This window comes from Ursus arctos, unplaced genomic scaffold (genome assembly GCF_023065955.2).
Source record: "Ursus arctos isolate Adak ecotype North America unplaced genomic scaffold, UrsArc2.0 scaffold_17, whole genome shotgun sequence".
NCBI classification, from domain to species: Eukaryota; Metazoa; Chordata; class Mammalia; order Carnivora; family Ursidae; genus Ursus; species Ursus arctos.
Genome location: NW_026622841.1, coordinates 16,290,365 through 16,434,543, shown reverse-complemented (window position 1 = coordinate 16,434,543; position 144,179 = coordinate 16,290,365). Strand labels below are relative to the sequence as shown.

At 43.5% G+C, this 144,179-nt stretch overlaps 2 protein-coding genes, 1 long non-coding RNA gene and 1 other non-coding gene across 10 annotated transcripts in view; 2 read left to right on the top strand and 2 right to left on the bottom strand.

Moving 5' to 3' along the window:
• Positions 1–27,952, bottom strand: part of ALPK2 (alpha kinase 2) — a 124,827-nt gene extending 96,875 nt beyond the window's left edge. The window contains exons 1-4 of one of the 2 annotated variants that reach the window (XM_057313366.1): positions 27,821–27,926; positions 26,863–26,965; positions 12,862–12,989; positions 9,521–9,638 (exon numbers count right to left, since the gene is read on the bottom strand). In XM_057313366.1, coding sequence (XP_057169349.1) covers positions 9,521–9,638; positions 12,862–12,970 — 227 coding nt within the window. In that variant the 5' untranslated portion in view covers positions 12,971–12,989; positions 26,863–26,965; positions 27,821–27,926. Of the gene's footprint in view, positions 1–9,520; positions 9,639–12,861; positions 12,990–26,862; positions 26,966–27,820 lie in introns of both variants that reach the window. The other variant, XM_044383048.3, reaches the window with a different exon arrangement.
• The window catches only part of LOC113253460 (uncharacterized), a 58,962-nt gene extending 27,198 nt beyond the window's left edge, over positions 1–31,764 (top strand). The window contains exons 4-11 of one of the 5 annotated variants that reach the window (XR_007189895.2): positions 12,144–12,218; positions 15,114–15,201; positions 22,015–22,052; positions 22,131–22,182; positions 22,731–23,278; positions 24,131–24,230; positions 26,266–26,362; positions 31,480–31,764. This is a non-coding gene — a long non-coding RNA (uncharacterized LOC113253460). Of the gene's footprint in view, positions 1–12,143; positions 12,219–15,113; positions 15,202–22,014; positions 24,231–26,265; positions 28,145–31,479 lie in introns of those variants that run through there. The other 4 variants (XR_008959797.1, XR_008959795.1, XR_008959796.1 and 1 more) reach the window with 4 other exon arrangements.
• Positions 31,765–53,184: 21,420 nt separating this feature from the next.
• Positions 53,185–53,288, bottom strand: LOC113253593 (U6 spliceosomal RNA). Its single transcript, XR_003315483.1, has one exon. It is a non-coding gene; the product is annotated as a U6 spliceosomal RNA (small nuclear RNA).
• A 3,915-nt stretch (positions 53,289–57,203) lies between these two features.
• MALT1 (MALT1 paracaspase) lies at positions 57,204–117,858 on the top strand. 2 transcript variants are annotated; one of them, XM_026496391.4, is made up of 17 exons: positions 57,204–57,608; positions 66,887–67,053; positions 77,551–77,672; positions 82,734–82,893; positions 84,556–84,734; positions 85,281–85,377; positions 85,900–85,932; positions 88,593–88,619; positions 91,066–91,098; positions 96,483–96,686; positions 105,380–105,557; positions 106,317–106,391; positions 106,738–106,865; positions 109,041–109,190; positions 111,284–111,441; positions 112,958–113,083; positions 113,943–117,858. In XM_026496391.4, the coding sequence occupies exons 1-17, from the start codon at positions 57,334–57,336 to the stop codon at positions 114,381–114,383; spliced, it is 2,553 nt and encodes an 850-aa protein (XP_026352176.1). In that variant the 5' UTR covers positions 57,204–57,333; the 3' UTR covers positions 114,384–117,858. The 2 variants fall into 2 exon arrangements, with proteins under 2 accessions (XP_026352176.1, XP_026352177.1); XM_026496392.4 differs by lacking the exon at positions 85,900–85,932.
• Positions 117,859–144,179: the final 26,321 nt, after the last annotated feature.

The window sequence follows — 144,179 nt, the reverse complement described above, 5'->3', positions numbered from 1 at the left end:
AACCGCCCTGGTCCAGCCCCCAGGAAAAGATGAGTGTCCCATTGCATGGCTTCCATAACCATTCACTCCTCTGACCCACTTAAGTAACCAAAGTCAACGCCAGAATGTGAGGACAGGCCGTGGATTCTCAGCACAGACCCATCACCCTGGGGACCAAATGGGAGTTTCTCGTCAAACCCTCAGGACTCATTCAAGAAATGCTCCAGGCATGGTCTGAGGAATGACCACAACACTGAGTTCATTCAGGAGGAATGCCCTTCTGGGCTCCGTGCTGGGAACACAGAGGCCTTCGGGGTACTGAAAGTTCTACCAGTCATCCTTAAGACTTATTACACCTACTTAAGCTCACGGGAACACGAAGTCCACAAAATGCTTTCCAACCTCAGATGAAATGCCTTTCCTGTCTTAGTCAAGACATAGCAACATTTCAGTCATCTTTATTTCTACCCAATGGTTCCTTGATGAAACACATTAATTATATCTTATCCTCTAAGAGGGAAATAGCAGAGGGAAAATGCTGCCAAGCTACGCTACCTTTCCTACCTCCAAGTTGCCTTATTTTTAATCAGTCCCAAAATTGTAGTTCAGTGTGGGGACATGTTCAAATCGTATAAAATAACTATTACTTACAGAGTATCCTAAATTCGTTGCATGTCTTGATTTAATCCCCATACCAATCCCATAAAGCAGTACTATCATTATCCCCATTTTGCAGATGAGAAAACTGAGTCTCAGAGAGGCTAAGTAACATGCTGAAGATGATACAGTGTATAAGATTTGGGATTTAAATCCAGACAACCCAGGGGCACCTGGGTGGCTCAGCTGATTAAGTGTCTGCCTTTGGCTCTGGTCATGATCCTGGGGTCCTAGAATTGAGCCCCGGGTCAGGCTCCCTGCTCAGTGGGAAGCCTGCTTCTCCCTCTCCCCCCCCCCCATTCTCTCTCTCTCTCTCTCAGATAAATAAAATCTTTAAAAAAATAAAATAATCAATCAATCCAATCTGGCTTCAGATCCTTGCTCTATATGGTGGAAAAAATCTCCTGTCCTTAGTAAATAAAGTTGATGGTGACAATTCTACTGTTAGCAGGACATGTGCCTTGAAGTGTTTCTTGCAGGAATAGAGATGTTTCAAACTGATTCCCCAATACTCATTTGCCCAGACTCACTCTTGACCAACAACTCATGTTTTTAGATGTTTGGCAAGGAGTTTGGGTTTCCCTGTGTGATCATGGCCACAAACAGGCCTCCAGAAACCGAAGTCTTCCACTCAGACAAGAACTTATAAGCAACTCTTTGCTACAAGCCGGAATGGCTTTGAGAATATAACACAGTGTCTCAAAGCTCCTGGCATCTGTCTGTCCACCTAGATGTGAGGAATAACTAAATCGTTGAAGACATCACTAACATCACAGATTCCGCCACCTAAAAACACGGTTTCAGGGTCTCATCAAGTGGATGAGAAAAACAGCTTCAGCCTGGGTCTGGGTTCCAGCTCACCTGTTAAATGTCCACTCCTTTCTTGTCTTTGAAAATGCTCCACTGATTCTAACGCTTTTCCAAGCTATTCATATAAAATTACCCTGGCTCTAAATACAACTACTGTAAGCGAGGGTACAGACAGAGTAATTCCGGGACTACATAGCTTTCAGGGAGTGGGCAGTAAAATCAGATTAGTTACTAACTAAAACTTGTTGCATGTTTAATGCACATGTTGCTGACCATTTTGCATAAATAATCTCATTGAAATCATCACAAAAAAATCATTTTATGAAGACACCAAAGCACAGAGAAGTTAATTGACTCGCTCAAGGCCACACAGCTAATAAGTGGCAGAGCATGACAACAGCAAAAGTGTGGACTCTGAGGAAGGATCTGGAGAATTTTGTCATCATTTACAAACACATGAGGCTGTGGAGATACGAAATAACAGAAATCCCAGCCCCTGCCCCTAGGAGCTGAGCTTTCAACAAAGAGCCGAAGCGAGGCTCGATGTCACAACCCTGAGATCATGACCTGAGCCGAAATCAAGAGTCAGACACTTAAACGACTGAGCCCAGGCGTCCCAGTCAAAGGGAGGTTTTTTAAAAAATGCAAATGTTCCCATAACCCTCTGCAGCCCCAAACTCCTTCCTAGTCTGGACATCGTTTTCAGGATAAGGGTGCAAAGCCCTTAGCTAGGACACACGGGTTCTGGGTCCAGCCCCAGCCTGCCCTCCTGGCTGTTCTCCCTGCAGGCTGCTCAACCGCCGGGCCCTGCCCGTACCCCTGCCGGAGACTGAACAGACCCCAGTCACCACAGGAGGCGGTGCCCTCGTGCCTTTGCTCACGCTTTTCTCATCCCAAGGGATGCGTGGTCCTCCCCTCCCTCCCAACCTTCTCCAGGCCCTTCAGGGCTTCATGCTGGGGGCACCTCTAAGAAAATTTCCTGGTGCATCCGCATTGACCCCTCACCTACCCCCACCCGGCAGAGTCTGACTTAACTGCCCTTACTCTGGTCTTCCAGGAGGCTTTCTCTTCACCTCCATCTTAGCATATGCTTGGTGTGGTATAAAAAAAGAGTACTCAGTCTTTGTCCAGGTTCCTGGCACATGGCTCCCAAAACCCTTAGAATGCCTGGAGCGATGTCCTTTGCATGGTAATGAGATGACTGGTGGCGGGGAACCCCTAGGTAGCTTCAGGAGGGGGCCTGGTCCCAGAAAGACTAAGGCGTGATTACAGGGTTGACACCTCCAGCCCCACCCCCAGACCTCCAGGGAGGGAGAGGAGCTGGAGACTGTGTTAATCACCAAGGGCCAATGAGTCCATCAGTCATGCCTCCATAATGGAAGTTCCATAGAAACCCCTAAAGGACTGGGCTCAGAAAGGGTCCAGGTTGGGGAATGATCAAGGTTCTGGAGAGTGGCGTACCTGGAGAGGTCACCAAGTGCTGCAGCCCTGACCCCACCCCTTGCCCTATGTACCGATTCTATCTGGCTGTTCCTGAACTGTACCCTTTATAACAAAACAATAAACGTAAGTCAAGTGTTTTCTCTGAGTCCTGAGTGGTTCAGCAAATTATGGAACCTGAAGGAGGGAGAGGAGATTATGGGAACCCCTGACTTTGCTGCCAGTCAGAAATGTGGGTAATCTGGTGTCTGAAGTGGAGACGGGGGGTGGGGGGTGGCAAACTTAAACCTACGGAGTCTGACACTCCCTATGAATATTTGGTATCAGAACTGAATGGAAATGTAGAACAGTCGGCTGGTGTCAGAACTGGTCGGTATCAGGAAGAAAAACCCCAACTCATTCTGCTAATTGTCTTCTTATGGGTCCGCTTCCTCCGCTGGACTGTGCGATCACAGAAGACAGGGGCAAGACATTTTCTTACCACTCTGCATCCTCCCATCTCGGGCTGTGATGAGAACCTGCAAAGTGCACTTGATGCCTGCAGAATGAATGAATGGATTAAGAATGAAAGCAATTATTCTATAGGCAAAAAGGAGCCTTAGAAAGTTGTTTTCAGGTGGGATAAAGAGGCTCGCAAGTAGGTGATTTAGAAAGGTAAATTAGGTAGGTGTTCGACGGATAGAGAAGGTATTCGATGACACAGTTTGCCATGAATTCCTCCCACCCACTTACACACGCCCTCTTGCAGTGTGCGTCACCACTCCACTCTGAAAGGGGTGGCATCTACTTTCGTGCTGCTGAAATCTGGTCCAGTGTCTTGCTCTGACCCGGGCGATGTATTGGGATTGGCGTTACAGTGGGGCTCAAGAGGTTCTAGCCTACTGGAGGATAGGAGCCCAGGTGGAGGAGAGCTAAGGTGGCTCAGCCGACAGCCAGGGTCAACGGCCAGACCTGTGAGTGAAGCCATCTTGGACCTTCTAGCCCAACCAGTCCTCCCACCGACTCAAGTGGCCAGAGGGACCACTGAGTGAGCCAGGCCAAGCCAGCAGAGGAACCACAGCCCACCCACTGAACCATGAGAAATAATAAGCCACTGCTGTTTCAAGGCACTCCGTTTTGTGGTGGGTTATCACATAGCTTCTCAGCCTCAACACTATTGACATTGTAGACTGGGTAGTTCTGTGTTGTGGGGGGTTGCCCCAGGCAATGTCCAATGTCTAGCAGCACCCTTAGCCTCTCCTCACTGGATGCCAGGAGCAACCCTTTCCAGCTGTGACAATCAAAAATATCTCTAGACATGGCCAAATGGCCCCTGGGAGCAAAAACACCAATGACCAAGGAAACCTTCATATTGATTTTTCCTTCAAAATCTTGAGTAATCAATATGCAGTCTGAGGCATAATCAGGAAAGTGTTCCTTGCTCTTTGACCCAAAGATGCCTCCCAGGTAGCCCAGATGAACCCAGCTGATATTTGGGGAACCAGCACTACATTATCAGATAAGTTGGTTAAGGCAAGGTAGGCAAATGGCAGCACTTTTTTTTTTCTAGAATGTTCAGATACACCGCGTATTAGTTTCCTAGAGCTTCCATGACACACAACTACAAAGAGGGTAGCAAGAAAACAACAAAAATTTATTCTTTCACAGTTCTGGAGCCTAGAAGTCCCAAATCAAGGTGTTGGCAAGGCAGAGCTCCCTCTCAAGGCTCTAGGGAAGAATCTTCCCTTGCCCCTTCCTAGCTTCCAGTGCAGGGGGGGGGGGGGGGGCAGTCCTGAGCATTTCCTGGCTTGTAGCTGAATCCCTGTGGTCTCTGCCTGTCTTCACATGGCTATGTCCCCTCTGTGTCTGTTTTCTCCTTTTTATAAAAACACCAGTTATTTTTTTTTTTAGATTTTATTTATTTATTTATTTGACAGAGATAGAGACAGCCAGCGAGAGAGGGAACACAAGCAGGGGGAGTGGGAGAGGAAGAAGCAGGCTCATAGCGGAGGAGCCTGATGTGGGGCTCGATCCCACAACGCCGGGATCACGCCCTGAGCCGAAGGCAGACGCTTAACCGCTGTGCCACCCAGGCGCCCCAAAAACACCAGTTATTGAATTAAAACCCACATTAATCCATCACAATCTCACCTTCATTTAAATAATTACAGCTGAAAACATCTTATTTCCAAATAAGGTCACATCCTGACGTTCCAGGTGAACATGAATTTGGTCTGGGGGACACTATTCAACCTGTACAGATCATGAGCAGACTGGCTCGTGGTGACTGTGCAGGCCTCCTGGCCAGGGTCCCCCCCCCCCCCCAGGTCCTCTGTAGGGCCAGGGCTGAGCTGAGGAGGGGAAGGAGGCGCAGCCTCACCCCTCCCTCTGATCTAGGCTTTCAGGGGTCCAGTCCACCCACCCCGCCTTCCCCTCCCTCCTGCCTCTCTTATAATCAGTGCTCAGCACGGCAGGACACAATCATGCCCACTAAGAGGCCTCCTTGCTGAGAAGAGGAGTGTCTCTCTCTAGGTGTAGGCTCCTGGACAGATTTTTATCTCTTCTTCAGCTGTCTTTCTTTACATCGTGTTCAGAAGAGACCACAATTCCTCGTTCGTGTACGCGCTCTTTGCAACTTGCTTTCTATGAGGTAGAAAACATCTAGTTGCATTTTCCTCCCCTCCTCCCAACCCCCCACATCTTCTGAAAAAAAAAAAAAATGTTTTCATGCTACAGGGCAAACCATGTTGTTATTGATGTTGCTCGCCCTTGGAATGCTCTCCCGGCTTCCCACTCCTCTGCCTGCCAAGCACACTTGACCTGTGGTATGCAAAGGTCCCAACAGCACTGATCAATCTCCTCCGAGCCGTCTCACTTGTCCAAAGTACATGGTGTGACAAGATTAGAGGGGCATGAGGAGGAGGGCCCAGGGAGGATGGAGAAGGACCGTGCCAGATAAGGAAAGAGGGAAGATCAGAAGGTCAACTAATAAGCTCTTGACCGCAGAGCGGAACAGCAGATTAGGTCTATCAAACCAGAAAAAAAAAAACCCTTGGGAAACACAGGAACGGGAGCTTTTGAACATCTGAGAGTGAAGATGTAATGACCCAAAGACTAAACTCAGGGAGATTAAAAACAAAAGTACTTTCCTTTGGGGGAACTATAAGTTAATCTGGTGGTTTATGGTGACCTGATGATGGCAAGGAAATTTGAGACTAATATTATAACAAACAACCAGCTTTTGATCTTTGAAAGGCTTTGGCACAAAAGACCATTCATTTGCCTAACCAGCATTTAACACAAAGGTAGAGTCAAACTACTTGGCAGGTGACTGTTTTAGGATGTAAAGAATTTTTCATCTTGGAGGCACCTGGCTGGTTCAGTCGGAAGAGCATGCAACTCTTGATCTCGGGGTTGTGAGTTCAAGCCCCACGTAGGGTGTAGGGATTAGATAGATAGATGATAGATAGATGATAGATTAGATAGATAGATAGATAGATAGATAGATAGATAGATAGATGATAGATAGATGACAGATGGATAGATAAGAATTTTTCACCTTGGGCAATTACATTGGAATCACTTGGGGTCCAGATTGAATTAGTCAAGGTCAAGGCCAAGCATTAGGGGTTTTTAAAAGTTCCCTGGAGGATGCTCATGGGCAGCTATGGTTCAGAACTTTACAGTAAAAAGTTGGAACTTTCAAAAGATTGTTAGTACCCAGCACACTGACTACTCAGCAGAAAAACACAACCATGTCTGTTATCGCTTTGCCCCACCAATACTCCTTGTGTCATGACTGAATGATTTTCCCAGTAAGTGGGTTACTTTTCAAAATGCCAAATGGAGTTTGAAAAGAGTACATTCTGTCATCTCAAGTCTTTAGTTGTTACCATAAACCGGTGCCCTGCTGGACTTCTGGGACAAGAATGAGGACTGCGTGCCCCGTCCCAGCTCAAGTTCTCTTCCTAAATTTCTCTTCCCATTTTAACCTGCCCACCTGCCCCTGGGCTTCATCATGGCCTTCTCATTCTTCCATCCCTTAGCTCCCTTACCCCACAAACACTGGTTTTGCCTACACTTCTGGTCCTATATAAACAGCAAATAACATAAATAACAAATCTCAATTTTTAAATGGCATTCCATCAGTAAAAGAACACCCATGAAGTCTCTCTTCTGGCTACAAAAGTGAGTATAATATTTTAGCTTAGTGTGAGACTAAAATTAATCAAGAACTGTGGATTGAGGGGTCAGAGGAACAAAGGCAAGAGTGGAAAACATACAAAGAAGTACAGTATGTAGATACTCAAGGATCTTACCATCTAGACCAGGGATTGACAAACTATAGCACACCGGCCAAATATGGCCCCCTACCTGTTTCTGTAAATAAAGTTTTATTGGAACAGAACCATGCTTAAATATATGTATATATAGTCTAGCTGCTTTTATACTACAATGGTGGAGTTAAGTAGTTGTGACAGAGACCATTTGGCCTTCAAAGCCTAAAATATTTACTATCTGGCCCTTTATAGAAAAATTTGCCAACGCTGATCTAAATTAACATCATATATCTTTATGGTACATATAAAACCATCCACCCACCCACCCTCTTAGTAAATATTTATGTGGCACTATACTAGGCCCTAGGGGAGGCGTTAGTGTGAGACAGAGAATCTTCCTGCCCCTAGGAAGCCCATGGTCTACTGAACTATCTGTCAATCTGCAGCAATAGATAAGCACCAAAGTGGGGGGCCTGTGCAAATGAGAAAAGAATGTCTGAGGCTGGACAGAGCCGTGGTAACTAGAATTACTGTGAACCATAGAGATGGATTCTGAGTTGAACAGGATGAAGAGGAGGGAGGGGAAGGCCTTGGCAAAACTGGACTGAAGAGGCAGGAAAATCTGCACGGATGAGGGGCAGCAAGTGGCAGCGGGGCTGGCTCCTAGTATACTGCAGAGCGAGGGGAAAATGGAATGTGATTTGTTCACCACTTGTCTCCTGTGCCGGACTTGAGGCTTCATGAGGGCAGAGACAACATTTATGTCGTTCATTTCTAGCCCTTGCCTTACACTACATGCCTGCCATATAACAGTTGCTTGATGAATATTGTTTAAAGAATTAAAGAGTAGGGGTGCCTGGGTGGCAAAGGGGTTAAGCGTCTGCCTTCGGCCCAGGGCGTGATCCCGGTGTTATGGGATCGAGCCCCACATCAGGCTCCTCCGCTAGGAGCCTGCTTCTTCCTCTCCCACTCCCCCTGCTTGTGTTCCCTCTCTCGCTGGCTGTCTCTATCTCTGTCGAATAAATAAATAAAATCTTTAAAAAAAAAAAAAAAAGAATTAAAGAGTAGATGCCGGTGCCTGGGTGGCTCAATTGGTTAAGCATCTGACTCTTGGTTTTGACTCAGGTCATGATCTCAGGGTCATGAGATCAAGCTCCATGTCAGACTCCACGCTCAGTGTGGAGTCTGCTTGAGATTCTCTGCCTCTTCCTCCCCTCTGCCCTTCCCTGCACTCACTCGCACTCTCTCTCATAAATAAATAAATAAATAAATAAATAAATAAATCTATCTATCTATCTATCTATCTATCTATCTATCTATCTATTTTTAAAAAGGACTAAATAGTAGATGAACGAACAAATGTCTTGAACATCAGGTTAGATCCTCTGTAAGCCAGTTGGGTCAAGCATTTCAACCATGATAAAATGATCTCTGATCATACTTTGATACAAAAGAGTGGAGAGGAGGATAAGAAAGCTAGTGTTTATTGAAAAATTACTATATGGCAAGAACTTTATCAGCATAAAGTCATTTAATTCTCTCAGCAATCCTTTTATTTTGCAGACAAAGAAATTCAATTTTGGAGAGGTTCACTAGCTGGCTACGGTCACACAGCCAGAAAACAGTAGAGCCAGAATTCAAACCCAAGTCTTACTTTGTTATTCTCAGACCCAAGGCTATCAGCACATGCACATGCCTACCAATCATTTTCATACCACGCTCTTCAGACCTCGGGCTCCTCAGAGTCCCCATAAGGAACATCGTGACCAGTTCAGTAGCACTGGGGACCGAGAGCACAGACTCTCCTCCCAGTTTCAAGCAAAGCTGTTCTCATTTTCTCTACTTCACATATGGAGTTCCCTGATTTTATCCGAACAAATAGTTCTTGGGGAAATGAAAAAGAATAGAAACCACTGTACTGGACCATACTACTTCCTAAAATAAAGCCAGAAGGCATGGTTTCCAGCCTTCCGCCGTCACCAGTGTGCTGTGGGATCATGGTCAGCCACTCCCCCTTCCTTCCGGTGTTACGCAAGAAAGGTTGGGTGACGGTGCCAAAGCCCAGCTGCATTTCTTGACTTGCCAGAGAGAACAAGATTAAATGAAAAGCTCATATAATGAATGAAAATGGCTGGACACCTTGAATACAATTCTGGATAAAGCTGTAATTCTATCAACGGCAGCACGTTAGAGGAGTGTGTACAGTTACCAGGCAGAGCTCAGCTGGATGGCTTGGCTGACGCCTGCTCATAACATCTCACATTAGGATGCAAAAAGCAAACAGGAGCCAATCTTTTGGCCTTACCTGATAGCAACCAGCCCATGACAGAAGGCAGGGACCTTTGCAAACGGTCCACAGAGGCACATTTACTTACCAGGAGAGATGTAACACATGAATATACTGATTCTGGAAGAGTTCGTAACTGGAAACAATGCCACACTCATCAATGGCTCGACCATTCTTATACCAAGTTACCTCTGGCTTGGGCTGACCTGATAATGAAGAAATAAGAATATTCTTATTACATTAAGCATTTTTAGAAAAGAAAATCATAAAGCTATGAACAAGAATGGGTAATAAACACTAGGGATGAGCATGATGAAGTCAGTCGGTTGGGGAACTGGAGAATCTCCCTCTCGGTGATTCAAATGCATCATTCAATAAGCACGATCGAGCACATGCTCCGTGCCCAAGATGGCGCGGCGCTGGGGAGAGGATGAGGCATACAACATGAAAGATGCTCTCCCAAATCTCAAGGAGCTATTGAGAAAAATGATCTAAAACTTGTATGTGAGGCAAAAATGTGGATAGTATCTTCTTTCGGTGTCATAGGGGGACAAAGGTCCATCTAAGAATTATCTAGGGGAATGTCCTCTGTTTAATTCAATGATTACTACTGATTAAAATTCCCAGATTTAGTGAAGTTACATGTAAACTGGTAGATGTTTATCCAACGGAGAGGTAAATAATCTCTGCCTGGCAGAAAAAAATAACTCCGTAAGTCATGGCTTTATTGCCCAGTGTTTTACCTAGGTCAGCAATCTTATCCTAACATTCTTTTATTAAATTGCCTATAAATACCTAATTCTTCAAATGTCCTCTGACCGGGACTTTCTACTTTCCGGGTCCCTCTTTACTCAAAGAATTCAACAAAACCATTGAAATGTTCATTTCATACTTGCATGGAAGTCCCTTGACCTTTGGAAAGCTAAGCTTTAACAGTGCTCGGAGTTGAGCGTATGTTATGGCACAGAAGAGGGAGGAACGAAATGGAGGAGCAAATTCCATCTCCTGAGGATGAAGGAGTCCAGGGTGAGCGTCTCCCAGTCTGGGACGGTGCATACCTGAGTGAGGTCGTCACGGGAACTGCCCTACGCCTCCCTCAGAAGGAGTTCATCCTGCCCTTGTGATCATTAACCAGATGTGATGCTGATGGACCCATCTGGTGAAACCCCCAAGAATTCCATTCACCTCTTGGGATTTTCTACCCCTTGTGACAGGCGAAGGAAGGTTTCCAGTGTGTCCCAATGAGCTTTCCCCCAGCCTCCGTATTCTTGAAAACCTATCAAAATGTGCCATATGCATAGGAGGAAAGCCCAGTATTGGGAAACCAGACACTTTCTAGATCCATCCTTCTTGTGTTTCCTGTCTGATTTATCACAGGATATTTGGTGAGCAGCCCCAGAGACCACTAAGGGAAGAACTCCATGTGCTTCTGAGACCTGTACCATGGACAGGACCTGGGCATGTTCAGAGTCCCTGCCTCCCTCTCTGTGTCTTCTCTAATCTGGGGTCCCCCAGCTAGGCTACCTCTGTGCTAACACCACAAACATGCTTGGTGGCAAATGAGGTTGTCACTCCTTGCTCTCCCCCCCTTTTAGGTAGGTGCCTGACTAATCGGTCCCCGGAACCAGGAGCAGACAGATCTGCGTGCAAGGACACATCCTTCCTTACCAGGGTCTTGGCTGAGTCCCTTCCAGACAAATGACTAATCCACCAAAACTGAGCTTCCCTGAAAAACCATCAAAGAGGCTGCTGATCATAATTCATTTCTGCTTGTTCTTACTAGCCTTGTGTCCCCCTTTCAGTCAGTTTTATTAGATTCCTTCTCAGGAAGCACCTAATTGCTCCTTTTTTTGTGTATAATTGACTTTTTTTTTTTTTTTTAAGAAGGTAAATAGGGGCGCCTGGGTGGCTCAGTCGGTTAGGTGTCTGCCTTCAGCTCAGGTCATGATCCCAGGGTCCTGGAATTGAGTCCCGCATCGGGCTCCTTGCTCAGTGGGGAGCCTGCTTCTCCCTCTGCCTGCCACTCCCCCTCCTTGTGCACATGCGCTCTCTCTCTTTGGCAAATAAATAAAATCTTAAAAAAAAAAAAAAGAAGGTATATAAAGTATATATGCGCTAGGCCTGGGGAACTCATTCTAATCGCTTGGACTCCCATGTTTTAATTCAGACTGATCAGGGCTGGTTGATGCCCCCAGTTTCTTAATGGCTGACTAGTGTTTTTCCTTTTGTGAAGTATAGATCTGAATAATCAGCCAGAAATGAGACTTGCACAGGGAAGTGGTATCTTATACCTTGTGGGTGGTTCTCTTTTCTCCCTCCACTTGCTGGAAACCTCACCCGAAAATCCTACCCTTGTTTTTTAAGCCTACCTGCAGGTCACATACTGAGAGCCACCTCCAGAATGTGTCACAAGCATCTGGCTAATGTGTGTGGGGACTGGTGGCCAAGTTTAGGGTATGTCCAGACACTGTGGCCTCCTGAGGAGCCACGGGGGCCCGAGTATGAAGGCTCAGTGGTGGGCTTGTGTCTGTCCCTCCTCTGAATGGCTGTGGACAAACACCAAGAAAGAGGGGGGGCCTTGGCTCTGGCCTCATCGAAGGGCCTGAGCGCACAGTTGCACAACCCAGCACCCAGACCAGAGATGAGATTTTATTACGACTTTGGTTAAGGAAGCCTGGCCATTTCAGAAGCTGGCTCTTCTTCTTCTCTAGGAAAAGGGATCTCAGGGGAGAAGAGTTTTCTGTGAACCCTCAGGAAAGACCACTGTTGCCTCTATGTTTTTGAAGGTAAGAGACATAATCCAAGAAAGAAAACAACCGACAAGGTACAAGAGACCACGTCGCTACCCTATTATTTTGCTTCTACTATTTCCTTTTAATAATAAATCTGTCTTTCCACTGGGGGTACCTATTTGGGGTCAGGTCTGGGTTATGTACTCTCCGGTCCAGGTGGAGTTCCAGTCCCCTGCTTTTCTTCCACTGGGCACCCTCTGCCTTGGTTTTGACCTCTTTACTGCTGACTAGTCCGCCTGAAGAAGGCAAGAAACCCGAGATGCATTTGGCCAGTTTGAGGAGATCAAGGAAAGAGCGATGGAAGATTTCAGTAAGTCGTCTGAAGCAGTTATTCACGCCATTCCTATGTACACAGGAAATGAAGAGTGTATTATTTAAAAAAATAACCGGTGTGGGAGTCCCCTAACCAAGAACCACAATGTGAAGTGAAAAAGATCACTAAAATGTGTCCAGGAAGTTACTCGAAGAAATCCTCCAGAAAAAAAAAAATCATCATAGAGGATTTAGATGTTCAACCGGTCACTCAGACCCAACTTCCCAGGTCCCCTCCACAAATGATGTTTTAATAATGCCTTTGTGAGCCTAAAACCCGGGTCCGCAGGGAGATTTCAGAGGGTAATTAGCCGCTGAAAGTTACCAGATATTATGCAGCGAAGCACGGCGTCTGACTTCTCAGGAACTTTCTGGGAAAGCAACGTAGATAGAAAACAAAGTGTGCGCCTCTGGGGCTCTCCGGAGTCTGTCATCCTTTCATGCCATGTGAATCTGAAAAACAAAAATCCCTGACATCACCATTGGCTCCGGGAGCCCTCTGACCTTCCCGAGAGTTCTGTCGGTGGCTGCTGGGGAGAGGCGCACGCCACTGCTCCCTGGCTTGGGGAAGGCTGGGCCTCGGCACTTGACTGCTGGGTGGATCGGAAGAAGTCCTCGGGCAGGTTTTCTCACCTGGGGCGCTGCTGGCACTTGGACCGGATGCTTCGCTGCACTGTCGCCTGCTTAATACCACCCCTGGCTTGTACCCAGCAGATGCCACCAGCACCCCTCCCCCAAGTCGTGACCATCGAAAATGTCCGCAGACCTTTTCCACTGGGCAGCCCCAGTGGAGAACCTCGAATCCTCGTGGAGTGCAAGGCAGCCAGAGCCCAGGCTGAGAGAGAACTGCCTGAGCCGACAGCCACTGCCATCTCTCCTTTCTCTTTCTTTCTGTCTTCAAAGTCTTTTCATTGGGCTCAAAAAAGGACACAGCCACACTTGCCTCCAAAAAAGAGGAGTTGATGATGAAATGCAAATGAATCGCCAGGAGGGAGGTATTTTGAAATTGGGAAAGTACGGCTCCTTTGGCTAGCATTTTTGAGCAAGCATGTACAAGACGGCATTTAACACTTGATTAGTCATGGCTGTGCCGGCTGACACCTTTAGAGTGCAAGGCGTCCCCGGAGCTGCGCAGTGCACAACCCACACAGCCCTAAGAAGGCAGGTCTGTCTGAACCCAGAGGACCATTTCCACTCTATCCTCCGGGTACAGTGCTGGCACCACTCTGGAAAAACTTTCCTTTGGAGAGCCCCATGCTTGTACATAACATTTCATTCCATCCCAATGGGAGGCTCCCATTTCTCCTTACCTTGGTGAACAAGTCTCATATGGCACAAAGCTAAAGAAAAGGAAAGCCCACACCACAGTAGGATACATTTAGCATGGACAGGGGAGGAGCACTTAGACCTGCAAATGGTGATTCTGGGGATGCTGAGGGTCCTAAAGCAGGAGCAAGCTAAGCTCTTGGTGGAGGAGGCTGGATCTTAATGGTCACAACTGTATTGCAGAAGGGGAAACCCCTCTCTGTATGGGTGGACCAGTTTCTTAACCATTTAGGAATTGGTTCCAATTTGCAGGGTCTGGTTCAAAATGAAAATGAGGGGTTCCTTGTTAAAAAAATGATGCAGCTATTTGAGATGGTAACAACAGAGCATGAAATTGGGCTCTGGGGCCCTTCTGGGCGTGGGGATCAGTGTGTGAGGCTCACATTGTGGGATCCCGAGGACGGCCCTGCCTGGTAGACACAGCCCCGGGAACATTCTGTTCATGAACGTCCCTTAGCTCTTCCTTCCCTTTGAAGCCTTTCCTGCAGCTTCTGATGTTCCCACAGCATTTCCTTAATCTCAAGGTGTTCTGTTTAGAAATTAGGTTATTCCCTGAGAATAAAAAAGCATTCCCAAACAGAAACACCCAAGCTCTCTGAATATTAGGGTAAACATAATTAATTTAGGAGAGTACACGCCCTTGCTTTCCTCAGGAGGAGTGTGCAGTAGGCAACTCTGTGCTTTGACCTGAGGTTCAGCTAATGCACATAATGGGGAGAAAGAGCTGGAAAGCTGAAAAAGTGGTATGTTGGTATCAAAAAGGAAGACAACCTCTTGGGTTTGGAACAGAGCACAAAGGCAGGGAGAGAAGGGAGAGAAGCCTGATGAACTGCAGGGATCTGGAGGGGAGACTGAGCCAGGGAGACTGAAAGGAGGTTTGTAAGTTTTGTTCTGTGGTTGTTAATTGCATCCTCTCAACACTCTTTAATAAAGACTTGAATTGCATTTCCGGTGGATTTTGGTTATAGGGCATTTTCAATTCAGCTGTGCAGAAATTGGACTCCATGGGGTCTGTGGTTAGCAGGTGTTATGTTTAAAAGCATCATAAGCCCCTCTCGGTCTAGATGGTAGTTAGTTGTACAGAACGGAAAGAAACTCCATCTGCAAGACGGCAAATAGACACCTCCACTCCAGATTACGTATGTTTGGTAGTTAATGGTTCCGATTGGTATAAAAAGGCCAGATTTGACATGTATGACTATTTACTTAGCACTCACAGAACTGTCTAATGGAAAAACTGCTCCCAACTAGGTTGAAAGAAGTCTCAAACACAAAAACCTCCAAAGGACAACTTTTATGGTAGCCACCTTGAGCAAGGATGATGTTTAGAGAAGACGTGGTGAGTGTGGCTGAATTACTGCATGAATAGATGACTAAGCCAGAATGAGCGCAGGTCCCACAGTACGCAAAGAACCAAGAAAATGAGTGGCAACATGCTGTCCTTTCACTGCTGAGGAAATGCTGCCTCCCCCCCCCCCCCCCCCGCCATAAACATGCGTAGAAAGAAGCAGCTTTTTGGTTAACGCCCGTGTGTTTGCTTATCCATCTCAGAGGTTTGAGCAGGTGATGGGAGCTAGAGCTGTGGATTTGACTTGAGATAAAAGCTGATATTTCTCAGTATTATCGAACAAACAATGTTAGGGCTAAATGTAAACATAAGGCATTACGAATGGAACCCAAATCCAATTTAAAATTTCTTATGGTATTTCACAACTGAAAGTGCAAGTTATATTTGTGACCTCATCTACTGTTTTAACTCAATATAAAATATAGAACAAGCGTGGGCAAACAGATAAAAGTATAGCTTCAGAAAGAGAGGGGGAGGAGAGGAGAGAGGAGAGGAGGGGAGGGGAGGGCATGGGAGGGGAGGGGAGGGAAAGGGCATGGGAGGGGAGGGGAGGGGAGGGGAAGGGAAGGGAAGGGAAGGGAAAGGAAAGGAAAGGAAAGGAAGAGGAGGGGAGGGAAGGGAAGGGAAAAAAGAGAGAGGAAAGGAGGGAGGGAGGAAGGCAGGGAGGGAGGAAGGTAGGGAGGAAGGAAGGAAGAAAAAAGGCAAGAGAAAGAGACATAGAGAGTCAGACTTAGAATTATCCTCCAAATAAAGATATTTGGGGTATTTATTGCTGGTCTGGTAAATTTCCCAAAGATGAGAACCCTGCAATTTACATATCTAATATCCCCAGTTAGTATATTGATTGGACACGGCACATAGGTAGGTTTTACTACCCAAGAAAAGCAGTGGAGTAGGAATCAGAAGTTCTGGTTCCAACACACCCATTTATCGCTTTTGAGTGGCAACATAGCACAGGTGGTTAAGAGCTCCAGAGCCAGACCCCCTGGGTTGACATTCCACCTGTAACTCCTTACCAGCACTGTCAATAAGTGTGTCATAGCCCCTCTGTGCCTCAGCTTCCTCATCTGTAAAATGGTCTATACGTCATAGGTTGTTATAAAGATCAAATGAGTTATTGCCTGTAACGCACTTAGTACAGCTCCTGGCACAAAAGTAAGCACTCGGTAAATGTTCGCACTAATTACTGAAAAAAAAATGCAGCTTCAGTTGAGCCCATCTGACTGGCAGCGAGGCTGAGGGCTCTGCGACACTTTTTTTTAAAACAGCTTTAATGAGATACAGTTCGCATGCCATATAATTCACTCATTTACAGTGTACAATTCGGGGGCTTTCAATATATTCAGAGTTGTGCGATCATCACCACAATTTTAGAACATTCTCATTTCCCCAAAAAGAATCCCCCACTCCTTAGCTTTCAAGGCCTCATCTTCCCATCCCTCCACCCAAACACACACACACACAGCCCCAAGCAACCACTAACCTACTTTCTGTCTCTGGATTTGCCTATTCTGGGCATTTCAGATAAACAGAATCAAATGCTACGGGGTCCTTTGTGACTGGCTTCTTTCTCTTAGCACGACATTTCCAAGGTTCATCTGTGTTGTAGCATGGGTCAGTATTCAGTCCTTTTTACACCATTCTGCAACCGTTCTTGGGAGCAGTAGTCGGGGCAGAAGGATGACTCCCCTGGCTCTCTACATTCCTAGGACGCTTACTCAGACAATTGGGAGGGCAACAGGGGAAGGGCTCTAGAGGCTGGAAAACTCTCCCGATCACGAAGCATCATAGGACTGAGGACATAACCCAGGCTTTGTCACTTGTCAGGGACAAATCTACATCTAGCTCTGCCACTTACCTGATCAAAGTTCTTCTTTGGTAAAAGGAGACAATGCTAATGTTCTAAGGATTAGAATAATCCCTACGTAAATGGCCTAAGGAAAATCTGCTACATAATTGGTTTTCAAGGTGATAATCAGTAGGCTTTAGGGAAAGACGTCACTTGGTTTCATCAATTTCCTTTTCTGCTGTGCGTTACCACAATAATTTTTTTTAAGTGATGTATCAATAGATGTCTGAACATCTCTCCTCATGGAACATTCATCTGTAATCGTAATTTCAAGACACGGCTCCTCCCATTCCCATGCCAAGGGTCCACTGCTATGGGTAGAAGACGGAAGAAAGGACAAATCAAACTGCCAAGAAGAGTTGGGGTGACGCTGGGAACCTTATGTGTCATCTCTGACTCCTCCCCAGGTGACTGCTTCCTGACAGTGAAGTCCCACAGGTTACAACCCTGACAAACATGCTCTTTGACTCATAGAGACGGTGCAGTCACCACAGCGGTGCTGACTATAAAGGAGAGAGGACAGTTAAGTCAGGCTGTGGTTCATGTTTCGTAGCTTCTCTGAAGGTTAGAGCCCTTGAAGACAGATTTATCATTCTCTGCTAGATGTGGACAACCAGTATTGAATTACTGATACCAGCACAGGGGGCCATGGTAGTGTTCACAGACACCTTGAAGAGTAACATGCTAACTGGAAAGAGCACAAGAGTTGCGTGATTTTATTTTGTTTTGGTTTTGGGTTGGTTTTTGTCTTTTTTTTTTTTTTTTTAAAGCTGTGGCGTCCAGAACAAGATGCTTCCTTTTTTTTTTTTTTTTTTAAGATTTTATTTATTTATTTGACAAACAGAAAGAGAGCACAAGCAAGAGGAGCAGCAGAGGGAGAGAGAGAAGCAGGCTCTCCACTGAGCAGGGAGCCCGATGTGGGGCTCGATCCCAGGACTCCAGGATCATGACCTGAGCTGAAGGCAGATCCTTAACTGACTGAGTCACCCAGGTGCTCCCAAGCTGCTTCCTTTAAAAAAAAAAAAAAATTGGTTTACTTTTAATTATACAGATTCTAAATGCTTATGTTTGTATTTGTAAAAATACATATAAAGGCAAAATCTCCCACATGTACTACCACTCCATCTTAGTACCTTCTCAAGAGGAAGGGTTTGCTAGACTTTCAGGCATTTTTCTATTCATGTACGTATAACATCATCTAAATATATATATATAATATTTACATTTTATACTATTATATATGTATATATAAATACATATATATAATCTCTACCCATGTATGTATATAGCCATCTAAATATACATATATAATTTTGTTGCATGCATGTCATTAAATTGTGTATACTTCCCAGGCAGTTGGCTTATCTTACTTAGTAATAAGCATTGGCAGTCTTCCAACGTCAATCCAATCCATAAAGGGAGGCATCATTTTTTAAACACTGCTCAGCGATATCAATATTGCATAGCATGGCAATTCCAGGCTTAATCTGTGTGTTCTTGTGTTGGTGACATAGAGCCAGGTTGGAGTTTTTTACACTTACAAAATGTGTCTCAAAAAAAAAAAACAAAAAAACCCAAACCCGTCCTGCTACATGCTTCCTTGGGCACATAAGTGGTTCTCGACACTAAATACCATGAAACGAAATTGTTGAATAAGACTGCATTCACATATTCTATTTTGATAGATACTCCAAAATGGACAGGGCCCTTAACAGAGTAGTAGAAGGATGTGGTGATGAAAGGCCGGATTCCTGAGTTCAAATCTTAGCTCTGCCACTTCCCAGCTCACCTTTGCTCTATCGACATTCTTCATATGTGAAACTAAGATCATCGCAGTATCTACTTTATCTCATTGTTAGGAAAATGAAGTGAGTATGTATAAAGCTCTTCTAGATGGTAGAGTAAAGAACTCTGTAAGTGTTAGCTGCTCTCAGAAGCTTTGGGCTTAACATCAGTAAAATTACCCAAGTACCTTCCTCTTAAATTAGAGAACCGACCAGAGGTTACAGGAGAATTCTTTGAATATTTAGAGCCCTCAACTGACGCCAAGTTTTCTTTTGGCCAATCTGCCCCGTTCAGAGAGCCGCTGGTGTGGCTGCTGTCAGCAGGAAAGCTGCTGTCATCTGACAGGGTCAGGGAAGCAATCTCAGCCCACACACAGATAACGGGCAACCAGCTCCTCTGCTGCGGCAGGAAAGCCAGCTGTCAGAGTGCTTTCTCACTGGGGACAGGAGGGATTAGTTCTGATTACCCAGCCTAATCCAATGGCAATTGGGTTCATGCATGTGCCATCTGAGTTACTACCGATTTGGACGTCACGCCTACTATCCCATGTTAGTTAGAGAAGAGTACCCTCCCCAAAGATGGGTTCCAGGAATTTGGGGAGATGAGTGGGAAGGAGGCAAACCAGGCAGGGAGAGGGACAATTAACATGTCTTGGTTACCTTCTAAGTGTCAGCCCCCAGGCTGGACACTTCAGAGACATTACCACATTTAATCCTCACAGCAAAACTGACAAGGTAGGTTTCTTGCCCATTTCACAGATAATGACTTGAAAACCTAGGGTAACTTTGAAAGCATTGATGTAACAAACTTAATTCCTCGCTCCTACAAGTGACAGTGTCCAGGTTTGTTGGAGCACAAGCACTGTTTTCTTTCTTGGCTGTGATTTTAGGGTTGTGTGTGTGAAATAGAGTCAAGAAAAGATGCTCAATATCATTAGTCATTATGGAAATTCAAAGTAAAACCAAAATGAATGAGATAGCATTTCACAACCACTGAAATAGTTATAACAGGATAGGCAGCCAAATGTGGGCAAGGCTATGGAGAAAACCCTCAAGCAAGGCTGGTGGGAATGTAAGATAGTACAGACACTTTGGAAGACAGTTTGGCAGTTCCTGAAAAAGTTAAACGGGAATTGAACAAAAGTCTCAGAAATTCCATTCCTAGGTATCTACCCAAGCGAAATGAAGACATATATCCACAGAAAAACTTGCATATAAATGTCTTAACAGGATTATTCATAATAACCTAAAATTGGCAATAACCTAAATGTCCATTGGGAACAACCTAAATGTCTAACAAGTGAATAGACAGACAATGGGATAAAGCCATACCATAGAACACTGTGGAGCAGTAAACAGGAGCAAACTGGGATACATGGTACAGTATGGATAAGCCTCAAAACATTCCCATGAAAGCAGCCAGACACAAGAGACCATATATTGTAAAATTCCATTTATATGAGATGTCCAAAAGAAGCTACAGGGACCAAAAGTAGATTCGTGGTTGCTGGAGATGGAGGCAGTGGGGAAAACACTGATTAATAATAAATGTGCATGGGGGCGCCTGGGTGGCTCAGTGGGTTAAGCAACCAACTCTTGATCTCAGCTCAGGTCTTGATCAGATTGTGAGTTTGGGGCCTGCATTGGGCTCCACGCTGGGTGTGGAGCCTACTTTAACAAACAAACAAACAAACAAATAAATAAATATTATTGTTATTATAAATGTGCATAAGGGATCTTTTTGGGGTGATGAAAATGTTCTAAAATGATCAATGGTGATGGTTGTACAACTTGATAAATTTACTAAAAACATCACTGAATCAAACACTTAGAACAGGTGAATTATAGGGGTGTGGGGTGAGTGAGAAAAAAAAGAAAAGGTAAATTATACAATATGCAATATATACCTCAATAAAGTTAATTTTTAAAATAGAGACAAGAAGGAGACAAACATTTCATAAGCACATACTGCGTTCATTGCGGCCTTACTTGTGATAGCAAAAGTTTGCAAGCAACCAAATGTCCAGCAGTAGCAATAGGGTTACAGTTAATCTGTTGAATAGAATTTTCTATTTTTAATAGCAATGGGCATTAAAAATGAATAAGGAAGGGGCGCCTGGGTGGCACAGCGGATAAGCGTCTGCCTTCGGCTCAGGGCGTGATCCTGGCGTTATGGGATCGAGCCCCACATCAGGCTCCTCTGCTATGAGCCTGCTTCTTCCTCTCCCACTCCCCCTGCTTATGTTCCCTCTCTCGCTGGCTGTCTCTATCTCTGTCAAATAAATAAATAAAATCTTAAAAAAATAAAATAAAATAAAAATGAATAAGGCAGGTCTGTATGCATGGATATGAAATAATCTCCAAGATAGATTGTTCAGTAAAATAAAATATAGAAGGGAGTGTAGAGTATGTTATCACTTGTATAAGCAAAAAAAGAAGACTATTCTGATATGCTTATTTATACACATAATGATTCTAAAACACACAAGAAACTGGTAATGTAGTTGCCACTGGGAGGAGGCCCAAGTATCTAAGGAAAGGGGGGTGTGGAGCCTGTTAAGGACAGTGATTGTCTCTGCAGATCCTTTTGGATAAGTTAAATTTATAGAAGTTACCTAATAAACACAATTTAACTTTTAAATATTAATAGTGAGCAACTCTGTGTGCCTGACAGTGTGCCTGGCACATATCTGTGCTGACCACTGAGCTGTAGCGGCTGCTTGCTCTGCATTCAGAATTTGCTCGAACTTTTTTTAAGATACAATAGAGTCTCTCCACCTCTACTTCTCTCCTCTGCTACTTAAAATCTATGACAGTTTCCAATTCTTTAGGGGAGGGCTAAAACAAAGAGCTCAAGGTTAAATGAAACATGAGGGAGTTTAGTACCTCCCTGATTTTACAATTGAAAAAATGCCCCTGAAACAGGCGGCTCGAGTGACTTTTCCAAGGTCACACCGCTTGTTAGTGGCAGAGCCCATGATTCTTGATTCTGATTTTCATCCCACTCTGTTCAGAGGATATATTCCTTTGCTGGGCTTATCCTTGTCCTCTCTTAGGATAAAGACAGGGTAGAAAGGAAAGATCATGATGCTATCAATGTACAGAACATGACAGTGTTGTTAATGAGACCAACTGCCATGTATTGACTGGTTAATATCACTTTGGTTTCAGGTTGAACGTGGTGGGCTGAAGGCTGTGTGCCATCCAGGGTGTGTCATCAGAGTCCTCACTGTGTTGTGAAGAAACCCTTTCTCTGGTTCCTCCTCTCATCCTCTGCTTTCTCCTAGGCTGCCTGTGTCCGTCTTTGGAGAGAATGTCTATTTTAAATTGGACCAAGAGGTGTGCAATTTCAGGCATCTGCAGATAGGCGAGCACCTGGGAAAAGTTATCTCCCCTTCTGTCCCCTCCCTGCCTGGAAGGGGGATGGGGTGCTGGGGGAGTCCCACCGTCACTTCCGCCACCTTCATCCACCATCCTTCCCCCAGCCAGTCAGACGGTCTCAGGAGAAAACTTTGTGTCTTTGCCTCCACTTGCCTTGTTTTCTTTTCTTTTTATTTAAAGATTTATTTATTTGACAGAGATAGAGACAGCCAGCGAGAGAGGGAACACAGGCAGGGGGAGTGGGAGAGGAAGAAGCAGGCTCCCAGCAGAGGAGCCTGATGTGGGGCTCGATTCCGTAACGCCGGGATCACGCCCTGAGCCGAAGGCAGAGGCTTAACCGCTGTGCCACCCAGGCGCCCCGACTTGCCTTGTTTTCTTAAAAATTATTTTTTATCATTCATTATTGAATTGTTTTTAGTAAAGTGTGCCTTAGAGATAAGGAGCACCACCCCCAGCAAACTAGAGGAGTAGTACTTTATCCGTTAATTCACTGCATTCAAACACAGGATTCTTCCGTGGGAGATTCTTCTAATTTGTTTGGACTGGAGTTTAAAGCAGGCCCATCCTAAACCTGTAAAGTATGCACGCTGCCCGTGACTAACCTCGTGACTAAGGGAAGAGATCGTTTGGCTTTAGAGTATATCCCAGACCTGCTAGACTGGCCATTTCCCTTGTCCTCCTAACTGCATTTCCCATCACTCAAGCTTGGGGACGATGTACGGGACCTCGCCCTTCCTGCTTCATGGGCCCTGATTGGTCCAAGTTAGTCAAGTACTCGTGCTCGGTGATTGGCTTATTCACCTAATTCTACACCAATCAGCACGCGGCTCTCTCCAGAAAGTGGTTCAGGGGTGATCCAATCAGTGCAAAGCTTATGTCTTTCACTGTGTCCTGTAAACAGGAAAAAGAACGCGTGCGGAGCCCAGGGGAGGGTACCACTTGAGACTGTGGAAAGCCAGCCCGAGGTTGAAACCAAAGCACAAAGAGCAGAGTCTCCAGAAACGCAGAGAACCAGAACCGGGGTCCTGACCGAACTCCTGGACTTTTCAGTTGTGTGAGCAATACATAGCCGCTGTTGCTGTTGTTTAAGCTAGTTTGAGTTGATTTTTGATTGTTACTTCTCGAAAGCCTACCAAAGCATCCATACCTTCCCCTGCCTGGCCCATGGTGGGCCTGAAATTCCTACTACTGGCCCTCCATTCCACATCTCCGTGTCGGACATGCCTTCGCCAAACTACAGGCAGAAGGGAAGGATTTAAGCTTAGACAGCTTATTCAAAGAATGCTTCTCCAAGAAAGTTCTGGGGACGCCTAACAACACGAATTTCTGAGCTCCATTTGCATTTACCTCCTGCCGTTATGCCCTTTTCGCTTTTTGTTGTTGTTTACACAGAAAGACCACCTTCCATCTGGTTCTTATGTCCAATCCCACCAGTTTTCAAACCCCAGCTCAAGTGCTAGCTTGTCCCTGAAGCCTCCGCTGACAGCCTCCACTGGAAAAAGAACCAGCCCCCTCCCAAATGGTGGACCACTCACCTCAGTGTGCCCGGCCCACACTCAGTATCCCCCCGCAGACACACTCCATTGTGAGATGTTTGCCTGCAAGACAACTCCTAGGTTTATCTTCTGTATTCACCCCAACTCTCTCATATTGTGGCTGGGCCTTCCACATCTCTTGAGGAGGCAAGTTTAGTGATTGAAAAGAATAGGTTTTCCTTAGGAATTACAGGCCAAAGAAATGGCTAAAGCAATGGTTCTCAGGTGTGGTCCCCAGACCACAAGATCAGCATCACCTGGGGACTTGTCAGAACTGCAAATTCTAGGGACTTTCAGAACCAAAAACTCTGGGGGTGGGACCCAGTAGCCTGCGTTTTAACAAGCTCTCCGGATTCTGTTGCACTTTAAAGTTTGAAAACCACGGACTGGAGGAAAATCTTAAACTACTGACTGAGGAGCAAATGAGCCTGGTTATCCAACAGCAGGACTGGAGACCAAGTGAAGATCGAGGTGAGTTGTGGGTCCTTATCTCTAATGTAGGTTGGGCATTTATTCTTTCCTTTTTGCCAACCCTAAGATGACATGCATACTTTCTCCCAAGTTTCTTTACATTTCTGAATTTCTAGATTTCCTTTTTGGCAGAATTAAACCCAGCATAACAGGGTTCCTTGTAAACCTGTCAGTAGCTGAAGCAAAGAATTTATCAAGCTATTCTGATGTGCCTGGGCAAAAGCTGTGGCGTAGCTCAGTAAAAGTGCAATAATAAAGATGTGGATGACATTCTTTGGAGCTGGCCCATGAGGCCTGCTTGTGACCCTTGTCTGCTCTGTCCCTCTGTGCCTGACACGCCCTCACTCCAGAACAAGGAAGCACCCCATTCATTATGCACTTTCATCAATGACCTTGAAATTCCAGCCATGTCTCCTGAAATGCCCACCCAGCTACTCTCTCTGCTCAGCAACCCCATGGCTAGACCATTTCAAAGTGTTCTCGCATGCCCTTGCTCCACTACGCCTCTGTCTAAGCAAAACGGGAATCAGTGCAAGGCACAACTAGAATCTTTGAGGAAACACTGGACTTGTGCCTTCACTTTCATAATAATCACAGAGATATCACCTTGTATGCATAGAATTAACTTTACCCTCCATTCCTATGGATTATGAGAACTCATATTTAAATATGGTACTGATATATACTAAAAAGTATCACATCAGATGATGCTGAGAAATCTCTACCTCTCCTTTATAATAATACACCATCAACCATTTTCAAACAAAAAAGTTTTTCTCATTTATTGCAGATGCTTTCTAAAATATAATCCTCTTTTGTTTTACTCTCAAACACACTGTTTTTAAGTACAGAAGATACCCCCCAAAAATCTAATTTCCTATGTTATTTTTGTTTAATCATGGCACCAATGTCAAAAATGTGTACTTTCCACTACTTTAATAGTTTATATTATGAAAGCATTCGGAAGTTTTAGCAAAAAAAAGAGAGAGAAGTTTTTTTAATTAACCAAGGAGAAGAACTGGCCTTTGGGGAGAAGCTAGGATGTGACCGATACCTTAGGTGTATTCACTCGTGTCCCCATCACTCCTGTCAGGGTGGCTATTGCTATCTTCATTTTATAGAGGAGAACACTGGAGTTCAGACAAGCTGGAAAACTGTGCTAGAGTCAGGATTTGATTGGAAATCTGCCCCTAGAGCCTGGACTTGACTCGGCACCCCCTGCTTCCCCTGCACCTCCACCCAGATTAGAACATCCACTGTTTCCTCCTTGCATCGGCCAATATACGTGTAGGTGTGCGTGGGGCGCTTCAAAACAAATTAGATGGGGGCGGGGGGGGGGGGGAGAGGAATTTTTGTAGGTGACAAAAAACAGGAATTCCACCCGACCTAAAAGTCTTCCCCGGATTGTGAATGTTTTGCAGTAACTTCAAAAGAACAGTGTAATTTGGCACCAAATTTGTTTTAATTTGTTTTAAATCCTAATTTCCAAGATCTGAACATGCTTCTTGACCATCAGTGCCTGTTAATACGGGATTTGTTAATTTGTTGATTCAGAAGGTCACTCACAACATCCTGCATTTTGGTTCAGAAGCCTCCCAGCAAAGCACCTCATTCAATTTACCCTTAGCTGGTATGCTGAAAAAAACATCTCTTACCGTTCCTGGTTACTTAAGCTTCAAAAATGAAGGATACCTTTCCTTAAGGAAAAGGTTGGAGAAGGGAAATATTAGAGCAGAAGCAGCTCTAAATGCTGTTCTTGCTTTTATCTATTTTTAAATGATTGCCAGATGTCTGTAACTGGCACCCTTAATCAGTGGATTTCAAGTTTAGATGTGTTCATCAAAACGCAATGTAAGCAGTGCCATTTTATCGATGGATTTTCTTGATTGACTCTTTGCCTTAGATTTTTAAAGAATCTGTTTAACCACTGGAGTACAATGTCATGCTTATAGTTAACAATACTGTATTTAACACTTTAAAATTCATCAGGAGTGTAGATGTCTTACCTCAGGGTTTTGTTTTGTTTTTTTTAAAGGGAAAGGAGAGGAAAGCCAATCTATTTAATGACTCGATGAATGTCTGCATCAGCCCTTTTGAAATGCCTGACGGCTTTCCAGCAATCTGCATTCCGGGTATCCTTCTGTGTCCACCCAGAAAGTGGGGATTTTCAGTCATTCATATAATCCAAGCAATAACTTTTAACTAAAATACTCAAATATTTCGGGCAAAAGGATCTGGGGCCTGAGTTACCTGGATAATTACTTCAATTTTTCATGTTACTTTGCAAAGCCTTTGCAAATCACTCCTTCGAGTCATTCTATGTGTTCGTTTTCTCTAAGTGTTGAGATAGCCCTGATGTGAAAGAGTCTATTTTAATTCCTGTCTGGCCAAAATAAACAGACATGAAAAATAATCATTTCCAAAAAAGGGTCTGAATGGACCTAAACTACAAATGATAATTTGGCCACTTTAAAACCCTAGATAGCCAAATATGCCAGATAGCCCCTCCTTGTTCCCTCCTGGTCTATTTCATAAGGAAATCATCGGCTTTGTTCCTTCTTGCAGAAAATGCAAACACCTATATATTAAAGCACAGCCATTCCTTAGTAAGAACCAAAGTCTGGATACTTACTTTTCAATACCTTTTGTCCAAGAGACGTGATAGGAGGGCTGGCTCGGCTGTGGGCTCCCCAGGCTGTGTGGGAGGTATTGATTGGGTGTCCCTGCTCCTGGGACTGGGGATTCAGAGGAGTGACAGGGTTCAGGGTCTTTTCCACGTTCAGGTCAAAGCACAGTTGGGTCTGTTTCCAGAAAAGCTCCTATCTTCCTAAGAGGGAAAATTCCATGCCCGGGGAAGTTCTGGAAGAAGACATTTTTTCCCTGCCCTTGAATGAACTAGGTCATTGCTGAAGCTGGAGAATATTTTTTAGCATCGCTGTGATGAAACTTGAGGGCTGTTTCTGCAGGAGGTGTGACACTTGTTGACGCCGCCGGGGAGGCCCTGGCAGAGGGGCCTGGTGAAATGCAGCTCCAGTGAGCTGACGAAATGCAGACGAGCTGTCCCTGAGGCTCGGGACACTGAGGGCTGCTCTGCAGGGCTGTGCGGGACCTCAAGTTTAGTGGCTTGCCTCTTAGAAAAGCAGAATCTTGCTGTCTGATAAAGTCTCTGAGGCCGGAGTAAGACCAGCAGTTCTCATACCAAGAACACCAGGCATCTGAAGTGCACATAGGAAACCCGTGGAGGGGGTTGAGGGGGTGGAGGGGAGGTGAAAAGACGAGGCATTGTGTTGTTCGTTTAGAACTGGTATTACCGTTGTTCTGTGAAGTTCTCTGAGAAACGCAGAAGCCACAGCAAGGCAGGATCCACCCTCCTCCCTCCTCCCCTCACAGTCCTCCCCCCATACCTCCCTCCCCCCTCTCAGTCTCTCTCTCTCTCTCTCACATACACACACACACGCACACGCACACGCACACACACATTTTCTCTCTTCCTATTTTGACTATAGTAGTAAGAAGAGAAGAGAGGAAGAACACTGTAGAAGAAATACCACAAATCCGTCAAATTGTCAAGAATTGTTCTTGTTACATACCAAAGTAGAATCTGTCACGCGGGCATTTCTTTTATTGAATTTTGTCCAAATCAAGACAGAAGATAAAAAATCCAGAAGTATTCTTCTGTAACTACTTTGCCTCTCTGGAAAAGTATGTGCCACACCTGGAAACAGACAGCTTGGAAAGAAACTTCTTAGGACACTCACAGAGACAGCTAAAATTAGCAGCTCTGAGTGGGTGACTTTGAAAGGGACATAACTGGATATATTCACTCTGTACTGGGCAGTATAATCCTCAAAAGCAGATTGTTCTTACATAGCACAGTGTGTACATCAAAAACTATTAAATATCAAGAAGTATGCGGTTGATGTGTTCTATTTCTCCATTTTATCTTCATGTGAGAAGAAAGATATTGAAAACCATGAGACTCTAAAATAATGACTGTCTCTTTGGGACCACATCTATAAAATGCAGCCGGATCCAGAATTTACCACCCCTTGGTGACGGTGGGCATCAGCTGGTTTTATTTAAAGCTGGATGCTCTTCATAGAGGCTCTTTCCAAGTAAAAGGAGAGAACATTAGTTAAGAGAGCAGATAAGAGGAAGGTGTGATGATAAAAAATAAATAAAAGTTATCACACAGCAGCAGGATAGGATAAAGACAAAAGGGTATCAATATCCCAGTGCAGGAGACAGACGGATATGGTCGCGAAAGAATTGTTGCCTGGGAGTTCTTAAATGAAAAAGTTGACGCTCATTATGAAACTTGCTTTTATTCCCAGCAAACAGTCTGAAAGATGGACTCCCTCAGCGCCTAGTAAAATAAATTTAAGGAGCAGAGGATTAAATACATATATATAGTATAATATAATATTATATATATATAATATAATATTATATATATATATATATATATATATATATTAGATTTGCCTATATGTTTTATTCATCTCATTAACCTGCAGCCATAGAATTTCTGTTTTAATCTAGGGTTTGGGGAGCAGGAATAAAAGACAATCAGAAACAGGCCTTGGGATTAAACTCAATGAGGCCAGGACACTGTTCTGAATTTTCTGTGATTATTCAGAGGAGGGGATGGAAGGTTTAAGGTGTTGAAGAGAAAAAGGAGGGCATATATGTGTGCCCCTTCAGTAGCATCAAAAAATACCTGAGTTTGTGATTAAAAATGAAGACCTAAATATGTGTAGCATCATTCCAGGTAAGGTAGTATGGCATATAAGAAAATATGTGTAAGTTATCTGTTTTTCTGAAGCTAGAGGAGGAAAAACAAAACCCTCCCTTCGTAAGGGGATTGTCCATTCACAGAGCAGAGCTGGAAATGTATTTTTTATCAGATGTCTTTTAATTGCTTCTCTCAAAGGCCTTTGGGGCTTTGTTATTTTCTTGGTTTCTCAAATGAATGGGTGCCTCACAATTCCTTGGCTACTCTAGGCTTGCTGGGGACCAGATCTAGTCAGTTCCCAACTAATCTGAATCTTTAAAGCCAATTCATTAGGTTCTCAAGCTGCTTTTCACTCCCATAAATTGGGCTTGAATTGGTATGTGAGGAGTTTATCTGCTCATTTTATCCCTCCTGGCAGAGAAGGCCCTCAAATGTTCGTGTCTAATGGTACGAGTGATGAATGCCCTTTCCAGCAGAGCACATTCTTGGCGGAGGCTTGGTACCAATCACATGTCAGGTCAGATCAGATTTTCTGCCAGGGTCCTTGGGCCAAGCTGGAGCTGAGACAGCCACTCCAGCTTCAGGGCACAGTCAATGTTTGGGGAGAGTCCCCCACTACTGAGAACATCAGCTTGGGTTCCCTCTCTCAGCAGTCCATCCCTACCCAGGGCCCGGGGGTTTCTGCACTGTGTGTGGCATCTTGCCCGGTGGACACGACCCGAATCCAACTCTTGCAACCTTCATTCAGTTCCCCGTATTGCCAGTCAGGCAGGTCAACCCAACAGGCATTTTGATCCCTTAAGTACAGTGGCAACGGAAATATCAATGTAAATAGGACTGTGTTCTCTCACGATGTTTTTCATACCAGGTAGCAGATAAAATTCTTCATGAGAATATGAAGTTTAAAAAATATTTGCAAAAGGGGCGCCTGGCTGGCCCACTCAGTGGAGCGTGTGACTCTTGATCTCGGGGTTTTGAGTTCAAGCCCCTTGCTGGGTGTAGAGATTACTTAAAGATAAAATCTTTATAAAAAATATTTGCAAAATAATTTTTAAAATGCAATTTTCTCAGAATTCATATATCCAAGAGGGGCTTTTTCAAATATATGAATGTTGTTTGGAAGTTAGATTTCACTTTCTCCCCAAGTCTCAAAATAATAAATAGGAATAGGTTCACAGAACACCTTACAGAAGTATTTAATCCATCATGTTCCCAAAGTACCCTATTTCAGCTTCACAAAACCACAAGTATCAAAACTAGGGTAAAATTCAATTTAATTAAATTCAATTTAATTAAATATGAAAGTCTAAATATCCAGACTTCAACTTCCAAGATAAAATTTTGGCACAGTTTTAGTTTCATTTTAAAAACAGACAATAAAAAAGAAAAGCATTATAACTCTCGGAACAGGAGAAAAATTACAATTTTCATAAATTTGTATGCTAAGCCCTAAGCCCAATATCACAATTACTAAGTAAAATTAACTGGTTGAACAATGCATGGAAATTTAAATTCTAAAAAATATTTGTGTATGCTGTTTATACTATTTTATAAATTTTTTTCTTTTTAAGGCTTTATTTCTGATTATAAGAACAATATAAACTCTTTACTGAAAATTACATACCCCACTACCCAGAGATAGCCACCATTTTGACACATTTCCTTGGATCTCTTTTATTTTCCCTTTCTGGATGCTTATACAGTCAGAAAGCGACATTAGTGGGTGAAAAGTATGAACATTTTCGGGTTTTGAAACACATCGCCAAATAAAACGCTAGCGGTTATATTACATTTCCACCAGCAGGTCTAAGCCCGCCCATTTCACTGAGAGGGCAATGCCTGGCACTAAGCACATCACTCAAAATGTCTGGCTAATCTAAGAAGCAAAACTGGCATTTTAATGTACATTTCTTAGATTACTAATAAGGTTTAATATTGTTTCATGAGTTCATTGGCCCTTTTACGGATTGTCTCTTTAATTTTTTTGGTCAACTTTGAGTATTTTCCTTTGGCACATATAAAAGCATTTCATACGTAATTTGCTGCAAATGGACCCAATCTTCCAATTTATGGCGTGCCCTTTTGTTTGTGAAGTTATGATATACAGAAGTTAGGAGTTCTTATTTACTAAAAATGATCTCGGGGTGAGGAAGGAAGGAGGAATTATTGTTTAATGAGTTCTGGGTTTCAGTCTTGCAAGATGAAAAAGTTCTGCAGTTCTCTTGCACAACAATGTGAATATACTTAACACTGCTGAGCTGCACACTTCGAAAAGGCAAATTTTGTTATTTTTTTAATGACAACAAAAAAGAAAACTATCTATTTCCTATGGTTTCTTCCTGGGCTTCTAAAGCCTCCATCCCTCCACACACTTACCCAGTATCCATGCTGCTACAGGCAGAGCAGAGAGTAAAGTTGGGTCTGAATCAAGCCTGTCCCCCTTTTTCATGTTATTTCATCTGTGCTAATGTCCTGGATCAGTTTGTGTCTTTTTCCTCAACCCAGATATCTAAGACTCTCGGGTTCCTTACTGCTGTATGGGCTTCCACCCTTTGCAACTAAGAGACTGATACAGATAGAATTTCGATTTGAAAACTAGATTTTCCCCCATTAAAAAAATATATATATGTATGGGGCGCCTGGGTGGCACAGCGGTTAAAGCGTCTGCCTTCGGCTCAGGGCGTGATCCCGGCGTTCCGGGATTGAGCCCCACATCAGGCTCCTCCTCTATGAGCCTGCTTCTTCCTCTCCCACTCCCCCTGCTTGTGTTCCCTCTCTCGCTGGCTGTCTCTATTTCTGTCAAATAAATAAATAAAATCTTTAAAAAAATATATATATATATATATGTATATATATATACACACACACATATATCTATAATGAAATGGGAGTTAAGACTTTTAACTGTGACTGAATAAAGAGGCTGGAAAATCTTCTCCCTCGAAAGCAACTATAAAGATGGATTATGCAAAAAATAAATAAATATGGATAATACAGACAAGCAGCCATTTTAGTGCTCTAGATATCAACCAAAGGCACGCAAAACTTTGAGAAGCACTTATGATTGAAAAAGTTCTCAATCTGGGACACTAACAATGAGTCTCTATGGCATTCTTGCCTGGACTTGCTCCCATTCCCCCACCCAGCTCCGAGGCCATGAAGGTTCTGCTAGGGCAGGCTGGGAGCATGAGCATTTTCTCTGCCATGGTCAAAGAGGACTCACTGGATTTGGAGCAGTGGAAAATACCCATACCCAGCCGTGTTAGCAATGGAAGTAACTCTTGGTAGCAGATGAGTGGAAAAGGCCAACAGCTCTACTAGCCTGAGAATGGGATTGGGGTTGTGGCAAGCATCTGTCTGGGTGAGGCTGCAGGCATGTGCAGTGGAGACCAGGGACGACCCAGCTATCCATCCACACATTCCCAGCATGCACAGAGGAGACATGAAAGGACCCAGCAGAAAGTAAGCATCGGGGCAGATTCAAACATGGCTAAAACTTGAATGTGTTCCCCTACACACACACATACATTGGCAGAGGATGGAAGGTTTACTGGCTCAAGCTATTTGAGCGCAGCCTCTGTCCAGTCATTAGCTGACATGAGGCTATACAGACACAGGAGTGACCGCTAGGAAGCCAAGCTTTAAAAAAATGTAAAGAGGGGCACCTGGGTGGCTCAGTCAGTTAAGTGTCTTACTCTTGATTTCGGCTCAAGTCATAATCTCAGGACCATGAGATTGAGCCCCACACTGGGATCCATGCTAGGTGTGGAGCCTGCTTAAGATTCTTTCCCTCTCCCTCTGCCCCCCCACACTCATGGCTCCCACATGCTCACTCTCCCACTATAAAAAAAATAAAGGAAGGAAGGAAGAGAGAGCAAGAGAAAATTAAAGAAAACTGAATAGAAATATCTGTGTCCACACTTTAGGGTAGACAGATTTCACAGATTTATCTCAGGTAAGCTACTAAACTAACAAATAACCAAACAACAGCAACAACTTCTGTGTGCGTGTGGAGGGGGGAATGATTAGAATTCAGTTACCATACACACACACACACACACACACACACACACCACAAAAGAATTCAGTTACCACAATATATTATCTAAATTTTCAAGTTTTCCACAAAAAATTAGGAGACATGTAAAGAAATAGGACAGTGTAGTCTTACACAGGAAAAAAGTAATCAGTAGAAACTCAGTATTACCCTGACACCAAAACCAAAGATATCACAAGAAAATAAAACCAAAGACCAATGCCTTTCAAAAACATAACTGCAAAAATCCTTAACAAAATATTACCAACTGAAATGAGCAACATATGAAAAGGACTATATACCATGACCGACTAGGATTTATCCTACTAATGCAAGGATAGTTTAACGCCTGAAAGCCAATCAATGTAGTACACTGTTACAGTGTAAAAGACAAAACTACATGATCATCTCAACAGAGGCAGAAAAAACATTTGGTAAAATACAACATCCCTTCACGATAAAAACTCCCAGAAACTAGGAATAAAGGGCATCTACAAAATAAAACAAAAACCCACAGTTAAAATTTTACTTAATGGTGACAGAATTTCTATGATGATGATGATGATGATGATGATGATGATGATGATGATTTCCCTAATGTCAGGGGGTAATCAAGACATGACTCTTGCTACATCTATTCAACAGCGTACAGGAGGTTCTAGGCAGGGTAATAAAGAAAAAACATTAAAGCATCCATATTGGAAAAAAAAGTAAAACTGTCTTCTTTCACAGATGACAAGATCCTGTATGTAGTAAATCCCAAGGATTCAGCAGAAAAACCACAACTAATAAACAAGGATAGCAAAGTCATAAGATGTAAGTCAATATACAAAAATCAATTCTATTTCTATATACAAACAACAATTCAAAAATAAAATTAAGAAAATAATTCCATTCACAATAGTATCAATAACTTTTAATTCTAAACAAACTGAGGGTTGCTGGAGGGGAGGTGGATGGGGGATGGGGTAACTGGGTGATGGGCAGTTAAGGAGGGCACATTGATTGATGTAATGAGCACTGGGTGTTATATGCAATTGATGAATCACTAAATTCTACCCCTGACACTATTAATACACTATATGTTAACTAAACTGAATATAAATTTAAAAAATACTTAGAAATAAAAAGAAGACATGTATACTGAAAACTATAAAACACTGAAAAGAGAAAGTAAGAAATATTAAATAAGTGGAGAGACATTCCACATTTATGGACTGGGAGCCTCAGTATTGTCAAGGTTACAATTCTCCCCAAATTGATCTATATACAGCACAGTCCCCATCAAAATCCCAGAAGGATTTTTGTAGAAATTGATAAACTGATCCTAAAATTTATATGAAAATGCAATGGAATTTATATGGCCAAAATAATTTTGACAAAAATCAACAAAGTTGGAAGACTTATACTCTCTGATTTTAGAACTTACTAAGAAGTCACAGTAATCAAAACAGTGCAGTACTGCCACACTATCATATAGAGGGATAGTCTGTATAGATCTATCAGAATCGAGAATCCAGAAGTAAACCCTTACATTTATGTTAACTGATTTTTAGCAAAGGTACCAAGCTAATTCAACAAAGGAAAGAATAGTCTTTTCAATAAATGGTGCTGGGATGACTGGATATCCATATGCAAAAAATCCTGAACTTTGCAACTTAACCTCATACCACACACAAAAATTAACTCAAAATGGGGCGCCTGGGTGGCTCAGTCGTTAAGCGTCTGCCTTTGGCTCAGGGCGTGATCCTGGAGTTCTGGGATTGAGCCCCCTGTCGGGCTCTTCCGCTGGGAGCCTGCTTCTTCCTCTCCCACCCCCCTGCTTGTGTTCCCTCTCTCACTGGCTCTCTCTCTCTCTGTCAAATGAATAAATAAAATCTTTAAAAAAAATTAACTCAAAATGGATCACAGGGGGCACCTGGGTAGCTCAATCGGCTGAGCATCTGACTCTAGATTTTGGCTTGGGGTCATGATCTTGAGGTCATGGGATTGAGTCCTCATCGGGCTCTGCCCTGGGAGTGGAGCCTGATTGGGATTCTTTCTCTCCCCCTCTCACTTCTCCCACCCCCACTCGTGCTCTTTCTCTCTCTCTCTTAAAAAAAAAAAAAAAGGATCACAGACCTTCATGTAAGTAAATGCAACAATCATAAACTTCTAGAGGAAAACACAGGAGAAAATTGTGACGTTGGGTTATGTAAAGAGTTCTTATATCACTTGTCCTTTCCATTAAGCATGATCCATAAAAGTAAAAATTAGAAAATTGAATTTCATCAACATTAAAAACTCTTTTACTTCAAACGACATCATTACACACCATATATTGGAAGAAAATATTTGAAAATCATATATCTCATAAGGGACTCATATCCGGAATATATATATGTGTGTATGTGTATTTGCATACACACACACACACACACACACATTCAACAATAAACTGACAAATAATCCAATTAAATAGGCAAAAGACTTGAATAGACTTTTCACCAAAGAAAATATACAGATGGCTAATAAGCATATGCAAGGATGCTCAACATCATTAGTCGTTAGAGAAACACAAAGACCACAGGGAGATACGACTAGGCACCCAGTATGATGGCTATAACAAAAGAGACAGACAATACAAGCGTCCATGAGGATGTGAAAATATTGGAACCCTCTTACAATGCTGATGGGAATATAAAATGGCACAGCCAGTTGAGAAAACAGTTTGGCAATTTCTTAGAACATTAAATACGTCCTTATCATATAACCCAGTAATTCCACACCTGGGAATCTACCTATGAGAAATGAAAACACATGTCCCGACAAAATCCTGTATTCCAAAAACTAGAAACAATCCAAGTCCCTGTCAACCAGTGAATGGATAAAAAGTACGTCCATACATACAACAGAATACTATTCAACAACAAAGAAGAAAGGACAAACTGATAGATTCTATAACTTAGAAGAAACTCATATTGTGCTAAGTAAAAGAAGCTAAACACAAAGGACTACTTTTGAATTATTCCTTTTATATGAAATGTCCAAAAAAAGGCAAATTTATAGACACAGAAAACGTATCTGTGGTTTTCTAAGTCTAGAGGTGGGTGGGGGTTTAGCTGCAAAAGGCCATGCAAGGGGGTGCCTGGGTGTATCAGTCAGTTAAATGTCCAGCTTTTGGTTTCGACTCAGGTCATGATCTCAGCGTCCTGGGATCAAGCCCCACATGGGCTTCACACTCAGCAAAGACTCTGCTTGGGATTCTCTTCCTCTCCCTCTGCTCCTCCCCTACTCATGCATACGTGCTCACTCGCCCGCACTCTCTCTCTCTCAAATAAACAAACCTTTTTAAAACATGGATATGAGGGAACTTTTTGGAATGATGGAAATGCTCTAGAACTGGATGGTGGTAATGGTTACACAACTTTAGATATACTAAAAAGTATTGAATTGTACACTAACAGTGAAAGAATTTTATGTAAATTATACTTCAGTAAAGCTGCTTAAAAATAGACTGAAACAGTTAATGGATCCCTTGCCTATCCTTCTAAAACAATTTTTATTTGTACTTTATTATTTTTCAATTTTTCCCAGCTTTATTGAGGTATAATTTATATACGGTTTGCAAATATTTTCTCCTATTCTGTAGGTTGCCCTTTCACTCTGTTGATTGTTTCCCTGGCTGTACAGAGCTTTTTAGTTTGATGTAGTCTTTCTAGTGTATTTTTGCTTTTGTTGCCTGTGCTTTTGGTGTCGTATCCAAAAAAGCATTGCCCAGATCAATGTCAAGAAGTCTTTACCCTATGTTTTCTTCTAGGAATTTTATGGTTTCAGATCTTACATTCAAATCTTTAATCCATTTCAAGTTACTTTTTTTGTATAGTGACAGATAAGGGTCCAGTTTCATTCTTTTGCATGTGGAGATCCAGTTTTCCCAACACTGTCCTTCCCTCATTGTGTGTTCTGAGTGTCCTGGTCAAAGATTAGTTGATGGTACATGCATGAGTTTCTTTCTGGGCTTTCTATTCTGTTCCATTGGTCCGTGTGTCTGTTTTTGTGCCAATATCATACTCTTTTGATTACTATAGCTTTGTAATAGAGTTAAATCAAGACATGTGATGCCTCCAGCTTTTTTGTTCTTTCTCAAAATTGCTTTGGCTATTCAGGGTCTTTTGTGGTTCCATATGAATTTTAGGATTGTTTTTTCTGTTTCTTTAAAAAAAATGTCCTTGGGATTTTTATAAAGACTGCATTGAGGGATGTCTGGCTGGCTCAGTCAGAAGAGCATGTGACTCTTGATCTTGCGGTCATGAGTTCGAGCCCCACATTGGGTGTAGAGATAACTTAAAAAGAAAAGCTTAAAAAAAAAAAAAAGATTGCATTGAATCTGTAGATCACTTTGGGTAGTGTGGACGTTTTAACAATATTAGTTTTTCTAATCTGTGAACACAAGATGTCTTTCCATTTATTTGTGTCTGCTTTAATTGCTTTCATCATTGTTTTATAGTTTTCAGTGTACAAGTCTTTCATCTTCTTGATTAAATTTACTCATTAAGTATTTTATTTTGTTTGGTGCTCTTGTAAATGGAGTTGTTTCTTAACTTCCATTTCAGATAGTTCATTATTGGTGTATAGACATTCAACTGATCTTTATATGTTGATTTTGTATCCTGCAACTTTATTGAATTTGTTTATTCTAACAGCTGTGGGGGGGTTGTTTTTGTTTTTGTTTTGTTTTGTTTTTGAAGTATAAGATCACATTATCTGCAAACAGAGGTAATTTTCCTTCCTCCTTTCCAGTTTGGCTGCCTTTGACCTGACCTTTATTCTTGAGTCATGTCAAAAAGCATAGGACCTACTGGATAAACCTGTGACTTTGAATGATTACTTCGGATCTCAATTGCTATAAGCCCAAGAAACAGATACCTAGTGAATAAATTCTCCTGAACATGATAGTCCTCATGACAGATACCCAGAGAGCCAAAAGTCTAAGACAAGAATTATCACCAGCCACCTGGTGTGACACTTGCTCGTTTGACAGTGTCATTATGCCACTCTCTTATGCAACAGGGCAGCACATGAGCCTGTCCTCCAACAAACGTAAAGGTAGCAGGGGAAATGGTGTGCTCTAAAGGGACTCTGCAAAGGCCAGGAGAAAGAGCTCCTTGTACTCCTTTACCTCATATTACCTTCAGGGAGGTAGCTTTGCAGATCTGGATGCCCAAGATTCTGCATTAGTAACAGTATTTTTAAAAGCATAGTAAAACTTACATAATCTTAAATCAGGGTTTTGGCGAACTATTATGTTTCCTATTCCTACCACTTACTTTTATAGTTGCGTGGTCAATTAAGGGAGTAGTCAATTCTACCTAACTGATAAATGGGCAGGAAACATGCAAGATCCTTACCTAGAGCAAAATTTCACAAAAGAGGTTCCCTCCAAATCACAGCTTTCTGAAGCGGTCTACCCCTGTTGTCTTCTCTCCCTTTCTTGAACTCCAGAGTCCTGTCCAAGCTTCATGCAGTTCTATCCCTGCCTGTGTGTAGAAGATTCGAGTGGCTCAGTTCTGAGCTTAGTTTTACCAGCCCGGCAGACTCCCGTCTTTGCTGCCCCCATCAGAGGGCTTGTGACTACAGCCTTGAAAACATGGCTCTTCTTTCTATTTCACAGATACTTTTCTCATGAGGTGGGTCTTCCCAAGGACACAAAGAGAACCTTCCTGCAGGGTGAAAAACTGTCCTCTCTGACCTGCAAATTGTGGCTGCATATGCTAGTAACACCATAACAGCCAGTTAACATTTGTGTTACACGGGCACTTCTCCATATGCATTTACTCGATGAGGGTTCATTCGAGTCCATCTTTTGCTGTCCAATTCCCCCCATCCTGAAGTGATGGGACCACAGCAGTAGCCCACCAGCCTCCTCTTTCCAGGTCTGTCACTGTCGCCACCACTTCCCAACACCACAGCCAACATCGGCTGAGGCTACCAGCCGACAGCCTTCAGACCAGTCTTCTAGAAACACTGTTGTTTTTCATATTTCTCCCTTGCCGATAAATCTTCAGTGACTCCCCATGGTTAATGGAATAAAGCTAAACCTCTCAGGTGGACATTCCCAAGTCCTCTATTGTCCTGTGATGAGAGCCAGCCCGTGGAGGTCTTGTTTCTGGATGACTCTGCTCTTCTGTGGGGAGGGTACAAGCACCCTGTATTCAAACATCCATCCTGCCTGGTTCCTCAGCTTTCTTACCCGTTTCAGCCATACCCTTACCCCAGTCGATGGGTAACCATCAGAGCTTAATCAATGACACAGACTGTCAGTGGCGCATGTCACTGGCACCTCAGAGACTTCTCAAAGAGAGTTTATTTTATTAAGGGGACTGTGTGAGCACGCATTGCCAGGACAGTAAGACCTTGACCAGTAGGTCCAAATGCTTTCACTGGCTTCTGCTCCCCCTCTTGGCACTCTGTCCCCACCAGGCCCTTCTCTTCGTCCCCCCACCAACACACACACAACCCGAACACCCCATGTTAACCTCTCTTATTGCGTCTTTGCTGACCAGTCCTTCCACGCCCTCCGAGGCTCAACTCGAGGGTCACCCTCCTGCTGGCAAGCTCCCGATCCAACATTCCTGTGCCTCCCTTCTCGGAATAGACAGGGCACTTTGAGTTCCTTGAATTCTTAAAACTCAGAGTGGTGAGGGTGGGGATTTTTTTAAACACTGGGCAGGAAGACCGCGCAAGGCTGTGCTTACCTCCTCCCTGCAAATCCACTCTGGCCCCGAGGAGGAGGGTGAAGCAGGCTCAGCCAACTCCATTCTGTTGCCGCCCCTGAGCGCTTGGTCTGTGCAGCTGCACTCACGCAGTCCTGGAGGCCTGAGGCCGTGGATCCATCCCCTTGTGGTTCCAGGAGGGCGCGATCCATGCCCCGCCTGGAACCGGCTCTGTTGTGGTTGTGCTAGACACACCTGTCTAGACTTACATCTGAGACGCATTTGACACTTCTTCCTCCTCCATTCCATTTTCAGCCTAAGGGGAGCAGAGGAACCCTCTTTTCTAGAACATAACTGCAAGGGCCTTCACAATGACCTAATCCAACTTCCTCTTTTTACCCAAATTACTCATTCCGACAAGCCCAGATTCAGACAGCGGAGCGGTGGGGAGTACAGAATAAGTCTGCTATGTTCTGAAAACTGCACCATTAAAATAAATGAATTCCTGATGATGAGCAAACCATCTGTACTGCTGCTGACGTAATCCTTACTTGTGCCACGTTGCTCCATTACCCACCGTCGGGCCAGCCCCTTTCACTGCAAATAAAATGTCTCAAACCCTAAAAACCCTGAGGATTTCCTCATTTTGACTTTCCCCCCACACAGGAAAGCTGAAATACTGTAACGACATTGCTTTCCATTTTTATCATTGACGTAACAACTTATTCCTTTACTTCACTCAAGTGTTGGAAACAATGATTAGTATCAACCCCTCGGTTTTCTCAGGGGGTTAACTCTCCCTCCAACCGGTCTATAAGCTTTATGAGAAACACCCGCTCACCCTACTGCTCCAGTACTTAGCAGGCAATGGCTCAAGCTGTGGTCGTTGACTGAATGAATGGACGGGTCTTAGGTATTAGAGTTTTTTCGCGGCGGTGTATTGCTCATGCTCTCTCGAAGGACTAACTTCCTGAAAGGCGGGTAAAATCAACTACGGTTATTCTGGGAAGCCTAAGGAGGCCCAGCTCCAGCCCTGGGAAGGACTGAAAGTTGTGAAGTGTCATTCCCTAGATCTTTTCTTGCAATTCCATTTTCTCCCCCATTCCAATATTCCCTCTGCCCTTACCATGCAGTGTTGGGGGAGTCCTCCCCATAATCTTCATACCAGTATAGAAGGAGCGATGAGAACAAAACCTACAGTGTAGGGTATTTTCCTGTCATTCTATCTGGAGTTTACATTGACCTTAAAGCAGTTAGTTTTGAACTTCATTGTGCATCTGAATCTCCTGGGGCTCTTGTTCAAATGCAGGATTTAAGGGTCTATTCCCAGAGATTTGGACTAAGTGGGTCTGAGTTCAAGGACACAAATCTTCATTTTTAACAACAACCCCTCCCACGCACCCCATGCAAGTAGCCGGTGAACCACATGATGAAAATCATGAAGACACTGACGGACAATCAACCACATTTCACCACATCGTATAATTAGATTTAGCCCCATATTTCTCTGTTCTACTTTAGGCCAGAGTAGAAAAGTCTGTGATAAACTCATACCATTACAGAGTTAGGAATGTAATGCCTTAACTTTGGAGAATATTTGCATTTTAAAGAGAATGCCCAAAGAAGGCAAATGTTTACCTAAAAGACGTGAAACTCGAAGGGTCCACTTGGAGACATCACCGTTGTTGATGAAAATCAGCATTAAGGGGGGAAGGGGCAGTAAGAAGACACCGTCTTTAATGTTCAAGGTACTCCTGTACTTCTGGAGTAAGGGAGACCCTCAGTTACCTGGTTAGACAGTCTCTATCTCCTTAAGTTTGCTTATACAAAGCTATTTCAAGGGTGGGCTTCATAATCTATTGTTACGGCTTAGATCACTGGTAAGAATTAATTATGCACGAAAATATTAAACTCAACCCACTTTCATTAGCATATCTTCCCCTAGTTGAGTGGCCCTGGACACATTTTTATCTCCCTGAAACTCCTTTGGTAAATGAGAATGATTACAGCTTCATCCTTAGGTTGATGTGGCAATGAGTTACTTATGGAATGTTCCTAACACATTACTTGCTATATGGTAAGTGCCCGATAATTGTTAGTAATTGACACTGTGTAGGGGGAGCTGGGCACACAGACAAGCAGAAGACAGAACCTCTGCCCTCATACAGGCCTAGGGAGCCAAGATAGTATGCAGGAGGGACTCGCAGAGGGAAGAAAGGGGGAATGGGGTGAAGGATGCTTCAGGGCGGTAACATCTCAGGGGAGGTCTGAAAGATGACTAGGCACTTTGGGGAGAATGATAAGGGGTCTACAGAAGAACATTCTGATAGAAGTAACAGCTTGTACAAAGCGATGTGTGGAAAAGCTTGGCTTATTCAAAGGAACTGCAAAAGGAGTTTGGTAGAGCTGGACTACAGTTAGCAGGACGGCAGCAAGGATGGCCTCGTGGGCCTATGACCTGTGGGGTCACACTAGGCCTCTTGCTCACATTGGCCACATGTTTGGTTTAACATTCTGCTGTTGCCACCATGGAATTCTTAATTATTCCTGAACAAGGGGCCCTGCACTTTTATTTTATGGTGGGCCTGCAAATTGTGGAGCTGGTCTCAGGAGCAGATATGATCTGTGCTTACCAGAAAATGTAAGTGTGGGATGATGAGCAAGTTACTCATGGGAAAGGAAATACAGGTAATTTTTGGAGGCTAATTCATGTAAAAATTAATGTTGGTCCCAGAAGGAATCTTGAGGATCATTCTCTCCAACTTTAGAACTCAGCAAGCAGTCAGATCTCTTCAACCATCCATACATGTGTACATCAGATGTCGGCCGATGGTGGAGAATGTCTTTTATCTTAGCTAAGAAAGTGTCAGATGTTTTACTCTTCCAGTGGTGACTCCTCCCTGAAAGTCTTTTGTGTACCCACTCCAGCCAGAATAAATAACTTGTTCTAGAATATTCTCATGGCATCCCTGTAAGTGAGTCTCATATTTTTCAGGTAAATGTCTAGAAATGGAATTGCTCGATCAAATGGTAAGTGCATTTTTTCATTTTGATATATATCATTAAATTGTTCTTCAAAGAGTTTACAAATTTACATTCTTCCCAACAATATATGAGATATCAGATTTGAAGCATAATCTAGTATCAGAATTTTTTATTTGCCAATTTAACAGTGGAATTAGCATTATTCTATTACTTAATTGCGTATCTGTTATTTAAGAAGAGGTAAAGTATCTTCATTTATTCAAAAACCATTTGAATGATTTTTGTCTACAGATTGCCTGTTCATATTCTTTGCCCATCTTTCTGTTGATAATTCATCTTTTTAAGTTATCTTGTAAGAGTATTTTATGTTAAGAATGATACCCGGGGCGCCTGGGTGGCACAGCGGTTAAGCGTCTGCCTTCGGCTCAGGGCGTGATCCCGGCGTTATGGGATCGAGCCCCACATCAGGCTCCTCTGCTGTGAGCCTGCTTCTTCCTCCCCCATTCCCCCTGCTTGTGTTCCTCTCTCGCTGGCTGACTCTGTCTCTGTCAAATAAATAAATAAAAAATCTTAAAAAAAAAAAAAAAAAAGAATGATACCCTTTGTCCTTAATATAGTTACCAGTTTGTCACTTGCATTTTTGTGTTATGTATGCTGTTTCTCCACAAACAAAATCTTCATTTGTATGTACACAAATTCACCAATCTTCTCTTTTAAGTCATCTGAGATTTTTCATATTCAGAAAGCCCTTCCTGCTCTGAATATAAAGACATCCTCCTGAATTCTCTTCTTGTATCTTTAGGGTTTCATTTTTAAAAAATATTATATAAAATGTTGATACAGTTGGAACTTGCTTGAGTGTGATGCATGAGTTAAGGGAACAATTTTTTCCCCATTTGTCTCAATATCCAACTAGTCAAAATCAAATTTTTCCCACTGATTCAAAATGCCGTCTTCATTGTAACTCAAGTTCTCATCTATTTTGGGTCTCTTTTACGGTCCTGTATTCTGTTCCATTGCTCTGCCTACCCATGTGTGACATAAAACTATTTTAGTATTTATGGGTTCTTTAATCTATTCTGATACTTGAAAAGGCCGGTTTCTTCTTCTTTTTTTTTTTTAAATAACTTTTATTTTGTTATATTAGTCACCATACAGTACATCCCCAGTTTTTGATGCAATGTTCCATGATTCATTATTTGCGTATAACACCCAGTGCTCCATGCAATATGTGCCCTCCTTAATACCCATCACCAGCCTATCCCATTCCCCCACTCCCTTCCCGTCTGAAGGCCTCAGTTTGTTTCCCATTACTCTTGATTTTCAAAAACTTCCTGGTTGTTACCTATTTACTGCTCCATATGAACTTTATAATCATCCTATCTGGTCCCCTCCACCAAAACCCTGTTGGGGGAAATGATCCGATCTGACCTTCAGAAAGATCATTCTGGCTGCAGTGTGACGATGCATACATGGGGGAAGACCAGCAAGATGCCATTTTAGGGAGTTCGCAGGAGAGATGAGGGTAACTTGGACCAGGATGGTGGCAGCAGAGACAGAAAGGAAAGAGGATCAAGGGCCAAGGAGAAATAAAAAGTGGCAGGACTTGGTGATGAATATGATTTGGCAGTTTCAGAAGAGGGAGCTGGTTTTCTGGTCTTGCCTGGAGCAGCTCTGGGATTTAGTCCAGTTCTGTAAAGGCCCCAATCTGGATCAATCCAAGGATGCAGGGTTAGTTTCGGAGTTGCCCTGAAAATCAGGGTCCTCTGAGGAAAAGACATAGAGCTCTTCTGTAAGGAAATATCATGGGTTCAGACAAGACACCCCAAAGTGAATTGCCTCCCCCCACCATGCCCTGTATCAGGAATACCAGACCAGCTTCGAAAGCATTTCACATGCTGTGGGGTGTACCCAAGTGGCAATAGTGTAGTCTAAGACATTCTGTCACATCACATCTGGGACCTGCAGATCCAACTTGGGGTTAGTGAAGAAAAAAAAAGTTCATAAGTTTTCCTTTCTTCATTTCCTTAAAAAGTTAAACATAATTACTCCTAGGTACATACCCAAAAGAATTGGAAGTGGGGAGTCCATGAGTTCCTTGCACAATAATGCTCATAGCAGCACTGTTCACAATATCCAAAGGTAGAAACAGCCCAAATGCCCATCATCAGATGCATACAATGGAATATTACTCAGCTTTCAGAAAGAGTAACATTCTGAAACACGCTACAGCACGGATGAACCTAGAAAGTGAAATAAGCTATAAAATAAAAGGACAAATATTGTATGAATCCACTTATATCAGGTACCTAGAATAGGCAAATTCATAGAAACAGGAAGTCAAATAGAGGTGGCCAGAGACCAGAGGGAAAGGGAGAAAGAGGGAGTTACTGTGTAACAGAGAGCTTCTGTTTGGGAGGATGAAAAAGTTCTGGGAATAGATAGATCGTAGCTATGGTTTGCACAGCACTGAGAACTTGATGCCACTGAATTGCACACTTAAAAATGGTTAAAATGGTAAATGTTATGTTATGTATATTTAACCAAATTAAAAAAGAACATTTTTCTAATGTTTTCTTTTCTTATGAAAGAACATGTCACCACTGAGACACACTACACTGGTGTGATTATGACTATAAATTGTATTAGCTCTCTGAGATCTAGGTATGACAGAGTAGGCAATACACTCACCCAAAACAATGCAAAATATTTTGGGAAACAAACTATATAGCCCACATCTCCGGAAATCCCCTCCCAAGTAGCTAACCACAAAGGGAGGAAACATAACAGGGTGAAACCAAAAGTTTGCAGCCAAATCTCAAGAGTCCACGTTATTTCATTCGATACTAGGCAAGCGCAATGCAAGTGTGCACTCAGGAATGATAGGATTGGAGCATTAAAGCTTTCTTTGCCTTAGTCTTTCTTTACCCCATATTTTAGGGATACAATTGTCCCCAAATATCTTTTGAAGCAAATAGGTCTAAAGCATTCAGTTACACAGAAGATACTTCAAACTCACTGGACAAATCACCTGAATATTAAGTCACCAGAATCAGGCAGTATCTATTGACGAGCTCTGAAGACAGTTGGGAATGAAGCTGAGTTACTGTTGGTCAAACTGATGTTACAAATGACCTCAGGCTCGGGGCGCCTGGGTGGCTCAGTCGAGTGGGTTAAGTATCTGCCTTCAGCTCAGGTCATGATCTCTGGGACCTGGGGTCCAGCCCCGCATCGGGCTCCCCGCTCAGCGGGGAGTCTCCTTCTCCCTCTGCCACTCCTCCCTGCTTGTGTGCTTTCTCTCTCTCTCTCTCTCTCTCTCAAATAAATAAATAAGATCTTTAAAACAAAACAGCAACATCAAAAATGACCTCAGGCTAGAGGCTATTGAGCTGAGTACTACTTCCACACGCACAAATTATTTCTTCCAGAGATACTGTTAGTGGAATCTGTCATAAGGTGTAGGAACATCTAAATGGAGCTGTAAGCAATCCATAGAGTGAACAGTAACATGCTGCCCAGAAAAAGAAAAGCATAATTCATTCATATTGTGCAAATAAGTGGATATGAGTTACTGACAATGATAAAGTTCTTTGGCAGAAATTTTCTAGAAGCAAGTTTTTCTAAACACATAGTTTTCACAAGGTTAAAGAATGTGTAAAGGTCCAGTGTGGGCTCAGTGGTAGTCAGTGAATCCTCAGTCATTGCTGATAGCAATCAAAAGTGTACAGCCACTTTGGAAGAGTTTGGTGGTTTCTTACAAAACTAAACAAACCCTTAACCATACAACCTCACAATCACGATGCTTGGCATATACCCAAAGGAGTTGAAAACTTGTGTCCACACAAAAACCTGCCCACAGGTGTTTACAGGAGCTTAATTTATCATTGTCAAAACTTGGAAACAAGCAAGATGTCCTTCCATAGGCAAGTGGATAAATACACTGTAGGACATCCGGACAATGGATTATTATTCAGCACTAAAAAAGAAACAAGCTATCAACCATGGAAAGACGTGGAAGGACCTTAAATGTATATTACTGAGTGAAAGAAGCCAATATGAAAACACCACATACTGTATGATTCCAATGATATGACATTCCGGAAAAGGCAAAATTACGGGGACAGAAAAAAAAAATCCACAGTTGCCAGAGATGAATAGGTGGAACACGCAGGATTTTTAAGAGCAGTGAAAATACTCTGTATCATATTATAATGATGGATAGATGTCATTATACATTTGTCTAAACCCATAGCATGTATAGCACCAAGAGTAAATTTAAAGGTAAACTATGGACTTCGGGTGCTTATGATGTGACAAGTAGATTCATCAATTCTAACACATGCATCATTCTGGTGAGTGATGCTGATAATGGGGAAAGCTATATATGTGTGGGGACACGGGGTATGCAGGAAATCTGTATTTTCTTGTAAAATCTCAGTTTTGTTGTAAACCTAAAACTGCTCTTAAAATATGACTTTAAAAATAGTATGAATCGATCATGTATCCACTTAGAAAATAAAGTAAAATAGGGGCGCCTGGGTGGCTCAGTCGGTTGAGCATCCAACTCTTGGTTTTGGTTGGGGTCATGATCTCAGGGTCCTGGGATCAAGCCTCGTGTCTGGCTCCGTGCTCGGAGGGGAGTCTGCTGGTGGATTCTCGTTCTCTCCTTCTCCCTCTGCACGCACATGCACTCACTCTCGCTCTCTCTCAAATAAATCAATAAATAAAATCTTTGAAAGTAAAATAATTAAGAACCTTACAAGGTGTTTTGTTAAATCACCTACAGAAAGATGTTGTGAATTGAGACATAGTACCTGGAGACAGATCGGCTTCGGCAATGAAGGGGATCAGAATATGCCCCACCAAAATACGTCGCTTTGGTGTAATGATTATTTTAAGCTGAAGACATCTTTGGGACTCAGCAGATGGGGGGAGGGGGTCCGGCTCTGGGAGCTTCCCTTATCTGACTAAAGCAGCAATTTCTGGGAAATCAGGCTGCCATACATTCCTATTCAGAGTTGATCTACTCTGAGAAGGGAGAACAAGAATAAAACCTACCCCAAATCCCTTTTCCAGGGCAGTTTTGTGACCCTGAAGATGGAAAGACCTCTCGTACCTGTATAGACAAACGTTATCACAAACCTTCTTACCCTCATCTTTTTTCCTAAAACCCATTTGCCTTTCCTAAAGGAACCTATTTTAAAAGTTACAAATCTTTTCTAAGAGTGACTTACTCAACATTTTTGATGCTAACATTTTCTCCCATTTTCATATTGTTTCTACTGTAAATAAAAAAAGAGATGTAAAAAAAAAAAAACCATTTGTTCTGCCCATAAATAGACTTTTCTTCCCCCCTCCCTTTCTTCTACTAAATTAGGTATATAATCCTTTAACTCCAACCATTTAAGAAGCCAGCAGCTTCCTATGATGGTTCTCTTGTGCATACAAAATAAACCTTTTCTGCTGTTCATCTGTCTTTTATCAGTGTAATTTGCAGGCCCCAATTACTGAACGTAGGAGGGTAGAAGAAACTTTTTTTTCCCCTCCCCTACTGCAAAAAGGGGAATTTGTTGGCTCAGCCAACTGAACTGCAGAACAGGTAGCTATGAGCCAGGCTCAGGGATGACCACCACCAGGGACTGGAGCACCACCCATCCTTTCTCCACTTCTCATTTCTCCTTCTCAGTGTACCAGTCACTTTTTCCTGCCACATCACTGGCTTCTTCCACACAGCCCGCGGGGACATGGCCACCAAACAGCTCAGATTTATAACTCCCAGTTTTGCCACCTGACACAGCCTGAGACCCTCTTCATCTGGTTGAAGGTCAAAAATTCCCAGGACTGGCCCAGCTTGGAGAACATGCCTACTTCCAGCCAATCACTGAGTTAAAGAAACAGACTGGTAAGAAACTGGAGGCTCCCACTGAACCACACATTGAGAAGCAGTATTTCTGAGATGGGAGTTCTACTCTAGGCAGACAAAACAGTAACCACCCACTGAATTGTGCTTCCAAACAGCATTGTGAAGACCTCGGAAACAGCGGCCTCACAGGGCGCCCTTGGCATTCTGAATCCTCAGTTTCTCGGGCATCCTGAATCCCTGGATTTCTCTGCTAATCAGTTAGCAGGAGTGAGTGGGGAGCTACAGAATCCTACCACGAATCCCAGTCAGTCCATCTGGAGTCTTTTTTTAGCTTGTCAACAGTGCTCAACTCCCAGAGAGCTGGACCCTTCTTGAGTCTATCTTGCTTGTAATCAGAGGATTTCTGGGACAATGTTGGCCAATATTCTAGATTCCCATCTTCTCTAGTATATAGCTCCTAAGTTTTACCCCCAATCTGTACTCCCTTGATTCCGTGTCCTTTGTCTTAGAAACCCAGACCTCCAACTAAACTGTGCCGTGCTCCTTTGGAGTGGACCTTGGATTACACATTATCAAATGATGATAATGGGGAGGGGGTGAAGATCAGCCCTTGTTGCCCCACTCTCGGCCCACTGCCAGCTCTGTCTTCATCTGTCCTCTCGGCTTGGTTCCCCTGCTGCTGAGACCTATCCTGCACTGTTGCCCACAAAAGAACGTAAGAGAAGTGTCTTTACACTTGTGAAGACTGTGTGACATGCCCTTCAAAGCTTCAGGGAGATAAATTTAGATGTAAAACAGGAAGTAAATCTCTATGTGGCTGAGAGTGATCTAAGGGAACTTACTGCCTCAAGATATTTTAAAGCCAAGGTGTGGGGGAGTAGTTCTTAAACATTCAGGTGGATCAGAATCACCTGGAAGGCTGGTACGCTACATATTGTTGATCCCTTCCCAGAGTTTCTATTTAGTAGGTTTGGGGTGGGGCCTGAGAATTTACATTTCTAAAAAGGTGATGCTGTGGGTCCAAGGACCACATTTTGAGAACTACTATGTAGAGGTTCAAGAAGTGGCAGAAAACCTCTCTAGGTCACAGGGCTCTCATCTGACAGTGAAGGTTTTGGGCTAGGTCAGCCAAAATGCTCTTTGGGACTGAAACCCGTGCTTACTGTATTAAACAGGTAACTACATGTGTACTTGTGTCAAGCTTTTCTCATTACCATGAAAGAATTATTGACTACCTATATTAAGATACCATAGGGATGCCTGGATTAAGCCTCTGCCTTCAGCTCAGGTCAAGATCCCAGAGTCCTGGGATCCAGCCGTGCATCAGGCTGCTTACTCAGCAGGGAGCCTGCTTCTCCCTCTGCCTGCTGCTCCCCCTGCTGTGCTCTCTCTTTCTCTCTCTGACAAATAAGTAAAATCTTAAAAGAAAAAAAAATACCATAAAAACTTCCAGGAGCTTAAAAGCTCTGATCCAGTTACAACAAAGCCCCATTAAATAAAATTCATTACTGTCACTTATGAAAAACTTATAGACTATTTTAAATAAATGCCCTTTTATTCATAATGTCAACTAGCCTCCTACAAAAATGTTTCAAAGAAAAGTTTTCACTGAAACGGCTTTACAGAACAAATTATTATTAGCATATAAGGCTTAGCATATAACTAATGTTTAAAGGCCTTAAATATGATTTAAGCTATTGGTCAACTAAACATGTACTTCTCCTCCCCTTTCCTCTAACAAATAAATATTACTTGCATTTTAATTTAATACTGTGTCCATCCTCCTGAAATAGCCATGCTTGTTCACAGCATCTAATTTTAGCAAATAACTAATATGGTACAACTTGAACTGTCAGTCATTTAAATATTGCCCCTCTGCCCCACACAAATAAATTGTATTTACATGATAATTTGCTTAACTCAATCCTGGAGCAGCTGCAATTACCCTCCTTGGCTGGTCTTTGATCACTTGCTTTCCTCCCTCTGGGACCTAATGCCTTTCTACTCAGAACCTTAGGATTGAAGGGGACTTAGCGTCTAGTGCACTCCCCTCATCTGACCCACCAAATGTGTCTTCAAGGTACCAAGGAATTCCCAGACTCAGAAGGGACAGCCTAAGCAATCAGGAGATTTGAGTCAGTCACTAGCACCTTGTGAAAGTCTGCTGAGGTCCTCCATCTGTCACCCCAGAAAACAGAACAGGTTACCTTTGGAGGCATGGAGTAGGGCCAGCACAAACGTATTTAACCAGCTTTCTACCAGAGCGTGTTCACATGCAAAGGTTAACGTCAGTAACTGGGAATGGTCACAGTTGCCACATTTTTTAAAACGTATAAACTATACTCTTATTATCCAGGAAATAATCATGCCTTCGTTGCTCAGATTCCTTTAACTTTCTGGGTCCACCATTCCTAATCCTAGAAGTTTATTTCTCTTTGTTCCTGGCCCATCTCTAGGCCTTTGATAAGTCTCTGGAAAACTAATGAGCTTCGATACATTAATACAGAAGTCCTAAGGTTCAACGTATTGCTCTGCCACATTTTCCTGTTTATATAATTTATCTTCTCAACAAGATCACGGGTTCCTAGAAAACACAGGTGCTGTGTCTGAAGGGATAGCCAGGATCTGGAACCCAAGTCCCCTTTCCGGTGTTGGGTTGGTTTCCAAGGGCCATATATATGGAAGAGAGCAATGTTATATAGGGGACATTAAAGGCACTTAAACCACTACTGGGTAAGTGATCAGCCAAAATCCTTATGGTGAGTCTCTACCAGGATGAAAGGACACAGCTTAATGGGGAACCACTACTTTACCTCAAAGTCTAGAGCAGAACTGGCCTCATCTGCTCTCTCCCTACTTCCTATCTTAGGGGCCACCCTGATCCCACACTGCCTTTCAGCTGCACGACTAAGTCCCCACCCTACCCCTGGTCTAGTTGGCCTTGTTTCCAAGGACCTAGGACTGGAGTAAGGCATTCCCAAACAAGATAGCAGGATACAATGGGACCTAATAAACAGAATGCGCCAATAATTATACAGAAGAACAGAAATACAAATACCACAGAAGATAAAAGTGACAAAAGACTGGCTGAAGGTAAGTCAGGATCCCTCAGAGCGCGGTCTACGTCTGCCATCTGAATGTTCTTTTAAGACAAGCCGGCCGGTTTTTCCTGCACCAGCAATATAGCCCCTCGATTGGGGTACTCTTATCAGACCTGACTCTTTAGGATCCCGGTTGAGCAGGTCAGCTCTGAGCCCCTCCTGGGGAGGAAGGGGAACTCAAAGGGGGACAGGGGAGTAGGATGGGGAGCACTGCCCGTGTTAGAAACTGTTAAGAGACAGACGCCCATAAGAAGAATAAAGAGACTTTCTCTCTATAAGAGTGAGCCTAATAGATTTTCTCCTGGGCCCTCTACTGGTCTTCTCCCATTTTTAACATTCTGACCCTGGAGGGAAAGAGAAGGAATCAAATGGCCTTTGGCCCTTCGACTCTCATCAGAAATCCCCCCTGCACTCTGCCCCTGATTTCATCACTGACATAGAGAAATACTGGTTCCCCAAAGGTGGAATGAAAGGCCAGAGATCCTGGGGTGTCCCCAGAGCAAAGGTCCTCGCCTTAGTTTGCATATTAGAATCAGATGGGGAATTGAGAAAAAATCGCAGTGACCAGGCAGGATCCTCAAGCCAGTTAAATAAGAATCCTGGACGTAAGATCAGATATCAGTGTATTTTAAAACTCCCCAAATGGTTCTAAGTAGAGTCAAGCCTGAGCCTCACTGCCCTGGAGATTAAGTATCCCTTCTTAAGCCTGACTGTACATTAGAATACTCTGAGGGATACATTAAAAGCTATTATTGCCCCATCTGAGACCAATTAAAATTAGAGTTTCTGAGGACTACAGCCCAGGTATCAGTATGTTTTTCAGGTTTCTTGGGTGATTCTTTGTGTATGTGTATGTGGTGAACTATATATAACATAAAATTTACCATTTTTGCCATTTTTAAGCACATTAATTCAGTGGCGTGAAGTACATTCACAATGCTGTGTGCTATCCATTTCCAGAACTTTTTCATTATGCCAAACAAAAAGTGCATCCATTAAACAATAATTCCCCATTCCCTCCTCCCCTGCAAGCCGTGGTAACCTCTATTCTACCTTCTGCCTCTAGGAATTTGTCTTTTTTAGGTACTTCATATAATTGGGATCATACAGTATTTGTCCCTTTGTGACTGGTTTATTTCACTTAGCGTAATGCTTTCTACGTGCATGCATGTTGTAAACGTGTGTCAGCATTTCCTTCCTTTTTAAGGCTGAATAACACTGCATTGCGTGTACATACCACATTTTGTGTATCCATTCATTTGTTAGTGGACATTGGGGCTGTCCAGCTTTTGGCTACTGTGAATAATGAGGCTATGAATATTGGTGTACAAGGATCTGTTTCAGTGCCTGCTTTCAATTCTTTTAGCTATATACCCAGCAGTGGGATTGCTGGGTCATATGGTAATTCTATGTCTAATGTTTTCCCATTTCATTGAGATGTAATTGATGTACAGCATAATGATGTGACTTACATATATCATGAAGTGATTATCACAACAGTTTAGTTAACATCCATCACCTCCTACAGATACAAAAAAGATATATATGAAATGCTTCACAAATTCGCTGTCATCCTTGCTCAGGGGGCATATTAATCTTCTTTGTATCATCCCAATTTTAGTATATGTGCTGTCAAAGTGCACATTTAACTTTTTCATGAACTGCTAGGCTCTCATATGATTCTCTTTTTTTTAAAAGATATATTTATTTTAGAAAGAGAGAGAGCACAAGTGTGGGGTGGGGGAGCAGAGGGAAAGGGAGAGAATCTCAAGCAGACTCCCTGCTGAACGTGGAGCCTGCCACAGGGCTGGAACCCACGACTCTTAAGATCATGACCTGAGTCGAAATCAAGAGTAGGATGCCCAACCAACTGAGCCACCTAGACATCCCACCCTCATGTGATTCTTAAGTAAAGCCAAAGATGAGGAACACTGGTGTTTCTCCTACATCCTAAGAGAGTACTGATTGGTAGTTGGTAAACATTATTGAGTGACTTCCTTCATTAATTGTATTGTAGCCCAATGCAGTTGTTTTTGTCACAAAGTCTGAACACTACCAGATGGATGGATCAATAGTAGTCTTTTGAAACCCCAACGAAGTGTCTCCTGCCCATGAGAAATAGCACCTCAATTGCAGTTCCCACCTTCAGCTGAATGTGTCCCCAGTGATTTGTTAGTAATGATCATTTAAGTATCAGAGTTTCTGAATGATTTGCTTTGTAGATAATAAATTAGACCTGTTCCAAGACTTTTCCTATCACAATGCCATATCTATCATGATACCTAAAATTATTTCTGTCATCAGACCAGTGCTTGATATGTTTTCTGGAATCGGAATAAAGGTGGTGATAACGATGTGACTGTGTTGCTCATGAACGTCTTCCATCTCATACAGCACTGTTAAACTATCCGTTGAGAATCTCCTGGGAGCTCAAGGGCAAAGGCATGAACAGGTGGCACAGACGATTCTTAGGGCAGTGAAGATACCATCTTTATAACACCATAATGGTGGACACATGTTCGTATACGTTTGTCTGAACCCACAGAATGTACCACACCAAGAGTGAACCCTAATGTAAACCATGGACTTGGGGTGGTTATGTGTCAGTGGAGGTTCATTAGTTGTAACACGTGTACCACTCTGCCGCAGGATGTTGATAATGGGGGAGGTTGTGCATGTGTGGGAGCAGAGGGTATAGGGGATCTCCCCCTGTATCTTCCCCTTAATTTTGCCATGAGTCTAAAACTGTGCCCGCCCCATAAAAAAGCTTTAATAAAAACTACCTTTTAACAGTATTTGGCACAGAGCCTGGCGCAAGGTAGGCACCAGTATATATTTGCTAATGACTGAATGAATGAGTGAATGAATGAACGAATTTAGACAAGTAAATGTAGTTTGCTATGGATGATTCATTATGATGGAAAAGTATGGAATACTATTACAAGACTTAATTACTATTCCAAAGTTGAAATCAAAATGGGGAAACGCCCCTAAGCCTTTGGGAGATGGCAGCAAGAAGGGGCTGCAGTGGATGTGGAGAGCGTTGTGTCTGAGGGTACACTGAGTGGCCTCAAAACGGAGCTGAGTCAGAGGTCGTGAAGGGTGCTGGCATGGAATAAGGGTGAAAGACAAGGGATACCACTTAAGTCACAAAAACTCCTCCTTCCTTCCTCTCTGTTGTATACCAATCCCAGGACCTGCAGGTTTTCTCTTGCACTGGGCCTCTGAAAACCTATCCAGATATGAAATAACATGTTGTTCTGGCATTTTTAGTTGAAGTACCATCTAGAGTCAAATTGTATAAAGGAAGAGAAATCTATGAGTCAGTTTCCAGATTTGTATTTTGAAGATTACATCAATGGATTCCCATTGAAAGAAACCACAAGCTTCTTGCAGACTGTCTGGATTCACAAAGACCTATGTCACTTTCAACTAATGAGGAAAAACTCCCAAGTATATCATTTAAAGATACGCATGAACTTTTCAGGTGCATTTAAAAGCCAGATCTCCCCTCTCAATTTTTCTCCTATCTGTGTATGATTGTAATAGTTGGGATAGGAAAGGAAGCTGAATTACTGTTTATTATTTTGTTCCCAAAATTAATCTGGCAATTTTGAGAGTACTACTATACCTTACCTCTACTTCTCCCAGACACTTTTATATGTATACATTATTATCTCTCATTTAATTCTCATAATATCATTTGAAGCAAGTACTACACCTTCTGCTTTTTACAGATGTAGAAATTGAAGCTGAGACGTTAAGTAACTTGCCTAAAATCATGTTTCTAATAAGAGGCAGCATCAAAATTCAAATTCAGGGCTAATGCTAAAGGTCATAATTTTCCCTATTAAACCAGTATGCCCCTTAAGAGAACCACAGGGGGTGAAATGACATTAAAAAATATTAGTATTTGATTAAGAGGAGAAAAAGGCCAATCATAAAATATAATGTCAGTCCATGGTAGAGGTTGGAGGGTGGTGGGTGGGGTGACTGAATACGTTATAAAACTGTAAGGTAAGAGGCACCTGGCCGTCTCAGTTGGTAGAGAATGAGACTTTTGATCTCCAGGTCATGAGTTCAAGCCCCACACCTGGGATAGAGTCTACTTAAAAAAAAATAAATAAATAAAATTGCAAGGTGGAAAACAGGACCCAAACTAGAGTGAAATGACAGAGGCAGTCCTACTGGCAGGAGAGGAGAAGCTGAGGAGGAGATGGGATGGGATGGACACCATTAGTATCTAGCTGAGCTATATTGGGCAAAGATCAAATTGGGAAGGATTCTCCCAGGGTAAATAAGATAGATGTGCATTTTAACCCTTAGGCACATATGAGAAGCTGCATTAAGCAACACCTTGCACATAGCAGACTTAGAAAAAAGAAGTCTGTTTAATCTTAATTTTAAAAGACTAGTCAACTAATAAACACTAGATCAATAAAAACTAGACCTGATTTCCATAATTGGCACATGCAGCTAATAGACTCTCATATATGTTCAATGACTAAGAACAAAACAGGAAGACACCAGAAGTGATTGGGAAAGGTTTACCAAGTCAAACTGAGTATGAAACAAGCTTTTCCATTTCTAGGGATAATAGCTAGCGTTTGTCATCTATGTGACAAGCACAATTACATGCTTTACTTACATCAACTCCCTTAATTCTGGTAACAACTCTATACATACTACTATATTTTCAGTCCCATGTTAACAGATGAGGCAGAGAATTAAGTAACTTAGTCAAGGCCATAAAACTAGAATCCAGCAGATCTTTCTGGATCTAAAGGTCGTGCCATTATACCGCATTCTGAACTTTGCACTTAACAACATGAAAAAGTATAGCGATTGCTTGTGCTGAGAGTACCTGACTGGTCACATTCCATAAGTTGCTTGCTTTTGCCCCAAACTACTCTATAGTTTTCAATGGGTGGCAGTGTGACTCGGAGGAAACCAGGCAATTCCTGCTAAAAACAATCATTTCCAAGATCTTCCGCCCAGTTAAAAAAAAAAAAAAAAAAAGTCTAGGCACAGATTTCGAGCAAATTTCCATTAGGTATCTGATGTCTAGGAACCACTTCCCTTGGCAATGCCGTACACATCAAACCCTAAAACGAGGAAGCCTCGGCTGAGGTTGCCCAACGCGGGTGCTGGCACACGCAAGTCACTGAGTCAGCTCAGCGCGGCGGGGGGCCGGCGATGGAGAGCCGCGAGCTCCGGTCTCCGGCGTGAGGCAATCCTCCTCCCACGGTCTCGGGAAGCCCCGACGCCGCAGGCATCCTAGCCGATTTGGAGCCGCCCGGGCGTAGCTCCTCCACCGCTTCCTCCACCAGCTGCAACCACCCAACCCTTCCTGCTCAGCCCGGACTCCACCTCCCCGGCTCCGAAACGCGCGCCTCCGCGAGTGGGCGACGGCAGCGGGGAAAGGGAAGGAGACGCGCGGCCGCGCGCGGAGGGGCGGCCCCGCCCCACCAGAGGCCCCGCCCCACCAGAGGCCCCGCCCCCTCGGCGCAGCAGGCGCGGCCCGCCCGCCCGGCTCCCCCAAGCAAACCTGTCTCGGCTGGGCGGGGAGCGGAGCTTCCTCCTCAGAGTGCGGTGCAGTGTCGCCGGATATGTCCTTCCGCCCCTGCCTCCGCGGCGCCGGGGCGAACGAGGGGGCGAGCGGAAGGTGCGCTGGAGCCGAGGCCAGCGATGCGGCCGGGGGGAGCCGCGCAAGTCGCGGGGTCGCCGGCGTCGGACGGGTCTCTGTGCGGGGAGCTGCTGCAGGCCCCGCCGCCCCCGGCCTTGCAGCCGCCTCCGGCCGCGCCGTCGGGGCCGCCGCTCCCCGCTCCGGCCGGCGCGACCCTCAAATGCCTTCCGGAGCCGCTGCTGCGGAGACTCAGCGGGACCCTGGACCGAGCGCCCGAGGGCCGGGGCTGGAGGAGGCTGGCCGAGGTGGCGGGGAGTCGGGGGCGCCTCCGGCTGAGGTGAGGGACGGGGGCGCGGGGAGGGGGGAGGCCTGGGGGGCGGGGGCGCGCGGGGCGGGGGCGCGCGGGCGCCGGGGTGGGAGGACCGAAGCCCCGGCGGCTGGAGTGGTGCGGGGGCCGCTACGGTGAAAGGGGCGCGGAGGGGCAACGGGTCGGGAAAGCGTGGGAATGCTGGAGATTCGAGGTTGGACCCTCCTCCCCGTGAGCTGAAAGGGAGAAGTGGAGGGCGACCCAGGAGGATCTGGAGAGAAGGCGAGCTGTCTGGAAACCACTGGGACAGGGCAGTCATTCCAAAGGACCTAGCGTACGGTGTGGGCACAGACCGGGAAGACCTTAGGAAGGCTAGGAAGGCCAAGTGCAGGTAAAGAGATCAGGAAAGCGAAGGGCTTGGGTGCAGGATTTCTTGGAAGTTTTTATGTAGGAGAGGATGATGATGGGAAAGGCTGAAACTAAAACTGCCGTCTTTCTCCATCAAACCAACTTACCAGGTTCTCTTCTTGACTTCACCGTGAGCACTGAGCTCGAAGTAAAACTATTTTCCTCTTCCCAGTCTAGGAACTGTGAACTTTTGGTCTCGGGACTTCTTCACACTGTTAAGAATTATTGAGGACCCCAGAGAGTTTTTAATGTGGGTTCTGTGTATTACATGCATATAATGTACACTGTTAATTACCCTATTAAAAATTAAAACTAAGGGGGCGCCTGGGTGGCACAGCGGTTAAGCGTCTGCCTTCGGCTCAGGGCGTGATCCCGGCGTTCTGGGATCGAGCCCCACATCAGGCTCCTCCGCTATGAGCCTGCTTCTTCCTCTCCCACTCCCCCTGCTTGTCTTCCCTCTCTCGCTGGCTGTCTCTATCTCTGTCGAATAAATAAATAAAATCTTTAAAAAAAATTAAAACTAAGAACCATTAAAATGTTAATTTATTTAAAAAGAATAACCTGTTACATGTCAACAGAAATTACATGTTTTTGTGGAAAAACAAACTTTTCCAAAACAAAAAAAAAAAATTAGAAAAGTGGCATTGTTTTACATTTTGAAGATCTCTTCTATGTCTTGTCTTTATTGCAGAGAACTGGCCTCTTCTACGTGCTTCTCTGCCTTCGGTCTGTTGCACTATCCCAGGTCATGTAACACTGGATACTCCACAATGTACACTTCCTCAGAGAGTGAATGAAAATGATAAATAACATCTCAGTGTTACTGTGGAAAATCGTTCTAACCTTGTGGATCCCGTGACATGGTCTCAGGGACTGCAGGAGGGGTGCCCAGACCACACTTAGAACCACTCTGCTATGCCATTGTTAGGATTTTGGTCTGCCTGGGAATCCCTTAGAAGTTTTTTTTGTGTTGTGTTTTTTTTTTTTAAGATTTTATTTATTTATTTGACAGAGATAGAGACAGCCAGTGAGAGAGGGAACACAAGCAGGGGGAGTGGGAGAGGAAGAAGCAGGCTCCTAGCGGAGGAGCCTGATGTGGGGCGCGATCCCACAACGCCGGGATCACGCCCTGAGCCGAAGGACGACGCTTAACCGCTGTGCCACCCAGGCGCCCCTGGAAGTTTTTTTTTAACTTCTCATATGACTAAACTTTGTCTTGGACTATAATTATTTCTACACTTTCTTTTGAACTCCTTGAGAATAGGAGGCATCAGTTAAGATTCTGTGTGTTATCTATAGAACCTATCTTAGACACTATAAATACTTTTGAATTGAGAGGGAAATCATTCATTCACAATTACATTTATTAAGTGCCTATTATGAGCTGGAAGTTCTAGAAAATAAAAAGATGACAAATATTTAGTTCCTATGCACAAGGACCTCTCTAGTAATGGACTGTTATTCTGGGACATTCACAAATAACATGTTAAATGCTATGTTTGGTGTGAATAATAATAATAACAATGGCTTGTTCTCATTTATTGAGCACTTGCTGTATATCAATGCACTAAGTGTTTACATGCATTATCTACTTTAGCCCTTATAACAACCTCGAGTTTCAGAGTTTGGGGTTAAACCAGGGTCATGATGATTTAGGGTTCTTTGGCCACAGAGAGAAGTAATGATGTGAAGTTGGAATTAAGAAGTGGTAAACTTGCAAAATTGAGTGGACAGATGGCACAATTTTCTCTTCCGGGGAAAAATGTGCTTCTCTTAGGGAGAGGGGGCTGTGCAAAGAGAATCCAAAATACTATTATGCTATGTCTGTAGATTTCTGAATTTCTAGACTTAATAACAGTGTAAAAAGTTGTCTTTGGGGATCGGATCATCAGATCTGTGATTGGTTCGTTTGTGATTAGTATGCTAGTTAGGGAAGGCTCTGAACTTTCCTGAGAAGGGTCTGGGAGTGAGGACTCCTAATTCGGCAGTAGAGGAAAGAGAAGAAAGGACGTTCCTGCCACTGAAGAAGCATGGCTGAAGTAGTGGATACCTGACCTCAGGTGCTCAGTGTTCCTTCCCAAGCCTTCAGTCACGTTTTGCCGAAGGCTACAGAATGGTTCGTTTGGCAAGCTAATAGAAAAGTCTGAGGCCGCATCTCTGGCGAAGGTAGTACAGGCAGAAGGGCAGTCGCCTCGCAAGAGGTGACAGGCAACAAAGGATGTGCATTTGTGAAATCTGACAAATTCCAGTGTAGGAAGTGTGAAAAGAAATAGATGGGATTTCACCAGTCTTCCATGATGAAGATTAGTTCAGAATAGGTGAGTGGTGGTGGGAGTGGGGGCACCCCTGCAGGTTAGAAAATTGGGGAACACTAAAGCCACATACCTACTGAAATCAGAATTAAACTGGCATAAGAAAAGGTTAGCACTGGGAGCTGAGGGGCTGGAGAGTGACATCTGAGGGGGCAAGGTAAGCTGGTGATGCTTACTCTATTTAAGACAAAAAAAGCTATTTCAGAGTAATTTCATACAGGTGCTAGAAGGGCACCTATGATAGCAGAAAGTCCCAGACATATTTTTCTCTACGGTCAGACCGAAGAACTGAAGTGTGAGGGTCCAAGTGGACAACAGTTCCCATGAGGTTGTGGACTTTTTCCCCTAAAATCTTCCCAGGTTGTCTATTGTTTCTTTTCACATTTTTCTGACTCTATACATGTTTCCTCAAATAGATGAGAATTTAATGAAGAAACCACAGGAGTCCATCCTGAACTGTCCATCAGGGATTAGGAGTAATTGTAAATGTTTTCCTACAATTACGGGTGACTGAGAATCAGTCCTGGCTAACAGTCTCTCACAACCGTGTGCATACAAGACTGCCCTAAATACAGACTCAGCCCTAATTCCTTTCCAAACCGCCCTGATACTGAACAGCCTCTGCTGTCAGTGCAGATGGAGGCAGGTTCTGAGTGTCTTGCCCAAGCTACATAAACTTCGCCACACCCTGAAGGTGACAGCTTTCAGGAGGCTCTAAGGCTGCCTGGACTCCATGCGGGAGGGAGCTTTAGGAAGGGGACTCTGAGGCTCAGACCAAGGAAAACCGTCACTGCGCACGCGCTGTACCGAAGGTGCTCTGTAGCTGCAGACTTCTGCCTTCATGCAGTTTATGATAAGGATGAGAACGTGTGACAAGCTGAAACAAAGGATCTCCTCCAGTCTCTGTCTCTCCGGGCTGTGTCTTCAGTGTCTTGAAATTTGGAGTGTCATAGGATCCAGGCTTTGTGTCTCTTTATCATGTGTCTTCACCCAGTCCCCTTCTCGGAGTATCCTTAAGACTCAGGACTATACACACTTCGGTGGAGTCCTCTTAGTTGTATCTTCACCCCTATCTTTGCTGTGAACCCCGTAGACTCGTATCTGTAGATGCCGATTTGCCATCTCTTCATAAATGACTGTAAGATATCTTTTTTTTTTTTAATAATGATTTTTTATTATATTATGTTAGTCACCATACAGTACATCCCCGGTTTTCGATGTAAGGCTCGATGATTCATTAGTTGTGTATAACACCCAGTGCACCATGCAATATGTGCCCTCCTTACTACCCATCACCGGTCTATCCCATTCCCCCACCCCCCTCCCCTCTGTAGCCCTCAGTTTGTTTCTCGTAGTCCATAGTCTCTCATGTTTCATTCCCCCTTCTGATTACCCCCCCTTTCTTTATCCCTTTCTTCCCCTACTGATCATTCTAGTTCTTATGTTCCATAGATGAGAGAAATCATATGATAGTTGTCTTTCTCTGCTTGACTTATTTCACTAAGCATTATCTCCTCCAGTGCCGTCCATGTTGTAGCAAATGTTGAGAACTCATTCTTTCTGATTGCTGAGTAATATTCCATTGTATATATGGACCACAACTTCTTAATCCAGTCATCTGTTGCAGGGCATCTCGGCTCCTTCCACGATTTAGCTATTGTGGACATTGCTGCTATGAACATTGGGGTGCATATGGCCCTTCTCTTCACTACGTCTGTATCTTTGGCGTAAACACCCAGTAGTACAATGGCTGGATCATAGGGTAGCTCAATTTTTAACTTTTTAAGGGACCTCCACACGGTTTTCCAGAGTGGCTATACCAACTTGCATTCCCACCAACAATGTAGGAGGGATCCCCTTTATGACTAAGATATCTTAAGCGTAGCATGTCCAAAACTTAGCCTGTTTTCCCCCACAGACCTGTTTCTCGTGCAGTTTTCTGTATCTCAGGAAATGGCAACTGCACCCCTCCGATTGCTCAGCCCAAACTTCAAAATTTTGCACACCACCCTTACACACCACGTCCGTCTTGTCAGCGATCCGCGTTTGCTGTGCCTTCAGCGTGGATCCAGAATCCAACCTCCACTGCCCCAGTGCTGGGCCAGCCACTGCCCTCTCTCACCGGGATCATTCCAGTAGCTGCCTAACTTTTCCTCCGCTTGGCCCCTGCCCCCAGGCTATTTGCAGCCTAGCAGCGAGAATTAATTACTCTTTTAAAATGTCCAATCGGGTCTTACCTTTCCTCTGCTCAAAACCCCTTAATTGCTTTTCTATTTCAGGATTAGGACACCAGTTAGCTATCAGTTATCTCTTGGACCCTGTTATCTTCCTCCCTTTCTCTACGCTCTGCACACTTGCCTTCTTGCTTTTGTCTTGAACACAGAAGGGTCTTTGTACTTGCTTCTTCCTGGGTCTGAGATAGTCTCCACAGGTGAACCGTATGACTTGCTCCTTCACCTCTTCAAGTGTTTGCTTACAAGTCATCTCCTTCCGTGAGGTCTTCGCTGATCACATTATTTAAAATTACCCCGTACATCGGCTCCAACATTACTTAGCCCTCTGCTTTGTTTTTCTCCAGAGAACTTATGACCGACCACTGGATGGAGACACACACACACACACACACACACACACACACACACACACCCTCTGTTTGTCTGCCTATGCGTGCATATATATATTTATATCTTGTAGGAAAACCCAGGATGATAAGGAATTTTGTCTTGTTTGCTCCAGTACCCTAAATACCTAGGAAAAATGGTTGCCCATTTTAAATGATTAATAAGTAGTTGCTGAACTAATGAATAGAGATTTCAAAGAGTAAATGTTCCAAGAAGAGAAGCAAAAAAACCTAAAAGCAGTGTCACGATTTGTACCCTAAGGGATGTATGCTGTGTTTTGAGTGTATATTTTTCGAAGTGAAGAGAAATACAAATATATTTTCTTAAAAGCAAAGCCCATTTGTTTCGGTAATAGTCTTTTAACTTAAATGAGAAATTCCAAATTAGGGCCGGTAGAAACCACTTCAAAGCACAGTCTTACGGGAATGTAACTAAAAAAGGAAAGAAAGAGGCTGGGTATATAGAAGCATCATCTTAGCTGAAAGCTAGTGCCCAGGCGGAAAATCAGTAAAAAAGGAAAGGAGATACAGAATCTTGGTTTTCTCCTGTGCCTCTTGTATTGGAAATTTTTGTCTACTTCACCTCAACCTCTTTCTTCATTTGGAAGAAAAAAGTCAAATTGTTTTTCACTTTTTTCTGTATCAGTATAAACATCAAAGCATCACTTGGTTGCATTTGGTGCGATGGCTTCTGAATTTTATGTACCAGATTCCGACCACCTTTCTGAATCATAAAAAAATATATATATTTAGCATACAGAGTCCTTGTTTTTATAGATCTCATATTCTAATTATTTAAAGAATGGTAATCCTTCTATTGTCTCTAATACTGGTTTCTTGACCTGGGTGTTACAGGGACTAATGAAAGAAAATTTTACAGACTAGAGGAGCAGTAGGCATCTGCAGCTTTCATTGTTGCTGTCATGACAGCCACAATTATTCCGTAGGAGAAAGGACACTTTAACACTAAAAAAAGTGGAAAAGACCATCTCAGAGTAAAAGGCAGTCTTAGTGCCCTTATTTTTATCATTTTGCCACGGACTTCAGACTGTGCTGCCACCAGTCTACCATCCAGAATTTGGGAACAGTTGATCTATATTATGATTCACATTTAACAAAAATAGAGTATTGAATATACACATTTAACTGAGACACTTAGAAAAGAATACCTAGTGAGTATAGAGACAGGAAGCCTTGAAGGACATGATCAGGTTACCAAACTAGTAATTACTCAAAAATATTTTTTAGGAAAAGCGAAAACAGTTTCAGAAATCAGCATAATTAGGAAACTATTGTTCTTTTAATAGCCCATATTTTTATTGTATAAGAACTCACTTTTATTGAGTGCTTATTATTTGCCAAGCACTGTGCTAAGTACTTCTAGCACAGATTATCTAATTTAATTCTAACAATCCTATGAGATAGATGATATTAGTATTGAAATTATTTTGGGGCGCCTGGGTGGCTCAGTCGGTTAAGTGACTGCCTTCTGCTCAGGTCATGATCCCAGAGTCCTAGGATCAAGTCCCGCATCAGGCTCCCTGCTCAGCGGGGAGTCTGCTTCTCCCTCTGCCCCTCGCCCCTCTTGTGCTTGCGCTCTCACTCTCTCAAATAAATAAAAAAATTTTTTTTAATTATTTTGGTTGGATACCTTTTTTTCTAAAGTTATGCGATTATAAACTTTACCACAGAACTATAAATCTTGAGTGACCATTATATAAATTCTATGGTAGCCTTTTAATAAAACTGGTCAAAATGTGTGTGGATTAAGAATATGCCAGGAGCACCTGGGTGGCTCATTCGGTTAAGCATCTGACTCTTGATTTTGGCTCAGGTCATGATCTCAGGGTGGTGAGATCAGGCCCTGTGTCGGACTCTGCACTGAGTATGGAGCCTACTTATGATTCTCTCTCTATCCCTCTCCCCCTGCCACTCTCTCTAAAAAAAAAGAAAAGAATGTTCCAAGTTGTATGAAAACTTGCTCACCTTGCATCTGGCACAGCTGTGATACTGTTACATCTGACCCCTTCCATCTATCCAGTCCTCTAGCCTTTTTAGTTATGATTGAAATTCACGCAGTAATCATTCAGTTATAAATACTTAATATGGGCAAGACAGATTTTAGGTATTGTGCGGTTTAAAACATGGGGTTTCTGTTTTCAAGGAGTACTGTGATCTAGTTAGGCAGAGAAGACATTCCTATGAAAGAAAAGCTCTTGGTTTTAAGGCAAAATTGCATCTACTGAGACATGAAGAACAGGGGTCTGCAAACAAGGATCCCTGAGCCGCATTTGGGCCACTGCCCCTGTTTTTGCAGTTTATGGGCTACGATTGGTTTTTATATTTAAAAAATTATAAAACAAAACAAAAAACAAGAAAGAACATGCAATAGACTGTATGGCCCAGAAAGCCTAAAGTATTTTCCTATGGCACTTTACAGAAATTTGTCAACCTTTAATATATAAGATAAGCACCATCAGGAGAGTATGTCTAACGTGTGTTTGGGGGACTCATGTGGTCCGGGCGAACCTCACAGAGAAGCTTGAGTTTATATAGGACTAAAAATTGGAAGGAAAGGGAGAGGTCGCTGCGAAGGTTTGTGAGGTGCAAATTCTACAGTATATCATGGAAATTATCTAAAGGCTTTGGTTGGCCTTTGTTGGTGATGTCTCTTTGGGAAGACTTTTGGGGGGCTTTTTTGGTTGTTTTGATTGTTTGATTTAATTTGATTGTTTTTCTTCACTTGAATGTTTCATACTTGTGCTTTCCCTTTCTGTGAAATGGTTGTCCCAATACTCCTTGTCCCATTATTTATGGCCTTCTGTAGTCTGATCTTAACCTGTCTTTCTAACCTTGTGTATGACTACTGAACACAATGACATTGAAATGGTATATGTATGTTAAATGGTGATAGTGAAAAAAAAATAGTTTTAACAAAAGAACAGTGAGACAGAGAGATTCTTTGGAGCAGAGGTCAGCAAACTTTTTCTATAAAGAGCTAAATATAAATAGCCCATATGTTTAGCTTTGCAGACCAACTACTCACCTCTGCTTTTATAACAGGAAAGCAGCCATCCACCTCCGTAAACGTGTATGTGAACGAGCATGGCTGTGTTCCAACGAAACTGTTCACTAAATCAGGTGACTGGCTGGGTTTGGCCCACAGACCGGTGTTTGTCTTGCCCCTGTGTTAGGGTATTTCTAGGTACTTAGAAGTACTTTGAATGTCAATAGCACTGATAGTCTTTTAAAAATGGTTGAAAAAATGAGCACACATAGTAAAACATTTGACAGTACAAAAGGGTTTATAGTGAAAAGTTGAATCGTTCCAGTTGTGAGCTCTGCTGCTCTGGCTCCCCTCTGTAGGAAAATCACTATACTATGAGTTTCTTGGCTATCTTTTCAAAGTTAACTCTGTACATATAAGAACAAACACATATGCTTGCTACTAAAAAGGGTATCCTGCAGAACTAACACTGTTCTGTACGTTCATTCATATGAATACATATGTAGGCTCACTACTTTGCTAATACAAAATAATGTATGGTAAGTTTTTTCGTTTTTCAAGATGTCTCAAAGATCTATGCCTTTTTTGGGGTCATATTATGCTTTATAAAAGCGCAAGAACAAGTAGAGAAATTTATCTGATCTTTCTAATCCATATTCCCAAATTAAAAGTAGACATTTTGATCAGTATCAAAACCAAATTTCTCTCACATCCTGTTTTAAGATTTCTCTCATCTTCTGATTTAGTAATCAGGGGAGCTGAGTTGGAGAAGGGCATAAAGAGGAATTCCCTGTGATGGCAGAAGGAGGAGGAAAGGACAGTAGCATTCATAATGGAAAAAACTTTTCACCGCTCAACGACTCACAATTTATCCCTACAACACCTGCCGTCATGGCAGACATATAGCAGGCATATTGTGTTGGAGAAAACTGTTGACTTGAATTAAATCTGTTGTTTGCAGTTGTCTGGACTTGGAGCAGTGTTCTCTTAAGGTCTTCGAGCCTGAAGGAAGTCCAAGCTTATGCTTACTGAAGCTGTTGGGTGAGAAGGGTTGTACGGTCACGGAACTGAGTGACTTCCTGCAGGCTATGGAGCACACGGAGGTTCTGCTGCTTCTTAGCCCCCCAGGTAGGTTCTTCTCTCGGGTCTGTTCTCCAGGACTTCGTGGAGACAAACTTAGAGGAAAATATCTCATTTGACAAGGAATTGTATTAAATAGTTTTGAAAAATGTAAATGTATGGAGACTCATTTTTTTCCTTCCAGGTTAAGACTAAAGAACACAAAAAGCAAATACAACACATAAACATTGATTAGATTGTGGTTCAAAAACATCAATTATAGAAGACATTTTGGAGACAAGTAAAGCAGTTTGAATTTAACGTGTATATTAGATATTAGAGAATTATGTGGAAATGGTGAGATAGTCTGTAGAAGAATGTCTTTATTCCAAGGAGATGCGTGCTAAAATAGTTAGGGGATGGAGCACCTGGCTGGCTCAGTGGGAGAGCATGCAACTCTGATCTCAGAGCGTGAGTTCGAGCCCCACGTTGGATATGGAGCCTATTTAAAAAATAATAATAATAATAATAAAGTATTGAGCGGTAAGATTTCTTTTTTTTTTTTTAAAGAATTTACTTATTTATTGAGAGAGAGCGAGATAGAGAGCATGAAACGGAGGGGTGGGAAGAGCAGAAGGAAAGGGAGAAGCGGACTCCCTGCTGAGCAGGGAGCCCAGTGCGGGGCTTGATCCCAGGACCACGGGATCATGACCTGAGTCGAAGGCAGACACTTAAGCAACTGAGCCACCCAGGCGCCCCTACGGGTAGGATTTCTATCTCGTGTTGAAGTAGTGCCGCCGAGGCTCAGTAGAGCCTATGATTCTTGATTTTGCGGTTGTGAGTTTGAGCCCCACATTAGGGGTAGAGTTTACTTTGAAAGGGAGAAAGGGAGGGAGGAAGGAAGGAAGGAATAGTGCAGCCAAAAAATAAATACATATTTATTAATATGTATGTATGCACACAAATGAGATAAAGCAAATATTACAGATATTTGTTGTTTAAGTATTTCACCAACACGATCCTTTTGAAGTGTTGATTGATTCAACCATGATTTTTTTTCTGAATATAACAGTATCGAGTGAGATTTCTCACTTCCAATGTCAGGTGTGAGGAATAGGAAGCAGCCCCTTGTCTCCACAACGACAGATAGAGTTGGTCCCCTGCAGCAGTGTCCGGCAGGAGAGACCATGTGATCTGAGTCACTTGATGACAGCAGCACCTCACACCTCCTTTCTCAGAGGTCCAGTTCACCATTATAGGTTCCACTAGAAGCTTAGAAGCCAGTTGAGGTTGGGAGGGCCATGGTCTAAGGACTCAAGCTCTCTATTTTACATGTTTTTGATGTATGCAGCTTTTATTACATAACCAGCCTATTTGTGATAATATTTTGAAGTTAACATGAGGAACTTAGAATTATAATTCAGATCTTATTTTTGTCAGGTTGGGGGTTCAGGAATCTTCTAACAGGAGTCTTGAAGCAGGCTGGGCTTCAAGAGAGGCTGAGGACAGCCCTGTTTTCAAAGAATTGGTTTGTTTTCATCTTTGCCCCTCCTTTCTTGTTCCTGGCTTCCTTCCAAGAGTGACTTTCTGCATAGTTGCAAGATCTCTACTGACTGTTCCTTGCGTTCATCTTTGTCCCAGCAAAAATCATTAGATTCACTCCAGTTAACTAATTTCAATGACATGCCTGTCCCTACACCTGTCACTGTGGCAAGGGAGATGAAAGGTGCCCATTTGCTGGCTTAGAGCCAGGAGCAGAGTTGGGTTGAGTCAGCTTTCCAGAAACTATATAGGTTACCAAACAAAAGGGGGCCTGTTGGAAGGAGAAAGGGCATAACAGATGCTGGGGAGATAACTAAAGAGTCCACTACAAATGGAAAGGACCCTAGATTACAAGTCAGGAAACTTGGACTCTCAGGTCATCCTCTGCTTCCCAAGGCCTAATGTAGATGATAAAATAGGTCTCCTATAAATGCCTTCTTTGAGTTACACCTTGCATTAGATGCTTGACATCTGTTCCTCAGTGTCTCTTCATACCAAGAGGTCTGGGGTAGGAGTAACTACTGCCAAAGCAGCCCCTGTCTAGATGAAATTGTTGTTTGTCCCCAGTCAGTGAACTTCTTCATAAGGTGACATTTGTTAACTTTTATATCCCCAGTGCCTTGAATATTACCCAGGAGTTGTGACAATTGAAATCTGCCAGTTGGGGCACTCAGCTACGAAGTTCTCCAACTTCCTAGAGTACCATACCAGGGCCTCTGAAAACTTAAGAAACCTATCCAGGAAGTAAATATAACTTTTATATCTCATTATCTTTTTTCAGTAATTACATAATTACTCTGACTGTTGGTTGCCCTGTCTATAAAATGAGTGTCAGTGTTCTCTACCTGGCAGAGTGGGAGGAGTTAATGAAATGATGCCACGTGGAGCTGCCTCTAGGTGGCCACAGAGGCTCCACCTCGGGCTTCCACGTTTTCAGTTTCCCACGCATGACACTGGGCTTTCCTATAACTGTGTCACATGTTTATTCATGTGTAACGATCAGCCTGAAATTTTTGACAATATTTTGATTTTTGACAAACCAGCAATGAATACAGAGCCAACCTAATAAACATCAGTATTCTATTCCCTTGACAGATCCATTTCTGCCCTTTGTGTTTTTCTCCAAATAGTAGGATTAGCACCTTACCATCAGTGTTCCCCGTACAGATCATTCTGGTATCTGGCCTACAAGCTTTTTCAGAGTTATCCCCTGGGACTTCCTTGCATTTGAGGGGAGACCAGGCAAAGGAACGCAGTTTCTATGCTAACATTTCTATAGTAACACTCATTCACTATTTCTGTGAGGTTTTATGTCATATTAGTTGTATAGTGTCCATTGGGAATCAGTTGTTTCTTGAATATTAAGTATTGGGTTTTGAGGACAAATTTTAGGATTGGATAAAGCTCAGTAATCTCAGGAAGAGGTAATTCACTGTTAGCTTTCTATGTGCATTTTATGTGAATAATCTAAAACTCACTGTATTTGCAGATATTAGAGTAAATATAAGAATTATAGAGAAAATTTTAACATGTTAATAAGGATATTGAGAATAAAAACTATTGTAATTAAGAAGGTAAGCTCTGATAGAATCAACTTTATTTGGGACTTTACTCATTCATTCAGTAAACACTTCCTAAATTCCAGTACCAGACGTTGCACTTGGTACTGTGCTTCAAAGACGACGAGAACCAAAATTCTCGTGTAGGAAAAGTTCGTAGTCTAACAGGAAAGACAAACCTGTAAAGGATCACATCCAACACGATCGTAAAAACAAATATCTAGGGCGAGTCTGATCTGATCTTTGGGTTTTCCTTTTCAGTGTATTCCTGTATCTTGGTGAAAGTACAATATAGAAATATTCTCATGTTTTCTCTCTTTTTTCATAGTCAGGCAGCTTCATAGGAGGACATTAGTTCTTATTTCGTAGAAAGTCCAATGACTTTTCTCTAGTTGTCTCTATAGAGAGGTCTGCTTTTGGTAAGTAGGATGAGTTCTGTCCAAGATGCTGTGAGCCTCTGAACAGACCTTTCGGACCTAAATGCAGGAAGAAGAGGAAACTTTAGATTTATTTTAGTTTTATTTTGCCACATTCCATCCTGGTTATTTGTGGGCTGACAGCCATAGATGGCCATAGGAGATGGCTGTAATAAGTAGTTACTCTGTTTTTTGAGAAACTGAGTTTCTTTTATGTGTTTGTTTTGGCTGCCCAGCAGTAGCTGGGGCAGCGTTCCCCTGCCTCTAACTAGAACGATTCCCCTGATTAGGAGCCAGCCTCACTGGTCCCTCACGTAGGATGGGATCTAAGCTGAGGGTAACTCTGCCCTAAATTCTTGCTCTCCATGGGGTGACCCTTAATATATTTTCTGAAGGAGCCCCATGGGATTGAGGTTTGCCCTCTTCTGCTTTCTCTCTAATTGGGCTTTTTCATAGCACATGGACGGCTAGCTGCTCCCCATGCCCATTTCCCAGCACCGACTGTTTCCCTATTTTATTCTTTTGGTCATCTCAGTGGGAATTGGAGGGGAGTGGGAACATTAAATGAGTGTGCTGAAATTGTTTGAACTGGAAGTCCATAATAATTTTTTAGACCTTTATTTTCTCATTAAAGGATCAAAAATCCTGATTCCGAAGCAACCGACATTGGTATCTCTGTCCTTCGCAAATGTCATTGAGCCTAGATGTGCAGTTCAAGATGTTCTGTTTCTTTTTCTTTTTTTAAGTGAAAACATTTTGAGTGATCATAGGCTCCATCAGTTACGTAGTTATGCAGATCACAAAATGGCTGCTAAGGAAGTAATGCCCTGGCCGGGAGTTGGTTAAGCAGAGGCCAGATGATAGGGGATATTTAGAGAGAATTAACATTTTATGTGTGGGTTTCGTTAGGTGAATCCCAAGGTTCCACCTCCAGTTCTATGATGTTATCATTTTATTTCCTTCTTTATATAAAATGTACTTCATTCGCTCTCTGTACATACCAGACTGCTCTGGCTGAGGTCTCTTCAGTGGCGTCTTTCCCACTTGCCCCACACCTTTTTTGTCCTTAAGACAGGAGCCAAGGGGTGCCTGAGTGGCTCAGTTAAGCGTCTGCCTTCAGCTCAGGTCACGATCCTGGGGTTCTGGGATCGAGCCCTGTGTCAGGCTCCCTGCTCAGTGGGGAGTCTGCTTCTCCCTCTCCCCTCTCATACTCTCTTTCTCTCTCTCTCTCTCTCTCTCTTTCTCACTGTCTCAAATGAATAAATAAAATCTTAAAAAAAGAAAAAAGACAGGAACCAAGGTTGTTGAATATTATTCTCTCATTTCCAAAATGCCTTTAGTTCAAAACCATCTTATCTTTATAGTTCTGTAAAGGAGCAGAGCTGTGCTGTTATGAACATTCAAATTTTAAATGTGAGCAAACATTTGTGTGGAAAATGAGATTTCCAGAGGTTATCATTCAGCCAGAGTCACAGTTATTAACGAAAGTAGATTAGAACCCAGGTCTGCTAACCCCAACCTAAACCCGGTGTCATTTCTATCATGCTGGGAAATTTCTGGGTTATTCGGGAAACTTGGTGATGAATTATTCCCCCAGTTACCTCTTTGACCCGTGGACTGCAGTTTTTTGTCCTTGCCAAATTAAAAAGTACTCCTACTAGATCTCGTTTGTAAAGGACTTTTCTCGTTGCATGAGTGACAGAAATTTCTGAAAGGTAAATATCAAGAAGTCGAAGAGGCAACGATGGTATGGACGGGAACAAGGGCAAAGGAGGAGGAGAGAAATAGAAAGGGAGTTGTGAGGTCTGAAAGAATGTGCGTCTGCACTGAGGTGTTCAGAGTTACTGGGCAACGTGGAAGCATACGGGGTATGAGGAGACTAGGTTTAGCCACAGGAGGTGCAAACGTTAACTGCCTTGTAGGAGGGACATACATGGACATGCTTTGGTTGTGTTGGGGGAAGATTGTTGGAGGAAGAGAAATGGTATTTATTCTGGAACAGGATGAGGCACTTTGCAATGATAGCTTAGAAATTTTCAGAATAACGTTGAGGAAGAGTTTTAGATGGAAGCTGATAGAAAGAATTTTTGGTTCACAGCCTCTGAAAACAGATGTACTGTCATGTATACAATAGATCTGTTCCTGGAACAGCTGTTTTTAAATCACATCAGTATTTAAATGCATCCATGGGATGCCTGGGTGGCTCAGTCAGTTAAGCGGCTGCCTTTGACTCAGGTCATAATCCCAGGATCCTGGGATCGAGCCCCACATTAGGCTCCTTGCTCAGTGGGGAGCCTGCTTCTCCCTCTCCCTCTGCTGCTCCCCCTGCTGTGCTCTCTCGCTTGTGCGCTCTGTCTCAAATAAGTAAATAAAATCTTTAAAGTTTTAAATACATCCTGAGAGAGGGTAACTTAAAGGGAAGCTGTGGTGAATCCTTTTGTCAAATCAAGAATCACCCTAACTTATCTGTTTTGAAATTCCAGCAGGTGTTTAGTTTTATTGTTCAGTATCGTGACTCTGTGATCTACACAGGTGTGTGTCGAATGAATGATCCTCATGTTCCATCGTACCTAGTTCAGATTCTCCCCGGTTTACAGGAAATCGAGTCACCTCTTTGACATCTTTGCAGATGTTATCTGAAAACAGGCTTGTTTGCCAGGAAACTGTGCATTCAGCCTTTAAAATAGAACTTTCATTTGTATGCCTTGGTACACCCTCCATTGCTCTGTGCCATCTTCTTTCCTTACCTTTGTTCAGCACCTTCTGACTAGTGGGCGCCCCGCGAGGGTGGTTACAGGTTGACCATGGTTCTCTGCCGCACAACACTATGTGGGAGGAAGGAAATTTGTGTGGTTAAGGCATGGGAGGTATTGCGACTTTTTTGTCTTTACTACTCACCAAGAGCGGTTTCCAAATCACATTGTGCCTTTCAATTCTCAGTCTTTGAAGCATTAAGTAATAAATACGTGTATGTATTTGCTTGCTTGTTGAAGACTAGACTACTGAAATAGGTGGTCCAGGACAGATGTGTAAACTGAACTTGAACATGCATCAGAAGTCATATAGTCTTGTCTCCCATACAAAGGAAGGACATCTTTTAGGACATCCTGGCCTTATGGGCTCTTTGTCCATTAAAGTTACTCTTTTCTTTGTAAGACACTCTAGGGAGAAAGCCTTTTAATTTTCCATCACTCTTGTCTCTTTGTATTATAGGAGAGAATGTTTGCCAGGGTCAATGTATAAGCACCGCCATGGTACAAGACATGGTACTCTGCCTGACGTTCTCGCTTCAGCCAGAGAGGCTTTCTGTGGCAGAAGATCAGCATGGGAGGTGCACTAAGAATCACTGGGAGGTGCCTGGCTGGCTAAGTTGGTGGAGCGTGTGACTCTTTTTTTTTTTTAATAAAGTTTTATTTATTTGAGAGAGAGAGAAAGTGGGGGCATGAGTGGGGGCAGGGGTCAGAGGGAGAGGGAGAAACAGATTCCCCGCTGAGCAGGGAGCCTGATGCAGGGCTCAATCCCAGGATCCTGGGATCATGACCTGAGCTGAAGGCAGACACTTAACTGACTGAGCCACCCAGGCGCGCCGAGTGTGTGACTCTTGATTTCGGAGTTGTGAGTTCAAGCCCCATGATGGGCATAGAGATTACTTAAAAATAAAATCTTTTAAAAAAGATCTTTGGAAAATGATAACTATGAGGTGATAGATGTGTTAATTAAGTTCAGCAGTGGTACTCACTTCACAATGTGTATGTGTATTAAATTATCACATGGTAGTGCTAGAAATGTATAGAACTTTCGTTTGTCAAGCATACTTCCATAAAGGTGGAGAAGAAAAATCACTGGATTAACAAAAGCATGGGGATTTTAAAGCCCAAGAAAACCTAGGTTTGTATTCTGGTTCTGCCATTTTACAATGGGGAAAAAATTGGTCTCGGACAGGTTAAATAGTTTACTGAAGGTAATTTGGGTGACCTTTTGCAAATTACTTCATTTTCTTCACTGTAACATAGGTCCAACTAATGTCTAACTCATCTGGCTATTTTGAAGGCTAGAGATCAAAACACCAGGCCCACATAAAGCAGTCAGTAAATGGCTGCCATAGTAGTTTTTATTGTGATCATACACAGTCGTTCAGCAAGTACGTGCAGAACATTCACTGTGTCACCGTCTGCCAGGCCCTGTTCTGGGTGTCGGATAAACTGGTGACTAAGACAAACAAGGTCCTTGCTCTCATGAAGCTTCTGTTCTAGTAGGCGAGACAGACAAGAAAACCTAGGGATTTCAGATGATTAGTGCAGTGAAGACCGCAAAGTGGGGTGAATGTAATCGAAAAGTGGGGGTGGGGGATAGCTGGTTTAGAGATGTTTCCCAGAGAAGCTAGAGACCTAGATTATGAGAAAGAAAGAGCCTGCCATGAAACAGCGGGGGGTTGGAGGGGAAATCCAGCAGAGGACCAGTAAGTAGAAAAGTAGAAAATAGCTTGGTTTCCAAAAAGAGGACCAGTGTGGCTACAGCAAGGAGGAGAGGAGGGGACGAGGTTAGAGAGGTCAGTTTATGTAAAACTGTGTGACCGTGATGAGGAGTGCGGCTTTTATTTGAAGTACAATTGGTCAGAGGAGTGGTATGGATTAATTTATGTTTTATTTGATTTTATTTATTTATATAGAGAGAAAGAGAGCGTGTGTGAGCGGAGGAAGGGGGGAGAGCAGAGGGAGAGAGAGAGTCAGGCAGACTCCCCACTGAGCGTGGAGCCCTTGGCAGGGCTCAGTCCCACAACCCTGAGATCATGACCTGAGCCAAAATCAGGAGCCAGACGCTCAACCAACGAGCTACTCAAGGCGCCCCTGGATTAATTTCTGTTTTTACAAAGACATTTGGGCTGCTGGTTGGAAGCAAGGAAACCAGCTTGCAGGCTGTACCATGGTTTCATCACAGCTGATGGTGGCTTGGGTTAAGATCATGGCATTGAAGATGTGGAGACGGGGAAAAGTGGAACTGGCAGGACTTGCAAAGAAGTTACATGTGGAGAATGAGGAAGGAAAGAGGGATTTGGGGAGCACTGCTAAGTTTTTGTCCTGAGTAACTGGATGCATGGAGACAGGCTGAGATGGGAAGACAGTGGGCTCTCGTGCAGGAGTAGATTTTGTTCCAGAGGAATTTGGGACGTGTTGAGTTGGAGATGGCTAGAAGACATTCACATTTTAAAGCCCATTGAGCCACACATCCTCTATTTTTCAGATTTATATTTATTCCCTTCTTTTGTTGTTACAACTTTTTCTTTCTTATCACACATAAGCTTTGAAAATCAGAATCTTTGTATCTTGAAGTTGGAACATATACGTCTCTCGTGGCTAAAGAATGGCATTGAGAGCGTTAAATGCAATGGTGTGAATTTGCCGGCCAAGGTGAGAGGGCTCATCCCATTTTCTGTCTTCACCATGTCCTTTGCAACCAACACATAGTACAGCTTCCAGAAGAACTGTCCCTTCTTCCATACTGTGCTAACGTGGCATCAACATAAAGAAGTAATGAATAAGAAAGTTCTCCCTTGGCAAATGTTTTAAATTCTTTTTCGAAAGGCTCTATTCTCTTTACTAAAGATTTTCTAGGGTTTCTCCATAACCTCAAATGTAATAGGTATGCAGTAAATATTTATATATTTTGGATTTTGGTTTTATCTGGTATCTTTCTGGAATGGTTTTCACATACCTTTTTTACCGTATATACTGTTTTTGTCCTGGAAAGGTTAGTATCTTTGATGTACTAAGATTGCTGTTATTTGGACTAACTCCTCTTCAATTTTTTCCTTTGGGTTGGTAGCTTATAGAGGAAAAAGACACTATTATGAGCTCCTATTCAGGATAGATGAGGAAAGAAAATAAAACTAGGTGCAGGGAATTATATTTTACAAGTTTTAATGATCTTTTCTTCTTCCTTCCTGGAAGCCAGCTAACCCAATTGTATGTATTATAACCTTGGCAAATGTAGAATTTCCTAACTGTGATTTCTTTTGTGTCAGTTATCTATTGTGGCATAACAAATTACCCCAAAACCCAAAGCTTAACACAAGAACCATTTATTACTTTACATGGTTTCTGGGGATGGGAACCTGGAAATGGCTTAACTGGGTGGTTTTGGCTCCAGTTTTGGTCTCTGATGAGGTGGGGGTCAGGCTGGTGGGGCCGGGCTGCAGCCGTCTGGTCCTACTGGGGTTGGACCATCTTCTTCTCAGGTGGTTCGCTTACCTGGCCACTGGCAGGAGGCCCAAGTTTCTTTCCTTACCACTTGGGCCTCCCACAGGGCTGCCTGAGTGTCCCCATGACATGGCAGCAGGCTTCCCCAGAGGGAGTAATTGAGAGCGGGATGGCGGGCGGGGGGGGGGGCGGTGATTCCATAATTGACTTAGGATTTTCTTTAAAGCTGTCCCAAGTTTTGATGCTGATAGTCATTTCCCAGATGAGAAATGTTTGTATCACATGCATTGGATTTATATCCTGCTGTTCTGTTTCCGTGCCTTTCTGCATACGGAGTCATTTTCATTTTAATGCTAAATCATAGCATTGAAATAAATGTATCTTGAAGACATTTTCAGTGGCCAACACTTGTAGCAGTGCACCTAATTCAGTTGAAGTGCCAGCCATATGAGCATTTATGACCAAGTACTTGAAGAGCTGGCACTGAGAACTGCATCATGACTGCTGTCTAGCAGACATCTACTATAAGGTGCATCCTGATTTCAGAGGGGTTAGCATGAAAAAAATATTTCTAAGAATTGAAGAAATATGGCAAACAGTTTTCTCCCCCAGCCATGGGAAGTACAGTAGATCAAAGTCTTCTGTGGATGAGTTTCTTTCCTCTTGGTTTTACAAAGCCTGGAACTCACAGATGCATAATCTGATGGGGAAGGAGATATGAATGGGCAGTTTACAACTAGGATGAATATACAGGTTATTTCCAAAATACCTTTGTGGGGGTTTTTGTTTCAGAAGTATAAACAAGGAAAACCTCTCTTCCGTGACTTTATTTAACTTTTTCTTTTTTTTAAGGAATAAAGATCACCGTCAACCCAGAGTCAAAGGCAGTCTTGGCTGGACAGTTTGTGAAACTGTGTTGCCGGGCAACCGGACATCCCTTTGTACAATATCAGTGGTTTAAAATGAATAAAGAGGTAACTTTTTAAATGTATTTTACTTCCCTTGTCATAAGAAGAGAGAATGATAGCAAATTATTTAGCATCATTTTCCTCAGTGTGTTTTTTGGAATTTTGATCTGGTAGACGTGGCTGTGTTATTACCGAAGTAGTCAATAATCATTATTTTGGTAAAACAATTGCAAAAGTTGTCTTATAACAAAAATGGTGAGGGGGTCACCAGGGTGGCTCAGTTGGTTAAGCATCTGCCTTTGGCTCGGGTCATGGTCTCAGAATCCTGGCATCGGGCTCCACGCTCGGCAGGGAGTCTGCTTCTCCCTCTCCCTCTGCCTCTGTCCCTCCCTCTACTCATGTACTCTCTCTCTTTCTCTCTCTCACTCACTCTCTCAAATAAATAAAATCTTTTTTGAAAAATGCTAAGCAATAATAAAATCAATTCTCTAGACTCTAAAAATTGTGGAAAATCAGTATTAGAACAACAGTGTTAACAAATAGTAAATATCACCAGTGCATTCTAACATAGCCATTCAAAATTCCTTAACAACAAATTATGTTCCAACCAAAATGTCTCTCTCTCTTTTTTTTTTAATAACTTTATTTTCTTTGGCAGTATGTGCCCTCTAGTCTCAGAACTTCTAGAGTTGCTTCTTGGTGCCAGCAGCCTGGGTGACTTTGAGCACATTGAAGCACACCGTCTTGCTCAAGAGCCGGCACTCACACACTGTGACAGTGTTGCCCATCTGGACACCCTGAAGCAGGGGGCAGGTGTACGGACATATTCTTGTGGTGCTTCTCAAGGCGGTTGTTCTTTCAGATGTGGTGGAGGAAGTCTCGGTGCATGACAGTGGTCTTCCGTATCTTGATCACCACACTAAACAGAATCTGCCCTCGGATAGAGACGTTACCCGGGAAGGGGCATTTCTTATCAGTATAGGACCCTCAGTGACCTCCTTGGGTATCTTGAAACCCAGACCAAAGTGGTTTTTTGGGGGGTTTTTTGTTGTTGCTGTTGTTGTTTTTTTAAGATTTTATTTATTTATTTATTTGACAGAGAGAGAGACAGCCAGCGAGAGAGGGAACACAAGCAGGGGGAATGGGAGAGGAAGAAGCAGGCTCCCAGAGGAGTAGGGAGCCTGATGGCGGGGCTCGATCCCAGGACCCCGGGATCACACCCTGAGCCAAAGGCAGACGCTTAACAACTGAGCCACGCAGGCGCCCTTCAGACCAAAGTTTTTATGGTATTGTAGGAGCTTCTCTGCCAATTTCTCCAAGGGAGTCCCTCTTCTTATTTTGAAAGATGGTTGGCTGCTTTGGGTACACGCACTGAATCTGAATGTCTACCATCTTCCCGACCACCTGAAAAAAGGAAACCAAAATCTTTAATTAAAAGATTTTTAAGGTGCCATAGAAGGCAAATTGAAGATTATTTTAAATGTTGCACATAACTATTGTATCAAAAGATTTAGGCTATTGTGGTAAATTCTGAAGCAAAATTCAGGCTAGCGGAGGGGAGCATTATTCTTTTTGTGGAAATACTGTATCCCTGCACCACCCAACAAACAATTTAAAATCACATATTGGAATTATTTTTTCTTAGAAGTTCTTTGAACTACTCTGCCAGTGGGTGTTTCTCGCTGTTCTGGCTAGCCCATGTTGTTTCTCACTTTGCTCGGCTCCTCTCTTCTCCCACTCCACCTCCCCTAACCCCCTTCCCTCCTAGATTGTACCTTGAAACTCCATACTCTTTTCAACCTGCTTGTCAAATAACTAAGCTTTCTTCCAAATCAGTCCTAAGTCTACATTTGCAAACCTGAAACTAAGTTAAAGAGCCATTCTAAGATTATGATCTTTCCTTTAATGGATCATCCTGTGCCTTAGAAGAAATGTGTGGTTTTATACAGTTTTTTATTTCCATCCCTTACAGGTAAGGTAGAGCAGCTGAACTCTAGTAAAAAGTTGCATGTAGGCTTTGGTGCTAGATAGGCCTGTGTTGGAATCCTGAGTGTCATCTTTAATGATATGAATTCCTGTCATCTGGGGTTGTGAGAACTTAATAGACAGGATGTTTCATGTACCTAGGCTTTCAGGAGATGGTAACTAAAGTTACTTGTAACATTTTCTCAATTGCAAAGTTGCCTTTATCTTAATAAATGCCTTTTGAGGGAGAAATAACAGACAAAATTGCTACATTAAGCATACCATTTGTAAAATATGCCCTGATTTGAAGAAGGTAAAAATGTAGAGGGTGGGGAATACTTCTTAAACTGGAAGAGTTGTAATAGATTTTAAAGCCCTCACAAGGTCGAGTTTTGTCAGACTACCTCTATGGTCATGGTCATGGGGTTATTTTAAGAGCTATTCGTTTAACAAGTGCTTGATGAGCACCTGTCTTGGCCAGGCTGTGATCTAAGGCCGTGGTGATGAAGCATTGACACACAGGGTCCTGCCCCCCCCCACCCTCCCCAGTGGGGAGAGACAGCAAACAAATAGGAGAATTGTTTGAGTTAAGAACTATGAGGAAAATCATCAGGATGATCTAAAGTGAGAAGCCACTAACCATCTTAAGCAGGAGAAGTAACATGATCGGATTTATGTTTTAAAACACAAAGCTGCCATTTGAAGAGAAGCAAGAGAAAAGCAGGAAGACCAGTGAGCTAATGCCTGTGCTAGACTGGAAATAGTGGCAGTGTGGACCAGGGCAGGGCAGTGGAGAGGGAGCAGAGTGCTCAGGTCAGGTTATTTTAGAGGGAGAGTTGACCACACCTGATAGGTTAGAGGTGGAGCATGAAGAAAAAGGAAGAGAGATCAAGGGATGACCCCCGGATTTTTTATGGAAGCATCTGGAGACATGTTATATACTGAGGTATTGAAGATTGGGAAAGAAATGGATTTAAGGAGAAAAATCAAGGATTTGGTTTTAGAGGCACTAAGTTCAAAATGCCTATTAGACATCTACATGAATCAGCTAGACAGTTTGGATATCAGGAGAGTCTTTGAAAGTTTATGTTACAGAAGACAAACTAGTAAAGAGACTAAGAAGAATCTGCCAGAGAGATGGGAGGAAATCCAGCAGAGGATGGTATGAAGCCTAAAAGGGAAAGTATTTCAAGAAAAAAGGGGTAATTAGCATTTTCGGTGCTGCTGAGAGGAGGGGGTGCAAGTCAAGGGAGGTTTGTTTGGGGTTTTTTACTTATTTAAGGTACAAAGGACTAGAGTATGTTTTTGAGAGTGATACAATAAAAGAGAAATAGATGATAAAGCAGAGAGAAAATTGCAGGAGCAAGGTCAGAGAGGATGGGATTGGCAGGAGAGGAAAAAGTTTTCCTCTTCCCTCTTATGTTCATTCTCTGGGTGCCTGTGAATTAACTGACATAATACAGATGGACAAGAGAAGTGTATTCATATGGAACTTACAAAGGAAGTGGCTCCATGAATAAAGTTAGAGCCCTGCACACCTAATATAGTAAGGAAAAGGGAAGAGGGAGAAGGGCCTCTATGAGAGGAACAAATGGGTTTCTTTAAGAAATACAAAGGGATTTCTAGAAGAATAAATAGGAGATAAGGAAGTTTGACCATGTTTATTCATGCAGGTGCAAGTGGTCTTCCCATCTTCATCATGGCCATAAAACTCTCCTGGAGAGGGGATTTGTGGTAGGTTTATTCTTGGTCTCCTTCCTGGATAAAGCCACCCTGAAGAAGGAATTTATGGTAGCCTCATTTCCGAGAAGTGTCTACTCTTAGATAGGGGAGTCTCTGAGAAAGCTGCTTTCTTTCTTTCTTTTTTTTTTTTTTTTTAAAGATTTTTTATTTATTTATGTGACAGAGAGACAGGCAGCGAGAGAGGGAACACAGCAGGGGGAGTGGGAGAGGAAGAAGCAGGCTCACAGCGGAGGAGCCCGATGTGGGACTCGATCCCGGGATGCCGGGATCACGCCCTGAGCCGAAGGCAGACGCTTTAACGACTGCGCTACCCAGGCGCCCCAGAAAGCTGCTTTCTATACCTGTTGATCCCAAATGTCTGCAGCTTGAACTAGTCTGCGTACCAACTCTGAGGTTCTGAGCAGATCCCCACAGATCCTAAGCCCAAGTAGCCTTTGCCAGGAAGACACATTTTCTGTTTTAACAGGAGAAAAGAGAGCAGTTATACAGATAGCTCTGTGACTTGGTGGCAGGAAGAGGAGAGTTTCTATCTGAAGTCGGTGGCTGAGAGAAGCAGGATTGGAGGAGGTTTGAAGAGAGACAAAGTATGCATTGATGGTCTGGTAGGAAAGCCGACAGTACATTAACACGGTGCCAAGTGCAGCCGGCCATGCTAGTTGTCAGATCTTCAGCAGAATGCTCTTTCTGTGCTGCAGGTTCTGAGGGGGGAGAGTGGAATTCAGTTGGTTGGGGTTTGGAGAGAGAGGGGCACGCGGCCAAGCCCCTTGGCAATGTGGCAGAAGTGGGTGGCACTTACAAATTGATGAGAGCAGCAGAGGTGAAAGAAACCTTAATGTGGTAACCAGAGCCCTGGAGGGGAGCTTGGGAAACCCTTGGGTGGCCATTTCTTCCCATCACTGACGTGCTTTCCATAGCCCTTCTCCACGCAGACCCTGAAAGAAGAGTAGTGGTTCCGGAGTGTATCCTCTTGTAGAATTTTGCAGATGAGAAAATGGGGTCTCAAGGTGAACTAACTTGCTTATATACTCACAGCCGATTTGGCCAGAACTGAAATGAATAGCCGAGCTTAACTTTCTGTGTTACTTATAAATCTGCCATTGTAGATTCTTTAAATACTAATGAGTTGAACAGTTTTAAATGACAGAAGAGATACTTTTCTGTTGGTTTTTGGAAGATCTGTGGGAGAGAGCTTAACTCTGTAATTAATGGATTTGTAAAACAGTGTGGATTTCTAAGACTTTAGTCTTAAATTATTCAACATGTTGTTTGTTTTTTTAAGTAAAAAATATTTTAGAACTTGGGGGGAAAAATATGCTTTTCAAAGCTCCAGAGAAATCGACACATTTTTGCATGGCGCATTTTTATAAGGTGTGTTTTGATGAGTCATTCATTTACATTCTCTTACTGATTCTTTCGCAGATTCCAAACGGAAATGCATCGGAACTTATTTTTAATGCAGTGCATGTAAAAGATGCAGGCTTTTATGTCTGTCGAGTTAATAATAATTTCACCTTTGAATTCAGCCAGTGGTCACAGCTGGATGTTTGTGATGTCACTGAAGTAACAGGAAGCTTCCAGGGTAAGTGATAAATTAAGTTGAATATTAGGATGGAAATTGCCTTATTTTATTTTGAATGTTTACTTGAATTTCACAGTGTCACAAACAGGACCGGAAGCTCCCGTACGTACTTACCACCAGCAGAAGATAACCAGTTGCTCAGACTTTATCCCATGTGCTTTGATCCCTTCTCTGCCGACACGTACACATGCAGATGCCTTAGACTGGCCCTGCCGCTGGTCTCTGCGAGCGTCCCTTCTGTTTCTTTCTACACTGTATGCCTTTCTCCCAAACTGTTGTATTACTCTGACAAAATCATATTGTGGAATAAAACCTCGAGAGTTGCCTTTGGCGTGAAAGGGCATGCAGCGTATCATTCCCCACAATAAAGCATTTCATTGGACTGTTTTTCTACTCTCTGTCATCCAGCTTCTTAGGCCAGTAACTCGTACTGACTTTAAAAATCTCCCTATTCTGAAGAGTAGTCATCAGATGTTATTTTCTGTATTCACACTCACAGTCAGGGACTATATTCTTTGTCATGGTCAGACAGAAAGAATAGGTGGGAAACTTACCTGTCTTGTCTCCATTCTTCTTTCTCAGTTTAGCTTTTCCTACACCTAAATAAATAATCTCTAAAAGTAGTCATTATTAAACAAGGGAATTATTTATCTTTCTAGAATATTTCTGTGTGTTGTAATGAACTTAAATATGTTTGTGAATTAAATCCTGTTCATTCAGCAAAGATTGATCACCTGCAGTGTGTGAGACACTAAGTTTCATGATGGAGACTTGGTGTTGGGTTAACACTGACAAGTCCTCCTTCCTCGAGGACCTTAGAGCAACACATGAGTGTTCAATAAAGAACGCTTTCTGGGGGCGTCTGGGTGGTTCAGTCAGTTAAGCATTGGACTCTTGATTTCGGCTCAGGTCATGATCTCAGGGTCATGAGATCCAGCCCTGTGTTGGGTTCCGTACTGAGTGTGGAGTCTGCGTAAGATTCTCTCTCTCTGTCCTCCTCCTCTCCCACCCCCCATGGGTGCACACGTGTGCTCACGCTCTCTCTCTCTCTGTCTTTAAAATAAATCTTTAAAAAAATAATAGTAATAATGCTTTCCGGTGTCTGCCTCAGAAAGAAATGCTAGTGATCATCCATCCATATTTATTCCATGCTAATAACAAAACTCCTTTTAATAAGTTAAATCAAACAGCAGAATCTGTAACTTTCTGTGTTGAATGTGAATATCACTCAAGATGTTAATAAGCTGTTTGCCCCCACCAGAAAGAACCTGTGGCCAAACGTGTGGAAACCACTTGAACTATTTTGCCCTTCTAAATACACAAAGCATACTAACACTTAAAGCTCTGAGAAGTCTTAAAAAAGAAACAAAGAAAAAACCTCTGAGAAGTCCTGTAATAAAAAAATCTGTTTACCTTTGTTTAACCCAGAATTTTCTAAATGTACTTGTCTACAGCATTCTTTTATCCAGAGACCATCTCTTAGTATTTCTAGAAATGTCACAGTTTTATGAAACATAGTTTTAGGAGGTACTGTTAAGGATTATTTAAAAAATTAACTTGAAAACACCTTTTTTGTTGTTTTTTTAGTTAAACGGGGAAAAATTTTTCTTACTAACTTAGAGATTTTATTTATGTTCAGTGATGTTTTTCTTTTAATTTAAGGAAGTGTGGATGGCATCTCTGAACCCAAGTTGCAAATCTGCGTTGAACCAAGGTCCCAAAAGCTGATGCCTGGCAGCACATTGGTCTTACAGTGTGTTGCTGTTGGAAGCCCTATTCCTCACTACCAGTGGTTCAAAAATGAATCACCATTAATACATGAAACAAAAAAGCTATACATGGTAAGAAGTTGGTTATTTGGGTATTTTTCATGTTGATTATAAAATAAGTAGTATGATTGAAAATTAAGACAAACTTTAAAATTCATATTCATTGGGGTGTTTTAATGTCTTCCTTATTTTCATTTCAGTTCCCTTGTTATTCAGTATTAACTCATTCTTATATTTACAAAAGTGCTGGAACATAACCCTAGCCCACATCTAAGGGCTTATACTAAAATGTCAGATAGGGCACCTGGCTGGCTCAGTCAATGGAGTGTGCAGCTCTTCATCATGGGGTTATGAGTTCAAACCCCAAGTTGAGTGTAGAGAGTACTTAAAAATGAAATCTTAAAATGTCAAATAGTACTACACCTAACTCACCGTTATTGGAATCATTGTATCATTTGCCTGCTAGTATTTAACCTAATAAATGGAAATCATCTAAGAATGTCAAGTCCTCTGAAGTGTTACAAGTTTTTTTCCTAATTCAAAATAAGTTTCTCTCCAAGCCAATTAAAATTAAACTGAAAGGAAATGTGTGTGTGTGTGTTCTCATATTGATAATAGGTACCTTATGTGGATCTGGAACATCAGGGAACGTACTGGTGTCATGTATATAATGATCGAGAGAGTCAAGATAGCAAGAAGGTAGAAATCATCATAGGTAAGCAATCTTACTCAGTGGTCTGACAAGTGGAGTAGAGGTTATAGAAAATAAAACACAAAAGCAATGGAAATTTTGCTTTTTACCCCATTTGATTTAATGTCGTGTTAAGTATCCAGAGTTATATTGTTTATATAGAAATTCAAGAGAATACATACTAAATTCACTATCATAAACATTTGTGGCAAAAAAAAGAAGTATTCTTTAAAACTTTAGTTATAAAAACCTTGATTTAAGTGGGAAAAGATTTTTAATAAAACACTTTTAAAAACCAAGCATTGCAGACATAGAAAGGAAAGAATGATCATTAACCAACAGTCCCCATTATAAAGTTCGTAATCTGGGAGTTTGCTCTGTTTAAGCTTAATGCATTTATAGTTAGGTTGTCAACAGTAGGAGAGTTGATGCATATGTTGGTTTGCCAACATATTTCTGTGATATTTATTTCTCTGCTTACCTGATGGCTGCCCTTCCTAAGATCATGAATTACAGTATATTCACATTTGTTTTCTCTGGAACAAGGAAGAACAGATGAGGCAGTGGAGTGCACTGAAGGTAGTGTAATCCTTTGGTTTGAAACCACATATCCTGCATGCTGGTTCCTCTGGGGATTGGTGGTGTGCTCGAGCCTGCTGAATGCAGTGATGGAAAAAATACTAGCTATAAGAAAGAAATTTCACTGAGTCTCAGGATTTGTAAATTGCCAGGGACACTGTTAAACTAACAAACTATTAAAGTAACTAATTTTCCATTGATTTTCTATTGCATATAAGAATAGCATTTCTGAACATCTTATGAATAGGAAACATTTACAATTAATTCTTAATGTTAATTTTTATCTTTATAAAATTTGTTAAAAAGGTAGATGGCTATACTATTATGGATAATTGTTTGAATGATTTTAGCCATGATTATATGCTGTTCAAATGCAAATGTGGCTTCTGTGAGTTTCAGAAGAGGCGATTTCTTCTTGAATACATGTTTTATCAAGTATCTAATATTTATTTCAGTATAAAATTGGTAAGATCCATTTTTTGAAGCTACAAGTCTGTAGATTAATCAACCATGTCATCTTTACCATAATATATAAAGAGAACTGGAAAATCTCTTTCAACATAAGCTTTTAAATTTGTTTTAATTATGCAAAGCATTGTACATAAGTTCCAATGAGTAAATTTTAATACTTAAGTTACCTTCCCTTAGTACATCACATTGTCTTATAGAATTCGGTTTGTAGATAGCAAAGTATTTTTTCAATTTCTGCTTCTTTAAACTATTATACAATCTTGGGCTCTATTTGGGTAAAAAAAAAAAAAAAAAGTTTTTTGTTTCCTGGGTTTTCATGTCTTTCTTATCTCTATGGTGTCACGTTGAAATGCTGTACTTACTGTTTTTGTCCTAATGCATACTTTTGAACCCGAATTCTAGCGTAAGGGGGATTCCAATCCTGTTGCGTATAGAGGTCTTAAAGCTATGTGAAGAAATCCTTACAAACTCCTCTTCCTTCTCTTACTTCTTTTTTGCTTAATTGCATGATTTTTCAACTTTCCAAAGTTGAATATCTCTAAGAACAAATATAAACCAGCACTGCTGTTTGTGTGATGCATGGAAATTCCTGCCTTGCTGTGCTGTTTCTTTACCTGTATGATTATCTCTATAGTTTTCACAGTAGCAAACACACTGTCAAATTCCAATTTTCACATAAACCTTTCAGCACACTTAGAGCTAAAGATCCAACTGTGAAACTACTTCAGAAATTTCAAATGGGAGAATTAGATCCAACTTTTCTTTCTAAAAAACTGTAAAAGTTGAGATGTTTTGTAATTTGTGGATTGACACATTCCATTAACAGTGTCCCACATCATATCTTTTTTTTTTTAACCTGCAGAACATGATGTTACTTATTTCACTTTATGTATTTTATTAAAGATATTTGGACAAAAGGTTGGGGATTGAATAAGGGCAGCTCAGGGGATTTTTTTAGGGCAGTGAAACTATTCTGTATGATCATTGTAATGGTGAATACATGTCTGCAAGTTTTTAAAATCATTTAGTAGGAGGTCAGAGGAGGGGGAATCCCAGGATAGAATGCAGAATGTGACCAAAGAATCTAAATGCGTTACAAATGTATGCAGCAACCTTAGTGAAGAGGGGAAGGAAAAACAAGGTGCTGACCTAAGTAACTAGAAATGAAGTCTGTAAGACAAGAAGCAGAAGAAATTGTACGGAGCCCTGGACTCTAGTTGATGATGCTCTTCCGTTGACTTATGTCACAGATAAGAATAAGTTCCTCTGTGACATCTTATTAAGAGCATAACATTTGTAATTTATTGTTAATGTTAATTTGCATCTTCATAAGATTCGTAAAGGAAAAATAGATTGCTATAATGTCATCGGTATTTGCTCAGATGATTTTATCTGTCCTTCAGCCAGAGAGTACAGGTTAATAATTCTGAAACTACTGTACCTCCAGAAACACATTATACCCGTCTAAGCATGAGAAGAACATCAACTGATCCAAAGTGAGAGACATTCCACAAAGTCCCTCACCGGTAAACTTCACAACTGTGAAGGCCATCAGAAACAGGGAAAGCCTCAGAAACGGTCACAATAAAGAGCCCGAGGAGACATAAGAAAATATAACATGGTGTCCTGCATGCTGGGGAAAAAAGGATATTAATGGTTCATTAGTTATGACAAATACACCTTATGCCTTATTAAACGTAAGATGTGAAAGTAGGGAGGCTAGGTGTGGGTGTATACAGGAATTCTTCTTTACTGTCTTCACATTAGTTCTGTATATTTCAAACTATTCTAAAATTAAAAGTTATTAAAGAAGAAGAAATCATTTGAGATTGTTTCTTAGTTTCACAAAGTTTATCATTGAGGCCACAGACCTATCCCTTAACTGTTTGTCCCAAAAGGTCAGAATATCTAAAACTTTGCACAAATGATAAATGAGTCCATTCAGCTTTTTGTCACTTAATGAAAGTAGCAATAGCTCAAAAGTCCTACACAATATCAGCAGTAGGGTTCTTTCATGCTTAGTAGTTGCATGGCTTCTCCATGAAGGCATTTGAAAAGTTCTAAACTAATGAAATATTATAACATGATTTAATAGCTTGAAACCTACTTCTCTGATTAGTCTTACTATTTGTGCTAAATTGACAGTTCGATTATTTAAAACTAATCTGTTTTCTCTTATTTCATTTTAGATGAATTAAATAATCTTGGACATCCTGGTGAGTAATATAAACATAAAACATTAGCTTGAATATAATAACTAGATATTCTTTTGCTATAGTAGTACTAGTAATTTTTTTCTTTGTTAAAGTAGTACAATTTAGGGTTGAAATTAGTACTTACATGAAGGATAATTTCATGCAAGTGAAAATATTAAAAATATTCTAGATTATAAGACTACAGAAAAGTAAGTATACTGCAACTACAGAAATATCAGTGTATATTTTTATCATTGTGTCATCTGTGTCATAAAAAGGCAGTTAACGGAGTGTCTGTATCTGAAGTAAAAGGTGTGTGAGTGAGGATCGTTGGTGCTATACAGAGAAATAGGTGGTCATGGACCATTAAGAGACAGACAGTGGGGGCACCTGGGTGGCTCAGTCGGTTAAGCATCTGCTTTCGTCTCAGGGCATGATCCTGGGGTCCTGGGATCGAACCCCACTTTCTGGCTTCTTGCTCAGTGGGGAGCCTGCTTCTCTCTCTCCCTGACCACCCCACTCATGCTATCAGTATCTCCCTCTCTCTCTCAAATAAATAAATAAAATCTTTAAAAAGAGAGAGAGACTGACGGCAGGAAGAATTTGTCATGGTGGCCAATTTAATCAGATTTCTGAACACGTGAAGCTAAAGGGAAAGCCTCAGCTGTGGTGAAAGGCATAGTAATACTGAGGACCGTGTAAAGACAGGGGTCATCAGGGTGGGCCTAAGATCCTGAAAGGTAGTGATGGAGCCTGCGAAAATATCTGAAACTTAAACCTTACACAAGTCATTTAAGAAGGCAGTTACATCCATAAGAACTAGAAAGATCGGTAGGGGAAGAAAGGGATAAAGAAAGGGGGGGTGATCAGAGGGGGGAGTGAAGCATGAGAGACTATGGACTCTGAGAAACAAACTGAGGGCCTCAGAGGGGAGGGGGGTGGGGGAATGGGATAGACCGGTGATGGGTAGTAAGGAGGGCACGTATTGCATGGTGCACTGGGTGTTATACGCAACTAATGAATCATCGAACTTTACATCGGAAACCGGGGATGTACTGTATGGTGACTAACATAATATAATTAAAAAACATTAAAAAAAAAAAGGCAGTTACGTCATTTAATGTTTACAGCGATCCCTCGTACTCTCAACATGTTATGTCTCATTATTTTAGCACTGTAACTAGTCTGCTTAGTTTCATGCCCAAATTTTACTAATAAACATCTATTATTGTGAGCGATGATCGGGCTGTGCCCATTACATAGATGCAAATGAGACAAACCGGAAGGCCCCTGTTACCCATGTGCTGTCCTGCTGAGGAGCCTCACGGGGACGTGTGCTTCAGACGTCCAAATGCATGCAGTGACGGAGCTAGTCGTGTCTCTCGGTCTCGTTAGAATCCTCTTTTCCTAAGTTGGTCTCTTATTTCTTGCTATTCAGTGAACACTGTGAAAAGTTATTTCAGGAAAACTTGCAAGAAACCACCACTAAGCTTCTAAGATTTTCCTGGCCCCCTCTTCCATTATATCCTTATTTGTCAAGAATCAAGAGATGCCCCCAACACTTAAGTTTTTGAAAAAGAAAATTTTTAATGAACTTTTAATAGACTCCAATTGTTATATATATTATTAAGAATGCAAACAGTGTTACCCTGTCTTTAATAGTAGACACATTACTGACTCAACTCCCATCTTTCCCTGCATCTTTTCCTGCATGGTCCTTAGGATGGGAGGTTTTTCGTTTTATGTATATAGATGCCAAACAGCATGGACTATGGAGTGAGACTTACTAGCTCAATTACTTTGAGCAAGTGACTCAATCTCTCTGTGCCTCAGATTCATTATCTATATAATAGAGGAAGTATATACCTCATAGACAAGGTGAGGCTTATTTAAATCCATTATATTTAAAGTGCATAGAACAGTACCAGGCAAGCCTTCAGTAACTGTTAACCATTCCTGCTACTGCTTACCACCCACCATTTTCAGACTAATTTCTCCCTAGCATATTAAAGATTACTACCCCCAGCTGTGGTCGTTAATTACTGAAAACATTCCCCTGTCCTAATTCTACTCTGTCCATCCAGGTATGTTTATCAAGATTCTGAAAATATTAAGGGATGCTTGGGTGGCTCAGTTGGTTAAGCGTATACCTTCAGCTCAGGTCATGATCCCAGAATCCTGGGATCGAGTCCCACATTGGGCTCCTTGCTCAGTGGGGAGCCTGCTTCTTCCTCTGCCTGCCACTCCCCCAGCTTATGCGCTTGCTCTCTGACAAATGGATAAATAAAATCTTTAAAAAAAAAATCTGAAAATATTGAAATTTAATTAGTTAGCCATTAGAAATCACATTCTGTCTTTTGTTGCTGCTAATGTTATTGTTCATTGTTTCCATATATCTTTAACCCTGCAGATATTTGTATCATGGACAGTAACACCTTATCTTTTTTATATTTTTATCTTTTTGTAGACAATAAAGAGCAAACAGCTGATCAGCCTTTGGGTGAGTAGAGCTTTAAAATGCTTGGTTAAAGGATGTGTGAGTGGCTTAGTCGATTAAGTGTCTGACTCTTGATTTTAGCTCAGATCTCAATCTCAGGGTTGTGAGTTCAAGCCCCGCACTGGGCTCCATGCCGGGCATGGAGTCTACTTAATAAAAAAATAAATAAATAAAATGCTTGGTCAAAATAGGGGTGCCTGGGTGGCTCAGTCAGTTGGGCATCCAATTCTTGGTTTCAGCTCAGGTTGTGATCTCACAGAGTATGCTTGAGTCTCTCTCCCTCTCCTTCTGCCCCTCCCCACCCTGCTCGCAAACTTTCTCTCTCTCAAATGAATAAATATTTTTTTAAAATAAATAAAATGCTTGGTCAAAATGCAACTTTATAATGCTTTTATGGTTGTCATGAAGGGATTCAAGACAATTTAATTTGACATTATAAATGTTTAAATGACACTGAGACCAATGTTTTATTTTGCATATTTGTAAAAGAAATTATAGAACAGGGAGCTTAAGATTATGAATTCAGCTTCCGGGACCTAGTCAGCTTCTGTGGAGTGATGTCTTTGTTTTGGCAGCATGCAGACAAACAACTGGGTAAACAAGAAACTTGCACATGTTACATAGAAGTGATTAATGCTATCTCTTAGTGGGGTTAGAGATTGGAGAAGCAGCAGAGAGGTTGCAATAGCAGTTTTATATTTTAAAAGATGAATGACATAGGGCTTGGCTGGCTTGGTCAGTGGAGCATGTGACTCGATCTCAGGGTTGTGAGTTCAAGCTCCACCTTGGGTATAGAGATTACTTAAAAATTTTTTTTAAAAAATCTAAAAAAAAAAAAAAGATAAATAGAAGGGCCTTCCAGACAGAGGAAGCATGAAATCGCAAGCATGCTGTTGTAGAGAATGAGCTGGTGTGCTGTATTTTGGAAACTGTGAGTAACACACAGTCCTCTAGAGCACAAAGAGAAAGCGGGAGAGAAGCCGGAAGACACCAGCCCTTGAGGAGCCTGCTTTCTCATGCAATCCATTGGAAGAAAACTTGGGTTGATGGAGGGCTGTGGTTTGTCTCTCTGAAAGGCCAGGCTGACATGGATGGAGAAAGTAAACTGGAGGGAGATGTTTTGGTTAGGAGAAAAATTAAGAGACTGTTGCAGTAGTCTAAATAAGAAATCATAGGAATATAAACTAGGATACAAGCAATTCAAATGCAGAAGACAGAGAGCAGACTCCGAAGATCTTTAGGCAATGGAATCAGTAAGCTATTCTCATTACCTTGCTATAGGGCATAGAAAGTAGAGCGGAATCACCATGCCTGCTCAGATCCCTGCGTGGCCCACTAGGGGGGCAGCCATAACAGCCCACTGAGTTAGAGAATGCAGAATGGGAGGCAAGATTCAGAGGACAGATGACCATCCGTTTGGGACCTAAGCTGTATGAGGTATTTGATCTCATCTAGGTGAAGATATGCAGCAGCAATTGTGTATATGGATCTGGAGCTCTAAGTGGGGGGCCAGGATTAGAGGAGAGTTACAAGCATCATCAGCACAGAGATGGAAATTCAAACCAAGCGGTAGCATACATGAGATTACCACAGGCCACAGAAAAAAAGGGCACAAACTGGGTAACTTGGGGGGAGGTGGGAGGGAAGCAGTTCATACAGTATTTTTTAACAGAATCAGTTGTCACTAATCAGGTATTATATCAAAATTTAGATTTCTAGCTTCTTTTGTAAAGTGGTAGCTTTTGAGAGGTAGCTCTGCTACATAGTGGCTGCCCCTTTAAAAGGGGCTTGTGCTCCTCTGTTTTCCTGTTGTACAACTTTGGGCCTGCTTCACTCTCTCCCCCTCCCTCTCCTTCCCCACGTGGTCTTGCCATGTAGCTAAATTTCTTTACATGGTGGCTGGGTCTCAAAAGTGGAAGTTGTCCGGACTTCCTAAGGTTTAGACCTAGAACTGGCAGGTGTCATACCAAATTATGTTGTTCAGAGAGAATCACAGGGCAGCCCAGATTCGGGGTGGGAGCTGGGGCGCAGGTCTGTACCCTGAGGACAAGGATGCTGTGGCTCCTTGGAGGTCACCGCCTTCCACCACTTCTGGAGAGGAAGGCTTGGACTTTACTTTGTAGGATATAGAGATTAAAAGATTTTGTGCAGGGGCACCTGGATGGCTCAGTTGTTTAAGTGTCTGCCTTCAGCTCAGGTCATGATCTCAGGGTCCTGGGATTGAGTCCCGCATTGGGCTCCCTGCTCTTTGGGGAGTCTGCTTCTCCCTCTGCCCCTCCCTTCCTGCCCCCCCCCCCCACTTCCCTGCTTGTGTTCTCTGCGCTCTCTCACTCTCTCAAATAAATAAATAAAAATCTTTAATAAAGAATAAAAGATTTTGTGCAGACCAACAGGGACTGTATATTCAGTCAGATTTGATACTAATACTCAATTTTTGATAGCAAAGGTTTTTTTACTTAACAAATACAATAGCACTTAATCTGTGTCAGGCTCTTTTCCAGGTGCTTATGCATATTATTTATTTTGGATGAGATAAGATGAGTAACACACTATTCAAATAATTGCACATGGAATTAATACTGTAACATTGTACCACTTTTTGAAGAATACATTGCATTAAGCATTGGAAGATGCTTAGTTAAAATATCTTTCTGAAGTGGTTTTATTATTCTGTTGCTTAATCAACTGGCATTTTTGTTTCCTTTTTCCAATAAATGGTTTGTGTTCAAGAAGTTGTGGGTGGCTCTTACAGTAAATGTTTTTCTTCAGAAGATTTCTTCCATCTATTTATCACTTGCGAGCCATCATGAATTGCTTATGAAGTTGCAATTTGAAATTGTCTTTGATTCCTTACCTTTATCTCCCCAACTTCACATCTTACTGCTGCTTTCTCTGTTGTATCTCTAAAGTCTGACTTTTCCTTTTCCTTCCTACAACCAATTCCTGGAACGGGTCTTTGTCATCTCTTACATTGACTGTGGTCTGCTTCTCTATTCCAAACGCACCCCAGTTCACCTGTCATTCAGGAACTGTTTCACAGTAGATTGGGCAAGGTAAGATTTACTTACCCATCATCTTTATTACCATTACACTCGAGAAAATGCTCGAAGACATTTTAGGAATTGCTGTTAAAAACTGTCATTGGGGAAAATTTTTTTAAAGAGCTGTGGTCAACTATTGATACATATATTTTGAGCCACATAGTTCCCGAATTGTTGAACCCTGGCCTTCTGTAAACTGTACTGAGTGTTCTTTCAAAATAGATTTACATGAATAAAGAATTGACATTAGCAAAAACATGCTTAGTTTGACAATTGGTCTTTTTTCCCCTAGACTCCAGTGATATTTTTTTGTCTGTTATATTCCTTATAATTGTTTTTTGCCAATAAAACTTAGTCTAGGACATATATTAGAATTAAATTATCATACTATTCCATCAAAAAACGCTTTGTGATTTACGAACACTTTACTACCTGAATAACTTTGGGGACCCCATGATTTGAGCTATAGAGTGTAAGCCAGAGACACACATTCTCTTACCCCCCCCTTAGAGGTAGATTGCACTGAGTCTGTCACTGTATCAATGGGTCTAAATTCTGATGGGGTTGATGGGCTCACAAAAAAATGCACTGAGAATTTTCTTTCTGTGGATTAGTTAGCTAACAGTCTTGCTATACAGTGGGTACTTTGGTGTAAGAGTACAGATCTAGTTTAAGAAGAAATTACAAAAAAAAAAAAAAAAACAAGCAGTGTTAAGTTTTATACTGACTCCTATTGAAATCTATCCTGAATGTCCTCAACTTTTTCAACGATTTTTAGAACTAAAGGCAGTTTAATAGAAACTTTTTGTCTGAATCTTTGTGTTTTAAATAGTCTTGATAATTGACCTTTTCTTTTGAATAAAAGATGTAGGCCTTGAAGTGACTTTTAGTGAATTAGAAATTTTCAAGTATCATTTCATTTTTTTCTAAAATATGTACACTTGCAAGAATAGGCAACTTGCGAGAAGCCTCTAAGACCGTAAATGTAGAATAAAGATATCAGGACACGAAAGGATTGAGGCTTTTCACAAAGCAGGGTTTTCTTTCAGTCTGAGAGCCCCATTCTAGAGTTGGCATGAGTTTTTCTCCAGACCTGGCTTAACACTAGGCTTAAATGTTCTGTGGAAGGAAATTTCACCAGAGTTGTCATCAATTCTATGATTTGAAACATCTGAAATTCTATCCCATACTGCAAACATCAAGTCAGCAATGTGATTATTTATGCCTGTTTCAATTTCACAAGAGTAGTATTCATAATAATGTATAAGAAAACTACTGAGCAGCATTTAGTGACGGAGGTTGGTTGCCTGCTCCTGGCCTTTGTCAGTCAGTGGCCCCCAATCCTGCCCCGTGTGGTTCCCCAGCCAGTTGGCCGGGCTCCGCCAGGTGCCCTGGTTACACCTCTCCGCTGCTCCCTGGCGCCTCCGTGTCAGTTTGGGCCAGAGCCTGTGCTGCACGTCCCCACTGCCGGTCCTCGCAGGTTCCTCGCCTCGGGGCACGGTCTCCAGTCTCCTGCCACTAACCCCACCCCAGACTAGCAAAGATGTAGTTTTAGAGACCAGGATTCCACAGCCATTTCAGGACAAGCTCTACACATGGTAAAGCTAGCTGGTACTTTCGAAGGCCTAGGTGTGGGTCTGTTTGCCCCTTAAAAACAGAAAAATTCTTTGTATGAGAGTACATCTCTGCACAAGGTCAGAAAATAAACTGTTAAGATAGTCATACGAAAGGTCTTCACATATCCCTAAGGTCGCCCAAACGGGATATTTTTTTAAAAGAAGCCGAAAGGAGACAGCACATCAACTGAAAAAATACAGATAGAGTTCTTGTTAAGTCCCTGCTTTTCTCTCTTTGGTTTTCCCCTTACTTGCTCTGACGAGAACTTGTCCTGTTCCTCTTTTTGGTAATTCTTTTGTTTTTAGCCTCTTCCACTGTCACTAAAACAGAACCTAATTTGATGGGAACCCAATTACTAACATTGCTTGTTTAAATTTGCTCTAAAAGTCTAGTTGAACATTATATTCTTTACTTTTGTTGTAACTCAATAAAAGTATTAATTGAATATTAGTTACCATTATGTTTCATATGTAGCTCATAAATATCCTTTGCCTGGTTCTCAAAAGCATCGATAAGTTTAGTTTCAGTTGTTTGATTTATCATCCTGTGTTCCTCAGTAGAGTATGCTGTGTGAGGTGGTCTATGTAAAGTGATAGTCCTAAAATGAGATTAAATAATAATGAGATCTTATTTGTAAAGCTTATGTTTTATTATAATTATACCATTTCCATAGGTTTGATTTTAATCTTTATATCCTCCTCTAAATTCCTCCTTCTCTTTTTTTTACAGCAAAGGACAAGGTTGCTCTTTTGATAGGAAATATGAATTACTGGGAGCACCCCAAGCTTAAAGCTCCTTTGGTAGATGTGTATGAATTGACCAACTTGTTAAGACAACTGGATTTCAAAGTTGTTTCACTGTTGGATCTTACTGAATATGAAATGCGAAATGCTGTGGATGAATTTTTACTACTTTTAGACAAAGGAGTATATGGTAAGATATTTATGATCTTTGTTTTTATAATTATCCACTCTTCATTGTACAAGTTAGGTTAAGAGATAAAAATCAGAGAAAGGTGTGGTAAACACGTCCAATTGAAGAGTTTTATTCTTGTAAAAGTGATAGCTTTGATCTTCGTTCTGTAGTTCCATGTGCATAACTAATTAGCTCAACGTTTTTACTTTCACGTCTTTTGTTTTATCAAAACAATATTGTTCTTATTAGAATTCTTTCCTATCTTAGGTGATTTTGTATTTTATTGATAAGAGCTGAAGTACAGTAAAGCTCAATGACTAAATGGCAAATTGTATACTCATATACGTACAGTCCTGCTCTGTGTCTGTGTGTCTGTGTGTGTGTGTGTGTGTGTGTGTGTGTGTAGTACAAAGGGAACCAAGTGTACATTCTGTATGTTTCATTCCTTTTTCTAACTATTGCCTGGTATTTTCTAGTCCTTTAATGGGAACTAGAATTTAGCAAGGATGTGTTGGTGAATGAAGCAACATATTTGTAAACAAAAATTCTATACCAACATAGAGGTGGACCTCCACAAAAATGCTAACGGTAAATTTGTAATCGTTTTACTCATTCTCTCATTTAAATGTTAAGAACACCACATGTATGGTAAAGGTTTTTTAAAGAGACAGAATATGCTGTCAGTAGGAAGTAAGTTCTTTGGTAAGTTATTTGTAATGGGTGGAAGCACACACGGAAGGCCAGCCAGCGGGATTGTCTGAGCTGATCTCCCAGGCTGTGTGCACCGTGAGACCGTGCGGTCACATCTGACTGCCAGCAGAGTGGCATCTTTAGGCCTGTTACTAGGCAGGCAGGTGATAAAGTATCAGTTTAGCTTCTGTAGCTTTCAAATTGTTTTACTTCAATAATTTCTAAGCTTAGCCTTTTATTTATAATTAGACTGATATGATGAGGTGAGCTTGGTGGAATTGCTAATGGGTCTCAAAGAAGATTTTTAATGGAAGAAAAAGCTTTTTTTTTTTTTCAAGATTTAACATGTCACTCTATATGGGATGGGGAAAGTCTTAAAATCTTATTTAAATGGGTTTCCTCTTAAATAATAAGGGTAACAGTTGTAATACAAATAAATCAACAGAGTAAATCTCTCAAATATGGGATTTCAACTATTACGTTGATGTTGTAATAACATAACCTTGTTTATGAGTATGTAGAGTGGTGGCTCTGGGTGAGTGCATTCATTTTTCTTACAAAAATATGGTAGGATATACAGTACAAATATGCCTTCTTGGCAATTGCTTTATATATTCTTAGTCTAGATTAAGATGGTGTTTTGATTCTTTTTATTGCATTTAATTTATCTCTTTTTATGAGGTACCAGGAAAAGGCTTTCTAAAACATCACTGAAAGGAATGAGGTAAAAGGGAAAAGTATTGACCAACTTAGGGTTTAGGTTGGTGAAGTATTTTATAAAGATTTATTTATTTGAGAGAGAGTGGGGAGGGGGAAGGGGCAAATGGAGAGGGAAGAGAGAGTCTTAAGCAGACTCTGTTCTGAGCACAGAACCTGGTGCAAGACTTGATCTCAAGATCCTGAGATCAGGACCTGAGCCGAAACCAAGAGTTGAACGGTTAACCAAGTGAGCCACCCAGGCGCCCCGGGTTGGTGAAGTATTTTAAGAGTGAGGGAATTCTGGGGCGCCTGGGTGGTGCAGTCGTTAAGCATCTGCCTTCGGCTCAGGGCGTGATCCTGGCGTTATGGGATCGAGCCCCACATCGGGCTCCCTGCTCTGCTGGGAGCCTGCTTCTTCCTCTCCCACTCCCCCTGCTTGTGTTCCCTCTCTCTGGCTGTCTCTCTGTCAAATAAATAAATATAATCTTTAAAAAAAAAAAAAAAGAGAGTGAGGGAATTCTATGAAGAATTGTGTACTTTGATTATTCTCATTTCTTACTGACATTATCACCTTAGCTTTAAGCCCTTTGTCTAGCTTTTTATTTATTGTTTATTTTTTTTAAGGTTTTATTTATTTATTTGAGAGAGAGAGCGAGAGCACAAGCTGGGGGAGCGGCAGACAGAGGGAGAAGCAGTCTCCCCGCTGAGCGAGGAGCCCAATGCAGAGCTGGATCCCAGAACCCTGGGGTCATGACCTGAGCAGAAAGCAGATACTTAACTTACTGAGCCATCTAGGTGTCCCTTATCTAGTTTTTTAAATAAAAAAATTTTTAATTGCCTCTGCAAAGTAGAAAATCAAAAATATTAAAAAGTTGTGGCAAGGGGCGCCTGGGTGGCGCAGTCGTTGAGCGTCTGCCTTTGGCTCGGGGCGTGATCCCGGTGTTCTGGGATCGAGCCCCACGTCAGGCTCCTCCACTGGGAGCCTGCTTCTTCCTCTCCCACTCCCCCTGCTTGTGTTCCCTCTCTGGCTGGCTGTCTTTCTGTCAAATAAATAAATAAAATCTTTAAAAAAAAAAAAAGCTGTGGCAAGAACAGCTCAGCTGATGCTGAAACTTTGCCCCAGTATAAAAACGTCATCTTGGCATAGGGAATACAAAGGTTTATTAAAGCACAATGGCAGCTGTAGAAAGCTAGGCGGCTTTCGAATCCTACTGATTCGTGTCTTAACAGGGTGACTGCATTATATTTTGGAGTACTGTAAATACCGCAGCTTCAGGCACATCTGCGTGAGGTGTAAGTGTGGTAGAGGCTTGAGGGTGAGGGCCTTCCTCCTGCACCGTGCCTTTTCCTCTAGTTGGAAGCCCCAGGTCACGGGTAGTATCCTGCAGGGTAGGGGAGGCTGAGGCAGAGCCGTAGGAATTCCGGCATGACCAGCTTCAGATATGGAAAGCATATGCACTCAAGTTGATGCCCTTTTATATCCTGTTGCCCGTGGTTTTGTAAAAGAAGCAAAAATTGCAACAGAACAGAAAATAAGTAATTGACTTTTAAAACATATAAACATAAAGAACACTCCAAGAGCAGGAATAACTGATTTCTACTACATGTCCTTGCAGACAAATGAAGATAAGATTTCCAGTTATCGGGGGCGCCTGGGTGGCACAGCGGTTAAGCGTTTGCCTTTGGCTCAGGGCGTGATCCCAGCGTTCTGGGATCGAGCCCCACATCAGGCTCCTCCGCTGGAGGCCTGCTTCTTCCTCTCCCACTCCCCCTGCTTGTGTTCTCTCTCTCTCTGGCTGTCTCTCTCTGTCAAATAAATAAATAAAATCTTTAAAAAAATATTTCCAGTTATCGTATGTAGATGGATATGATAGGGAGTGACTGGCTCGATACCTCCCCCACCCTGTGCCCCTCTATACTCATCGCTTGCGGCAGCTTCGCTGTGCTTTTGTGGAGAAGGATATTGAAGGAGTCTGGTCAGAATATAGCAAAAGCCTTATTTACTCTAGAGGCGTGGTTCAGCTCAGGAGAGCTGAATGGTGAAGCAGGGGGCCTTAAGAATAAGCTTGCTCATGTCCAGGGCTCTGGCCTTTCTGCTGACCAGTATGTAACTAGAACGAAGTTAGTTAATTTTCATAAGCCAAAAAGGATTTATGAAGTGGATAGACTAACATAATGAGGTGATTGCAGAATAAATAAGATAAAATTATCCCCGTGCCTGGCCCACTTAAAGTATTGGGGCTATTGTTGTAATTTCCTGAATTGCGGTTTTCCTTCATCTTTAGATGGGGGTTTGAACCAGGTAGTAGCATTCCACTTCAGGCCTCAATTAGAGAAACCTGGCTTTCATATGTTGTTGTATATTAAGGTTCAACCTAAGATTTCATTTGGAATTAAAAAAAACAAAAAGGAGTTTTTAAAATGATAGTGTAGTGAAGCCATGAAAAACCAGTGCACGGATGTTGTGTATTTTCTAGAGTAGGGATACCTAGAAAGGCAGCAGTAGATTATAAGAGAGAATGCAGCGGGAACACAGTCCAGCCAGCATCCAAATTCTGGCTCTGTCACCTGTTCATTAGTGTCTCGGTATTTCCATCTGTAAAAGGGGGATGACAATATTACTTCCCTAGTTAGGAGAAACATGTCATGAGGATTATAGGAGGTGATAACCATATAAAGCATTGTATTCGAACAGGGCCTGGCACAGAGAAGGAGATATATAGGTTGAGGGGGTGGTGGTGGCAGTGGCGGAGGTCCTCGTCAGACCCCTGTGCTAGGTGCACAGTGGAGGACAGTCTTCCGTTGAAGTGATTCTTTTCTCTATAGACAGATATACCTGTAATAAACTATATTCTTAGAAATCATGTTCCCAAGATATTAAATTCCCTAAGAGTCTATTTGATAGGATTATATTTCTAACCACATTAAATTTTTTGTCATTTATAAAGATACCTATTTTGTGCCTCTGTCCTTGAGTCAATAATAAGCAGTACTAGAGATGCAGTTCTTAAAATGCCATGCTTTGGTATAGTTTATTTTACATAAAAATATTTAATCTCCCACGATGTAATTTGGATGTAGACTTTGATACAAAATGCTTGCACTTCTCATCAATCATTTTGGGGCGGACAAAAGGTATTTTGTTCTAAGTGCCTTAGTTTCAGTGATTGCAGAGCAGGATGTATGGCATGAAATAACAGACCACACTTAGGTTTCCCTGATGGAGGCCAAACCTTCCCTGGAAGCTGGTGCTTCTCCCAAGTCTTGCTAGAGACAGATGGGTTACGTGATACAGTGGGGGCAATCCCCAAGCCGCTGGCTGGCTGGCTTCAGTAATACCAGCTGTAGAAATGGTACCATTTCTACTGCAAATCAGACCCTTTATGGAGAGTTCTCCACATCTCCCTCTGTCTTGTTTGGTTTGAACTGTTAATTTAATGCCTTCAAAAAGCATGTGCTGAGTTTCTCATTGAATCGATAGCCCACATAAAGGAGTATGCTAGGTGTGGCAGGAGATACAGAAAATACAGAACATGATTTATGTCCTCAAAATTCTAAGTCCCTTAATATAATGAGGGGAAAAATGCTTTTTTGGAGTCCAAATACGTATCACCTATATGATTTTAAGCAAATCATTTATCTTTTTAATTTTTCAAGAATAAAATAAGGATAGAAATCATTTAAAGGTTGCTGTATGGATTAAAATCCGTTCATGTATATGAAGGTGCTTTCAAAACCATGAAAGACCATGTGTAAGATTAATATCTATGATTTTTATCCAAGAAATTAAACCTACAAAGATCTGTAGGATGTCCATAAAAGCCAGTATGCGAATACATGTCCCGGAGTGCTGGAGGGCTTCAAAGCAGGGCGAGCCTGAAGTGTGTCAGAAAGCTAGAAACTGGGTGATAACCTGCCAAGCGTTCTGAGCCTGAGAAGACCTTGAGGACTTGTCACCATGTGGGTAGATGGGAAGGAGAAAGAGTCATCAGGGCAGCGTCAGGAAGGTTAGAAATTAGCAGAGCTTACTTTCAGAAGCCGTGAACAGACTGATGGGGGAAAGCGTCCCATCTTGGATGCAGGTCTCCCACTACATGAACGTAGAGCTTTCCTGTGACACCTTTCATAAGCCCAAGTGGCCTAAGTCGAAGAAGCACTTACCCCGCATTTGTATGGAAACCTTTGAGCATTCCCAGACCCAAACAGGCTTCTCTAATAATAAGGATACATCTCGCTAACAGATGCATGAAACAAGTGGAGACAAAGCCCAGACACTCACAGACACAGGTGACAGTGCTACGGCTGCTGCCGAGATGCCCAGTGTGGTTCCGGGGAAGGAGCCCACAGGGCCACTCTCGCCGCTGCTTGGGCTGCACCTCCACTCCAGGGCCTCTGCGGGCTGCAAACACACTCTCAGTGCTGGTTTTGCTTTTCACCTTTTTTCATCAAAGCAAAAGTCCTCTTTGGGTTTCTTTTGGTTAGCAAAAGCAGGTACTAATGTAGGTCTTTCATAAAAGCAGAGTGGTGTGACGCAAACTTAAAAAGTGAGGGGTACCCGTACTTGATAAAGAAGGATAAATGTCACTCTTTTGACGTGTACAATTGAGCAGCTTTTAGTATATTCACAGTTGGGCATCACTCACCGAATTCGAGAACATTTTCATCACCCCAAAAAGAATCCCCGTGTCAATTAGCAGTCACTGTTCATTCCTCCTTATCCCAAACCCCCTGGCAACAACACATCCACTTTCTATCTTTATGGATTCACCTTTTTGAGGCATTTCGTAGAATGGAGTCGTTCCATACGTGTCCTTTTGTGTCTGGCTTTTTTCACTTAGCATAGTGTTTTCAACGTCCATCCATGTTGTTGCATTATTTTATGGCTGGATAATCACCCGCTGTATGGGCCTACCACATTTCCGCTCATCAGCAGATGGACATATAGGTTGCTTGAACTGTGTGAATATTGTAAATAACACTGCTGTGAACATTTTGGGTAAGCATTTCTGTGTGGACACACGTTTTCAGTTCTCTTGGGTGTATGTACCTTGGATGGCATTTGTTGGGTCGTATGATAATTCTGAGTTTAAGTTTTTGAGGAACTGCCTAGCCTCTTTCCAAAGTGTCTGCACTGCTGTATGTTCCCACCGGAAATAAATGAGGTTTCTGCTTTCTCTGCGTCCTTGCCAACACTTGTTACTGCCTGTGTTTTTATTATAGCCTCCCTAGTAGGTGCAAAGTGCGTCTCGTCGTTTTGCTTTGCTTTTCACGTACTTACCTGCTTTTGTATATCCTCTTTGGAGAAATGTTTATTCAGGTCCTTCGCCCATTTTTAGTGTGGGTATTAGTCTTTTTATGGTCAATCGAAGAGTTCTTTACATATTCTAGACAGAAGTCCTTTTAGATACATGATTTGCAAATATTTTCCCTCATTCTTCAGATTGTCTTTTCAGTTACTTGCTCTTCATTGCTTAGTGAATGAAATCCACTCCCTGCGTCATGATTTTCAAAATGCTCCCTATCGGTGCACTCTCCCTTCTATTTACAGCAATAATTGGATTCCTTGCCAGGCTGGTCTCCTTTCTGTGAGCTGCCATTCTGGGTCCACGCCTTGTTTCTGCTCTCCCTGCCTCTAATGAAAGCTCGCTCTTCCTCTGCCTTTCCAGATTGCCCCCAGGCTCTCAAGGCCACCCACTGCTGCTTCACCTCACACCGATTCCTCTCTGCACCCTACTCCTATGTACAGGTTTCCTTAATCCCTTAATTTACAGTATTGCATTACTTGCTGACTTTCTTTGTTCTTTAACAACAGCAGCAGGCCTGAACGAGTCGCAGGCTCCCTGGGGCAGGAACTTTGTCTTCCTTTTCTTTTTCATTTCTTTCAGTGCCTACATGATTTCATTCAGCACACAGATGAGATAGAATTAACCCACACTGAATAAATGAATGTGCCCATTTTGTCATTTTTTACCTGAAATGTTACATATGCAAGAACCATGTTCCTCATTTTAGTAGGAGTTCAAGAAAAGTAGACCGGGGTCCTGCCCTCTAGGACCGAATGAAGCACGTTGTTTTAGTGTTCAAAGCCCCATTCTTTGCTAGGAATTGGGGCTATAGATACAAAGGATTAGCTTTTCTGTTGTTCCCTGTCTAAATGCCTTTTTACTGTTAACATTAGAATACGGTAGAAAGAAGTCATATCCAGAAGACTGAGAGAGCAACATCGGTGATTGCATGCTCGGGGGAATATGCCTTCACAAGCATTTCTGTCAACTATTTTTATAAGGAAGCCCATACTGATATTTTGGGGGAGTTTTTGTACAGCCAAAACAAACTTCTTTTCAAGAAAATCTTCAGAGCTGTTTGGTACAGTTTTTATAGTATAATTTTGCAGTAAAGAAATAATGACTCATCTATAGAATACTAAAAGGAACCCAAATCTTAGATTATTAAGGGACTGTAGATGGAAAGTTAATGATATTTATATCTCATAACAAAAAAATAATCTATGAAATATGAAATCAGATTTCCCTTCTCTGCTTAGAAACAGCTACATTTATATTTTTATAACCCTTACTAATATTGTATGGAAATGCCTTTGGAATTTCTTATACTGGATATTGCCGTTGCTACTCATCTGAACTGTGTTTATTTGTTCATCCGTTAAAAACTTACTAAGCTCCTGCTGTGTGTCAGGAATACACAGATAAAAATAATGCCATCCCTGCCCTGGGGGAGCTCCTGGTCTCATGGAGGGGACACATGAGTCAACAAAGAAGTCTTTAGCCTTTTTCTTTTTTATGCATCATGAGATAAAATTGAATTCCATGTTATACCATTGGTTACAAATTATTATTTTTATGAATTAAAATATACTTTAGGACAGGGGCGCCTGGGTGGCACAGCGGTTAAGCGTCTGCCTTCAGCTCAGGGCGTGATCCCGGCGTTTTGGGATCGAGCCCCACATCAGGCTCTTCCGCCATGAGCCTGCTTCTTCCTCTCCCACTCCCCCTGCTTGTGTTCCCTCTCTCGCTGGCTGTCTCTGTCTCTGTCAAATAAATAAATAAAATCTTTAAAAAATATATATATACTTTAGGACAGCATCTCGATGTTGGTTTAAAATACAGTACTTGAAGACTGTTGTCAAAATAATTTTCTGTGCAAATTTAGTTAACATTGTGTTTATAATTGGGTATCTCTTAAATAAGCTTGCATTAACTTGAAGAAAACAGAGTCTAGGCTTTTTTTCTAAAGAGTGCTACACGCATGTTCAGAGCGCAGTTTAGAAATAATTTTTACCTCTTTTTTTTTTTCCTTTCCAGGATTATTATATTATGCAGGACATGGTTATGAAAACTTTGGCAACAGCTTTATGGTCCCTGTTGATGCTCCAAATCCATATAGGTCTGAAAACTGTCTGTGTGTACAAAATATACTGAAATTGATGCAAGAAAAAGAAACCGGACTTAATGTATTCTTGTTGGACATGTGTAGGAAAAGGTAAACTGCCTCATCTTTGTTAAACAAAGCGCATCAGAGTTAAGTAAATATGAGCCTCGACAGTGAAATCTAAGGCAAACGTGGGAATGCTAAGAATTACTTAAGTTTGTAAGTTCGTAATTACAGATTGACCAAGAAGGAAACTAAAGGGAAATACATTTTCTCTTTAACTTTTTTCCTGTTTGTTGTAGAACAAAAGTGAGGAACTCTAAAGGGTATGGGTATTTATTCATACTCCAGAAGGGTCAACTCTTCAGAATGCCTGTAGATGTCTCTAGTCCTCACTGCACTTATTTCTCCAGGAATGGACAGAAACAGCACCCGTAGAGGTGGGGCCTCTGTCAGTCCTGGTCTCGCAGATACAGAAGGTGTAGCCCGACCAGGTGTTTGAAGGTTTGGATCCCAGCCGTTGGCCACTGGGTTACTAAGGAATAGAACCAGTGATTATTCCTCTCAGAGAGAGAGTTTTGTGCTTGTTCAGCACTTACCAGTCAAACACCAGTGCCAGAGTTCAGACATAACTCCAGTTTTAAAGCTAACCAGAGAAAAGGGCATGTGACTGTCTGCTAGGAGCCCTAGATTATTTGGGGTAAATATGTACCTGATTTGATCAAGGAATTTTGAATCTATAATCTTAAATTATGTATAATACAATAGTGTTAACCAGATTTTCCATTATATTATTATTTCTGCTCTCTTTAAAATGCTGTGTAACTTTTTTCACATTTGTATCTGTCCTTCCTCCTCCCTTTTAAATAGAAACGACTATGATGACACCATCCCCATCTTGGACGCGCTGAAGGTCACGGCCAATATTGTGTTTGGATACGCCACGTAAGGAAATTTTACATTCATGTTCAAGATGCCTTCATTTTCCAGTGACTTCTTTTTGATTATAGGTTAGAAGCCTAGATATATCCGTAGAGATGTAGGCATGCCTTTTCATCCTTGATACTCTTGAAAGGATAAGCGAGTTAAATGATCGACCTCAGCTCCTCATGTGTTGGCATCTTCTTTTTACGAAGCACCAGAGCATCTAGTGCCTGCTTAAAGATTAACTCTGTAGTGAGGGTGTCCTGCAAGAGGCAGAGACGCGAATGAGGCTCATCGGTATTTACACAAGCCCCATGTGGCAAGTGTTTACTTTTTTTAAAATTTCTGTCTTTTTGCTGTGTTTAAGGTGTCAAGGAGCAGAAGCCTTTGAAATCCAGCATTCTGGGTTGGCAAATGGAATTTTCATGAAGTTTTTAAAAGATAGATTATTAGAAGACAAGAAAATTACTGTGTTACTGGATGAAGTTGCAGAAGGTAAAATAAAAAATAGAGAGAAAGCTACTCGGTTCTCTGGTAATTATTGTATTCCTACTGTTACTGTGCAGGTTTGGAGTTAGTATTTGTTTTTATAACACAGTTGTTTCTACAACATTCAGCAACACTCCTGTCTCATTCCTTCTTTCCTCCTCCTCTCCCTGGTGACTGAGCTTTGCGCCCTCTGTGCAGCATGACTCGAGCTGCAAGGCTGGTCCTGGGCAAGATTGAAGTCAGTGAAGTTTCGTCTTCAGAGCTCTGTACTTTGTCTCTGTGCCTCGTGCCTGGTGCGGCCCTGTCGGCTTGTTGGCAGAAAAACTTGTCCAGAGAGCATCCTCTCCCAGGATCAGACAGATCCCACTTTGCAGAAATTTTGAGACTCTAGTGGAAAAGGCTGGGTTCATTTTTTTCTTGATGGACCTAATGGTTTTTAAATTCTGCTTTCAGGACATGACCCTAAAGGGCTAACATCATTTCTTCCATTTCCTTCTGTTCCCTTTCCTTCTCGGGATAATGTTATGCTCCTGACAGGTGCCAAACAAGTACGTATCCTACTACACCAGTAGATTGCCAGGTATTTTTTGAAATCCCATTTTCGAAGCCATGCCAAAAGGCAATCCTTTTGCAGACCAGCCCATGAGAAATGGAGTTTCATGGGTGTTCCGAAGATGGCAGGTGGAGCATAAGGTATGCGAGTGTTTCACTAAGAGCTATGAGTCACCTCTGTTTCTGGTCATGTTTTTATCAGTGTAGATCTTTTAGCTGGATCACCTGACTTAACCACTTTCCCATTTAACACAGCCAGCCAGAGCTTTGACCTCCTCCCGCCATCCTCCCGCCATCCTGCTTCAACCGGAAAAGTTCTGCTTTTATCTGGTTTTTGTATTTGGCTTCTATTTAAGAAGAGATTATTCTATTTAAGAATCTTAGTTTTACCTCTTTTTTTCCAGATAAGTAACTACATACCAAAGACCAGATATTATTACTTTATAATTTTATTTATTAATAATTAATAATATATACAGAAGTGAGAGAAACTATAATTTGTTCGTATTAAAGAACATGACATATATGGCTTTGTAAATTTAAATTGGTATTTATCAATAGTCACAAGTTTTTGCCTAAAACATGTTGAACAAAACACATCATGGAGCATGCATATAGCATAACATTTTTGTTAAGCTCAAAACCTAAAACATTAGGGGTGCCTGGGTGACTCAGTCAATTAAGCGTCTGCCTTCAGCTCAGGTCATAATTCCAGGGTCCTGGAATCAAACCCCACATCAGGCTCCCAGCTTTCTCCCCAGCTCATGCTTTCTATCACTATCTCTGTCTCTCTCTCAAATAAATAAATAACATCTTTAAAAAAAAAAAGCGCCTAAGACATAAGCATAAACTACTTACCAATGCCTGTGTGTGAGTGAAAAATAAAATATGCATGGGAGTATATATACTACATTGGATAGTTGTTATTTTGAGTAGGGGGAGAGGAGTGGTGGTGCTTTAGCCGTATCAGTGGTTGTAACACATTATTTCCTTTCTTAAAAACAAAGCTATCTGAGGTAAAGATGGTGTGGTATCTTACCTTTCTCATAGAGAAGTAGTCATTTGTTTACTAAATACGTGTATTTCTCAACAGAGTATTGACATAAGATTATCATGGCTACCCTTTCAGTAAAGAAATATACTTTCAGGGGCGCCTGGGAGGCTCAGTCGATTAAGCGCCTTCGGCTCAGGTCATGGTCTCAGAGTCCTGGGAGTCAACCCCGCATCGGGCTTCCTGCTAAGTGGGGAGTCTGCCTCTCTCTCTCCCTCAGCCCTTCCCTCCCCTCCGCTTGTTCTCTCTCTCTCAAATAAATAAAAATCTTTAAAAAAGAAAGAAAGAAGTATACTTTCAGTTCTTCATGAATTTTAAGGCTTAGAATATTATGGATATGACAATAGAATTATAGAAGATAAAATCTAAAAGGGGGTCTTTAGAAGTGGCTGGCCCAATATTTTTCTCTGTTTACTCATTACTTTGAACCATGCCTGGCACATAGTAGTTGTTCAGTAAAATAGTTATAAGTGAGTGAGTGATACTGAGAACATAAATGGATTTGCAGGAGAGTTCTTGACCTAAATATTTAAAACATGAAAAGATTGTGGTCTTAATATTTATTTCTTATCTTTTAGATATGGGTAAATGTCACCTTACCAAAGGCAAACAGGCTCTGGAGATTCGGAGTAGCTTGTCTGAAAAGAGAGCACTTACTGACCCAATTCAGGGAACCGCGTACTCTGCGGAGTCTCTGGTACGGAATCTGCAGTGGGCCAAAGCGCACGGTACGGTGGGGCCTGGTTCTTGCGGGTTTTCTGTCATCTGCTGTGTTAAATCATGAGGGAGGTTTTTATCCCCCTGAATAAATAGTTTTCCTCTCAATTTTGTAGTGAAAATAGTTTAGACTGGTGGGCAAACCCAAAACTAAACAATTTATCTAATATACTGTCCCTTAGATTTTATTATATTGTGAGTTGGAAGTGTGTTGTTTGAAAAATCAGACAGGCCTGGGTTCCGATCCTGTCTCTACCACTTGATAAACATGTTATCTCTAAATGGGGACAAGAAATAATGCTTGGTGGGGTTGTTCTATTGAATGAGATCACACGGTAAAGAGACTAGGCCGCTGGTCAGTAAGTACTATATGCTCGTAAGTATTGCGGAGTGTTCTCTCTCTTTGACTCTTGAATCAGTGAGTCGGTGAGCAAGAAAAGAGAAGGTGAGGTGGAAATCGTATCTGTAACTTACTTACCTTTGGTAATTCTGTGTGACTTAGTGAAAAGGTAAGTTTAAATTATTGACTGAAATGAAGATTTGGGATTTGCTCTGAGTCCCAAATATCTGTATGGTGAATCCCTTATTGTAAATAATTGAAAATTGTATTTGGTGAGCTTCCGTATGTTTCTTTTCATAATAGTCTGTTCTCTAAGGTATATTTTTAGGTACATATGTTAAAGCACATTAAAATATAAAATGCCATAAATATATCATTTTGGCTTTCCAGATAATTGGATAAGTAACTGAAATTGATTCTTTTCCTTTAAAAAAGCCCTAAATGACAACAATAACAAAATTATGGTGGTAAAGATCAACAGTAAAAAAACCTTTTATGAAATGAAACTAAGGGAGCATCTCTTTACTTGGTGGATGAGATGCTGCCCAATTCATGGATTGTCTAGTAAAGCCAATTAGATCTTCCAATTAGAAGAAAGAAAGAAACAAACAAACAAACTTTAGACGTGGGCTGGTCCGGTATTTTTCTCTGTTTGCTCATTACTTTGAACCATGCCTGGCACATAGTAGGTGTTCAGTAAAATAGTTGCTGAGTGAGCAAATGCGTGATACTCAGAACATAACCGCATTTGCAGGAGAGTTCTTGGCCTAAATATTTAAAACATAATGAAAAGATTATGGTCTTAAAATAATACTTATTTCTTATCTTTTAGATATGGGTTAATGTCACCTTACCAAAGGCAAACAGGCTCTAGAGATGTGGAGTAGTTTTTCTGGAAAGAGCACTTTTTTTTTTTTTATAACAGATTTGGTATTTTTTATGTTACAGAGCTCATGCAAAATGGTAAAAGGAAAAACATTAAGACTCCCTCAATTAATCATCAAAGGATGCAAATTCAGCCGACACAATTGGGAATACATTAATTAAGAAACAAATATAGCAAATGGTAAACTTAAACAGTAATTAGAGAAAATAAAATTAAAACTATGATAGTGTAGTTTTTCCTTTTTAATCCCATCAACTAGGTAAACACTTTGAAAATTAATATTACTTCATTTTGGAAATGTTACGGTGAAATCTATTTATATTCTGTATAAGTGGAGAATGTCACATGTGTGAGGAACCATCGAACAGCTGTATCTAATAATCCTAAAGCATTAAGTACATATATATAAGAAATACTGACTATGATAGAAAAATAATAAAACCCAGAAATATTAGATATTCAGGAGTAGTGGAATTGTTCAGAGTAACAAATATTCAGTGACATTATGCTTAATTAAAAACCATTTTCATGAAGATTGAGGCAACAGTGAAAATTTATCTACAATTATATGGATACTTTTGATTACCACTGTAAAAATTACATATGCAGAGGGACAAGAACTGTAAGGAAATAGTAAATGAAAGATTTTTATTTGCTTGACCAGCAGAATATGGGGCCTTTTTTCCCCACTTTCTTTAAGTGCATGCCTGTGTGTTTGTGTGTCTTTGCACAATGTGTTAGTTATAGAACATTTTTAGGCGAAAGCAAAAGCTCTCACTGTATTTTGCCTCATAAAGAACAATTGTCTGTTGCTTAACAGAAAACTTACCAAGCACTCCTCAAGGGATTATTCGAAAGTTGCTTTTGTTCTTTTTCAGAACTCCCAGAAAGTATGTGTCTTAAATTTCAGTGCGGCGTTCAGATTCAGTTAGGGTTTGCCGCCGAGTTCTCCAACGTCATGATAATCTACACAAGCATAGTTCACAAGCCAGCCGACGTGCTGATGTGCGACGCCTACGTCACCGATTTCCCTCTTGTAAGAACCCCCTTTCTTCTTTTATTCAAAATAGCACCATATAGCCTCACTTACTAAAGACTAAACATCTGGAAACTTAAAGTTGATGGTAAATTTAAAGGAAATATGAATACATATATATTCCATTTATATAAATACTTACTTGTATTTTAATAACAATGGTCAAAATATTTAAAAACTAATCCCCATAATACCCTAAATTCATCAAATTAAGGAATGTCTAAAGTTCACTCAGGAAAGAAGCCTTTAATTTCCTTTACCCTAAGTAGGATATCAAATATGAAAAAATAAAATGGTAGTATATTGGAAGCACAGAAATTTAATTCTGTTTTTCCATAAATTAAGATATATTTATTTCCTGTTGGCCTAAAGAAGCCAATAAATAGTTCCCCGCTTTCCTACGTGAGTGTAGTAAATTGAGAAGTAAGCAAGGAGCAAGACAAATCCAGAACATCACCTTTGCTACTGATGAAGGCTTCATGGAGGACACTGCTTAGTGTGAGAGCAAATGGTCCAGCACTGAACCCCAGAATTAGACAGGTCTGTCTACCAGCCATAACAGCGCTGGACTCGGATGGGCCTCCTGGGCATTGGGCAGGGCAGAGCCTGAGGCCTTCTCTCTAAAGTTCCAGAACAGATCTCCCGCTCTTAGCCAGGGGTTGGCTCTTAGAGAAGAAAAAGGGAAGGGCTGCCTGTATATGTCCATTTACTCTTTTTAAATATACGTATCCTATAAATCCCCCCGCACCTTCCCAAATGTGATGAGTGAGCAAGGAGAGAGTCCAGGAGCTCACACTCTAACGGGGCTGGAACTTAAAAGGAGGCTTGAGTGGGTTAAGAAGTGTTCGTAGGGATGGTTTGAAAGTAGCTGTCCCGGGGCGCCTGGGTGGCACTGCGGTTAAAGCGTCTGCCTTCGGCTCAGGGCGTGATCCCGGCGTTCCGGGTTCGAGCCCCACGTCAGGCTCCTCCTCTAGGAGCCTGCTTCTTCCTCTTCCACTCCCCCTGCTTGTGTTCCCTCTCTCGCTGGCTGTCTCTGTCTCTGTCAAATAAATAAATAAAAAATCTTTAAAAAAAAAAAAAAAGAAAGAAAGTAACTGTCCTTGCAGAGCTAACTTTTTAAGTGTATCTGTGCAGATTTAAAATTCCTGTTTTACTCAAGAATGTTGTTTTTATTATTTTTTTAGTCCTAGCTAAGAGCTTACCTACTCAGGCCAAAATTCATAAGAGAGCAGCACCTGTTAAGATATTTTACTGTCATGGCGCGCCTGGGTGGCTCCGTCATTGAGCCATCTGCCTTCAGCTCAGGTCATGATCCCGGGGTCCAGGGATCAAGCCCGGCAACACGCTCCCCACTCAGAGGGGAGTCTGCTTCTCCCTCTCTCTGTCCTTCCCCCACCCATTCTCTCTCTTTCTCGCTCTCTCTCTGAAATAAACAAAATCTTCCAAAAAAAATATTGTCATAGACAATGCTGTGACTCTGACTGATTTCATTAGTAACGTCCGCTGATTTTCACAGGACTTAGATATTGATCCGAAAGATGCAAATAAAGGGACGCCTGAAGAAACTGGCAGCTATTTGGTGTCCAAGGACCTTCCCAAGCACTGTCTCTACACTAGGCTCAGCTCGCTGCAGAAGTTAAAGGTTTTTACTTTTCCTGTTTTTAGCTACGAACTTTACGAAAGTGAAAATTCCTCTTGGCCTGTGACAGTTGCGTTAGTTTGTAGGTGAGCTGCTTCATTGGGTATTAAGTTGAAGTAGAGGTAAGTGATACAGAGGGAGTCTCCTCAGTCACCCCTGTCGTATTCTGTTCCGTCCCTGGAAACGGCCTGAGGAGTCTTGTGTGAGAGCGTATGCGATTTCTCTCCACAGTCGAACAGTTGGGGATAGAGAGCAGAGTCTGCTTTTACATACCTTCGCGTCTTCAAATAATCATTTCCTAGTTAGGGAACAACAGACAGACTGTTGTCACCCTGTTCATAGCCAATCCACCTACAGTCTCCTTTGTCTTTGAAATAACCCTGTGATCTGATTCAGTTACACTTCTCCATCTAGGACGGTGGATTATTATTTCATGTTTTTTAAAACAGCCAAACTCTCGGCCTAGGTGTAAAGCCAGGTTTTTTCATTAAAGGATCATTCTCCATCTCCACTAAAGGGAAGGATAAGTTTCCCCAGCCCCACTGCTTGGAAAATGCCTTTAAACCGTTCATCCGGAATACAGTACAGGATCGCTGTGATTCTGGCTACTGTCAGGAGCCGGAACTAGAATTTGCCAGTTCAAAGTACTGAAGGAGGGGAAGGGCAGTGATTACAGCTGGCCTTTCTGAGTGTGGGGAAGGTGTAAACGAGCCTTGAGGATTTGGAACCTGGGAAAGGGGAGAGGGAGTGGCTGTTGCTGTTGTGTGATCGTGTGTGTGTGTGTGTGTGTGTGTATACGTCAGTAATACTCTAGGGTCGATGTGCTTTCACAGTTGATGAAAGTAGTTCTTTTCCTTTTCAGGAACATCTGATCTTCACAGTCTGCCTGTCGTACCAGTACTCAGGATTGGACGATACCGTCGAAGAGAAGCAGGAGGTGAATGTTGGGAAACCCCTCATTGCCAAGCTGGACATTCACCGAGGTTTGGGAAGGAAGACTTGCTTCCAGACTTGTGTTATGTGTAACGGCCCTTACCAGAGCTCGGCGTCCACCTCAGCAGGAGCCAGCCATTACCACTCCTCTCAAGACTCGTTCCACGGCGTTTACCATTCACACCTTGGTACCTCCAGTAATGTCTTGCCGTCGGACGGCTGTCGCTGCAGCCGGATGGCAGATGCATTTATTTCGAGTCACCACGCCCACCATTACCCATGCCAGTTTGGTAGGAGCAACGTGCCGGTGGAGACAACTGACGACATGCCATTCAGTCTCGCTGAGGGGCTCCGGATTTCTGAAAAGTGACCTCCTGGTTTCTGGAAGTTATCATAAGTACTAGATGCCTCCTGTGCAGCAGAACTGACATGAAGGGAGGCGTTATGAAAAAGCAAATACGAATTCGTACGGAGAGAAGTTCAGTAAGGGTATTTCATGGCAAACCCAGGACTTCGAGGTGTTGGAATTACATCATTTACCCGCAGACTTCCTCTTTGTTCTCTTCTAAGGGTTGGCGGATTGGTTGATTTGTTCTGTAAGAATGAAGGATGCATGTGTAAATGTTTATGTGTTTATAACAAAAATATTTTCATTTTGAGCATTCTGAAGTAAGAACAATGGGAATGGCATTGCGGAGTAAGTCATTGTATTTTTAGAATCAGGAAAAAAAACCTTGGTGATCATCAGGCTTAACCTGGTTTCATCAGTGGGAGAAGCAGATTGAGGGATCTTGTTTACGTTAGAGCCGGCCGCAGAACTGAGACCTCCAGACTTCTCTTCAGTGTTTATTCCACTACACACTGCCTTCCTGACAGGTTCTGAGACAGGGATTATGTTTGTAGATAGATTTAAAGGTAATATGTAAATATGCATGTCTTGTATATAATCTAGGAACGTACAAACTTGAATTTATGATTATAGGACTTTACTGCAAGTGTCAGTTAAGACATTTATGTATAAATCTGTTGTAGGACAGGCTGAAGTGTCTTGTTCCTAAGGTCATGAAAGCACATGGAGAGGTGAGGAAATGTTTGTCTCTACTGGACAAGACAGCAGGATAAGCCTGCTACTGGGTAATCTGGGCAGCTGCATTGTGAATCCTGCAAACACCGGATATGCCTTCCTTGATAACATTTTCTTAATGAATTTTACTGGCCTTAGATAATCTTACCACCTTTTGTCCTCCCTAAAGCATGTTAAAAAGGCAACTGCCAATAACAAAAATATTGAATTAGTAATTTTAAAACATTCCACAAAAGAAATACGAGGCCCAGATGGCTTCACTGCTGTATTTTACCAAATATTTAAAGAATTACCACCAGTCCTTCGCAAACTCTCCCCAAAAATGGAAGGAGAGAGAACAATTCCCAATTCATTTTATGAAGCCAGTATTACCCTGATACAAAACCAGGTGAAGACGTCACAAGAAAACAACAGATCAGTATCTGTTATGAATAGAGACTCAAAAGTCATCAACAAAATACTAGCAAACTGAGTCTAGCAACATATAAAAAGGATTATACACCATGACCGAGTAAGATTTACCCCAGGAATGCAAGGTTTGTTAACATCCAAAAATCAATGTCATATGCAGATGATTCTCATTATTCACAGTAGTTATAGTCTAGGAAGTCACTGTGAATACTGAACTAGTGAATGCAAAGCCATTGCTCCTAGGAGAAATGTGTGTGTGTGTGTGCATTCATATCTCAAATAGATGATAATCTTAAATCCTGAAAACAGTTTATCCTGATATACTGTTTTATTTTACAAAAGGGAAAATGAGGTTCAGAAACATTAAGTGACCTTCCTGAGGCCACCCCACTAATAACTGCCAGAGTTGGGATTCATACCCATCCAGCTGGCCCCAGAGCCAGAGGTTATACAGCCCTGGCCCTGCCCCCTTATCTTCTGGTCATGTCGGGGCGGGTGGGGGGCGGGGGGAGCTGAAACAGGAAGGCAAAGCATTACCTTGTTCACCCCTGCTGGAACATGCATATCGGGAAACTCAAAATTTTCGTGGGTCTGCGCATATCTATGAGTGATCATAAAAGTGGTGACAGTTTTGATTTGGGGATTACAAACAAATTTTACAAATAAGTTGGTAAATTCACAAATACAGACTCATAAATAATGAGGATCAACTGTCCCACGTTCATAAAGGACAAAACTATTACATTGACTTAAGTGTCTTAACAGTTGCAGAAAGAACTTTGATAAAATTCAGTACCCTTTCATGATAAAAATACTTAACAAACTAGGAATAAACTGGAAATTCCTCAATATGTGGGTGATAAGGAGCATCTACAAAAAGCCCACACCTAACATCATTATGGCAACAGACTGACTGCTGAATGTCTTTGCCCCCAGAATCAGGAATGAGACAAAGATGTTCCCTCTCACCCCTTCTAGTCAACATTGTACTTGAGCCAGGGCAATTAGGCAAGAAAAAGAAATAGAAGTCAACCATACTGGGAAAGAAGTAAAACTATGTATTCACAGATGGCATAATCTTATTAGATAAAAATTCTAAGAAATTCATTTAAAAATTTCTAATTGAGTTCAGGCTGCAGGATAGACACAAGATCAATATACCAAGATCGGTTTGATTTCTGTCAGCAGTGAATGTTCTGAAATTGAGATTTGTTAAAAATTTATTTACAATAACATCAAGATGAATAAAAACTACCCAACATTGTTGAAATTAAAGAAGACCTAAATAAATGGAAGTACATCGTTCATGGATTGGAAGACTTTACATTGTTAAGATGAAAATGCTCCCGAAATTGCTTCACGGGGTCACTGCAGTTCCTGTCAAAATCCCAGCTGACTTGTTTGCAAAAATTGGCAAACCGATAAAATTCATACAGAAATGCAAACTAGTAAAATTCACATGGAAAATACAAAAGCCAAAACAGTATTGAAAAAGAACAAAGTTGGAAGATTCACACTTAACCAATTTCAAAACTTAACTACAGAGCTACAGTAACCAGGACAGTGTGATACTGGCAGAAAGATAGATTGAGGGAATATAAAATAAAACTAAGAATCCAGAAATAAGCCTAAAATGTTTATAATCAATCAATTTTTGACACGAGTGCCAAAGTATTCAATAAGAAAGGGTAATCTTTTCAACAGAGAGTCCTAGGACAACTGTCTAGCCACGTGCTAAAGGATGCCCCTCCTTACACCATGTACAGATTTCAACCCACGATGGGTCATCTATCTAAATACAAGAGCTACAACTGTAAAACCGACAAGAAAACATACAAGCAAATCTTTGTGACCTTGGACTAAGCAATGGTTTCTGAACATATACAACACCAAATGCACAAGCAACAAGGAAAAAAATAAATTGGACTTCTTTAGAATGAACTTTTATGTTTTAAAGAACACCATCAAAAAAGTGAAAAAACCCACAGAATGGGAGAACGTTTTTGAAAATTATGTCTGGTAAGGTACTTGTATCCAGAGCATATGCAGAACGTCTATAATAATAAGCCATTTATATACTAGTGCTTAATTATGGTTACTGCTGTCCAACGGCCTGCTGTGATGATGGAAATGTTGTGTGTGTGCACTCGGGGTGTGCCAGCCTCCAGCCCTGTGTGGTAATAAAGCAATGGACATACAGCTAGTGGCTTCCATATTCAACTGTGCAGCTGTTCATTCTGTATATTTGAATTTTTTTAAGCATGTATTTATAATTTTAAAACTTTTTAAAATAACAGTTGTGTTAAAAAAATTTTTAATAAAATAACAATTGTGTATTTTTTTTCTCTTCTATCAGCCATGCTTTTATTTTAGTTGACTTCTTTTGCCAGTTGCTTTATAACGTTAGCAGAGGATTTTATATGTCAGTAGAACTTAGGAAGGGTAACCCACTGATACCAATTACAATGGGAGGAAGAGATGAGGATTGTAAAGGTTCACCTAAATTGAAAGCTCATATTTGATTCTGGGGAAGGGATACGGTATTTTCTGAAAAGTAACAAAAAATTCTAAAGTTAGCAATTATAAGTTTCATGTTTTCTAATTTGAAAAAGTTAACACATGGATCATCAAATATAAAACATGAAAGTGGTATCCATCTAAGGGCGAACAGGTCAAATATATCACAGCCTTGAGAAAGAAAGTCTTTGAAGGATACTCACACAGAAAAGGGACAGTAGACCTTTCCTTTTTCCCTGGTGTTTATTACTTTTCATACCTCTTAACTTGCACACAAAAGCAACCATGGGTGGTCTCTTTGGTAGTCAAACTGTTTGTGATTGTTGGACTCAGGAAATCCAATCATGTAGCCACAGCTCGGATAATTTTTGATACGTTGATACATAGATCGGCACAAGTTTAATATCAGGATTAGATCTGATTTTTTTTTTAACAAAAGGCCTCATAAATTTTAAATTGTTTCCTCTTATTTGAGCATTCCCCTAGTATTTTTTTTTTTAGAGATTTTATTTATTTATTTGAGAGAGATTGCGAGAGAGCAGGAGCAGGGAGGGTTGAGGAGGGGCAGAGGGAGAGAGGGAGAAGCAGGCTTCGGGCTGGGAGACCGACCACGGGGCTTGATCCAAGGACCCTGGGATCATGACCTGAGCCGAAGGCAGACGCCTCACCTACTGAGCCATCCAGGCGCCCCCCCCCCCCCAGTATTTATATACCATCATTGCTTTTAAGTGTTAACTGATACCAAACACTCAGGATTTACACATGACTTTTAGGGGCGCCTGGGTGGTGTGGTTGGTTAAGCATCTGACCCTTGGTTTTGGCTCAGGGTCTTGAGATCAAGCCCTGCACTGGGCTCTGCGCTCAGTGTGGAGTCAGTTGAGGTTCTCTCTCCCCTTCTCTCTGACCCTCCTGCTCGTTCGCTCACTCTCTCAAATAATTTTTTTCAAATAACTTTCAATAAATAATTTTTTTAATTTATATATTAGTGCCATTTCAACCTGTTTTTCTATTTTGACATTGTGAATTTTATCCAGGCCTAACTAAAATATATATTTTTAGTACTTTCCCTTGAATTATATGACCTATTTCTCATACTGATAAAATATTAATTAGTAAAGAAAAAGATACCCAGAACATGAGAAGGTTTGTATAAATGTATTTAATTCTTTTGCAATTCGGCAGCATTAAAAATACTTTGGCGTCAGACACAGTGTGATGTGATGAAGGAGCAGTCTGCTCGTTTCACCAGCCAGCATTAGTGTGGCTTGAAGTGTGGCCTGCAGCTCTGTGCGTGTATGTCCTCACCTGTAGAATGGGAATGAGGTTATGACATCGGGGGGCTTCTAATACTTCACAGGGCTGAGTACTGAGACGGTAAGTGCTTTGAAGAGACTGCTCTTTGAAAAGGGTCATCATCCTTCAAATCTGGTTTTCTCAAAACCATACCAGTCAGTACGCACACAGTATGGTGTGTATTATCCGTTACTAAGGTGCTTCCTACGAAGTACTCTTAATAGTACTGGCAACCTAGTATTGCCTTCTGAAAAAAGTTACAGTTGGGGCGGTGGCTGGCTCAGTGGGCAGAACATGCAACTCTTGACCTTGGGGTCGTGAGTTCAAGCCCCACGTTGGGTGTATAGCTTACTTTAAAAAAAAATTAAGAATTAGGGGCGCCTGGGTGGCACAGCGGTTGAGCGTCTGCCTTCGGCTCAGGGCTTGATCCCGGCGTTCTGGGATCGAGCCCCACATCGGTCTCTTCCACTGGGAGCCTGCTTCTTCCTCTCCCACTCCCCCTGCTTGTGTTCCCTCTCTCGCTGGCTGTCTCTCTCTGTCGAATAAATAAATTTTTAAAAAATCTTTTAAAAAAATAAAAAAAAATTAAGAATTAAAAAATGTTTAAAAACAAGTGGCAAGTGAACGTCGTTCACCCCAAAATCACTTTTCAAAAGCATGGAAATTTAACGTAACCAGTTACTAGTATAAAGTACATTATGTCTACACACAAAGACAATTGATTAGCAGTGTTTCTCTGCTGGGATTATTTGTCTTTGCTTACCTGGATTTTCCAGTTTTTATACAGGAAACAGCTGTTGGATAATTTGCACATATAGATATATGCATTTTATAATGTAAATATGCTAAACTTCAGTACTTTTCATTCTACCTGGTACAGAGAAGCTGTCTAAAGTCACTACCACAAGTCTGAAGCAATTCTCAGTTTTTTGCATCATGTTTGAGTTTTGTGGGACAGCATTTAAGTAGTAGAAATGGTTGGCTGCGTATTCCTGCATTAAGAAGTTGCTGGCACCATGGGGCACCTGGGTGGCACAGCGGTTAAGCGTCTGCCTTCGGCTCAGGGTGTGATCCCGGCATCATGGGATCAAGCCCCACATCAGGCTCCTCCGCTGTGAGCCTGCTTCTTCCTCTCCCACTCCCCCTGCTTGTGTTCCCTCTCTCGCTGGCTGTCTCTATCTCTGTCAAATAAATAAATAAAATCTTAAAAAAAAAAAAAAAAAGAAGTTGCTGGCACCAGGCTTTGACTATTTTTTTTTAATTTTGAAACACTTCCAAACTTAGAGAACAATTTCAAAACCAACGCAAAGCATTCCCATATTCCCTTCCCCCTGGTTCCCTATGTTAACATTTTTCCATGTTACCATTTTGTCTCATAAATGTGTGTATGTATGTATGTGTGTGTATACATATTACATATATATATATGTTTGTATGTATATCTACATACATCTACAAATGATATTTTTCCTGAGCTGTTCAAAACTGTTACTTTTGGCCCCTAAATAAATACTTAAGTGTGTACTGCTGAAAAACAGGAACATTCTCCTACATAACCGCGGTACAACTGTCCGGATGAGACAGGATTCCAGAACCTCCCTCTGCTGTAGCCCAAACCCAGAAGAACAATACTTCCCTCATCTTTCCCTTCTCTCGCAGATCGCAACCTGTGATGTCTAAAACATCTTTCCCTTCTCTCGCAGATCGCAACCTGTGATGTCTAAAAACTATCCTTTCGTACTTTGTGTCTGGCTTTCTAGTTGTTGAAGGTGGGAGAGTGAATCCAGTCCTGTCATTACATCATGGCGGGAAGTGAACATCTGCAAGTGAGTTTGAAGGCTAATCACATCTTTTAAAATAATTTTGGATTACTTTGCATATATTGCAAGAAACACCACTGTGGGCAAACTATTTCCTTTCCTATTCACGATTCCACCCCCAAACTGACTTTTTGATTTTTTTCCTCCAAACTGACCTTTTTAAAGGCAGCTTGCTTCCACTATTTTGTGGAGTAAGTGGTTCATCGACACTATCGAATGAATACATGGGAGCCTCAGGTGCACACGTTTATGCAAAGGAAGGAAAGCAAGCTTTGAGGGGGGGTTCACACTCTACACGCTACTACAATCATTTTGCACACAGTCTCATTTAACTCTCAACAGCTTGCAACTTCCAGATGAGGAAACCATTAGGCTAAATTCAGATGCTAATTCCCCTTGGGTAGCAGCACGACTCAAATCCACACCAGAGCCCATTGTAACTCCCCAGTGCGGCTGCTAATTACCCAGTGATGAGGAGACACACAATCACTATCGTAAATGCTCAGTCAGTGCAGAAGTGGCACGACGGTAACTGTTCGTATTTGATGGAGCATCAAATATTGTATCTAAGAGATACAAGTCGCTAAGTTTGCAAGAAACTGTCCTACTTTGAAAACAGAAGGAATAGCATCTTGAATTTGGTAACTTAAACTTGCTGTTTTCCCAACACAGTAGAAAAAGAATCAGCAGGGATGGGTCCGCAGGCCCCGAAGGGAGAGGGCTTCGCAGAAACCCTGTGCTTGCCGGCGAGCGGAGGCACCCGAGGACTCAGCCGCGGACCCAGGACCAGCAGGGCGCGCGACCCCCTCCGGTCCCACACCCGCGAGCGGGGCAGTAACCGAAGCACAGGGCGCAGGAGCCCGTGGAGCAGGCACCACCCGCGGTGGAGGGACTGGAGAAGCACCCCCTGGCAGCCCTGCACCCACAGCTTCACCCATGCTCCTCCCTGCGCCTGAGCGTGAGCCGCCCGCCCGGTGCAGCTGTGCGCCACCCGCGCTCCCGTGCGGTGCTGGCCGACGCGCTCCGCGGGCACTCTGGGGGCCGGTGGGCTGCCTTCTCCTCCCAAGCCTCGTCACCTTGCTGCCACACCCCTCGCTCAGGTCCAGGACCTTCAGCACCTGGTAGTGGGAAGTCAGGTTCGCCACTGAGGTCAGTTTGTGCTGGTTCTGATGTTCTGCCTTCTCCTCCATCCTCTGTAACCTGCTGGTGACGCCTCAGGCTCCAAGAGTTACTGTGTTTACGCCGTGAACTGACGTTCCCAGTTGTCTCCATACTGTAGTACAAGACTTCGGATTTCTTTAGCTACTGGAATTCTTCTAACTTCTAGCTGCAGGAAACTTCTCCGTAGAAATGAGATCCCGCCAAGAAAAAAGAGGCAGCATGGGATCAAGAGGTCAGCGCCCTGGTCGGAAGCCCGGCTCTGCAGCTTACCCACCACGTCTGAAAGCCTCCATGTTCTCGTGTGCAGACAGTACTCTCTGTCCTGGGGGTACTTGTGAGCAGTAAATAAGGTATCCCAGGAAAGCCCTCAGCGTGGGCCAGCCTACTGTAGAAACTCAGTAACTAACATTGTCACCAAAAGAAAACGTGGGCCACCCATTGGGTTATTTAACTAGAGAGAACAGAAAGGTATAGTGGGATGGGGCGCCTGGGTGGCTCAGTTGGTTAAGCATCTGCCTTCCGCTCAGGTCATAACCCCGGGGTCCTGAGGTACAGCCCTGTGTTGGGCCCTCTGCTCAGTGGGGAGCCTGCTTCTCCCTCCCCTCTCAGCTCCCCCTGCTTGTGCTCTTTCTCTCTGTGTCAAATAAATAAAATCTTAGGGAAAAAAAACAGTTATAGTGGGGGTGAATGGTGACCCCAAACAAGATATCTCTACCTTCTAACCCCCGGAACCTGTAACCGTGACCCTATTTGTGAAAAGGGTCTTAGCAGGTGTAATTAAGGATCTGGACCCAAGATCACCCTGGATTCGGGTGAACCCTAAATCCAGTGCTAGGAGTCTTTATAAGAGCCGGACAAGGAGAAGACATGGACACAGAGGAGGCCATGTGAGCATGGAGGCTGGGATGGGGAGCCACAGCGAGAAGCCAGGATACCTGCAGGACCTCAAGCTCAAAAGGCAAGGCAGGATTGCTCCCTAGAAACTTCCAAGGGAGCATGGCCCTGCCAAGACCTCACTTCTGCTTAGTAATACTAAATTTTGGATTTCTGGCCTTCAGCGCTGTGAGACTATAAACGTCTTTTGTTCTAAGTCACCGAGCAAGTGAATTGATTAGGAAACTAATACAGAAGGGCAGCTCACAAGCGAACCAATCCTCAGATGGCTCCGGCCCCACCTGGCTTTGGAAGGACTCTGATGGCAGAGGACGCCCAGCGCTTCCTGAGCAGCGCCCACTTTGTTTTCCAGAGCCTTCCCTAGAGTCACTCTTGGGCTGCAGTCTCCTGCGCCCCCTCCTGGCCGCAGAGAGAAGTGCGCCCCCTCCCGCCCCAGAGCTGTTTGCTACCTCAGGTGAAACGGGAACACCTGGGCATCTCAAAACCGGAGACAGAAGTGTTTGTAAGAAACCATTCTTAAACAGTGCGTTCTTGCCCCCACCCCATCTTGAAACACAGGGTGAAGCCTTTGGCACTTGTCCCGAAGCCTCAGCTCTGCCTGTGCCCTGTCATCTTTCTCAGGAAAGTCAGCTCCCCGTTGATGGCCCCGCCAGCAAATTTCCTCTCCTTTCTTTGACTCATCAACAGACACCATTTCCTGCAACTGGACCCACACCTCCCGGAGCTACCCCGATCTGCCACCCAGAAAGCAATTTAAACCGTCCCCTTCTGCTCCAAACTCCTCTGTGTTCGCTCATCTCCCCGGGTGTCCCCTCGACAGTAACTATTCAGCCGAATCCATATTGCTCACCTGGGCGGGGGGAGCCCTAACTTCATTCCCAGCCTCTCTTGACTTAACTTACTTTCTTGCCTAACCTGGATACTCCAGTTCCTTCTACTATGACTCTCGCAAACACCAACCACCCCCTCTGTCCCCTGGCCCTCCATTTGTTCAACTGGCAAAACTCAACCCTAACTGCCTTCCACACATATTTTCTCTCTCTGAAGACCCTCGGTCCTCCTGCCACCCTCTCCCTCTTGGCTGGGAGCCTGGCCTCCGCCCTCCCTGAGACAATGGAAGCCACCACAGCCATCACTAGCATACCCACATCTACACCCGTAGTTCCCTGCATGACCTCCTCCTGTCTAATCCCCCCCACAGATCCTCGGGGTCCTGCCCCTTATTTTCCTCCACCAGATTTCATTTCTTTGGGTAACCCTTCTCTCCTACATCAACAGTCTCTCTTTTTAACAAATTATTCTTGTCTGCTTGTCCCTCTCCCTCTGTCCCTCCCCTGCTCGTGCTCTCTCTCTCAAATAAATAAAATCTTCAAAAAAGAAAAAAAACAACTCGGCAGGGAAATTTGTAAAAGCTGGGAAGATCTGACGGGCTGAAAGAAGAGGAGGCAAACACCAGGGTCACCTGGGGAGGAAGCCAGCAGGTTTGAAAACAGTGCTCAGTAAGAAAGCTGGAAGGATGGCTGGGTGTTCCCAGAAGGTGGAAGACTGAAGTGTAAGATTTCAGAGACGGTTCTGAAGAGTTCCAAGTCCAGACTTGGTGGTCATGAGTGTGGGCGGTTTAAGTAAATTGGACGTGGAAGTCACCGGAGTCAGGAGATGGGAGGCAGCTGGGTAAGTGGCTTACATGAATATTCGAGCAGCGGGATTGATAACAGAAGTGGGAGTTGACAGATTGACTCTGCCAAGATTTTCAACAAATGATGGCCAGCTCTTATAAGGTGCCCACTATGTGCCACACACACTTCTAAGTGCTTTACACATGTTGTATCGTTTACATGTTAACAACAACCCTACGGGGGTGCCTGGGTGGCTCAGTCATTTAAGCGTCTGCCTTCGGCTCAGGTCATGATCTCAGGGTCCTGGGATCGAGCCCCACGTCGGGCTCCCTGCTTAGCAGGCAGCCTGCTCCTCCCTCTGCCTCGGCCCCTCTCCCTGCTCATGCTTTCTCTCTCTTTCTCAAATAAATAAAATCTTTAAAAAAAAAAAAATGAACCTCTATGAAGCATGCTATTACTATTATCCCCATTTTACAGATGCAGAAATTGAGGCAAGAGGGGTAACAGCAAGGTCAGAGCACTAGCAAACGGAGGTGCTGTAGGAATCCCAGCGGCTCAGCTGCAGACACTTTGCTGCCTCTTGTTTGAATGACAAGAAGATGTCGGACACAAGATGAGGGGACGCTGGTGTCCAGCACGGACAGGAAAGGAAGGCAGAACTGGATGGTAAAGGGCTTTGTGTTTCATGCTGTTCTGGAATCGCCCTCTGGACAGCTGGCAGACTGCAGGAGGTCGGACGGGTGGCACGACCAAGCCACATATTCGTTCAGACTGGCTGCAGGGTGGGCGGAACAGCCTGAAGGCAGGAGAGGGACTCTTGCCAGATGGGGTTGGATGGCACCTAGAACTCTGTTCTGGAGAGAAAATAGGAGCAGGTGGCAATGGTGGACAGACAAGCTGGTGACAGGGCACATCCCAGAGGAAGCAGCAGGGCGCAGCCGCACCCTCAGGGAAGCTCAGAGCCAGAGCCACCCCAGAGGGTAGTTGAATCTCCCTGAGCCCCCAGGGGAGCGGGCTCAGGGCTGAAAACACCAGCCTGTATATGGGGTGAGTGGGACCAGGGAGGCATGCCAGGACCCCCAAGTCCAGGGGGACAGGACCAGCCAAGAATCTGCATGAGGGGTCCCTTTCAGGTCTGCAGCTCTCCACAGGCCTCGCGGGCCTGCCCTTGCTCTCTGGGGCCGGCCTTGCTTCGGTTTCCCTCTGGTTCTGAGACCAGGGACTGCCATGGGCAGGGATGCCCAGCAGAGGGCAGCACAGGCTTGGGTTTGTCCTGGGCCCTCCGGTTTGGGAGCCAATGGGGCCCTTCCTAATCCGCTGTGGGAAGATGCAGGAGGAAGCAATTTCGCATTTTTATAACCCAGAGCTTCCACGTGCGCTCAGGGCCTCCCCAAGCCAGCTGGTGGCTTAGTAGGGTGACAGGAAGTAGGGGGGGCAGAGGGGGCCGGACAGCCGCAGGAATGCAAGAGGAGAGGCTGTGCCCAGGGAGAGTTGGCAGCCAGGCTCAGCCAAGCCCTTGCCAAGAGTGCGTTCTTCTCCTGTCCTGTCCTCTTGCTCCCACGACCCTGGCACCAGAAAGGGCAGAGATGCTCAGAAGCACCCCCTCCTGGGCATGGGCGTGGTCACATGGCCCCGGAACCCTCCGGGGGAAGCTCCTGCTTTATGAAAGTCAACAAATGCCCACCTGCATTCCCTCTTGGGAGGAATCGGGTACAGAAGCAAGAGAACCCGCAGTCCCAGCTGGGCTCTGACGCCCCCTCACAGAAGAGGGGATTGCTCACAGAAGGCGCCTCGGAAGACATGACTCTGGACCTCAATGAACCTCCTAGAACTGGTTGTCAAATCAAGAATGAAGGCCCTTCCGTCTTTCCCACTCCACTTTTTTGGGATTTTTTTTTTTTTTAGTGATTGTATTTTTTTTTAATTGTGGTACAATATACCTAACATAAAATTTACCATCTTAACCATTTTATTTCTTTTAAAGATTTTATTTATTTATTTGAGAGAGATAGAGCATGAGCAGGGGTGAGGGGCAGAGAGAGAAGCAGGCTCCCTGCTAAGCAGGGAGCCTGACACATGGGGCTCGATCCCGGGACCCCAGGATCATGACCTGAGCCCAAGGCAGACGCCTCACACGGACCGAGCCACCCAGGCTCCCCTCGTCTTAACCATTTTAAATGTGAACAGTTCGGGAGTGTTCACTGCACTCACATTGTTCCCACTCTTCATTTTTACGGCGACTTTTCATAAACAGAGCCTGGGGCCCAGAGAGTGACCCCCACAGAAAAGGCCGAGATCTGGAGAAAGATTTTGCTGAGACAAATATGGAAGGAAGCCAAGGCGGGTATGCGAGGCTTTTCAGGCCGTCGGGCCCCGGGGCTGGGGGTGTCCTGTCTGGTACATCTCCGTCGAAGCCCCCCACCACGCCGTCCCCGTACGTTGGCCACGCAGGAGGCGCAGCTGATCCCGAAGTGTAGTGAGTACCCCAGAGGGATCCCAGCCCATGTTCAGAAGTGGGACCAATGCCATTCAAAATCCTCTCAAATATCACTTTGAAAATAATCTGTACAGTGTATAACTGAGAATCAGTTAGGACAAAAAAAATATAAGCAGTAAAATGCCTTAGATATTTGGCCTTTGATGAGCTGCAAAGCTGAACAAGACAGAACTTGAACCCCTAATACTAATGGCTAATATTTAGACAGCATCTCCCGTGAGCCTGGCACCGGACTGACTTCTCCCTCTCAGGCCTTTGCAATGGAGGTGCCATTATCAATTCCAGAGAACTAAACGGAAGCCCAAGGCTGACCTGCTCGAGGTCACAGAGGAAGTGAGTGATGGAGCCTGGATCTGGACCTGCACACCGGCCCTAGGACCCCCTCTTTGACCAGCACAGCGCTGGGGGCTGGAGGATGGCCAGGAGGTCGGCTGGGGGCATTCCTGCCCTGGGGGAGCTCGGAAATGGGTGGAAGGGTGAGTGCCCCGTGTCTTGGAACAATGCCAGAGTCACTGGTCCTGATGACTAGTGCTGACCTACATCTGTCCACGTTGATTGGTAAATATCCACATAAAAACTTTAATAAGAGTCATCAGTGCAACCCCAGCGACCTTCACACATCCGCTCACTGGTCACGCCCCCTCTTTCCGCCACGTGCCTCAGTGGGAAGATAATGTCACCAAAGGACCAGAGAAAATCCGGAATGTTTTATCACTCCCACATTTCTTGAGAAGTGCTGCCTGAGGAGGACCGTCCGCACCTGTCCCTTCTTCATTCTTGACTCCGCTGCCCAGGAGAACCTGGCCGGGAGACAGCCCCGGGAGGTTGTGTGAGCCCTGGATCCGAAAGGCCGAGAGAAAAAGCAGAACAGGAAATCAGGAATGATGGTCTATTTTCCTGTGCTTGGTATTTTGAAATGCGTTTTGGCCCTTTGATATCAAGCTAATGAGAGGTCGGGGGAAAAAGGGGTTTGAAAACAGTGTTGTGGCAAGTGTAGCCGGCCGCTGAGCTCACGGGGATGTTCAGGAACCTCTCCTTTCTGTGGCTCCCCATGGCTGACCTTCTTCTTCAGCCTGTCACCGGGGCGGGGCGGTGAGGAGGGACCCCGCGGCTACTGTGACTGGGACAACCAGTCTATGTATTTCCCAGCTCCCAGCCGTAAGTACAGAACAAAACCGACAGCCTCTCACGCCCCAGGAGTGGACTGACCCCCTTTTCCCTCTGTTACCTGTTCCTTATTTTTTGTAAATGAGGCCCGCTTGTGTTCGTGTGTAGGAGTGGGTGATGTCTGCGTGTGCTTTGAGCTCTGAGTGTTTCATAGAAATGGGGTAGGAAAACAACAAAAGACACATGCAAATGATGGAAAGTACCAAGCCGTGCGGACAGCCCTCCCTGCTGTCCGGGTGGCGGAGGCCGCAACCCGTCCTTCAGGGACTGGTTTTTCAGCATAGCATCTGAGCCCATGGCATCTCTGCTTCCAGAACTTCTGCAGCCCCTGCTCCCGGTCAGCCATGCACCCATCTGCTCTCTCCTGCACCGGCCCAGCCAGCCCTGAGACAAGGCATGCGCCCCCTCTCTCCCGTGCGCCCCTCCCTGAGTCACCTGCCGGAAGCGCCTCCGGTGAGGACCCTCATCCCGCAATGATCGGCTAAAACGGACTATTTCCGGCTGTATCAGCACAGAGAATTGGATATGAATTCTGTTGAGGGGGAGGGGGCATGTCATTCCCTTGGGACTTTCTCGTCCCTTCCTGTTGGACCAACTATAAATGTCCACTTCCATTTCTTTCGACCAGGGTTTCTCAATCTTGACACCACTGAAATCAGGGGCCAGCTAAGCCTTTGTTGTGAGGAGCTGTCCTGTGTGTTGTAGGATACGTCCCCGGGCTACTAGATGTCAGTAGCACCAGCCCTCCCACCCCCTACTTCCAGGTCTGACAACAAAAAACATCTCCAGATCTTGCCAAATGTCCTCCGGGGGCAAAACTGCCCCCTGTGAGGAATAGTTGATCTCGTGGTTAGAAGCTTGGGATGTCGCAAGACATTCTACAGTGTACGGGAGAGCCTCTACAACAAAGAATTATCTGGCCCCAGATGTCACCAGCGCTGAGAGCCCCGCCTTGTCTCACCTGGCCTTACTCACATTTCTTTGTTTTGCATCTAAAAAATTCCTATTTGACACAACCCCTCATTGAGATTTTTCTTCCTGATCGAAGGACTGAAAGAGCTGTGTGAACAAGAAGAGCTTTGAAGAGGGAAAATGGGCTTTTCCCAAACTTGGGGCTAACCCAAACTTAGTAGATGGAGCGAACCTCTTCAGAGGGGACGTGAGGCAGGGAAGCAAGGCTCCGGGGGACTTGACCAGTGGGTCCTCCTCAATGCTGACCCGAAGCACCATGGTTTCTAGAGAGTGTCCCCCTGGGGACACCCGAGCCACAGAACCAGGAGAGAAGGGCAGCATTAGTCGGGAGCGCTCAGGGCCCGTGGACTGTGGTGCTGGGACAGGGACAGGGGAGAGCCTGAGGCGCCCGCGAGCTCGGATCAGACCCTAGAATCCGCTACAAGATCTGACAGCAGGAACGATTTGTAGCCGGGACCATCTTGGAGGTGTTAGGACACGTGAACGAGGACATATCTCCGCAGATGAGAACTTACTCTGAACATGGTTCAAAGAGCAGAAGGAAATCCTCACGCTTGGTGTTTGCGGTGTCCATCCGATTCCTCTTACTAACTCGAAGCCAGAAACAGTCTCATCAGAGATGGTCCGAAAGAACTTGAAGAGGTTTGGTTGTTATGAAACCTGTCTCCCATTTCCCATGACTGCTGTGGCCAAGGGCATCTCCCCAGGAACCCCAGGGGCCCGCCCAGTTGGCAATTGAACTTTAAAGGGCTTCCTCTGCTTCCTGGAGAAGGTCCCAGGAAGGACCTCTCTTGCGCCCGAGGGGGGAGACACGCCAAGAAGTGCAGCTCACATTGTCCCATTTCAGCACCCCAACGGGCAACTCACGGATGAGGTGGCCCGCAGTCCTTGGACTTGGAGAGATTGATGTTATGGAAGGATTTAATGCCATTCAGTCTCTCTGCCCTGATTTCCCAGTGCGGGAGGCCGAATAACAGCCCCCAAAGTTGTCCACATCCTAATCCCAGAACTTGGGAATGTGATCTTCTATGGCAAAAAGGATTTCGCAGAGTCCGCTAACAGTCTTGAGACGGAGAGCTTGTCCTGCACCATCCGGGTGAGCCAGCACCGTCGCAAGGATTCTTATAAGGGGAGAGCTGGCGATGAAAGAAGGTGACGTGTGACAGAAGCAGAGGTTGGAGGGATGCTGTTTAAAGATGGAGGAAGCGTTCACAGGCCAAGGAACCCAGGCAGCCAATGGGAGCTAAAAAGGCAAGGAACGGATTCTCCCTCCACCGCCCCCTGCAGGCGCTGATGTTTCTTTTTTTTTTTTTTTTTTTTTTTTTATTAATAATGATTTTTTATTATATTATGTTAGTCACCATACAGTACATCCCCGGTTTTCGATGTAAGGCTCGATGATTCATTAGTTGTGTATAACACCCAGTGCACCATGCAATATGTGCCCTCCTTACTACCCATCACCGGTCTATCCCATTCCCCCACCCCCCTCCCCTCTGTAGCCCTCAGTTTGTTTCTCATAGTCCATAGTCTCTCATGTTTCATTCCCCCTTCTGATTACCCCCCCTTTCTTTATCCCTTTCTTCCCCTACTGATCATTCTAGTTCTTATGTTCCATAGATGAGAGAAATCATATGATAGTTGTCTTTCTCTGCTTGACTTATTTCACTAAGCATTATCTCCTCCAGTGCCGTCCATGTTGTAGCAAATGTTGAGAACTCATTCTTTCTGATTGCTGAGTAATATTCCATTGTATATATGGACCACAACTTCTTAATCCAGTCATCTGTTGAAGGGCTGATGTTTCTATGCGCGCTGCTGATGTTTCTATGTGCGCTCCTCTCTGGGTCCTCCCCCTTGACGCTCTCCGGATCCTCATTTTAGCCTGATTGCACCTGTATTCACACGTTGGGGAAGAGAAAGGACAATGTGAGCCCTCCGCCTTCTCTCTGTTGTCCTGCTGACAGACTAATCCAGAATGGTTGTTCAGAGCTTTATTCCTTCCCTGCCTCGGGGCAAACGAGGAGTCTCCCCTCATCTAGCAGGCACAATGCAAAACCAGGTTGTTTACCCGGGAGTGGGAGTTTTACCACTCGGACCTTGGAGGGAGGGCACTGGAGGAACTTGTTCCTTGTCCTGACTCTGCTGCTGTGGAACTCAGATTAATGATTCGCTGGTGGTGTTCCCTTTCCTGGCCAGTCCCTTCCAGGCGATTTTGCAAAGATCAGCAAGTTAATATTTGGAAAGAACTCCTTGAACTCCTACATAAAAAGCCTCACAGGTAGTAATCTTGAGGCCTTGTAATGAGCCCTTTTCAAATCCCAAAGCCCTGAACGCTCTGCTCCCTTGTCATAGTGATGAGTCGCACACATGCGTATCATGTACCTGCTTGGTACGCTCAGAGCGGTGGTTACAGGACACTTAGAGGTGCCAGGCAGCGAGCTGCGCTCATCCTAGTCTCGCTCAATCTCGTGGATTTAGGGAGATAAAGATCACCTGTGACCTGTACGTGGCGTTCCTGGGAGGAAAACAAAGCCCCACGCGGGAGCTTACTTCTACCCCGAGGTCCCCAGCCGTGGGAAGGGCCCCCCTGCACAGTACCTGGCCCGGGGTGGACACTCGGTGTCGCAAATGGATGGCATTTCTTACAATTACAGCAAAGTGAGGTGAGCTGTTCCTGGAGAGACCACGCTTGAGTCAGGGAAGCAGAAACGGAGGCGACTGATAATAAAGGGGTCTCTGCTCTTTTGGTAATTTATAGATCTTTGAAGATGTACTGCGTGGGACAGTGGCGGGGATCAGTTCCTGCTCTCAAGACTCGGCTTCACATACCCCTGGCTCCTCAAGCCTGTTGCTTCTTTCCCAGAAAGCCCAATGCCAGGGTTTTAAGACACTGAGGACCCAGAGTTTTGTTGGGGAGGCTGTTTTCGGGGTATTGTCTCTCTTCTCAGGAGCACATTCGGGGCTCTGCTCCCTTTCTGAGAAAGGACTTTCAATGGGGGAAACCGGGGTAAATAAGGACAGAATAACGCGGGCTTGTATTTCGTATTCCGCAGTCAAGGTTTAGAGGAGATGATGCGCGTAAAGAGCCAGCAGGTGGCACTGTTATTCTCTAAAAATGCTGCAGAGGGTGTGGGCGGTGGGTGGGTGTGTGTGTGTGTCCGTGTGTACCTGAGCACACACGTGTGCTGGGTGAGAGCTTCCCTCTCTACCCACCACCGCTTAGCTAGACAGATGTGCCTCATCCTCCCCCGTGCCCCCATGCCCCCTTCTCCATCATCTTTCTTTTCTGTTCTTCGTCAAAAATGAGCAGAGAAGAGCAAGAAAAGCCAGCAGAGATCACAACACAGATACCATCCAATCAAAGATATTTCCCCAGACGTCTTGGGAAGAACCCTGAGGCCCTCATGCCCCAGCCCCTCGGGTCCTCCATTCCTCCCCAGGCCTAGACAGGCCATACGCTGCCGCCTTCCAGGAACATGGCCCATCACTCTGGTGGTTTCTCCCTTGTAGGCATATTTGTTTGAAAAAAGGAATCTAGACAGAGTGAGGACCTCAGAAGAATGATTGCATGTTGGCTCTTCCGGTGATCAGACAATCTGGCTCTAAAGGAGACATCCATAGGGAAGGGCCCCTAATATCACACCAGCATGGCCAGACCCACCTCCTCTGTCTTGTGCACAGCCGCTCTCCTCGGGCCTTCAAACTCCAGCCGTGTCCGATAATCTGGGAGCACAGGCAGGTGGCAAGCCTATGAGGGAGCCTCAAACACATCACATTCATGGCACTGATCTAGTTCTTTCCCCACCTGCTTAACAGGCACTAAAAGCCACACACGGAAGGACTGCCTCCAGCCCGTTTCAAACGTGTCGCGGTGATGGACTTGTCTCCGTGGAAGAAAATCCCAGGACACAGGTAGGCACACCGTTTCTGAACCCATCATGCTGGAGGACGGGCGGCGGCAGCTTTGGAAAGAGGCCACGGGTTGCCGAGTGTTTGAGTTCAAATCCAGACTGCGCCGTCTCACTGGCTAGGTGACGCGGGGTGACCAAGTCATGGAAACTGCCAGAGCTTCCCTCTCGGGGTCTGTGAGCTGGGGTTAACGATCCTCGTGCACTATGTTATCGGAGCTATAGTGCTCACCAGGGCACATGCCCCAGGCCGAAAGAGCAAAGGCAAACCTTCCGTGGCTGCGTGCGGGTGAGCCCCCTGCGCTGCCCGCAGGACCTGGGCCCCGTGCTCAGCACACCTGAGCTTTCTTGCTCCCCGCAGCAGCCCCCCGTGCGGAGGGCAAACTTGGAGCCGAAGCAGGGAGTGCGGCGCCCACTGTGGCATCGCCTGAGGAAAGCCGGTTGCAAGAACGGTCAGGCCCGGGGCTCCGGGTCCTGCCTGGGAGAAATGACCTGGAATCTTCTCCTTTGTGCGGGGGGGTGGGGGGGTGGGTGGGGGGGTGGGGGGGGTGGGGAGCCGGCCTGTGGAGGGGTTGGGGCTGGGGGCCCAGCTCTGTTCTTCTGGAGCCTGGGTGCCCTTCCGTCAGCAATAGAAAGGCACCTTGGGAAGTGGGGGGGCTGAGTCTCTTGGGCCCTTCACATGGCATTTCATGCATGACATCTTCCAGGTTGAAACAATGGTCCCTAAGGAACCCGAATCAGGGGAATTACTAAAAACAGCACGGTCACCCCCCGCCCAAGACACTGATTTTGAAGGGACTTATTAAACCACAGGGTCCCATCGGACTCCTTGGGTGTGGTCTGGAAACTTCTAGAGTGGCCGTGTTTTTAAATCTGGAAGCTCACATGTTTAAGTACCGAGATGTCTAAAAATCACCAGTGACCAAACCTTTCTCAAGTGTGTGTCTCAGGTCTAGTTCCCAAATGTGTGCTAACGTCTGGGCCTGGATGGTTTGAGTGAGGCCCTCGAGGCCCGCAGAACCTTTATTCTGACAGAAAAGTACGCCTGGAAAGAGGATGGGAGATTTTCATTTGTTTTCGCAGCATGTGCGCACGTGTGTGTGTGTGTGTGTGTGTGTGTGAGAGAGAGAGAGAGAGAGAAGGGAATAAAAGATAAGTGGGAACAAGGAATGTGGGAGAGACAGACAGCAAGTGCCTAAGACGGAAGAGGCTCCCGGCGAGGAAGCCATGATCACAACAAAATACAGGGGAAGATCGAGCCGTCGGAGGGTGAGACCTAGAATCCTTGCTGCAGAGGGCACTTAGAAGCTTTTAAGAAGCTTGGCGAACAGAAATGCTAAGAAGAATACTTAGTTTGGTCAGAAAACGCCAAGCGTGAAGACTCAGGGCTGTGGGCCAGGACCACCACCAGGCAGGGTTGTCGGGGCCTGGCCTCTTTGTCCTCCTCTTCATCAAAGGGAAAAATCTGCACCCCAGAACTCTTTCTGACACCTCTCCTCCCAGCATGTAGCCAAGCCTGGCTGTGCCCTCCTTTTCAGCCACCGAAACAATGAGGTCTGTTATGCCCACAGGCCCCTCTCTGGCCTTCTCCACCCTCAGAGGGACTGAGGACCCTAAGACTTCCCTTCCCCTTCTGGAACCAAGGGTTTTAGGGTGTCTACAGCTTCCACTACCTCAGGGAAGGGAAGGCCCTGGAAAGACCCGGCTCCTCCCTTCCTTCCCCCACCGCTTTTCCCAGCTGAGGCCCTCTTCACAATGGAGCAGGGCCAGGCCCTGTTGCTGAGGGAACCAGCGGCAGGCCCAGCCCCCTTCGCCACAGAAATAACCAGAGGAGAGGAGCGAGGGATTAAATGGCCCTAATCTCCAGGCTTCAGAGGAGGCTGGGAGCCTGGCCAGCGTGAGGGAGCAGCTTCCCATTGGCCCAGACGAAGCAGGAGGTCACCGGCCTGTCCCTACCTCTCCCTTCTGCCCCACCTCCACTTCTCTCTCCTCAACCACAACCCCCCCCCCAGAAAGGGAGACCACCAGTTTTGTTTCCCTAACCCAGGAAGGGAGGGCCCAAGCCGGCCACCGCCTGGCTTTACCCGTCTGATGTCTGCGGCACCGGGAATGGCAGAGACACCGGCTGCCCTAGCGAGAGATGCGATGTCGTTCGGTCCTGACTCACGTCTGCAAACGTTGGTGGATGTGAAGCAGCGGAGGCACTGCAGGTAGACAGGTAAAGGGGTGACAGCACCCCCTGGCTCCGGAGACTGGGCGGCCTTCAAGACCTCCCTTAGCTCCTTTGCCTCGGGGTGCTCCTCCGTGAGGCTCACATTAGGGTAGGTGGGTCCCTTTTTAAAAATACCCACGCCCAGGCCCCACCCCAGCTAACAATGCAGATTCGGTTAGTCTGACCTGGAACTCAGGGGTGTTAGGTGCCCCGGTCATTGAGGGAGCCCCTCGCCGAGACCCCGGCAGCTGGTCCAGAGATGCCGCTGTCAGCGGGACCCCCGGGACTGCAGTTTTCCTGGCTTGAGCACGGTACTCTTCCCGCTCTGTTACTTTTACTGCTTAAAAAAAAGTGCCTTAAGGAAGACACAACTTACTTAGGAAATGTATATAATACACGAAAGTGTAAGGAAGAAAATTACGCCTCCCCCAAACCCCCAACACCCAGAGTTAGACACTGTCAACCTTTTGGGTTCTCTTTTCATCTATTTTCAAATATTTGTTTTAAAACAAGGTCAGGGGCACCTGGGTGGCTCAGTCGGTTAGGCAGCCGACCCTTGATTTCGGCTCAGGTCATGATCTCAGGGTCCTGGGATCGAACCCCACGATGGGCTCCACACTCAGTGGGGAGTCCGCTTGGGATTCTCTCTATCTGCCCTCCCCTCAACTCTGCTCTCTCTTTCTTTCTCTCAGATAAATAAATAGATCTTTAAAACAAGATCTTTAAAGAAATAGATAAATAAGAAGTAAACAGATCTTTAAAACAAGTCATACAGGGGTGCCTGGTGAATCAGTTGGTTAAGAGTCTGGCCCAGGTCATGATCTCAGGGTCGTGAGATCGAGCCCTGTGTCAGGCCCTGTGCTCAGTGGGGATTCTGCTTGAGACTTTCTTCCTCTCCCTCTGCCCTCCCCCCACCCTTTAAAATAAATAAATAAATCTTTAAAAACAACAAGAAGGTCCTACGGTGTATACAGCTTTATGTCTTCTCATTCCGTTGCAAGCCCACTGAATGGCGGGCCGGGCCTTTTACACGCCGCTGGACGTCACGTGGACTGGCAACGCTTTCAGCAGGCTCTTTGGCAATGAGTATCAAGAATATTTTCAAATTATCACCCTTCAGCCCACTAACTCCATTTCTAGGAATCTGTCTTCAAAGAAAGATCAGATGCAGGCAAAAATTTATTTACAGAGACGTTCATTTTGGTGTTATTTATAAGAGCCAAAATTATCAACCTCATCAAAGTACAAAATGTACAAGGGAGAGTTTAAGAAACTGTGATTATTCGTGGATGGAATACCCTGTGATCGTTAAAAATCACATTTTCAAAGACTGTGCCCTGGCTGTGAAAATGATCCTTTTCCCAGTCCCTCCACGCCCTGGGACGCTTATCTGACAAGAAGATCCTTCTTCTGATTCCACTGTAACCCTTCGGGATGCTGTGGAGTCAGGGATCTTTCCTCTCTAGACCACCCACAGCATTTATTCTCTGTACCAAACGTTTTGGCAGTTTGTTCTTTTTATGCGTATTTATTACGAACTATTTCTCTTGCTGTCCGGCATGGGCATGTATTAGGAATGCATGATCGCGGGTCCACAGACGTGGGGGTAAACGGGGGATACATGGAAGATGGAGAGAGAACTCCGTAAACCACTGAGGACCTGGGCCCTGAGTTCCACATCCTCACTCTCTGTCTGCTCTTCAGTTCCAGCTTTTCTAAAATGAAATCATCGTCCTCGAATCTGTTCCAGTTCCACAAAGTCTGAGGATGGACTTCCCGCCCCGAGCTGGCTCTCCTTCCTGCATCACCCATGACTATATTGATACCTCCTAAACCGTTCTCCTTCGGGACGCTCAGGTTCAAATTTCTGCAGCCATTGGCCATCGATTCCTAACACTATTTGGCATTTTTTTAAGTCTTAGCGTGTGGTTTTCCATTCCCGTTGCTGGCATGCCACACAGCGAGCCCGTCACTTCCCTCCAGAGCAGCTCGTTCTCTTCGCTGGGCCATCTGCTTACAGCCTCTTGCCCCTTCAAACTCACCTGCATCCAGCCACTTGTCAAAGTCATTTGTATCCTGCCACTTCTACTCAGAAGCCTTCAGTGGCCACTTTCAAATGGCTATTATTTAATTATTTAAATGAAGTGCTAACTTATCCTAACACCTCTTTTTTTGTTGTTTTTAAGATTTATTTATGTGAGAGAAAGAGAGAGAGGGAGCACGAGGTGGGGGCAGAGGGAGAGGGAGAGAGAAACTTAAGCAGACTCTGCACTGAGCCTGGAGCCCAAGGCGGGACTCGATCTCACAACCCTGAGATCACGACCTGAGCTGAGCGAAACCAAGAATTGGTGCCTTAACTGACCGTACCACCCAGGCGCCCCTGGGTCCCTCTTTAATTCAGCCCCTAATCCATCCACTGTGGTGTGTTTTTTTTTTTTTTTTATATCACACAACTTGATATCCCTGCCTCCTGTCAAAGTGTTGCATGCACCAACCTCAGGATACATCCTATATTCTCGTGACTTCTCTTGTCGGCTGGGCAATCTTGGATAATTCATGTAACCTCTTTAATCTCAGCTCCTCATCTACAAAATAGGGATAATACTAATAATATCTTCTTTTTTTTAAGATTTTATTTATTTATTTGACAGAGAGACCCCTAAAGAGGGAGCACAAGCAGGGAGAGAGGGAGAGAGAGAAGCAGGCTCCCCGCTGATCAGGGAGCCCGACACGGGGCCCGATCCCAGAACTGGGATCATGACCTAAGCCAAAGGCAGACACTTAACAACGGAGCCACCCAGGTGCCCCTAATAAGATCCTCTTCAAAGGATTGTTGTGAGAACAAAGCAGACACATGAATGCAACAACCATCATTGATTTGTTCAGTTTTGCAACTAGGACAAAGCTTGGCAGGACAGCCCACATCTGTGCCAGATAGCGTCAGCTGCGGTGGGTCAATGGGGCTGGAAGTTCTGTTTCCAAGATGGCTCGTTCCCATAGCTGGCAAGCTATTGGCAGAAACGCAGCTGGGGCTACGGTCCTGGAGCCTGAATTGTCCTCGCATTTGGATTTTCCATATGGTTTCTTGTCAACTGGGTTCTAAGAGACAAGCAGAAATTGCCAGACTTCTTAAAGGCAAGGCCTGGGAATAAGAGGCACAGCATACCCTCCACTGTATGTATTTGTCAGAGCAGTCATGGGCCAGCCCAGATTCAAGGGGATGAAGAAGTAGACTCAGCCCCTCCAAGAGGCAGTGGCCAGCACATCCCTGGAAGGAAAGGAGTGGTGGCAGCCATCTTTTGAGACAAGATACCATCATAGGGTCTTTGTGATCCCATAGCTTTTTTTCTTTTTAAGATTTGTTATTAATTCATTTGAGAGAGAGAGAGAGGGAGAGCATGAGCAGGGGGGAGGGTCAGGGAGAGAGGAAGAAGCAGACTTCTTCCCCATGCGGGGCTTGATCCCAGGACTCCGAGACCATGACCTGAGCCGAAGGCAGATGCTTAACCAACTAAGCCATCGGGGCGCCCCATCCCATAGCTTGTCTAGTAGAGATGTTCAGCAAATATTAAACAATTCCTGAACTCTTTTTTTTTTTTAATTTTAATTCCACTGTAGTTGACCTAGTGTTATTTTAGTTTCAGGTGTACAACAGAGCGATTCAACAATCCCACGTATTGCTCAGGGCTCAGCACAATAAATGTACTCTTCATCCCCTTCCCCTATTCCCCCCCCTCCCCTCTGGTAACCAACTATTTGTTCTCTAGAGTTAAGAGTCTTGTTTTTTGGTGTCTCTCTCTCTCTCTCTCTCTCTTCTTTTCCTTTGCTCGTTTGTTTCTTAAATTCCACATATGAGTGAGGTCATGGTCTTTGTCTTCACAGTTACTGAACTCTGAAGGCCCGTGCCTTTCATCCGTCAAACAATCGCATGGGTTGCTGTCTTGAATTGTGAGCTGACTTTTCCCCTGCGTTCCGATTAGTTATGACATTCCAACCAAATAGTAAGCTCTTTGAGGGCAAGGCTCCTCGCTCCAGTATGCATTTGTGTATTGCCGCCCCCCCCCAGAGATGGACACATCGTAAATGCCAGAAACATGCAGCCCTTGATTCCCTTTCCTCCGGCAGCCCAAGCACTGGGAAGGGAACCGAAGAGCTGCTTTCACTGAATTTTTGTACGACACCAGGCTTGCTAGGCTCCAGGGAAAATTCAGAGCAACAGTCCCTTTGTTCTCCAGCCCTGTGCAGAGCTGGGCCCAGAGCCTTCCAGAGGGGGAAGCTCACGGGGAGGCTGCAGACTGGGGGACGTGTGGAGGAAATTCCATTCCAGACCCTCATTTCCGAAACTGCTCTGTGATTAGCTGGGCTTTGTGCCGGCCCAGTCCAGAGGCAGAGAAAGGCCTCCCCGGTCATAAAAGCACCAGGAAAGTACAAATGCAGCCCCTTTACAGCCTCAAACAGGAGGTTAAAGGATTTGCTTTGTTGTTTGTTTATCTCTCAGACTGAAGCCAATTATTCCAATTACTTTTTTTTTTTTTTAAGTTTACTAGAGTTTGTATTTTAAATGCATTTCTTCTCAAAAGAAAAACAGGCCTCTACAACACATTTTTCCCCCTTTGGTTCCAAGGACTCAGGCCTGGTCTCTGTGGCAGGGAGGGCGGGCCTGGGGTCACAGGTCAGAGGTCAGGGGCCCCCTGATTGTTCCCAAATGCTCTTCCCAGTAACCATAGATTTGAACTTTGCATTGTTGTGGGGGCCCTGGGGAGAGAGAGCCCCCGGGGGGAAGGCCATCTCTGCCGTTCAAAGGCGGCAGCTCTGGTTTCCCTGGGCCCACGTCTCCACCCTGAACCCAGTCCCCGTGGGGCTCCCATGGGTGGGGGTGGGGTGGGGCTTGGATGGACATTCCGTGTAATCCCAAACTGCAAATCTTGCGGATTGTGCCTTCGGAGCTGGAAACACTCAGGATCAGCGTCAGAGGCTAGAAACTCCCCTGACGGCTTTCTGAAGTCCCGGATATTTGCCCAGAAAGCCAAAAAAGGTTGTTCCTTGCTCAGAACCAACCAGTAGCTACCCGCTTCCCAGCCCAGGCAGGATTCTGTAAAGTGTAGCCAAGTGCAGGGCATGGAGGTTCAGAAACGAACCCCAAGTTCCCGCCTTACCCCAGGGTAGTAGGTGTTTGCTAGATAAAGTAATACAAGTCGAAGAGCAGTTGAGGGGTCCCAGACCACGGCCCCGTAGAACAAGTATCTCCACGGACACCTGAAAACCTATAAATGGTGGGTAAATTGTGTTTATTGATATGGAAGAGTGTGTGAGATACATTGTTAAGCTCACAACGCGAGCTACCGAGTCCTTTCACCAGTATGTGGCCCCATCTGCATACGGGATCGGCACACAGAGGAGATAAGTGGAAAAACGCACGTCAGAACGTTGATAGAAGTACCCCTGACTGGTGGCGGGATTTCAAGTGACTGTGTTGCCTTTTATTTTTCTGCGTTTTAGAATTTACTTACCCAGCACATGCATCCCTTACTTTAGGAGAAATTCTAATGTTCATGAATCATTTCTTTAGTTCAGTGTTTTTCCAAACTGTGGTTTAAAGCCACCAACACCTGGGGCGCCTGGGGGCGCAGTCGGTGAGGCGCCTGACTCTTGATTTCGGCTCGGGTCATGAGCTCAGGGTGGTGAGGTCGAGCCCCACACTGGCTCCGTGCTCAGCGGAGAGTTGGCTTGTTTCTCTCTCCCCCTCCCCTTTGCACATGCGAATGCATGAGCTCGCTCTCTCTCTCAAATAAATAAATAAAATCTTAAAAAAAAAAAAGAAGGCACCAGCAAGATTCAAAGAGCTTCTGGAAAGGAAGGTCCCCAGGTGTAGCTCAGGCCTGCTAAGCCAGAATCTGGAAAGGGAGCCTGACACACAGCACTGGGAACACCCTCGCCAGGCAACTGTGAGGGGACCTAGTCCACCCGTGGGCATGGTTCCTTGCTTCAAAGTTCTGGCTCCGTCGTGAAGCATTCCAGGTGTGACCACTCAACCCCTCGGCCCTGGGCCTGCTTCCCTTGCTGCCCTTTCTCCCCTTCCTGCTGCCCTTCTGTACTTCCTCAGGAACCAGAAATAGTCTGGGAGCCCTGACAGAGCAGACCAGGCCCTTGCTCCTCCCCTTGCCCTTGACCAACAGGCCATAGACAGAGCCTCCTGGTATCATCCTCCCCTCCTTTCTTTGAGGGACTCTTCTCTTGGCCTCACTTCCCTGTTCTGACCAGAAGGACTGACTGCATGAGCTGATTTCATAATTCCCAAAGTCATGTAAAACCGAAACTGTGAACCAAAGTATGGAGCATCGCGGGTGGGTCTGACCGTGCTCCTGGATAGACGTGTGACTGGAGCTTAGTTACAGAGCCCCCCCATGTCTTAGTTTCCCCCATGGTAACACAGGGACAGCCCTACTACCTCACAGAGTGGTTGCCACGAGGCTTAGAGAATAGGACTGTGTGGATATGCAGAAGGATCTGGTGTGTGCCCATGTCCGACGAAGGTTGCTATTACCAACCCGCACCACAGAACGCTTGGAAATAATCTGAGACAGGCTTCCCAAACTCCTCAGGGAGTTCAGAAATCATGCACATCAATAAGTCTGCCCCCCAGATATTCCAAATTCAGCCCTCTAACGTGAGCCCCCAGGAACCTGACACTTAGCAAGCACGCCGGGTGATTCCGTCACACCTTGCAGGTGGTCCCTGAGCACACCTGGAGGAACACCAGATTGTCATCAGCAAAATGGAAACTACAATCACCTGTCCCCCTACTGAGGCAGCTCCTGCTGAAGCAGTCATCCATCCCCGTTGTATGACTTCACAGGTGGGCTGGGGTTTGGTGGATCAGAGTTGGGCCCAGCTGGCCATGTTCCAAGTGGGGGTCTGAGTCCAGGTCCGCTCCACACATCTATGTCTTCCATCCTTCCTGGACCCACGGATACCCCAGGCATGTTCTTCTCACGCCACACTTGCTCACATTCCATCAGCCAAGCAAGCACATGGCTCCCAACATCAGTGGGGAGAGGGACAGATAGGAGACCCTGCCTCAGAGACGTGAGGGAAAATAAAGCCTTATTTCTATAAGCCGGGAATCAACAAACAAGAGCCTGCCGGTCAAGTCGGCCTCCAGCCTGTGCAAGAATGACTTGTGCTTTTTTAGGAATTGTAAAGAAAAACCAAGTGAGTAGGAACAGCAACCATGTGTGGCCCATAATGTCTAAAATGTTTACTGTCTGGCCCTTTCAGGAAAAAGTTGGTTGATTTCTACTGTAAACCATCAAAATGCCAAGTTGGTTTTTTTTGTTGTTACACAGCATTACTGCACAAAGAGAGACAAACAATTTCATATTTTTGTTTGTTTTTAAATTAAGAGGGATTTCATCCTACTTTTGATTTCGGGGTTGTGAGTTTGAGCCCCATGCTGGGTGGAGAGATTACATTAAAAAAACCACTGCAACTCTAAGTTAAGTAAGAAGGATTTTAAAATGTTTCTAAGATGGCGCACCTGGGTGGCTCAGTCGGTTAAGTGACCAGCTCTTGGGTTCAGCTCAGGTGGCGATCTCAGGGTCATGAGATCGAGCCCGGCATCCAGCTCCGTGCTCAGCGTGGAGCCTGCTTGCAAGTCTCTCTTTCCCTCCCACTCATGCCCCCCCTCTCTCTGTCTGTCTGTCTGTCTCTCTCTAAAATAAATAAATCTTAAAAAAAAAAGTTTCTAAGCCATAGAGTGGAACGATGGAGAAGGAGCAGGGTAACAGTTGTAAAAACAGAAGAGAGGGAAGTTAATGGAAGGAGAATGCATCTTGGAAGAGAAGGGTCCTTAAGGAGGAAGGGACAATGGTCCAAATATGTTGGGATCAGGGCGCCTGGGTGGCGCAGTCATTAAGCGTCTGCCTTCGGCTCAGGGCGTGATCCCGGCGTTATGGGATCGAGCCCCACATCGGGCTGCTCCGCTATGAGCCTGCTTCTTCCTCTCCCACTCCCCCTGCTTGTGTTCCCTCTCTCGCTGGCTGTCTCTATCTCTGTCGAATAAATAAAATCTTTAAAAAAAAATATGTTGGGATCTGGTCAAGTGGAGAAGAGGGTGGGGTGGGAGGGGTAGGATCCAGGTATGGTGTGGTTGTCAAAGAGAAAGAGGACAAGACAGAATTATCTGGGGGTAGGAATACCCAGCTACTGGGGGTCAGGGGAAATCAGCAGAAGAGAACCCTGGTGGCCTCATAGAGTTCCAGGGGTTTTCTAGTGGACCTTCCTGGAATTATCGGACTGTGGCGATTTGCGCCTTGGATTACTTTCGGCTGCCTCAGCTATTTAATCTATTGGGAAAGAAATTGAAGTTAAGTTAAAGAAAACTGACACCACCGGTTTTCCCTGTCTGTAGACATGCACAGACTCCCGTTCACGGCAGTGCACAGGAATCCTGTGCGGTGGAGAACAAACATCTCTGTGAGTCAAATTCTCACTTGAGCCAGCTTTACCATCCTACTGATTTCCACATCGACAGATGAGTTAAATACAATCTTTGACACAGGTCTATCTCACAGTGCACGAAAGTCATAATTTTATCATTAAAAAAAAAAAT

Bases quoted from the DNA above. Each gene is read 5' to 3' on its own strand.
- MALT1 (XM_026496391.4), top strand. From the start codon at position 57,334: ATGCGGCCGGGGGGAGCCGCGCAAGTCGCGGGGTCGCCGGCGTCGGAC. The intron at 82,894-84,555 runs GTAAGTGATAAA...TTTTAATTTAAG, and splicing joins AGTAACAGGAAGCTTCCAGG to GAAGTGTGGATGGCATCTCT. The intron at 85,378-85,899 runs GTAAGCAATCTT...CTCTGGAACAAG, and splicing joins GAAGGTAGAAATCATCATAG to GAAGAACAGATGAGGCAGTG.